This window comes from Mus caroli, unplaced genomic scaffold, assembly GCF_978045245.1.
Source record: "Mus caroli unplaced genomic scaffold, Mus_caroli_1 scaffold_3, whole genome shotgun sequence".
Lineage (NCBI taxonomy): Eukaryota > Metazoa > Chordata > Mammalia > Rodentia > Muridae > Mus > Mus caroli.
Genome location: NW_028227258.1, coordinates 69,351,344 through 69,495,522, shown reverse-complemented (window position 1 = coordinate 69,495,522; position 144,179 = coordinate 69,351,344). Strand labels below are relative to the sequence as shown.

Sequence of the window (144,179 nt, the reverse complement as noted above, 5' to 3'; positions counted from 1 at the left end):
TTTGTTGTCTTATTGTTCTAACTAGCACTTTGAGTACTATATTGAATAGATATGGGGAGAGTGTGCATCCTTGTCTTGTCCCTGTTTTTACTGGGATTTATGATTGCCAGAAGCTGGAAGCAACCCAGATGTCCCATGACAGAAGAGTGGATACAGAAAATGTGGTTTATTTACACAATGGAATACTACTCAGCTATTAAGAATAAGGACATCCTGACTTTTGCAGGCAAATGGATGGAACTAGAGAATATCATCTTGACTGAGGTAACCCAAAATGATATGCATGGTACGTACTCACTAATAACTGTATGTTAGGAAAAAAAATACAGAATACGTAAGATACAGTTCAAAGAACTCAAAAAGGTCAACAAGCTGAAGTGCCCAATTAAGGACACCTCGGTCCCACTTGGCCTCAGTCCCACTTGGGAGGGAGAAGCAAGTAATCACAAGTGGGGAGGGAGGGAGGGACCTGGGAGGGTAAGTGAAGTGGGTGAAGGAGTTGGGGGAAGAGGGGAACCTGATCTCCTATTGGGTGAGGGGAAAGGGACTGAAGCCCTTGGGGCCAGCAGAAGGAATGGAAACAGGCAACCTCAGGAGATAGGCGGTTTCGGGGACACTCGAGAATGCACCAGAGACCTGGGAAGTGAGAAACTTTCAGGATTCAAAAGGAGGGACCTTAGGGAGAGGGAACTTATAGAGCCCACCTCTAGCAGAAAGATGGAGCATCAAATGAGGGAACGGGGACATCCCACAGTCACAACTCTGACCCACAATTGTTTCTGTCTGAAAGAATTACAGGGATGGAAATGGGGAGGAGCCTAAGGATAATAAGGTCCAGGGACAGGCCCCAAAGTGGAATCCAGCTCAAGGGGAGAAGGTCCCAAGCCCTGAAACTATTACTTCGGCTATGGAGCGCTCACAAAAAGGGACCTAGCATGATTGCACTCCTGAAGACCCAACAAGCAGCTGAAAGAGTCAGATGCAGATATTTGTACACAACCAATGGACAGAAGCAGCTGGCCCTGTTGTTGAATTGGGAAAGGCTGAAAGAAGCTGAAGAGAAGGGTGGCCTTGTACAAGGACCAACAGTCTCAATTAATGTGGACCCCCAAGATCTCTCCAACACTGGACCACCAAACAGGCAGCAAACACCAGCTGATATGAGACCCCCAACACACATACAGTAGAGGACTGCCGGTTCTGTGTTCATTCAGAGATAATGCACCTAACTCTCAAGAAACTGGAGGTCCCAGGAGGTTTAGAGGTCATGTGGGTGGTTGTTGGGGACATCCAGGTGAAGAAGGGGGTAGGGGGAGGAGGTACAGGATGTGGAACAGTCTGAGGGTGGACGGACGGCAGGGGAAATAAAATATGGAGTGTAAAAAAATTATTTTTTTAAAGAAGTGGTTTTGCAGTATATACTACAATTAATTTTAGAGACTGACACCAGGCACAGAGCATACACGGGCTGGACAGAGGCCTCTGGCACATAGGTAGCAGATATACAGCTCAGTATCCATGTGGGTCCCCTCACAACTGAAGCAGAGGCTGTTCCTAAAACTCTTGCCTGTCTGTGGAATCTGTTCCTCACCTGGGGTGCCTTGCCTGCCTCAGTGGTAAAGGATGCACCTAACCTTGCAGAGACGTGATGAGCCAGGGTGAATAGATACACAGGGATATTCCACTCCTCTCAGAGAAGGGGAGGGTGGGAAGAAACCCTGTGGGGATTGGGGGAGCAGGAGGAAACACCGATCAGGATGTAAAATGAACAAATAGATAGATAGATAGATAGATAGATAGATAGATAGATAGATAGATAGATAGAGAGAGAGAGAGAGAGAGAGAGAGAGAGATAGAGATAGAGAGAGAGAGAGAGAGAGAGAGAGATAGATGGAAAACTTAAAAAGAACTCTTAGAAAAAGAGTCTAGAGAGATTTATCAGAACTCATAAATGGAGCCTCCAAACATACTAGGCATATTTCTAATTCTTCTCTCGTGAAGAGTTGAACTGAGATGAGAAACAGAGCTGTGCTTTGCTGTGGATTAAGATTGGAGACTGAATAGTGCACAATGGTATTGAATGAAGGTCAGTAAACCATCATTGTTAAAGCCTCTAGTCATGACTGTTGTGCACCAAGCTTGTTTTTGAGTCTGAGGCCAACCTGGTCTACAAAGTGAGTTCCAGGACAGCCAGTGCTATACAGAGAAACCCTGTCTCAAAAAACCAAAAAAAAAAAAAAAAAAAAAAAAAAAAAAAAAAAAGGCTGTTGAATATGATATGATAAGAAACAGAAAAGAAAAGTACAGGATCACAGGGTTTTTAGGATTTATTAGACATTGCGCCTATTCACAATTCTGCCACAACATTAGGAGTGACATCAGAGTTGCTAACTCCTGACAGGCCTCCCCTTTTCCCCCACCCCGTGCCTCAGGAAGAGGCTGTGATATTTAAGGTTGGGATTGAGCTTCTGTGGGTAGATAATGGACCATATAGCATCCTGTATCCAGCCTGTCATAGACAAGAGGATGGTCAGGGCCAGGTAGATTCATGGATGAGTAGGCCAGCTGAGGACCTTAAGGAAGTGTGGATGGCTCTCTTCCCTTATATGGGATGGTTGGAGAGTCTCTGGGACACTGGTGTGGTTGCTTTAGTTTTGGCTTCACTGCACTTCATGGTTCTGCTGCTGCTTCTCTGTAGTGAGCACGTCTCCTTTCACTGGTTGGACTGGCTTAGTCAGTGCTTGGTACTAATTGCTTTATCTCCTTCTCCTGCTGTGTCTAGTTCTCCAATTCGTGCTTCTTCCTTTCCAGTTGTTTACCCTTCTTTACTAGTTCTTGATCCAGTGGCTGGTCTGAGAGTTTCTTCTCCTGTTCTAGATGTGAGTAATCCGGCTGCTGTTCCCTTGAAGCTTTCTCTTGCTTAAGTGACTGACCCAGGCTTTTTGATCCTTGATAACCTTCATGCTCTATCTGTTGCTGCTGCTGCTGCTTTCCCAGGTGCAGTTCTGGCTCACCAAGTTTCTGCTTCTCTTCCAGATCCTCTGCCATATCTGGCTCATGTGACTCCTGCTGCTTTCCCAGGTGCAGTTCTGGCTCAGGTGGCTTCTGATGCTGCTTCTCTTCCAATTGCAGTTCTGGTTCCTGACACTCCTGGTGCTGCTGTTTTCCCAGGTGCAACTCTGGGTCAGGTGACTCCTGGTGCTGCTGCTTTCTCAGGTACAGTTCTGGCTTATGAAGTTTCTGCTTCTCTTTCTGATCCCCTGACATATCTGGCTCATGTGACTGCTGCTGCTTTCCCAGGTGCAGTTCTGGCTCAGGTGGCTCCTGCTGCTGCTGCTTTCCCAGTTGCAGTTCTGGCTCAGGTGACTCCTGCTGCTGCTGCTTTCCCAGTTGCAGTTCTGGCTCAGGTGGCTCCTGCTGCTGCTGCTTTCCCAGTTGCAGTTCTGGCTCAGGTGACTCCTGCTGCTGCTGCTTTCCCAGTTGCAGTTCTGGCTCAGGTGACTCCTGCTGCTGCTGCTTTCCCAGTTGCAGTTCTGGCTCAGGTGACTCCTGCTGCTGCTGCTTTCCCAGTTGCAGTTCTGGCTCAGGTGACACCTGCTGCTGCTGCTTTCCCAGTTGCAGTTCTGGCTCAGGTGACTCCTGCTGCTGCTGCTTTCCCAGTTGCAGTTCTGGCTCAGGTGACTCCTGCTGCTGCTGCTTTCCCAGAGGCAGTTCTGGCTCATGCAGCTTCTGCTTCTGCTTCTGTCCCAGGTGCAGCTCCTGCTCCTGTGGCTCCTGGTGTCTCTGTCCCAGGTGCAGCTCCTGCTCCTGTGGCTCCTGGTTCCTCTGTCCCAGGTGCAGCTCCTGCTGCTTTTCTCCTGGAATCAGTTCCTGCTCCTCTGGAGTTTTCTGCTGCTGACCCAGATGCAGTTCTGGATCCTGCAGCTTCTCCTGATGCTGTCTCAGATGTAGCTCCTGTGGTACTAGCATGTCTTCCTGCTGCTGCTGCTGCTGCTGCTTCTGCTGCCCCAGGCACAGTCCCTGCTCCTGTGTCTCTTGCTGCTGCTGCTGCTGCTGTCTGAGGTGCTGTTCTTGCACTTGTGGCTCTTGCTGTTGTTGCTGTCCCAGGCACAGGAGCCCCTGGGGCTCTTGTGGTAGCTGCTGCTTCTCCAGATGCAGTTCCTGTTCCTGCAGCTTCTGCTGTGACTTTTTCACCTGCAGCTGCTGCTTTTGTGGTCCTGGCTGCTGGTGGTGCTCACACTTTTGATCAGGCAGATCCTTCACAGGGTTTGGCCCCTTCTCCTCATGTTTGGGAAAGCCCTTCTCTTGAATCTCAGTGAAGACCTGGCACTGTGTTTGATGTGGAGTTGGTTGCTTTGCTTGTTCCTGCTGGATATGATCTGGAGAACACACAGTCTTGAGAGATCCCTGAACCACAGCTGGAACAGTCACTGGCAGTGTGTGTTGATGGGACATCTTGGAAGCTTCTGTAGACCAAACTGAAAAAGAGAAGGGTCAGAGGGTAGAGTGAAGACAAGGGAAATAAAGGAACTGCTGAACATACAGAATATACATTATGTTCTGGGTTCTTGATATCCTTACTACTGAATATGGCATTCTCCCACTTCCTTAGGCTATGAATCCCAGAAGTAGAAAAGAGTTAGGGTGGAAACAGTGAGGGCAAAGAAATGCTATCCACTGAGCCCTCTTGTTCACTGGAGGAGTCATTTTACAAAGAAGTTCTGCAAGAATAGACTGGCTGTTAATTAACCTTCTTTTGTCTGGTCTTTCCCTGGGTTCTGGAAAGACAGTTTCTGTGATATGTCACAATATGAAGGAAACCTTAGAAAATTAAAGGTCTCACAGAGGACTCCAGATCTCTGGAAAGCTTAGAGTCTGTGATGAAGGGGAGCTGGGATTGCAGGAATCTCAGACTGGAGTCATATAGCACATTGCAGGCCCAGCTCCCATCAAAACACTATGGATTTCTGGGCAGCTCACATAGTCCTTCTGGGTTTAAGGTTTTGTTTTGCTTTGCTTTGTTTTCTCCAAAAAATTACCAAGTTGCTCTACTCAGCCTGAGAGCTCCTTTCTTCTTTGCTCTTCTGAATGTGAACTGTAGTCCCAGGGCCAAAGTTGAAAAGTGAGGGGCAAGTAGAGAGTTACTGAGAATTGTAGCTTGTTATTCTCCATACTTAGAGTACTTATAATGCAATTTCTTCACTCCTGTTTTTCATGGCTTTCTCTATACAGAAAGTTTCCCTCTGCACACCTACCTCCTTCCTTGAACGATAAGCAATCCAGCTGAATCTAGCCCCAGAGCAGTATCTACTCCAACTCTAAGGAGACACCTATGGTCATGTTCTGGCCTGTTGGGAGCCTAGAGCCTTAACTAAGAACCCAGTAGCTAACACTCACCAAACTCACAGAAGGGAGAAGGCAGAGGCTTCCAGCAGAGTCCTGAGCTGAGCAGCAACTAGGGCCCTTTATATTGTTGTAGCCTACAGTCCTTCTCAGGTTGGGGGTGGTAGACTGGTTTCACCACTCCAGTTGGTCAACTTCCTTCCTTTCTGAGTCATCTGATAACTTAGACAGCAAACCCCCACACCCCCAGGGCTCCCTTTTCTAGCTGCTGTTGGAACTTGTGGGAGTGTGAAGGCTCAACCCCTCCTAACTGAGATCATCTGACCTGAGCACAGGAGAAGAGAAGGGAGTGAGAAAGGTATCCTACTTTGTAACTTCAACAAAACTTACCTTTCAATCTCAATGGGTTTGGGTTTGGCTGACTTATAAGATAGTGTATTCATTTCCAAGGGCATAGAGTGAGAAGCTTTGTGCTTTGGGGATAGCCAGGCCAAGATCCATGGTACAATAAGGAGCCATGTCTGAAGGGACATATGGTAGACATGCTATTTTGCTATGAGCCCATCTGTACTCAGAATTAACATAACTTGATTCTATAAGGACATATGTTGTGTCTTGGGAAAGATCAAGAAGATGGAAGCATTAGTCTTAGATTCCTCCAGCTGTATACCAGAAACTGCCCAGCCCCAACATCATATCCATAGTGTATTTATAGAAGTTCCTAAGGATACCATGCTTATAAAGGCTCCTGGTTCACTTCAGGCAAAGGAAACAAGAAAGAGTAGGAATAGGATATGATGAATGCATTGCATTTCATGATGATAACCAATACTTTCTATAATTATTTTTGGAAATGTACACTATACAAGCTCAGAAACAAAGTGTCCATTGTCACCTCAGAACATTGTTTTCCTTTCTTCCTTCCTTTCTCCCTTCCTTTCTTCTCTCTCTCTCTCTCTCTCTCTCTCTCTCTCTCTCTCTCTCTCTCTCTCTCTCTCTCTCTCTCTCTCTCTCTTTCTCTCTCTCTCTATCTCCCCCCTCTCTTTCTTTCTTTCTTTCTTTCTTTCTTTCTTTCTTTCTTTCTTTCTTTCTTTCTTTCTTTCTTTCTTTCTTTCTTTCGGGGGTATAGTTTCTATACATAGTCTCTTTGTGTACCCCTGGCTGTCCTGAAACTAGCTTTGTAAGCAGGATGACCTTGAATTTAAAGCTCCACCTACCTCTGCCCCCTGAATGCTGGTATTAAAGCCACCATTACAAAAACGCTTCTTAAAAATAGATTAGAAAACATCATAGAGTAGGAATTTAAGCATCTACCAACCTTCAAAATGCTCATCGTGGCCTAAGACACATATGATAAAATTCAGATTCACTGTTATACTCAAAAGGCCCTGGCTCATGTGACTTCTCTCTTTTGTCTTGGCACAAGTTACCCTTTCTTTGAAATGTATGCTACAATCTCCCTGCAGGTCCTTGGTCCCTAGGGCACATCCAAAGTGCTTTGCCTCAGGACTATGCACCTGCTGTCCTTTCTACTAATAGACTCCTTTCCAGTGCTCTGGCATGTATTCAAGCTTTGACAGGAATGTTGAGATCTGACGAACATACTCCTCTGAATGCCCTAACGATTAGATTGTCTTCATCTTTAATTAACTAATAAAATTTAGTTACATTATCTACATTTATTTCATATTTATTATCTGTCTTCCACTGAAAAACAAGTTATATTTTGAGAGAAATATTCTGAGTGTGCTTTCCATTGTCTCAAGGACCTATCAAAGTCACTTCTTACACTAAAACACTATCAGTATTAATTAAAGGAATAAATGACAGCAAATCTCATACCTACAGACAACAACTTCCTAATATTTTAATGTCAACCAGTCTTCATGTGTGTGAAAATGTGTCTGCTAGGAAAATAAAGCTAAATTGTGGCTTATCTTTGCCTTTAGTGCTCAGTTAACAGCTTATTTTACAGAGTTCATCATTAACACTTTTTTATGAGATCATACAAAAATAATATAGTAAAATAATGTAAAGATAAAACTCATTTCTAATTAGTCTTGAGAAGTTCTTCAGTTCCCCATAGTTGTCCTGAGGAGCATATAATCTTTGTCTTAAGCAGATTTGTTTACAAAAATTCCCTATGTTCCTGGGGTGTATTCTTTAAAGAGATAGAGGACTGACATGATCCCTCTGTCCTCTAAAACAAGTTTGCCAGGACTTCTCCATTCCCAGAGCCATGAGGCATCCTGAACACTACTCTAAACTATACTTCTTTCTTTCTTTCTTTCTTTCTTTCTTTCTTTCTTTCTTTCTTTCTTTCTTTCTTTCTTTCTTTCTTTGTCTTTCTCTCTTTCTTTCTCTCTCTTTCTTTCTTTCTCTCTTTCTCTCTCTCTCTTTCTTTCTTTCTCTCTTTCTCTCTCTCTTTCTTTCTCTCTTTCTCTCTCTCTTTCTTGCTCTCTCTCTTTCTCTCTTTCTTTCTTTCTTTCTTTCTCTCTCTCTCTTTTTCTTTCCTTTTTTTGCTTTTATTTATTTATTTTTTTCTTCTTTTTCTATTAGGTATTTTCTTCATTTGCATTTCAAATGTTATCCCCAAGCCCCCTATACCCTCCCCCAGTCCTGATCCCCAACCCACCCACCCCTGCTTCCTGGCCCTGGCACTACTTTCTATACCAAAGAAAGCATTCCCCACCCCACCAGAAGAAGTAACCAAGCATTCTCACATGATCACTTATGCTCCACTTCTGACTTCACATGGGAAGCATCTGACTCTCCTCAACCTGTGACAGTGCCAGGGCAGCAGACTGTTCAAAGTCACACTGGTCTTATGGGCTCCCAGAGGCTCAGTATCTGCCCAATCTGCCTCCCACCAGCTGATTCAGAGTATGATAAGAATTCAGAAAAGTTAGTGTGTGTGCATGAGTGTTTGATCACTGGGCAAAGCTAAGGTGTGGGAATGAGGGCATAGGATAGAGCCCAGAAACCTGGGTGTAGTTGAAGGAGGGGTTGAAGAAGCTCCAGACTTCTAATGCTCAAAGGTCACATATTCTGCCCTAGGATTATCCCACTTAGGGACTGGGAATGCATGTCAATTAGGCAAATTTTTCAGTGTGCTGTGTGACTGACTTTATAAGTCTCAGATCCTTGTGATGAATCCAAGAAACTATACAATGCAAATTATATAAATTGCCCTTGTGTAATGAAGGTTAAGCTTTCCCATAACCCATGAAGAGGCCTTGACCCAGCTCTGCCTCAGTGTTTAGGAGGATAAGAGAAGGTGAAGGGATGAATATGACCAGAATGTGTGAAATTGGCAGAGAATGAATTATTTCTGAAAACTTGCCTTTGAAGAGTTTAGAGTGCTGCAGCTTCTTCAGAGAACATCATCTCTGTTGTTAGAGTCCATCTCCTACACCGATAGAGACTTAGTCTGAAAAAAACGGAAGCTCCCACTGTCCAAGTTCTACAGTAAGCTAGCGCTAGACGGAAAACCAGACACCCTGGCTGCTGCTCTGGTGGCAATTCTTCCCTCTCAGGCTCCTTAATAGGATTTGATCAGTGTGACAAGTTTCACTACATGACCGCAGAGACATCCTCTAAGCCCAATAAGTTCCTGTGAGAATTTGGTGAGGCGATATGCATACTTAGCATATGACTGGTGCTCTGGATACTGGTTGCTTTCTTTTCGGGTGTCATTACACATATTGATTAATATTCATGTAGGATGCTACTTGCCTAATGAAAGCATTTTTTTTTTAGTCTTAAAGTACCAAACAATAAAAACATCCCCTCCAAATTTATTTTGACAAGTCACAGATGAATGGAGATAAGTTACTCTAGTCATAATGGCCACCCTCTAAGCTCCATGTACTGCTCTCTTTCAAGGTGATATAACAAAACTAGAAGGCTTTTGACAGTTCATTTTTTATTACATAGCAGATGTATGAACTAACCAGAGACTAGGATGATTACCTCTTTTAAACATGAATTCTACTTCTTTCTACAAAAGGTACTGAAATGGCCTGTCAGATTATATAGGAATTAGTTTGGGGCAAAGTGGAAATGATATGAAGTTATTTCTCAGAAGTTAGTCATGACTCCCTGTAACAAGGGCAATTGCTAGCACCGGTTGAGAACATTTATTATTACTAGAAGATACCAAAGGAAGAGAAGAGCAGACCCTAAGAATTTTCCATTCATGTTTTCAGATAGTAATGATAGAGTAGCTTCTCAAAGGCTTTTGTGGAGCTTAAGTTCTTGATAAGTAGAAATATTTTCTGTATGTCCAGGAAATGTACACTGTGCACTTTTGGGATGGGTGCTTGTTTTAACAGCTGGGACTGCTTTTAGCAGATAGAATACGAGATTTTACAAGTTTCTGAAAACACAGCCTTGACTGGCCAGTTGCCTCTACAATGTTTACAGAGGTCTCAGGAGAATCTACTAGTGTATTCCTTAGTCAACTTTGCTCACTCATAAACCAAGGGAGACTTTATTATCTTCCTGAAGGATTTGTGAGGCAGGAGGGGACAATCTCAACTTCAATTTTGAGGTAGGTAAAATACATGACTTTCCAGGATATAACATCCATTGACCTTTATGGCCATGCCATACCTCACATGTGCCACAACAAACTAAGAGACATACAATCCCTAACATAGAATTGGTTTTTTTAAAAAATAAACACTGTCAAGTTCAGTTTAATTCATGATCTCTGAGAAATTCTACCCGCAATGAATCATCACTCTTCATTTTTTTTTCTAGAATCCTGGGATTATGTCAATAACAAGTACTAGCACATTATACTTCATAGACATTAATTTCATCTTTCATGTACATTATGAATACAAACAACTCATCTATTTGCAATGGTCACATGCCATACCAATTGTGTAAATGTTTCCTAAAAAAATATTATTTACAAGTGTTAAATAATTTTCACAAATGGAGGCAAGGATTTGTTTGTCTTCGTAAACTTGGAAGAGTTAATTTATGGAACTCTGTGTCACCCTATGGTACAAGACTAATTTTAATAAGAAGATGAACAAATTTATTATAAATTTATAAATATTCTTACTAACCCCAGCAGGAAACACCTTGAATTAAAACATATATGGTAGTTTCCAGCCTAAGTAGAAAAGGTATCAATAGGACACCATATTGGAATTTTAACTTTAAAACTATTAAGACCAATTTGACATGTGTCCTTTTGACTATCTTGCAAGACTACCTGGAAACAAGACATATCCCGCCCTGTCAGTGGTCCAGATAAGGCTAATCAGGAAGCAAACAGCAACATTAAACAAATGTGGGGCCATGGATTGAAGATTCTAGGGCCAACAAGGCGCTAGGGAGAGCATGTGGACATTGTCAGACCTGAGTCTTGGTGCTCATCTCCCCTAAGCTTTGTGTTTACAGTCTGTGCAGATGCCAGCTGTCTGAAGTGCTCTACTGCTCCTCCACACTTCCCACACGACCCCGTGGCTTAGAAAACAGGAGTCTGTGTTTGTACACCAAAATGCTAATTGCCTTTCTTTATATGATTCTTTTTATCTTTGCAGCTTTTCTACACCCCTAAAGAGCCTGTATTTTAAAAGATCAGGATGGTAGCAGCTAGAAATACCTGTCTAGACTGCTCAGTATCTACATATTGTGCAAAACTTTATGTTACCATGCATATTTCAAATTAACTATGTCTTCCTCTAATTTTCACCTACATTGTCTAAAATGTCAAACTAAAGAGAACATGTTAGATGATTCTTTATTCTCTCCAGTTTGATATGAGATGCATGTTAACTTAGGGGAAAAGTTGACAACATTTCTGGAAATTTTGTTAGTGATGATGAACAGATGGCCACCCAGAAATCAAACTGATAGGTGACTACTTACTGTGCACAAATATGGTGACGAGGGAGTCCTACTTTTGGGAAACAGTGAAAATCCTTGACCTAATACAAAGCCTAAGGTGAAATTCAGAGTAGAATAATTATCATAACCTGATTTCAAATTCAAAATAAAACAGACCAGTTTTAACTAGCTGTAGGCATCCCAAAGATCTTTTTGAAAACAAGCAACCCCAAAGAAGCAACAAGTAAGCGTTCCTAGATGTTAGACTACACTGTCCTCCACAGCTTAGAGCACTACGTCAAAGCTGATGGTCTAGCTAGCTCTGGTGGCCATTTGGGCTACACAGTGAAGACTGCAAGTTCACTGTTTTGTTTTTATAGAAACTTCACTTCTAAGAAAAAAATTTTTTTCTTTTTCAAACTTTAAAAAGAGCAGTTAAACCCAGTAATTAATTAATAAATGCTATGTATAGTTTTCAGCTAGGATTTAATTCTTCTTTGTTTTGAAACAGTAACTGATTTTCAGCTGAACCTGAAGAAATGTTGGATACAAACTTGTAAGTATCCTTTGATATTTGTCTATTCACATTCTGTGTCAAAGCTGAAATGTACTTAGAGCATAATACCCAGACTAAAGCAGATATGAGAAATGTTTATAATCTACAAAGTTACAAAAGAGATTCGAGTTCAAGCTGACAGAACATATACTAGACTTAAAGTACTGCATTAAGAATAGCACAAATGCCACCTTTGGGTAACTACAATGGACGTTCTATTTGGAAGACAAAACTACAGAGAACGAAGACTGCACGGTGCTTCCTTGCTCACCGCTCCACTTGCTGCTTTTCATTCTAAGGTACTCTTCATCATAGGGTGGCAGCTGTATCTTTGTGACTAGAAGCCAACTCTTAGGCTAACTAAAGAAATTCAGAGTTTTGTTTAAAATACTTTAAACACCTGTAATAAACTATGGAATTTGCCAAGAATAGAGGTACTCTGGTTAGCAATCCAAAGGGTTTAAATATGAATGCAATCCATAAGAACAGTAACAACAACAAAAATAGAACAATTTTTTTTTCTCAATAAAAATAGGCCAGTCGCTAGAAGGTATCATTCTGTGAAGACATTATTTTGAAGCCCTAGTCAAAGGAGCCTGTGGAATTTGCCACTGGGTTTCTACTTTGTGCCTGGAGAACCTTACGTAAAGCAGTCCTGACACAACAGAATGACATTTGCAGAATGTAATACTGGAGTGAGAGAACTGAGGTTGATGGCTACAATCACATTCCTGTGTAATGAACGGTTACATCTTAATTATTCATTCAGATCATTGGTCCAATAGCATAAAAATAGAGAACAGCATCTTGAAGTTTATCTCATTCCATGTTCAGAGACAAATGGCTTAACCATTCTTCCCATTATTTTCTGAAGGCAAGTCCTTGTTTACAGTCTTATGGTAAACACATGCTGGTAGTTTCCAAAGCTACTGTATGAAGAGGATGCTGAAGGCCATCACTATACAGCATATGGCGACATAAGGACTCTTGCGTTCCCCAATTCGGGCACACTTCCAAAATATTCCCAATAGTCCAGTTTTATTTCTGTCCAGGATGCTGGGTGCCAGGGATCGGATATAAGCACATGTACATATAAGCAGCAAGATTACAGTCAGTAGACTCTGAAAATTGAAAATGGCAGACATAGTGAGGCCTGTGCTGGTCCAGCCACATCACCCTTCCAGGCCGGGGCGGAAGAGCATGAAAGCATTTTTAAGGAAACAAATTTGTAAAAGTTGATTTTCTTGTTCTTCTCTTGAAATTCACAAGGCTTTGGCCAGACATATTTTATCATGCCTTTTTCATAATCCTAGCAATTGATAGGTAGAAGCAAGAGAATCAGTAGTTCAAGGCTATGCTCAGGCTACATAATAAGTTTCAAGATAGTTTGGGTGACATGAGTCTCACAAAGAGAGAGAGAGAGAGAGAGAGAGAGAGAGAGAGAGAGAGAGAGAGAGAGAAGGGAGGGAGAGAGGGAGGAAGGAAGGAAGGAAGGAAGGAAGGAAGGGAGGGAGGGAGGGAGGGAGGGATAGAGGGAGGAACAGAGGGGTAGAAGGAGGGAAGAAAGAAGGAAGGAAGGAAGGGGGAGGGAGGGAGGGAGAGAGGAAGGAAGAAAAGAAGGAAGGAAGGAAGGAAGGAAGGAAGGAAGGAAGGAAGGAAGGAAGGAAGGAAAAGAAAAAAGAAAGCAAAATACTATGTCAGAGCACCAAAGTCATTTGCCTTTTAATTTTCTGATCTATCTATTGCTTGCTACTGGGTCTCAAGTGACAACTAGGACATCATAAAATACCATGTCATCTTTCTTTCTCTAACAATGTTGTTTGTCCCCCGTGGGGTAATAAATTAACATGGATTTGTATTCCTAGAGCATGATGGGACATGGAGGGTTCTGGGGGCCCGTGTGGGCAGAGGGGAAATAGTGACTTGGGATTAAGATTTGATATAGAAAATAATCCAAACAAGGAAGGATGGAAAGTGCTGTGTCAACCAAAGAGAATGATGGAATTTATATGATGGATGGCATAAGAGACACAGAGTATAAGGTTTTAGGCTCTGTGTATGTACAGACATGGTATGAGGAGTGGGAGAGGTCCAGGGTAGTAGAAAACAGATAAGGGGTGGCTATGCCCTAGAAAGAATGGTTGAGGGGCTCGGCAGTGGTAAGAGAAAGGCAGTCAGTAATACAGCCTCTGCCAGAAGAATTTCTAAAGTGTCATACAAATAAACAGAATTAGGCTAGGGCTTTAGCTTACCACTTCTTTCTTGCTAATTAGGGTGTGTGCAGGGGGCACCTGATCCTGCACCAACTGCCTCCTGACTGGTTAATTGCTTTCAAAATTACTTCTGAGAGTGGCTATAGAAACCACTCAGACCCAGATCAGATGCATGTGTGTATGTGCTAAGAAGAGAATCTGGAAATAATGCTTAGTTCTGGAGTACCTTGTACCAACAGAAGCTGCCACCCTTGACCTAGTGAGCCTCTGGTAGAATATTCCCCAGTGTGGCCCTTTCCTGACCCCATTGATTTGTTCTCTGTATTTTTAGGTGATTTGTCATGAAACCATATAAAACTCTTGGTCTCCAGATGAGTCCCTTTCATGCAAGGCAGCAAATCAATCCTGCTTATCAACCTTCCTCCCCCGCTCATTTACACACTCTTAAAATTGGGTCACTCAGCCAAGAGGTTACTGGTCCCTGAATCTCCTGTATGCAATGATGCTGAGGGCCCTGGTCTGTCTCCCAGTCTGACAGAGGGATACAATCCTTGGCCTCAAGAAGCCTGTTTTAGAACAGACTTATCTCAGGTAACTTCGTGACTAATAAATGGACAGGCTTATTAGCAGAGAGGGTTGCCATTCAATACCACACCAAGGGAGTACTCTGGACCATGTATGTCCTGCATCAAACAGACCCAAAGCTGTGAAAGTGTCCCTGGGGGCACATTTAAGGAAATAAATCCTTTTAAGCCTTTTTATCCAATCCACTCTCATTCAATATCTTTTAATCTCTGTCTTATTACAGAGGAGGAGCCCAGATTCCATGGCACCTGATCTTACTTGCTAGCAGTCTCACCACTAGCAAAGTGAGTCAAGCTTTGATCTCTGCTCCCAGGTCACTGTTTCCACTCCAGAAGCAGAGATGTCATTAAGTGTTATGGAGTCTATTTGGAGAGGCACCAAGGGCTACCATAGAAAAAGACAGAACTACTGGCCACATTGCAGGCAAGATGGAAAGTGCTGAAGCAGCTAAAGGGCTATTTTCTCACTATTCAGGTTTTTCTAGAAAATGCATGCAGAGTGAAGAAGGCAAGGGGAGGATAAAGGTCAGGGTGCTATAGGGTGCGGTGAGTCAAGCTTCCTCCATCAGACAAGTATTTGCTTGCTGTGTTCCAACTTCACTCTCCCCTCACCCCACCCTAGCATTTCTGCCAAGAGTCTCAGGCCCAGTCATCCTTAAAACAGACCTTACCACACTGAGAATGCTAAGGGGATGACACCTTGGATCACAAAAGGTAACACAGTGATTCAAGAGGGGTACTGGGAAGCAAGGAAACCCTGACTAAGCCTCCGCCTTTGCCTTTGTTTACTTCTGACCCTTTATACTCCTATTCTCTCTCCTAGAAATACATTTTTCAACTTCTGCCCAGTGACTGCATTTTATTAGCTGCTGTTGACGGACAGCATTCTTGTGCCAGTATTCTAGGCCATAGTGGTCCAGCAATAAACCAAACAGGGAAACGTCACTACTGTGTGAAGATTTCATTCCCATGTGGCATATCAGCAATAAATAAAAGAAGCCCAGGCACATATAGCATATGCTATTACATTGTATGTAGAAAAACATGGCAAGAAAAGCTTATGAAGTCTAGGCCATGGGAAAAGACTTTCAATGAAATAGTTACACTAAGAACCTGAAAAAAAAAGTCAGCCCCAGTTGAAATGGAGGAGGAGAATGAGATAGTGCAGCAAACACTGTTAGACAAAAGTCTTCTGGAACCAGCAAGAAGGCTGATGTGACTGGGCATGTGCAAATAAGAAAAGGCTGGTAGAGTGAGTGGAGGCAAATTGTGAAGGGAAAATCATGCAACAACTTTGGCTATGGGAGGGACTGAAATGAGAAACCACATGGCAGTGACACCCTCTGACTTAATTTTGAAAATATCCTTCTGAAAAGAATAGAATCAGTTGGAGCTATCAGAGGCAAGCATATGATTTTATCAATATCTCAGAAGGGTGGTATCAATAGAAATAAGTAGTCAGATTATGGGTGCTTTTTAACAACAGAAGAAACAGATGAGACATGAGTGGAAAGTCAACAATGATTCAAACATTTTAGTCCTATGTAATAGGAAAGAGCCATAGTTAACAGAACCAAAAAGACCACAGAAAGAATGGCTTCCTGAGAAATCTCAGCTATGAGCTCTGAAACAGTACATGTATGAGATTCCCATTAGAATCTCAGGCAGCCACCACTTGGCACTTGAGTTCAGAAAGAGGTTTGTGATGTAGACTGAGAATGATGCTTGAAGTCATTATCTAAAGGAGTGAATATTAACAAAAGAAGAAAGAGACTGGAAGACCATCCCCACTGCCAAGTGATCATGAAGATGTGAAGGAAGTCAATGAAACAGGGAAACTCAAATAACATGAGTTAGGAAACACTGTAGGAAGATGGATGAAGTGTCCTATAAATCAAACCATTGTTTGAAGTGGCAAGGGGAGGCAGACAGTGAAAAAGAATGCTGTAGATATAAGTGGAGCCTAAGAAAGTTAAATCTGCAGTCGGTAAGAGAAATGAGATGTTGATCAACTAGCATAAAATTCCAGTTATGAGTAAGTGCTGAATATCTCAGGCACAGGAAGGGTGGTGATGGAGGTGTTAATTTGAACTTGGCAATCATTTCACAATATACGCTAAGTACAAAATGATCACTTTGTGTACCATTGAATATACATACTATTAAATATTTGAAAAGATAAGACTATGAATTCTTTTGTGTTAGGGAACATGGAACTGGGTGATCTTGATAAAGACAACCTATGATAACTAATCTTGATTGTAATCTCAAAAGAATCAAATGACCTAGGATAAAGCTTCTGAACATGTCTAGATTGAGTTAATTGAGGGGGGGGGACTTTACCTTAAATGTTTGCTGGTAGTACCTTTTTACATGCTGAGTGAAAAGGAGAAAGTGAGCTGAGTCCTAGCTCTCATGTCCCACTCTGCTTCCTTTCTACAAAGATAGTATAGCAAGATGTTACATGGTCCTGCATCTGTGACATCTCCACCATGATGGACTGTAACCTATAATTGTAAGAGAAAATAAATACTTTCTTACTTTTTTTCATACTCCACTACAGAAATACCTGTGCTGAGATTCATAAGAGCTTTGTAATAGCCAAACATTGGAAAGTATCTGCACATCCATCAACCAGAGCATATATATGCTTTGATGGATTTTCTAATCAGGAATTAAAGGGAAATGAACAGTTTGATATGTGCTTAAAAATTGGAATACTTGTGGGAATTGACCCAAACTGAGCATGTAGAATGCACATTGATTTGTCTTGGAGGGAAGACTGCTGTGTTAAGTGGGAAATGGGCAAGAAGGTTTATTCTATGTGTCAGGAAAAGTGGCATTTGAAATCTGGAGTAAGGAATGGAGCATTCCTAGCTGTGGCCAAACCCCAGAAGGAGACAGATAGTGGAAGTCTTTCCTGTGATGTTCCTCCATAACAGTAGATCCTGCAGTCTTTTCTGCCAAGGTCTCCTCCCACTCTTATCATACTGGATATGTTGGCAAGTCCTGGAACCCACTATCTCCTTCCTTTCAAGAGGCCATCTTGCATCCTGAATTATGGATGAAGGCAACACTCACACCAGTATGGTAAATGACTAGGCTACTAAGTGGACATGTGGAATTTTAACTTTCTGAAACCCCGCAATGGGGGAAATTTGGAGGACTGAAAATTTTTAGTATATGATGTAGCAATCTTCACAGATTTGTAGCATTTTGTTCATATTCACCCTACCACTTTTTTGCCTCACCTCCCCTTCTATTATTCCTTTAATTCAAATAGTCACCTACAGCTTTCATGCTCTGTGCATACAAGAACTTGTGATGTTCATCTGATTTTGGCTTATTCCACATAGCATGATAATTTCCATCTCTCAATTTGTCTGCCATCCTTTTACTCTTTGCAACATGGAAAAGCATGGTTGTATATATTTATATTTTTTTAGACTGTCCCTAAGATTTCACCCACTCTGCCTATATTTTCAGAACCACTGTACCCGAATATTGTAAGCCACTTGGGAAATTATCCTGTCTCTTTTTTTATTGAAGGTTTACAGAGTTTATACAAACTAAACGCAAAGCATTTTGTCCATTGTGGGTGCATTATTACCAATAAACACACTTAATTTCCTTAAGTCTAAGGAACTTAACTTGTGTACATTATAGATATGGTGTACGTATTTTGGTTTGGGCTTCTGGACATGTGATGCTTAGAGGCATTGAGGGGATATGGTTTGAAGGAATAATTTTCTCAGCATTAAAGAATTTTATGAAAAAAGTAAAAATTCAAAGTTAAAGGAACAAAAATAGATCTTTCTAGGCAAGAAGCACAAAGGATCAAATGCAAAGTGAAGGCTTTAGGAAAGGTGTATGCACTACCCCACATGAAAGCAGCAAAGATAGATGTCTATGAATACATTGTAGATGACTTTCTATCCTACCTGCTCACTCAGATGCATGGAAATGTGTCTGAGGACAAATTGCTTTAACACAGTGGCAGTTTAGAGTGAAGTAGGAACCTGGCATCAGCAATTATGAGGAGAGCTGAGTCTGTCAGACCCTCTGTCTCCTACTTTCAATGAATCATCCCTTTATGCCACAAACTCTTTTGAAGTATGAAACAGATCCAGGTGTACAGCAGCTTATTCTGCTGCAGATCCAGCATGACACCAGAGGCCTCACCTGGCGCTGCCAGCCTGAATTTTGCTGAGTCCTCTACCTTTGATGCTGCCAAAGCATGATAGGTCCCTGCGGTCATCTCAGGGGATTTGTTTCTTTGAGAATCAAAAGTTGTCCAGAGAATTGGGATTTAGAAATTAGACACCATCCCTTTAAATAGGAATGAAGGGGTCCTTGAGATACAGGACTTTCACTTTAAAAGCAAGACAGGAGCCAGGAATGTAGCTGTGGCAGAATTTGTTTAGCTTGAATAAGACCCTGGGTTCAAAGCCATGGCCTTTGAACTCAGCAGAGTCCAGCAAGAGTATGTCTTGCTCTTTTCAGCAAAGGCCTGGGTTTTGGACATAAGTTTTCTGTCTCTAGAGCTCTTAAAATGTACCCAGCTTACTCCATTAGGCTAGACTGGTGAGATAGCTTCACATTCTTCCTGGGTTTCAAAAACCCAGGAAGAGTATGTCTTACTCTTTTCAGAAAAGGCCTGTGCCTTGGACATAAGTTTTCTGTCTCTAGAGCTCTTAAAATGTACCCAGCTTACTCCATTAGGGTAGACTGGTGAGATAGCTTCACATGTAAATGAAAGAGAGGGAGACAATATTCTTTTTATTTGCTCTTTTATTTCTTTGCTATCTAAATGTCAGGATCACTAGACAAGATGTTTCTATCCTTTTCTACCTTCCATTTCCAGTTGCAATAGTAGCCTACAGTTAGGCGAAATGGTAGCTTATGCTTGAGTGGACTTGGTTATTGTAAAAACAGCATCTTTACAACATAGTCTTAGCCTGACCTGTAGAAGTCCTATACCCTTTGAAAAAGGGCATGGTGTCAGGGACAGTCTACTTGTTTGACTTCTTCTGGTTCCAGCTGCCTGGAGCACCTGGAGGGGACTGTGGTGATTGAGAGCCCTTCTCCAGAGTTTGGCCAGATGTATCAGAATCTGACTCAGTCTTGTTCTCTGAAGAGCAGCAAGTTGGCTGAGCGCAGCAAGGAGGTGGCTGTGGGCAGCAGGTGCACTTCTTGGGGCAGCACGAACACTTTTGTGGGCAGCATGGTGGTTTCAGGGGACAAGGACAGGTGGCTGGACAGGGACAGGGACAGGGACAGGGGGGAGGACAGGGACAGGGCTTTGGTGGGCAACATGGGGACTTGGGTGGGCAGCATGGGGATTTGGGACAGCAAGGTGGTTTCTGTGGACAGCACGGTTTAGGTGGGCAACATGGTTTTGGTGGGCAGCATGGAGGGGGGCACTGGTTGGTTTTGGATGGATCACTCATCTTCTTTAGAGTTGGAGTTCCTAGGGATAAAAAAATATTCAAATGACTATCAAATGACATCACCTTCTTTTTTTCCTTTTTTTTTTTCCATTTTTATTAGATTTTTTCTTCATTTACATTTCAAATGCTATCCTCTTCTTTGGTCTCAAAACGCATCTAAATCTTCAGAGTAAAAACTAAGACCTTGGTTGAGTAGGGCTGGCCCTATCAAAGGCCACAGATAGTGCCCATCCATGCTGTCATGGGTATTTATGTGTCTGTTCCTTACTAGATAGCCATTTTCAGATAAAGCATATAAAGTTATGAATATGTGATATATTTGCTTAAAGATTCTTAGTCAAGGGTAAAGAGACCTTTAGGCTGATTTTGAGTCACATCATAAGTTTTATCTCATCTAATTATGATTAAACCAATGTAAAAGGTGAGCACTTTATTCACTACTTTAAATATGAAGTCGGGCCGGGCGTGGTGGCGCACGCCTTTAATCCCAGCACTCAGGAGGCAGAGGCAGGTGGATTTCTGAGTTCGAGGCCAGCCTGGTCTACAAAGTGAGTGCCAGGACAGCCAGGGCTACACAGAGAAACCCTGTCTCGAAAAAACCAAAAAAAAAAAAAAATAAATAAATAAAAATAAATAAATAAATAAATATGAAGTCAACTGAAATTCAGACATCTACTTCAGTGGTTTGTAAATATATTTAAAACAAGTTCCGTCTTACCCAGATCATGTGTATATTCATGTCTAAATGTGGCTTCTAGGAACCTAGGTAAAATAGGATTCTCAGAGCCACCAGTTGGCTTTATGAAAGAACCAGATCATTCCATTAGCCTTGTAACATGGGCCACTGGCTAGTGTCAGCAAGAAGACACTGATAAGTCAGTGCCCTAGGCATTAAAAGGGTTAAAGTGTAAAGTTTAGCTCAAAGACTGAGGCAGCTCCACTCACATCTCCTAGCTGTTTTCTCTTAGGAAGCAGCCTCAAGGGTTAGGAGGAAAGAACTTGACCTTGGAGAGACCTCAAAAGAAAGCATTTAAAAATGTTACAATGATTTTATTCTTTGGTAAATAGTGAAACATCAAATAACTTTGTTTCAGCTCAGGTCAAAAAGTGACAAAGAATTCAAAGGCAGAGGGTCTAGGGTTGTCATGTAACTGGAAAGGAGATATGTAAGGAATCAGGATGTTTTTGTACACCGTTAATGCATACTCAGTTCAGACAACCACACATCCATGTTGGGTAGGTACCAGGCCTGTCAGAACCCCGTCACCCAGGTGGAGGCAGATATTGTTGGAGCAGTGACTGCCTAAGTGTACACTCAGCCACCCTCCCAACCTGTGGCACCCACAGGGAGTTTTTTCAAAGAACACCCTCTGGCACAAACTTTTAAAATGTTGCCAAATATTGATATGTTTGTGTGTGTGTGTGTGTGTGTGTGTGTGTGTGTGTGTGTGTGTTCATGTTCTTTTATCATGGTTCATTTTATCATGATACAAGAAGGGAATTAGCTTGAGGTTTGTGAGAGTGCCTGTGAGCTGGATCAAGTTGAGATTAATTACACTTTCTCATTAGGGTCTTCAGTCGAGACCTGGGTGAAGAACTCCTCTAATGGTGTCTGCTCTGCTAAGGTTTTAGTCTCCTGGAGTGGACCCTTCCTCCTGTATTGCATCCTTTCCTTTCCCTAATACTTAGACTATCTTCTTGTTCTGTTGTCCAGAAGATTCAGGAACTCCTGGAGACAGAAACTACAAATTATTTTTACCAGATATTACTTGTTACCCTAGGAAGAAAGCCCTGCAAGTGTGCAGAGTTCTTCAATTTGGTGGTTACTAAAGACACCTTTAAGATGACCTAAATTGCCATAAGTCACTTTTTATGACATCATAGCAGACACAAGGCCTTGGCTCTCCTGAAGGATGGGTGTCAGGTTCTTAGACTCATTCCTTTTCCATCTGGGAGCTCGACCTAAATTCAGTTTACACTTGACAAACTGGGTCTCAATGAGCCTAGGTGTGTCTGATACCTCCACCCTGTGGGCACAGTGACTTTCTGACTGTCAAGCTAATTGCCAAGTCCCACTTGTTCTCTCTCCACTCAACTTTGTGATCCTTACTCTGAGCTTTCCATGTAGGAAGAACCCCTGGCATATGAGGAAGATCTGTATTCCTGAATGTAGACAATGAAGGCTTTCATAGGCTCAAGGATGTTCTGAATCCCCTTGACCATAGTAGCATCAGGGACAGAAAGGTGAAGGGAGAAAATCTACTGGATATCAGTCCTTCACACTCCTGGAAACTCAACTGTCAGGACAGTTTCGTTTGGAAAGGGTGTGACTTTGGGGGACAGATTTTTTAATTCTCTTGTAACTAAGCCTCTCAGTTATAAATGCTTTTTGTCCTTTGTTAAGAACCTTCTACTTCTGTATCAAAAAGATGATCCTGGAGCATCATTACTAAGGGGTAAGGGTGGGATAAGTCATCCAATCCCTCCCTGGACAAGCGATGTCACAAAGGGGCTGAGCTGGCATATCTGCCTAGCAATGCCCAGACTTGCCTGAGATTGAGGTCAGTAATGAGACAAACAGAAAATGACAGACATATTAGCATAGCAGAAGACACTAGGGCAGCCAGGAAAAAGAGGCATGTCTGAGTCTCTACCATTTTGGCTTAAAGATATTTCACAGAAAGTGTACATGTACGTGTGTACGTGTGTGTGTGTGTGTGTGTGTGTGTGAGAGAGAGAGAGAGAGAGAGAGAGAGAGACAGAGACAGAGAGAGAGAGAGAGAGAGACAGAGACAGAGACAGAGACAGAGACAGAGGAAGAGAGAGAGGAAGAGAAAGAGAGAAAGAGAGAGAAATTGAGTAATTTTGCACAAAGTTCATGTTCTGGAGCTTATGCAGCCTTATGCAGTGAGTTTGGAGGTATATATCTGTGGGAAGTCCCTTATCTGTTTCTTCACCTTGTTTGCATATACTCCTTTAAGGGCCTCAACCTGAGGCCAGTCTCAGAGGAGGATCCAACACCCTGTGTTTCTTCTCTATGGTTTCTCTGAGTTCATCCTGCCCCACTATTTATTCTCTCTGCCTCTGTCTCTACCTATCTCCTCTATTTCTCTATGTTTCTCTGCCTCTCTGTCTCTCCTGTCATCTCTCTCTCTCTCTCTCTCTCTCTCTCTCTCTCTCTCTCTCTCTCTCTCTCTCTCTCTCTCTCTCTCTCTCTAAATTGAAGTATACTGAAAGGACAATTCAGACCTTCCTTGTGCCTGAGAAGTCCAGATTGTTAGGATCCATCCATCTATCTAGGTCTAGACTGGCTGTTTCTACAATAGCATTTCTTATCCCAGTACAGACCTCTTGAGCTATACCCCACCACACACACACACACACACACACACACACACACACACACACACACACACACACACACCCTTTATCCCTGTGTTGGGTATGGAGGAACAAATTCTGGTGTTAGAAGTGGCAAATAGGCTCAGAGTCAATCTAGTCCACTATAGCATAGGGGCGACAATGACAAATCCCTGAGCAGTCTTACCACACTGGATACAAGTCCATCCCAAATCAGCTCTGCAGCCATCATCTTATCGACTGGAACAAGAAGTCTGTTATACTTTGTTTAGTTGGATTCTGAGTGCCCTCTTCCCCTCCAGAGGGGGTACTTCTCCTTTTTTGCAGGTATAGTTAACCCTCTTGAAGACTCCTACATGTAAAACCTTACTGCTACCTGCTGCTTCACCTCAGAACAAGCTTCTCCCTGACTCCATATCCCCCCTTCTTAAGGCAGCTACTCACAAGCTGCCTCAGAAGTGTGTCCACTGTCTTAACTCCAAGGTGCAGGTCCAGGGCTGCTTCTTCATGTCCTTCTCTATTATGCTCCAGTGAGGATTGGCCTCTATCCAAGTTCATTAAAACTCTAGTAGGGCTGCCCTCCCTGGGCATCCTCTCTCACTATGGCTACTGTTCTCTCAAGATTAACAGGCTGGCTCAGAAGAGATGGCTGCTGGATTCTGCTTGCATCCTTTTAGGATCATTGAATGGCTTCCCATTATTAAGAATCTCTCTCATGTTCACTCTAACCTCTCACTAAATACTATTCAAATCTGAGGATCTCTGTAAGTATCACTCAAATAAACTTCCTTGGCCCATCAGCTAAGTCTGTATGTTTTAAAGTTCCTCTCACCAAATGTTAACCTGTTAGTGTTTGATAACAGTACTCCCACAGTTGATTTTCTGCTTCTCTTTAATCAGCACAGATATTTTCATCTTGCTACTGTTTTAATATCTTACATGCTATGTAGTGTTAGGTGGACATCATTAAATGATGACTAAAGGAACAAGTCAGAAAAAGAAGACCCAACAAGACAAGGCTTGTATGTGTTACCTGATCTGGCAACACGGTTCTTCCTTGGGCTCTTCTTAGTTCAGCATTTCCATACTTGGTTCCCGGTGTTAAAGGTAGTTTCCTGGATGTTTCAGCAGATTGAATAGATGCTGGATCTTCCTCAGCAGTCTAGTGAGTCCATGACTATCAGAAGCCAAAGTCTTCTGACCCAAGTGCTCTGCTTCCCTCCCCTCTAAACTCTCAGCTCTTTTATGACATCATAGTACTCTCCCCAAGATTCTCTGACTAGCCAGCTGGTTCACCTTTGCCCACTGCTGGTTAAAGTTAAACTGTTTGCTTGTCCTTGGCTTCTCTTTCCAAAGTCCAAAAGTTCTTTAGCTAATTCACAGCATACCATCATCCCCCACCCAAACAGTTTAAAGCATAAACTATATTGTCTAGACTGGTACACTGTATCTTTAAGAGCAAGATAAGATACAGCCATTCTTTTTGGAAAAAGCAATGTTTACTGAGACTTAGTAAATAGCCATATAAAATAGGAGCAGGTGGAAAAAACATTTTCATTTCAGATCTGGAAAATGTAAAGATATTTGGTATAGGAAATGGAAGAGGACCTTTTGGTAGCAAAGCTCACTGTGGTAGGGTCAGAATGAGGAGTATGGAGAAGAGGTGAACTGAAATATAAAAAGGTAGAAGCTCTGCTGAGGATTTGGATGTGTGAGAAAGAACTCAGACTATATCCTGAGGACAATTGCAACCACTTGAAGAATTTATACAAGGGATATAGGTCTCTCATAGCTATGATACTCCCAGAGTTCAGATTAGTCCATCCAGTGCCAAATTTTGAAGTTAAGTTCAATTTCATTACCTAAGATAGCAGTTAGACAATTTGGGTTATATTTGTTCTGTCCCTTCCTTTGCCCCAGTCTCTTTAAAGATAGTGACAGCAGTTTCTAGAAGTAAGCCTTGTCCTTCACATATGCAAGGCACCAAGCCACAGCACTGACAGAAAGCACCAGAACCCCTGGTCAGTTCCTCATGGTCTTCTAACCTGCATCATATCCTAAGTCATGGTTGATGGCTCTCAGCATCTGTGTCATTCTTCCGATGGCAGTGTATCCAGTCCAAATACTATAGAGGCCTCTGTAAGTTGAATTTTGGAGATCCTTCCTTATTCTTGACTCATATATCTCTCTAGAGTAACAAACTTTTATATCTGATTGTTTACTTGTTATTCTTACATAGATATTCATTACCTCCTATATAATTTGCACAAATTTCTTGAAGCACTTCACAGATCAATGAATATTATTACATTCATTGTTCTCTACCAATATGATATCTTAAAATTGTCTTAATTAGTTTAAGTTTCCACTACTATTAAGCTCTGATTTGTTCTTTTCATGTTGATTTTAATTTTAATTTTTAAAGATTTACAAAACCCAGTATCACATGACCACCATACCACATATGATAAACAAGTATGTGGTAGAAAGATGGTAGAGAAAGAGTCAGGAATGGTGTGTGCACTATGAAGAGAGACAGAACTAGAGAAATAAAAGTTGGTGAGCATTAGCCTGATGTGAGTAGCCTGCCCTGCCACCTGAAGCCATGGTGAGGTCCAGGCCTATGCTGCCACTGAGAGCCTTGTCTGAGTCTATGGCTGGCCCTTCAGCAGCAGTGGTCTGTGTTGATGTCCCATTTCTCTGTACCATGTTACCATCAAAGGCCATGTGGACATCTTGGTCTGTGCTGCGTCCTGGACCCATCTTGATGTCTGAGGGCTACACAGAGTTGGCCCTGCCCTTTACCAACTGTAGCACTTGTGAGAGTAGGTCTTCATCTCACCTAGGCAATACAGTAGAGCTGTCCCTGGCATCATGGGCATGGTTGAACCTCCTGAGGAAATGAGCCCATTCTGCCTCCTGCAAGTCTCCACAAGCAGAAGAGCTTGTCCTGCCCCTCACCTGGGCCAAATGGGAGAGCTGACCCTGGAGGCACTTGTACAGGAAAGCTGGTAAGCTAAACAGCACCACCACCACTCAGGCTCAGATCCAGGCCTTTGAGTTGGCTCACCCCAACTTCTATCCCATTTGTAACTGCTGGAGTGCATGAAGAGGCTGCTCCTGCAGAACCAAAGCAGCAGAAACTCCATGACACAGGACAACAGGATATCTGAGAAGAACCCCAGGGAAGATTGTTAGTGTAGCAGAAGCCAGAGGCCTTGAACCAGACCAATGATTCATTGCAATGAACATTGGCAAGTAAAGTTGTTTGGACTAAAAGGTATACTATGTGATATACCATGATATACCATAGCTTCTGCAGCGAGATATTTTATTTTTCATTTCTTATGTTATTTTTTTCTCTTTCTTATTGTTTTTATCTTTTGTTTTCTTTTGGGGGGAAGACTGCAAAGGCAGAAAGTAGATATGGAGGAATGGGGAGATGAACAGGATTGGGGTACATGAGTGAAATTCACAAAAAAAATCAATAAAAATTTTAAAATGTTTATTTTTTAGTGGAAAATATATTTTTATGCACTATTTTCTGATCATAGTTCCCCTCTCCCAGTTTCTCCCAGCTCCTCTCCACATCCCCATACATGCAAATCCACACCATTCCTTTCTTTCTCTCATGAGAAAATAACAGACATTTAAAGTAAAATAAATAAAGTAGACAAAAAAGAGGACAAAACAACCAAATGAATAAACAAGGAGAAATAAAGGAGCCAAAGAAAAGGCCTAAGAATCACCTAGAGAGACACACACATTTGCACACACATATAAGCCTTTCTGGCTTGGACCTGTGCATACTGCCATACTCATATGTGTTTTACCACTGTTATATTTAAAAGTCTTGTTTTGTTGGTGACTTCCATTTTTATTGGCTCTAAAAAAAATCTTTTCTCTCATCTTCCACACAGTTTCCTGAGCCCAGAGGGGAAGGATTTGATAGAGACATCACATTTAGGACTGAGTGTTCCGAGGTCTCTCAAAAACTGCACATTATCTAGTCGTGGGTCTCTATATTTATTTCCATATACTTCAGGAGGAAGCTTCTATAATGATGGCTGAGCAAATCTGATGACACTGATCATTGAGTTTAGCAGAATGTTAGTAGTCATTTTATTGTTATGTTCCTTTAGCAGAAATGTATTGTTTGGTTTTCCCCTAGGCCTATCAAGTCTCAGTTTCTTGGCCACCAAAGCATTGCCAACCATGGGTTTCATCTCATAGAGTGGGCCTTAAATCCAATTAGACATTGGACTAAGTTGGTTAAATACACAACTTTTTGCCACTCTTGCATCAGCATATTGCAGGTTAAAAGGTTTGCAGCTGCATTGTTGCTTAGTTTTCTTCTCTGCTACTGAAGAATACCTACCAGTACAATAAACTCTAGTCAGTGGGGGTTAAGGCTCTGAGTGGGCAACCCCCACCAACTTCTCCTGGTTCAGCAAGTTTTGTGGGTGTTGTTTTCAGCAATAGGGCCTGATATCAGCTTGTGGAGAGCAACAAAAGTCTTTGTACTTGCTTGGGGTGTTTGGGGGGAGTCTATGACGTCCCTTTGGGCAGTAGTTCAATTAGATGTAATCCATTTCTGGCATTGAAGGTTTTACTTGGTGATGAGGGTTATCTGGTTGAGGATTTGTCATCTTGCATTATTTGATGATTCCATTTAGATGTTTCTCTCTCTCTCTCTCTCTCTCTCTCTCTCTCTCTCTCTCTCTCTCTCTCTCTCTCTCTCTCTCTCCTGAAGTAGGTTTGCATATAACATATAACTCTTCAAATAACCCTTAACTGTCCTTCTCCATACTCCATATTCTGTCTCTTACACACACTTCCACCCCTCTCTCTGTTTAATATTCCTGTTCCAGTTTCTCTTACCCTCATTCATCCATAACTATATACTTTATTTCCCATTCTTTGTGAAATCCATCCCTTCCTTGTGTCCTCATCTCTTAATTTATATCTAACTTCAGTGGTTATATGGATTGTAACATGCTTATATACACATATAAGTGATATATATATATCACATTTGTCTTTTGGGGTTGTTTCCTCACTAGAGATAATTCTTTTTCTTCAGTCATTTATCTGATTTTATTTTTAAATAGCTGAGTAATATTCCATTGTGTAAATAAGCCACATTTTCTTTATCCAGTGATCCACTGACAGATGTCTAGACTATTTCTAATTTCTGATTTTTGCCAATAAAGCAGCAGAGGACATAGCTGAGCAAGTGCCTTTGTAGTAGAATGTAGAATCCTTTGGGTACATGCCCAAAAGAGGTATAGCTGAACCTTGAGGTAGATCTGTTTCCAGCCTCCCAAAGAACCAGCATAGTAACTGTACATGTCTTCATTCCCATCAGAATGGATGAGTGTTTTCCTTACCCTATATTCTCATTAGCATGACCTGCCATTTGTTTTACTGATCATGGCCATTCTTATTGGTGTAAGATGAAATCTCAAAGTAGTTTTGATTTGCATTTCCCTAATGATGAAGGTATTGAACATTTCTTTGTTTCTCAACCATTTATTTTTCATCTTTTCATAACACTTTTTCTTTTAGAGCTCTATCCCAGTTATGATTATTTTTATTATAATTCTTTAATCATTTTTATAGTGCAGTCGGTATCCCCCTCCAGGTCCATCCTCCAACTGTTCCTCATTCCATTCTTCCTCCCCCCCACCCCACCCCACCCTGTCTCCAAGAGGATGTCCCCACCCTCCCACCCGCCCCCATCCCACCAAAACTCATCACTCCCTGGGTCCTCAAGTCTCTTGAAAGTTAGGGGTATCTTCTCTCACTGAGGACAGACCAGGCAGTCCTCTGCTGTATTTGTGTCAAGAGCCTCATATTAACTAGAGTATGACAACTGACTGGTTGATGACCAGTGTCTGAGAGATCTTGGGGAATCCAGGTTAGTTGAGACTGCTGGTCCTCCTATGGGGTTGCCCTCCTCCTCAGCTTCTTCCAGCTTTCCACTAATTCAACCACAGGGGTCCCTGGCTTCTATCCTTTGTCTGAGTGTAAGTATCTGCATCTTTCAGTGGCTTGTTAGGCCTCTTGGAGGGCAGCCTTCTGTCTGTAAGGACACTATAGCATCAGTAATAGTGTCAGTCCTTGGAGACTCCCCTTGAGCTAGCTGGATTCCAATTTGGGCCAGTCACTGAACCTCTCTTCCTTCAATTTCTTCTCCATTTTTTGTTCCTGCAATTCTTTTAGATAAGAACAATTATGGGTCAGAAATTGTGACTGTGGGATGGCAAACCCATCTCTCCACTTGATGCTCTGTCTTTCTACTATAGATGAACTCTACAAGTTCCCTCCCCACTGTTGGGAATTTCATTTAAGGTTCCTCCCTTTGAGACCTGAGCATCTCTCACCACATAGGTCTCTGGTGCATTCTAGAGTGTTCCCCCACTGTATACCTCCTCAGGGCTTCACTCCTGTTTCCAATACCTGACCATGTTCCTCTTTTTCCCTTGCTGCCCCAGATCCCACTGAGGTCCCTCCCTCCCTCTCCAGTTCTTGATTGCTTTCTTCTCCCTCCCAAGTGAGATCTAGGCATCTTCACTTGGGCTCTTTGGCTTGTTAACCTTCTTCAGTCCTGGGGATTCTGTACTTTTTTGGCTAATATCCGCTGATTAGTAAGTCTATAGCATGCATGTCCTTTTAAGTCTGAGTTACCTCACTTAGGATGAGTTTCTAGTTCCTTCCATTTTCCTGCAAAACTCACTACGCATTGGCAAAAACTCTTCCCTAACCCCACATCTGATAGAGGGTTAATATTCAAAACATATAAAGAAATCAAGACACTAACCTCTAAAAAACCAAATAACCCAATCAAAAAATGGGGTATGGAACTAAACAGAGAATTCACAACAGAGGAATCTCTAATGGCAGAGAAGCACTTAATTATTCAAAGTTTTACTAGTCTGAGAAATGCAAATTAAAATGACCCTGAAATTCTACCCTACATCAATTAGAATGGCTAAGATCAAAAACTCAGATGACAGCCCATGTTAGTTAGAACATCCAATTTGACCAGCACCATTTGTTTAAGGTGGTGTCTTTTTTTTCCAATGTGTATTTTTGGATTGTTTATAATATACAAAAAATCATAGTTGTATGGACTTATGTCTGGATCTTCAACTTGATTCCATTAATTGATGTGTCCTTTTTTAATGCCAAGACCATGATGTCATTGTTAATGCAGTGCAATATGAGATTGGAGGTGGACATACTTCCAGAAGTTTTCCACTTTTCACTATTCAGTATTGTTTTTAGCAATCCTGGTTTATTTTAATGTTTCCATATAAAGGTTAAATTTTCCTTATAATGTCTATGAAGAATTAGAGGGGATTGCTTTGAATCTGTATATTGCTTTTGGTAGGATGATCGTTTTCATCACATTAGTCCCATTGATTTATGAGCACGGGATATCTTTCTGTCCTATGATATCTTCCTTAATTTCATTCTTCAGTGTCATAAAGATTTTATTATTCAAGTCTTTCACTTGGTTAGTTGGAGTTATCCCAAGATAATTTTTGATGTTATAATGAAAGGTGTTGTTTCCCTGTTTTTTTCTCAGTCTATTTGTCATTTATGTATAAGAAGGCCATGTTTTGTATATTAAGTTTGTGTTCTATTACTTTGAGAAAAGTGTTTATCAGCTGTAGAAATTTCCTGGAAGATTTTTATGGTCTTTTATGTATAAAATCATATCATCAGCAGAGAAAGATATTTTGACTTCTTCCTTTATTATAGATATCTCCTTGATCTCCTTCAATTTTCTTATTACTCTGGCTCAGACTTAAAGTCTTATAGTGAATAGGTATGAAAAAAATAGACAACTTTTTTCATTCCTAGTTTTAGTGGAAAAGCTTTGAGTTTTTCTCTACTTAGGATAATATTGACTGTGGGGTAGTTGTAAATAACATTTATTATGTTGATGCATATTTCTTTCGCTCCTTGTCTCTTTATATTTTTTTCAATTTTCTGAGTCAGGGTTTCTCTGTGTAACCTTGGCTATCCTGGGCAAGGCTGGCCTCAAATTCAGAGCCTCTGCCTCTGCTTCCAGAGTGCTGGGATAAAAGCAAGCACCACCATTGCCCAACTGTCCATTCAAGATTTTAATATGAAGGAGTGTTAGATTTTGTTGAAATCTAATGAAATGATCATATGGTTTTATCTTTCAATCTATGTATTTGATAGACTATATTAACTTATCTGAGTATATTGAACAATCCACCTATCACTGGAATGAAGCCTGTGTGATCATGGTGGGTGTCCTTTGTAATGTGTTCTTGTATTTTATTGAGAATAGGTATTTTGTTGTTGTTGTTGTTGTTGGATCTTTATAGGATTTAGGTATAAGGGTTACTGTGACTTCATAAAAAGAATTAGTCCCTATTCTTTCTATTTCTATCTTGTGAAATAATTTGAAGACTATTAGTGTTAATTATTCTTTGAATGTCTGGTAGAATTCTCCACTAATGCCCTCTGGCCCTGAGCTTTTTTTTCATGATAAGAGACTTAATTATTTTTGTTGTGTTTAAAATAATCATGATCTTGATTTCATCTTGGTAGATGGTATATATCAAGAAAATTTCCCATTTCTTTTAGGTTTTCCAATTTGGTGAAATACAGATTTTTAAGTATGTACATATGATACTCTGGATTCTCTCAGTTTCTGTTGTTGTTATTTCTAATTTTATTTTGCTATTCTTCTGTTGACTAATTAATTAATTTAGTTAATTTGGCCAAGTATTTATTAGTCTTAATACTTTTCTCAAGAATCAATTTTTTCTTAATTCATTGATTCTTTGTATCATTTATTTTTGTTTCTATTTTATTGATTTTAGCCCTGAGTCTATTTCTTGCTGTACATTCCTCTTAGGTGTTATTTGTTCTTTTTGTTCTAGAACTTTCAGGTATGCCACTAAGTTACTAACATGAGATAATTTCATTTTTATAGGCATTTAGAATGCTATGTACTTGCATCTTAGAACTACCTTTATTATGTTCCATAAGTTTGGGTATGTTGATTTGAATTTCATTCAATTCTAATAACTTTTATTACTTCCTTATTTTCTCTCATGATCCCTATTGCTATTCAATAGTAAGTTACTCAGTTCCCCTAAGTTATAAATTTTCTGTTGTTTCTGTTGTTGTTACTATCTAGCTTTAATCCATGTTTTTTAGGTAGGATACAGGGCATTATTTCAATTTTCTCTTATCTGTTGAGTCTTACTTTATGTCCAAATACATGACCTACTCTAGAGAAAGTTCCATGAACTGCTGAGAAGATGGGGAGTGTGTGTGTGTGTGTGTGTGTGTGTGTGTGTGTGTGTGTGTTCCTGCATGCACGTGTGCATGCTTGAGTGAAATGCTCTGCTAGGTCCATATATTTTCTGATGTCACCTAGCTCCAGCATGTATGTGCTTGGTTTTTGCCTGTACAATATGTCTACTGGTATCAATGATGGTAAGATGTGTTTCTTGAACTCAGCCGAAGGATGAAGCCTATTTTCAAATCCAACTTGTTATTCTTTGTCATTTTAGCAGGGATCGAAGCTAGTGATCTTGATAGATATCAATGAGAAATGTTTGTTGACTCCTTTTATTTTGTTGTTATGGTATGGGCTTGGTCTGTTCTTTGGATTTGCTAGTGTGGGATTATTTATTCCTTGTGTTTCCTTAGGTGTGGGTAATCTCTTTAGGTTGAAGTTTTGTTTTGATTTGTTTTGTTTTGCTAGTAACTTCTATAGAGCTAGATTTGTGGTTAGATACTGCTTAAATTTGGTTGCATCATTATGTTTTTCTTTCTCCATCTACTGTGATTGAAAGTTTTTCCAGGTGTGGTTATCAGAGCTGGCATCAGTTTTCTCTTAGATTTATAGAACATCCATCTAGGCCCTTCTGGCTTTTAGATTTTCCACAGAGAAATCAGGTGTTATTTTAATGGGTTTATAATATAGGTTATTTGGTCTTTTCCCCTTGCAACTTTTAATATTCGTTCATTTAGTGTTCTCAGTATTATGTGTTGTGGAGAATTTCTTTTTCTATTAATGTATTTAGTTTTTTTGTACAGTTCGTGAACATTAGTAAGCAACTGCATATTTAGGTTAGAAAAATTTTCCTCCATAACGTTTTAAAAATTAATTTCTGTTCATTGGACCTGAACGTTTTCTCCTTCCTCTATTTCTACTATTTGTAGATTATCTCTTTTCACATTGTCACAGATTTCCTAGAACTTTTGTGTATATTTTTCAGATTTGAAATTTTCTTTGACTGAAGTATCCCTTCCTCTATTGTGTCATCAATAACTGAGATTCCCTCTTCCATCTCTTGTACTCTAGATGAGCCTTACTGCTGAGTTTTTGTTTGTCTTGACTTTCTAAATTTTTTATTTCCAGGTTTACCTTAGTTTGAGTTTCTCTTAGTGATTCTGTTTTTGCTTTTATCTTTGGAACCATTTCATCATTTAATTCCACTTTTTGCATTTTCACAGACTTCATTAATGGATTTTTTTCATGTCTTCTTTGAGGTCCTTCAGCATGTTCATAACTATTTTGAAGTCTTTTTCTTGTGCTTCAGCTATATTGTATTTCTTAGGGCTACAGTCATTGGTTTCTGTGTTGTAGCGCAGACATATTGTCATGGTGTTGATGATTATGTTTTTGTGCTTATTCCTGGAAATCTAAGATAAAGATGGTTGTGATTGTAGGGGCTGATATCTGTTCATGTCTTTGTTGGGTAGATATTACTTTCCTTGGTTTCTGTTGCCCTCACTTGATCTTTGGAGCATGTGATGGCTGTGGGTTGCCTATTAGGGAATGTTTCTGATCCTCTGCCAGGTGTTGCCATGGGGTGTGCCAGGTAGAATGTGTTTCTTGGGTTATTGACAGCCTACATGAAGGAACAGTGAATGGCTACACAGAGGCAAGGAACCAAAAGTATCTTCAAGGTTGAGGAAAGTTGTGTCTGCCATGAAATAAAATAGAGTTCCCAAGAAGCAGAAGCAAAGCAGAAGAACAAGGCCCTGCAAATGGTATGCTACGGGTCTGGGGATGAGACTGGCTAATTTGCAATAGAGAACAGGAAGGGGTGTGAATATCTCATGCCTGCCTGATTTCCAGGCCAGAGATACCAGTGTGTTCCCACGTAGAGAGTGCTTGTGGGTACTGGCAGGTGACACAAAAGTTGAAGTGTGAGGGGAAGGCTGGATTCACTACAAGGTTCTCACTGCTGTGCATTTTATCTATAGAAAAACTACAATATTTCCTTCAGAACAAATATTTAGTTGTACATTTTAATTAATTTTAAAACTTACTATGGGTTATGCTGCTCATGTTATATTCATATGTAAAGTTTCTTTCAATGTGTGTTATAAGTCTTTATCCTGCTAGCTTTCAGTAAGACATAAATGTTCATATTTAAAAGTATAGCTTTTTATTTTTGTGTTATTAACATAAAATGGATACCTATTTTAAAACTATAGAAAATTATTCTAAGAATTTCTTAAGAAATAATAGTTTTAATATTTTAATCCTATAAATACTCCTCTTATTTCAGAAAAATATGGTTATCTATTGTGACAGCATTACTTATGGAAAAACTAATTTTCTTCTCAGATTTGAGGATGTGCTTAAGATGTGCTTCGTGTGTACTTAGAGTGTGCTTAGTGTGCAAGAGCATGTGTGTGTGTGTGTGTGTGTGTGTGTGTGTGTGTTATATATAGATAGAGCTGAGTCCAGCTCTTAACCTTCCTAATGTGTTATAGTAATATATCTGTAAGCTCATGGTCCAAGATCCCATTTTTTAAGTATAATAACTTTATACTGCACTGAAATGTCCACTAGACACTTTATGGTTCCTACTCATGGTTCTTATATTAATGAATCTTCCTCAACATATTAAAAGTTCAGTGATGTGTTTATTATAGCTTTATTGAACTCTAATAAATGAACACTAAGAATACTAAGGGTACTTGCATGGCTGTCATGCAAGCCAAGATAGCATATTATTTCTAATGTCTTTTGAGAGCATCCAGGGTCAATTAGTAAGCAGGAGGAGGGGGTCAGTTGTCTCAGGTAGGTGAAAGTGCAGGACTCTCCTAGAGAATCTCTGAAGATGAAATATGACTGCTTGTCCAGAGGCTCCTTCCAATTGTTCAACTTGTTTTTCATTGTCCACAGAGATGAATTATCCATCTGGGTTATTTCAGATGTACTGTTGGCCTATGTCTGTCATGGACCCTCCCCACAAGCCTTTCTCCCTGGATGCTGATATGAGTTTATTCTCCACACTGTGAACTATCTTGTACACACTGCCTGAAAAAGCCTGAAATGGGGTAACAGATCTCCTGTGTCTCCCCAGGGGAACTATAACCAAATCTAGAGCTTCAGACTTTGACTCAAACTCTCAACTGTCCTCTACTGGCATTAGACTGTATCCTCTTGGTCATGATTTGATTCTAAGATTAAGAGATTTGTGCCTCACAGAGTTTCCCAATTCAAGTCTGACCTCTACTCTGGAGGGTCTAAGCTATAAAAACATTGATTCCTGAAGGTAACCAAAGATGCTCTATATTCCCTTGGATCCAGTGAGCCTCAGCAATATGAGGAAGTTAAGTGCCCCTTCAGGGTAATTATGCTGAGAAAGAATGTTCAGGTGATTATTAACTACTCACTTAGCTGTGCTGCCTCCTGGTGGAAAATGTGATCTTTGCACACCCTGAAGGGGAAGCAACTGTCCTCCCTAAATAGATGTATCTGACAAATGAATTTCAAAAAGTCTCTGAGGCTTTGTATACATGAGTATAAATGATAGTGTTTTGCCAATTATATTATCTTACTGCTAAATTAATTTGTACATATATACTCTATGGTAAATAACAGAATTCTGAGAAACATTGTCCTTTAAATACAACTGATGTAAAGCATTCTGGATAGAGGGTTATATAGCAACACTGTACAAAAAAAAGATTAGAAGCAGGTGTCTAAAAGTGAGAGGCCCTCTGATGGCAGATCTCTGTGCAATAGAGTAAATATGAGACTGGACTTGTTCCTTTCACCCACCTAATGAGGATGACCTTTTCATAGCTTTTCTACCTGCACAGGTCCTGAATCTATCCAGCTGGCCACTTATACAGAAAGAGTGTCCAACTGGAGCTGTGACACCTCTTCAAACCTCCTTGTTCCAAAAGTTTTATGTGTCCATTGTTACATGGACTTTATGCCCAGACATCAAAAATATAATGTCTTCTTGCTACCCTGCTCTCACGAAGCTTACTTACTGTTTGCCTATAACTCTATACCTGCCTGGGATCTAGCTAAACTATAGAGTGACTTTGCTTGGTGTTGGCTAAGCCACACGCCAATAGAGTATGAGCCCTTCCATGTCTGTCTTTTTGGCTATTTTTCTCTCAGCCATTTTTCTCATATCTTATAGTTGTTTTTGGTTTTCCTACTGTTAGTAATTCTTACATTAAAATTCCTTGGTTTAACTGCATCCATGGTTTCTATAACCTGATTGAACCCACTGCAGAGACACCTTAGACCCATAGTTCTGAAGACTCTACTGATAAAGCTCAGTGGGTCAATATTTAAATTATCTCATTAATTTACTACTTTTAATAAAATTTAAATTTATTGGAAATATCATACAACATTTTGCAAATTATAAAAATTTTCAACTGCATTATCTCAGAAAGGCTCACCCAAACCTTAGGTGGAACTCAGGGAAGCCTATGCTAGAGGGAGAGGAAAGATAACAGAACACGACCCAAAAAATCATAAAACACGACCCAAAGAAAGCATAGTTCCCAGGGGTTCACAGAGACTGAAATGACTATCATCAGCCTGCATGGGTTTGTACTAGGTTTTCAGAACATATGATGTGGTTGCTTAGTTTGGGATGTTTGTGGAACTCCTAAGAGAGGGGAAGGATGTGTCTCTGACTCTTTTGCCTGCCCTTCGGACCCTTCCTCCTTCTGGGTTGATCCACCCAACCTTGCTATGAGGCGTTGTTCCTGTGCTTATTGCATCTTCTTATGCTGTGCTTAGTTAATATCACTGGGAAGCCTGCTCTTTCCTGAAAAGAAATGGAGGAGCAGTGGATTTGGGGAAGAGGGGAGAAAAAGGAAGGGAACTGGGAGGACTGGAAGTAGAGAAGATTGTGGTTGTGATATATTATATGAGAGAAGAATAAATGAAAAGGGAAAGAAAAAGAAAAAAACTTTAAGCTAAACCAATGCAGTATTCATTGTCATCGTGGATTTTGTCTTTGTCCTCAAATTTCAAGACCAGGTGCTGGATGCCACCCTGTTTAGCTTGCAAGTGGGTTGGAGGCTTCATCTTATTTTCTCAACTGTTAATGAAAAATGGCATGCCAAATATGTAATTCATTTCTGCCCTCTTGTGGTCTGGTATCTAACAGAGCTATACTTAATACTTTCTTTTTTAACATTGTTGGCCCCCAGGGCCTACTGAAAGTTCAGCTCATTACAGCAAATTTCACCCCAAAAGAAATTCTATATAACACCGAAAAGTGGCCAAAATGACCCATAGAGAATATTTTTATTTGTCCCACTTTGCAGTTTTTTTCTTGCATTCCATTATAATATACTTAAAATTATTAAAGTAAGACATGTGTAGATTCATTAAAAATTAAAAGCACATGTCTTTTCTTGATGAAAATTAGATTTTATTACTTTATTCTTCTGTAAAAATATTTCTAAAACCATTTATACATGGCATACATGACATTTAAATTTTTAATTTTTAATACTTTTGGTTGTTAGAGAAATACAAACAACATAATTTGACTATAAGTTGATAAAGAGGGATTTTCTTTGTAACACATCAGACATAGATAAACTTGTTTAGGGACAATGGAATATTTAAAAATATTGAATATATCTCAAATTTATGATAATGTTGACAATAAAAAATAATATTAATGAAGTTTCCCTATCCATTAGACAATATGCATCAAACTGACTATATCCAGAAATTCTGCCTGTAAATTAGTGCCCAGGTTAAAGGTCATGTTATCTGGACACAAATAATCTGTTAGTGTCTTTCTAGTTTTCTCACATGAATTATCCCTATTTTCTCAACTGTATATTGTATGTTAATGAAAAAAATTATCTGTAATTTATTGATCACAGTGCCATATTCTCTGCAACATTTATGGTTAAATTATGACTTAATTTTATATAGATAATTGTTGACATGGTATAGAGTCTCTCATATATAGAGACTCTCTCTCACCAACCTTATGGACACCAGTTTGTTTCAACATTGAGACTAGGAAATGGTCCCAGAGGGTGGACTGGGAAGAGCACTGCTTTTGCCTGTGGACCACTGTTGGATTGGAAAGGACTGTACTTTGAGAATATTTTCTTAAACCCATGACATCTTTCCCCTTGAATAAAGTAGGAAACGAGACTACCATGTGTCAGATTGCGGCTTCTGCCTCACTGCTTTAGGGGAGACAAAACACAGGGATGACAGGTTGAAAGTCTGCCTTGCCATTAGGAACCAGAGCACTGCCAGAATGTCACTCAGGGAAGGCAGAATGCAGTCTAGTATAGGTGTCCCAGTCGGTGTTCTTCCGGGTGAGAAACTGTGAGATCTGGTACAGGTGCTGTGGATCTCAAACTCCTGTATGCCCAGACACCACTGGGGACTTTGAGGTGTTGGGACCGGGGTCCACTGCCTGAACTGAGCCCAGAACAAGGCAGTATGGTTTAGCTCCGGATGAGTGCTAAAGTATGGAGAGGCTGGAAGAAAGGCCTTCTAAAGGAGACCTAGGCTGGGCTCTCTATGACAAAGGCCTCCCTCAACCCAAGCATCTATCCTTGATGAAAGTGACAGTCCTTGATTATCCAAACTGTTTTATTCGTGGCAGATGAAAATGTACACATCTTACTCAGAGTGAACTAAAGAGTGAATATATTCTCCAGGAAGGGATGCCCAGTAAGGGAAGTTCATTCGCTTAACACTCCAGGACTATCTAGATACCTCATTAGGCTGGAGAACTCTAGGTTTTTATGGAATGTGACCAGTTGTCATGTTTCCCTTAGTGAGGTGTTGTGGTCACATGTTCCAGGACAGGTAGTCTGGGTGGGAGCTGTTTCTAATGCCACCATTATTAATTATGAGATTTACCAAGATTTTTTTTTTTTTTTTTTTTGGTTTTTTGAAACAGGGTTTCTCTGTGTAGCCCTGGCTGTCCTGGAACTCACTTTGTAGACCAGGCTGGCCTCGAACTCAGAAATCCGCCTGCCTCTGCCTCCCGAGTGCTGGGATTAAAGGCGTGCGCCACCACGCCCGGCTTACCAAGATTTTTTAAATCTGCTTTGATCTTGCCAGTTCTGTCTGGTGGTATGGTTCCACTTCACCATAACCATGTGTGGACAACCACACCAAGTCACACAGGTGTCTTTCTAACTGGACACTGTACAGATCCTCACTGACTCTGGTTCCTGTGAGGAGATATGCAGTGGTCACTCAGTTACATAGTTATGTTCAGAATTTCTTTTCATGATTTTTTTTTAACTAAGGTCTAAGAACTATAAATGTCCCTGTGCCATCTCCTTCTTGGACATCATACAGTCTCACTCAGGGTCTGAGCACCAGAACGTCCACTGTACAGAAGGACAGCTCAGTAGCAGCAACAGCAGCAGCAGCGGCAACAGCAGCATAAACATTAGTAATATTGGGCCGTTTGTGTTCTGCAAACATCCTCCCACATCTTTCCTGAGGATCTTTCCTACACACAGCCCTCCAAAGAGCTCAGGCTCTGGGTCTATCTGGAAGGAAATTTCTGGCTTGGCTGGGTCATTGTGGAGTCTGGCTAAGGAATCAAGGCAGATCAATTCAGGCTCCACTGGAAAAATCAATAAACACCAGCAAGCTAATGGTACCATAAGAGATAAGCTTTATTTCTGTTCTGTGTGCTTATAAGGCTTCAGAAAACAGTTGTCTTTGACCTCTAGTTCTTTGCCTTGTACAAGATCCAAAGCCAGGAGGCCTCAGGTTCTTAACAAGTAAAGGATCCCATTATCCATGCAACTATTTCAGGACAGGGAGGAAGACTGGGTGAAGAAGAGCATCATTTCAAAGCTGATCCTGGGCCATGTTCTTTGTTTCCTCGAGGAATGCGGTTTAGCTACAGTTTCCAGGGCTATGGCAACAGCTTGAACATTCTGCAGTCTCTTTCTCAGGACACTCAGAACGCTGAGGCTGGCGGAGGTAGAACCGAGGAAATCGGTGTGATATTAAAGAGCAGCTGCTTCCCAAGCCAGAAATATAGCAGGTAGAAACACAGCAAGCAGGAGCTGGTGGGGCACTGAGAGGGAGACATGAAGTAGGAGCCTGGGGACCTTGTTGGGGGCATTTGGGTGGACAGTTAGCAGAGAGCTTGCACTTCTGTTGGTGTTGCTGGGAGGACATCTTGGGCAAACTTCAGTTATCCTAAAGGGGAAAACATGCAGACATTTTGAGATCCTGGTGAATACAAATCATTTTGCATTGATATTTTCTATGAAGCCTGAAGCTCTGTAACAAAATCTGTGAGTCTAGAAACTATGTCATTATAACAAAGAAGCTCTGGTTTCCTGATATGAAAGAAGACCAGCAGTGGGTAAGTCTGAATTACGTAAGCCTTCTCACTGTCCTAAGACTCTTACTTCAAATGCTTGCAGTACATGGTGGTCTTCCAAAGCTTATTTTAGCTTTTCTCCTATGCTCTACTTTGGACATTTGCCATACTTTGAGCCCAAGTAGATCATTACATCACCTTCCTCCAAAGTAAAGTCTCCCTTTGCTTTGATTTGCTGTGTTGTGGATTCTGTCTAATTTCTATTCTTCAGTACAGTATGGCTACTGTTGTCCTCCAATAGCTTCCTTGTCTCCATGCTTTCCCATCACCCCAATCTCTAGAAAACATTTGCCCTTTCTGGGATGGTATTTTTGATTCGTCTTCATAATTTTGAGTGCCTAAAATTACCCATTGGCTGTTGCTCATTCTCCATTCTGGACTGGCTTGTATCATTTAGCTTAGCCATAGCCAACCCATTTATCCCTCAAATAGCCATTAGATCAGTAAGAGGACTCACCTTAGTCTCTTAATATCAGGCAAACAATGGAACTGAGGAAACCCTACGAGTAGAAGTCTTTTATACATCTACTGCTCCAAACTCAGAATGAGGCATGGATGATGTGAAAGCTGTCTGCTGATCAGGTGGCTATGATGACAACAACCCACATGGTAGTGGCTCTGTCATTTTGTCACTGTGTCACTCTGGGTCACTACCAGCTCCTTATGAGTGTCTTCCCAGGCCATCTCTTCTCTCCAAAAGCCTTGTTAATATTTCCATAAAGGGGATTAGATCATAGTTTACAAGGATGTTTATAAGAAAAAAGCTTGAGTACTAGATGGAAGTTATACTTTCTGCAAGAACCCAAAGCAGATGGGGCAGCAAATTGAAAGCCACAGATGCTAGGCCAGCTCAGGGTGCAGAAGGGAACTGATGGCTTCACTAAGTTTGGGACCAATAACAAGAGCACTTTTGACCACTAGTGGGGAATCTGTAGATTTGATTCAGATAACAAAAGCACTAAGAACATTGAGCAATACAGTGACAGACCTTTCTGGAAAAGATGGTGGTTACTGCTCCCACTACACACAAACCAAGGTACTGAGAGACAGGAAGGAGAAGTTCCAAGTTTGTGTAAGCATTTGCTCTGGAAATTCTGCATCCCAAATCTTGACTACAGACCCAGGCATCTGCTTTGTATTCAAAGAACTTCTTTCCAGTTTGCTTTCGTGCATTCACTGTGATCTCCTTTCTCCCTGCCCAGGAACCTCCTTATTTTCACATGCCACTCCCAAACCTGTTTTTTTTTTTTTTTTTCCTGAGCCTACTCTTTCAACCTTCCGTTTTTAACTAACTTTTGTTTCTCTAGCTTGTCAGTACACAGCAGGCAGCATTTCAACCTTCAGTGATTTCACCCTGCTATGTTTAATCGCTATCAAAATAAAAACAAAATCAACAAAGAATTTTGGCAGGTGGATATTATCATAAAATTAGCATGCCCCTTCTCCCCTGAGATGAACAAGGCTGCCTCTTCTGTGTAGTGTTGCTATAAAATGAAGTGCATCAGCTTCCAGCTCTGTCTCCAAGGTCACTCTCCTTGATGACTTTCTGTGCCACACTAGAAAGTTAGCCCCTTGTCTCTTGTGATGCCTTTCCCTAGGCTTTTCTGTGTATCTTGAACTTGGATTGTCTTATTTATCCTGTATAATACCCTTGTAGCATATTCAGTGTTCCATATCCCCATGCTTATTTTTCAGCAAATGAAATTCTTCTTAGAATGAAATATATCTCTTTAGGCCCAGTACCTTTAAAATACGTGTTGTTCAGTGAACTGATGAGAGTTTTGATGAGCTGAGGCCAAGGTGTTCCTTTCTTTCACTCTTTGAAAGAGAGAGACAGAGACAGAGACAGAGACAGAGACAGAGACAGAGAGACAAAGAGACAGGGACAGAGAGACAGAGAGAGAAACAGAAGACAGAGGCAAAGAGAGAGACAGGCAGAGAGAGAAACAAGACAGAGGCAGAGAGAGAGACAGGCAGAGAGAGAGAGAGAGAGAGAGAGAGAGAGAGAGAGAGAGAGAGAGAGAGAGAGAGAATCTTGGAGGCCAGGTCAGCATGAAGAATTTGGGGTAGGTGTGAGAAGCTGCTGGGAGGTTGTAGTCATTGGTGTAGTTTGGTTCCAGCTGTGTTACTTTTCTTGGGATTCAGAGATAATCAGACCAGGTAAGCTCATAGAAGTCTTCAAGTCTGTTTTCATTTATTAGTATCAGAGTTCCAGAAAGCTAACACACAGGCCTCATCTTATTTTTTTTTCTGATTTGGTTTTCCTTTTGAACATATAGCTGAAATATGAATGGTTATATGCTTCTTGTTAGGGGACAAACAAGCATGTATGGGTATAGAATAAGGGCAGTCACAGTATACAGAAGAAACTTCATATTGATATTCTGTTCATCTTTGTTATTAGAGAAGATTACTAACAGCTTGCTTTGTTGTGTCAAATGGTATTGTGTATCTACCTAATTCTTGCCGAATTGTTCCTATCCTGGATAGGAGGGTGGTGAGTTATGGGTGATACCCCATACCCATAGATATAAGGCAATTATGCTCCTTCTCTGCAATAACCCCCACTAAAATATTGCAAGTTATTTTAAACAGCTGGAAAGTAATATATTATACTGATCTAAGCTATCAATGAATTACTGATTCAATAATAGAAAACCACACAAAAGTTTTCTTCTATTTTTCTATTTATTATTTTTTTTTATTTCTTATAAAAGCTTTTGAAGCATCACTTTAATTATAGTGATTTGACTATATGGACAGAGCTTCATGAGCTCAAATATTAAGCTTTTGTTCTTATTAGTGATAGAAATGAGGTGATAGGAGAAAGATAAAGAGAAATGAAATGTATTCTTAATCTCCTATTCATCCTGTAGCCTGCACAATAACTGGAAGTTTCTTATTGTCAATCATCTCATACCAATAAAAATATCTAAATCTAACCCACTCTCTTCTTGTTCAAAAACACAAGTATAATTCAAATCCTGCTGCTCTAATTCCAATACTAGTTTCTATAGTATGTGAAGTTGTGATGCTGATTCAGCGCAGGCATAGACAGATATGCATTACAGAAATCCATCAGCATAGGGGAGGAGAGGGTGTGCCCAAAGACAGAAACTCCTGGTGGTTTTTCCACAAGAGATGATCTTATTAAATGGCTTGGGGTTCACTGTGGGTGAGGGAGAAGCTGGTATTCTGGATTGAGATGAGAAGAACACAGGCATAGCAAAAGATGGGTATGAGCTTAGTCTGTCCAGGAAACAGTGATCATAACAATATTGGGAGCAAAAGAAGAAAACATGAGACCATGGTTGTTCAGATAGAAGGCAGACCTTTATAAGCTGTGTTGTGTAGTTTTACCCTAGAGATTCCTGGCTTCTGCCGTGTATTTCTTGGAACTCTGTTGTGAAAGTTGTTTAACCATCAGATCCTCTGATGGTCACTCCTTCTCCCCCCCCCACACACTCCTGCAATTGTTTGTTACCTCAGCTTTATGTGGAAAAGAAGCAGAGAAATCATACACCTTAGTGTCATAACATTGGTATTCAAGCCCCTCATATGTCATTTCACATTTTTTGAGCATTAAAAGGGCTAGGGCTGGAGAGGTGGCTCAGTAGTTAAGAACAGTGGCTACTCATCCAGAGGCCCTGAGTTCAATTCCCAGAAAACATATGGTTGCTAATGACCCATCTATAACAGGATCTGAAGCCTTCTTCTGTCATGCAGGTATATATGCAGAGAGAGCACACATATATTTAAAAAAATAATCTGTAACATGAGGTTAAAAATTGAAATCTTAAGAGCTGTTGTACTGTGGTAATATGAGTAAATTTGATAAAGTCTCAGAAGTATAAGTTCTATTCTAAAACGCCATTAATTCTTAATCTTTATTTATATTGTCTAGCAGGAAAACCACAGGACAAAATATAGGCCTTGTACCCACTCTCTGCTTTATTCAGAGCAATTAATGATAACTTTACCTAATTTACACATGCTACTTAATAGGATCATGATGCTTAAAAACAAGACTAGAGTTAACGGGCCATCTCTCACTATCCAAGCAAGGTGAGAAGGACCATGACAAGATTTTCATTTTAGAATGATTACCAGAGTCTCCATTTGACTGCTTAAAGCTGGACTGTGTGGCAAATAGGCAGTTTGCAGGCTTAAACAGAGATAGGTTTGGGAAGAGCTCTTTACTAATGAGCTTTTATGGAAAGGGGATAGGCATAGAATTTAAGGAGAGTCTCTGCTTGGTCAAAATCTGCCTGGCCATGGCTGGTACATTCTCCAACTCCACTCTTCATCTGCCTGTGCATTTCCTTACTACCTTGCCTGCCTAAGGACTCAGGAATGTTATAGATTCCTATCTGGTTTGGGTGTTTCCTTTAATAGAAGGGTGAGGTACAAGCTAGGCTAGCATCTGCATGCATGAGATTCTTATCAAGCTAATCCCTAAGTGATGAAAGAGCAGAAACAATGATCATCCTTTAGCCTGAGTGGTGGGTCAGCCTTTGAAATTTCTAGCCTCCCACAAGCTAGAAGAACAGGAAGCACATTTGAAGTTCAGTGTGTGTCCCTTTGGCACAAGATAACCATAATCTGTAACCAATGTCCAGGACTCAGGGGTCTCACAGGGAGAAGAGGGACAAGATTTATTCAGCATAATAATTTCCCATCACTTTTATAAAAAGGACTTAAAATCCAGTCACATTACTCTACCTGTATAACATAGCTTAAAGATATAACAGACATTCAGTACAAACATCAGCACTGAAGAAGGCTGGGTTATATATATATATATATATATATATATATATATATATATACACATACATATACATATATATCACATATACCATGTATATAATGATAAATAAGTGTAGTCTATGTCTGTACAACAACTATTATATATATTATACAAATATACATACATATATATTTAGAGTTAATTTAGAAATAATATGAGAAAACAAGCATTCCATTTAATATATATGGAATAATGAATATATATATATATTATATATATATATATAACATGTAGTTAAAAGTCATGTGAGAAAAACATTCATATATAATTATAAATATATATACAGTAGTTAAAATAGTATGAGACAAACATTATGTATATGTGTAATTATAAACATATATATGTATAATATGCAGTTTAAAATCATGTGAAAAACATTATATAGTAGAGATATAATTATATATATATATATATATGTATACTAAAAAATAGTGTGAGAAAAACAAATAAAAATAAGTACCCACAACCATATAGTATACAAAATTCTGTGATCTGTAAGTCAAAGTTATAGTTATAAGCATCTGTGTTTTTCACAGGCTTGGATGATCCTTAGACTATGAACCTAGTACAGAGACTATCTGAATGGAAACATGCGCCTGGACTGGAGACTGGCTATCTGAATGACTCTTGTGTTTTTGGAGCCTCAGTGCCAAATGAGTATTGCTGTTTGTCTCTTGATTTCTAAGATAATTTTGAGAGTTTTATGCTTGGAGCTGCCCTAGGTCCAAGAAGGATCAACATGATGTCTGATCTGTCTTCTCTTTAAGAACAGCTGTGTTGTCTCTTTGTCTTTATGGTAAATGTAATGATCTCCTCTTTAGATCCTGACTTCTGTGCTTACCTTGAGTCAATCTTTGGAAGCAGGCAATAAATAGCTAAAATGAACTATTAGAAAAATGTGTGTGTGGATATAAGTACCAAATGGTGCTTGTTAGTCCCAAGACAAGAAGGGACGAGGATATTGCCTTCACTCTGCTTCTAATTTTCTTCCAGGCAAAGATCCTAAGAAGCCATTCCTAAATTTTTCAAGAAAGGAGACTACACCACCTAGAGCAGCAGGGCATATTCCCATGAAACTCCATTCTTGTGCTGATGTAAAAATGTGAGCTTCTCCCACTCAGGTGAGAAGTTGACTGTCTCCATCCCTGTCTTTTAATGAAGACTGCTAAACTGATAAATTCCCTTGGTTATCATTACCCCTCAATTATGGTCTCACAATTGACTTCTCTACTACACCAAGTGATATCCTACAATGAGTATGTTTTAAGAGGAATATAAGGAAGAGGATTCATCTGCTCATTGCCCCCTCTTTAAAATGTATTTCCACTTGGAAAAGCAGTGTTACCTTGAACTAACCAACTTTATAGCCAGACTCTATACTCCAAAGAACATAAGACAGACATTACAAAGCAACAGGCTTGTTGCTTGGGGTTTGAAAATTCTCTGTCCTGTCATTCTGAGCTTGTATTTATATTCTGAGATATGGTGGTTCACACAAGGAGAACCTTCCACATCCTCACTTTTCTGTATTAAATACCTATATTCCCCATATTTTATTTTCCTCTTTTAACAGTGCTGAGCTGTTTACTGCCTATGAAAACTAGAATATTACAAAGTTCAAAATCACACACACACACATACACACATACACACACACATATTATATATCAGTTTCTAGGTTCCAAGGCAGCAAGGCTGCCCAAGCAAGGAACTGTCTAGAATAGGGATGCTGAACTTTCAGCCTCCATCTTGGCTCTGTAACAGATTAGGAATTCCACATCTGGTTGCTCATGAGCCATAGGAGGAAGTCATTTCAAATGCAGATCCTCCGTCCCCAACTAAGACCTGTTAGAGTATAATCTCCAAGGAGTTAAAATTAAGTGTATGCATTTAAAAAATACTTTCTGGGTAATTCTGCCTGATTCAGAAAGTCTCAGTGTTCTATACAGCAGGGACATAACCAGACTTTAGAACATTCAGATGGCAATTTCTGCTGCTTCCTATTATCTTCCTCTGAGCTCCTTTGGAGAATTTCATGGATAGCTGAAATATGTATAAAACTCATGACTTTTTCAAACTACTCATCCTTAGAGAGTCCTGAGCCAACATCAAGTGTGATTATCTGATCAATTTCTATGCCTTGCAGTGAGCTTTGATACTTTAATGGAAATGCTTTCATTAGGAGAAGTTATTATGCCATTAAGGAAGCCTCCCCAACCCCTTTTTAAGTTTTTCTTTGTTACAATTTTTTCCCAACAGGCGTATATGAGCACATACTAAAATTATTAACAATATATTTAAAATGCAGTTTTTATGTAGTTCATTCTTACAAAAATTTTATTAAATGAGCAAGTCCCAAATAAAATATCTTATTTGGTTTGGTTATGTTCTTTTATGTTACAAATGAGAGATAAATGTTCAAAGAAGTCATCTTAAAGTGTAGAGTTCAAATGTGAGCAGAGTCAATACTAAACCCAAGGCCAACTATTTATCAACCCAGTATTTATGTTTGAAACTAGATAAAGAAGCAGAGGGAGCACAAATTAGCTGCTCACACGTCTGTAATTTGATCATTTTGTCTCAAACCCAGGCTCGATCTCCTATTAACTGTGGAGCATAAACTTCCACTTGACTTCTTGCATTAGTTACTGATCTGTAAAGCAAAGATGACAATTATTTTTCTCCATAAAGCGGCTGAGAGAATTAAGTCAGCATCATGTGTACAGTGCTTGGAAATATGCTTGATATCATCATCTTCATTTAGTAGTAGTAGTAGTAGTAGTAGTAGTAGTAGTAGCTCTTGAATTTGTAATCCTCTTGTGTCAAACCTCTCATTATTTAGATTACAGATATGCACCACTATATCTGACTTAGCAATAATGAAAACATATCTTTTTTCATTTCTCCAAATATTTACACATTGCCACATAATTTTGAATTAAGTACAAACCCAGGGCTCTCTAGAAAAATGGATGAATCAAGATATAAAGCAGAGAACCAAAAAGTTGCAATGTGCTAAAAAGTGAACTAGTTGTGTGATAGCCTTGTCAGCCATCATTTGGAAGAGAGGCCCCTTGGTCTTGCAAACTTTATATGCCCCAGTACAGGGGAATGCCAGGGCCAAGAAGTGGGAGTGGGTAGGTAGGGAGCAGGGCGGGGGGAGGGGGTACTTTTGGGATAGCATTTTGAATGTAAATGAAGAAAATATCTAATACAAAATTTTAAAAAAAGAAAAGAAAAGAAAAAGAAAAGAACACATAAAGAGCTTGCCATGCTAGAACAATATGTTTTTCTTATGAAGTGGTAAATTTAAATATTTATTTATTCTAAGCAACAAATACTCATTGTATGCATCCAAGTACAATCTGTTTTAAATATATATTGAGTAGTATATAGTCAAGTTAACTAACATGCATTGTCTCACATAGTGACATAGTTAACATTCTGTTATGGTGTGGGCATTTCAAGTCCTCTACCTGCCTGTCTGTCTTCTTTGAGTCTTTCTGTTTTTCTTCTATCTATCTATATCATCTATCTATCTATCTATCTATCTATCTATCTATCTATCTATCTATCATCTATCGCCCATCTATCTGTCATGTCTGTCTGTTTTATCTGTATCTGTATTAGAAATGTTGTGAAACATAAGACATTAGTGTTATCTACTCATTAGTATAAAACAGAGGTATACTGTACTTTCAACATTAAAATGAAACCATATTATTGACATACTGAAAATAACCTGTGATACAGGCATTTCTTATGAACATACACATTTTAGAAAATCATGAAGCTGGCATAAATATTTATGAACCAAAATGATCATCTAACCACTAGCTTTTTTTCCCATCAGTGTTTTGAAGTGAATTTGATGCTGTCAAAACAGTGTGTGTATGTGTACATGTATGTATATGTGTATGTGTATGTATATATGGGTATGTGCAAATATTTGAAGTAAGCAGTGTGACTAGAGCAAGTAGTCTCTGGACTCTCTAGGAAACATGAATAAGCTGAAAGATTAGGAACCATTCTTGTTAAAATTAGTTTCTGCCACACTTTGTTTCCTTGTTATTTGGAAAAGGTCTGTCTTCAGTGATGATTAGAAATAAATTTTAGGGGAAAAGGTTTTTATACCTTATATATGATAAACACAATCACCTAACCACTGATACTGTTCATTTCACAGATTCTTTCCAGAAACCTTTACAAATGTGTCAACTAAGCAGAGACATAGGAAACTACTGTTCACAAAATGAAGTATTTTTTCTTCGGTCAAAAGGAGAAAGTATTAACCTTTTTTAAAAAAATAGATATTAATGACAATCAAATTTCTTAGATACTTGTCAAGTCTTCCAGGAACTTCTTTTTATGAAGTTTTCCTACTTTGACAGTAATTGTCTTTTAACAAAAGACCTACCGTTATTGTTAAACAAAGGAAATCCCTCTTCCTAGACTGTGATTTTCCTAAATGTAATCATTTCACAGTCTCTCAAAAATTAGTTAGAATTCCATAGTTCTAGAATTCCAATTCTAAAGATGTATTCTAAAACTGAATAATCACCAACAAGATATTCACTATTCTTTGTCTTGATATCAAAGTGGTAAAAACATTATGAATGTAGAACATTAGAAAAGTAGTTATGGTGAGTTACTGACATGTGTCATGGTGTTGGCTGGAACTTGTCAGAGTGGAGGACACTGACAGCTACTGTTTTATAATTAAGTTTTAATGAGTTTTATTTATTTATTTTAAAGATTTGTTTATTTCATGTGTGTTTCTTAGACTATATATATTTACCACATGCATGCCTGACTTTAGCAGGGCCAGGATAGAGGGTAGGAGTCACTGCAATAACTGTAGTTACAGTTGGTTTTGAGCAGCTATGTGGGGGCTGGGAATCAAATTCAGATCTTCTGCAATAGTAGCCAGTGCTCTTAACTACTGAGCCATTTCTCTAGCACATATTTCCTTATTTTTAAGAACTCATTTTATTTATGTATGTATGTGCATGTTTGCCATTTATATGTAAATGCTGGAAAGAATCAGAAGAAGGCATTATATGCCCTAGAAATGGAGGTACTGGAAGCTGTGAGCCATCTCATGTGGCTACTAGGAACAGAACTTAGTCATTTTAAAGAGTTCTGTGCTACTGAGGCACCTTTTTAGTCCCTATTCGGTTTTACACAGTATACTATAGAATATTATAAAAGAATCCTATTGTATCAATTTTAAAAGTTAGAGCATATAAATAAGAAGTTACTAGTTGTGATTATTTTGAGAATGATACTATTTTTAACTTATCTTAATCATCTTATTTACGTTTATCAGCATTAAAAATTCCTTTTTTTTTCAGTATTGCAGATTTGATACATGGCCTCACACATTTCTGTCAAATGCCCTACCACTTCTCTCATTCTCCCACATTAACAACAAAAGATTTGCATCATCTCCTTTATAGGTACAATTACACATATATAATAATGCATAATTATGACACATATGTACATGTGAATATAGGTCATAACAAAGTCAGCTCACAGCGTCATGGGGATAGCTGTAAAAATGAGCATCCTATAGACTGGAAATGATACGCTAATTTTTTGAAAATAGTCAATAAAATCTATTGGATTAGATACTTGAGAAATGCACATCAATGAAAACTCTTCACATGTAGTTCAATTTCAAATGAGACTTAACTGAAACTGAAGCTGCCTCCGGACCTTATAATGTGTAAGGTTTCCCTAAAAGCCAGGCTACTAGGGGCTAGGCTTGCGCCCAGATTTCCCCCAGAAGAATGATACTTTAGCAGTTGGAATTTTATAACGTTAAAGTAGTGAACTTAGCGGGTGGGTTTAGCATAGGCATTGAGGTTATAAACTCCTGTATGTCATCCTTACTGGAGCTCAAGCTGCATTGACATTGATGCTTACACTGTTGACACATGTCCGCTTTGCCTTGTATTGGCTTTTTTTTTGGATTTCCCCATTGGAAGGCACTTCCTTCTGCACTCCAGATCCCTAGTTCTGCTAAAAGCTTTTTACCCCAGGAAGTTTGTTTTCCTCAATCCCCAAAGTTTCTTCCTTTTTCTCATCTCTCCCTTTAAGGGTAACAAACAACTGTTGATGTGTACTGTCCGAACTTCAGAATATTGTGCTCACTGGTGCTCGATGCTGCCCTTCAGTCTTTCTTCACTTTTTTCCTTTAAATGATACTTTCTGATGTTGCTGTTGTTTATTTTTGAGATGGCAATTTGATTACAATTTCTCCCTTCCCCTTTCTACCTCTAAAGTTGAGTCTGAACCCTCTTAAATGCCCTTTCCCACTCCCCTTCAAATTCATGCCTTCCTTTCTCATTAATTGGTATTGCATACATATAAGTGTGTGTGTGTGTGTGTATCTGTATGTGTTTCTAAATATAACCTGTTATATTTAAATTCTTTTAAACACATTTGAAACAAAAAATACATAATTTAATAAGCATTAATTTTATTAATCCATGTTATTTAAACTGAAATATACCCTAACACTTCTTAGCAAAAAGTCAAATATCCCACATGCATCTTTAAATACAAAGGTCAGCATACAATAGGTGTTCTACATGAATGTATTGCTATGAAGCTACAGAGAACTGAAATACAAATTCCCAGAAATCTGTCCCTGAGAGGAGAAGAACCCACTTGAGGGTCCTCTGCACTTCTGATCAGGGTCTCAAGGACTCACAGAAATCACAGTCATGCACCATGATCAATTTTATTGTTGTTGAACTGAAAGGGTAGGCTAAAGAAAGAAACAAGAAATGCTTTTTCTAGCCGAGAGAGGTGGAGGGCCTGGCCTTCCTGGAATTCATGAGTTTATCTGGAAAGGTTGTTGTAGCTATTTGCCCTCCTTTGTGCCCAGTTTCTTAGCACTCTTCTTCTTTGCAGTGGTAGGTGGTACTACCCCTAAGACAGCGAGGTTGTGGGTGATGAATTTTCTTACGGCTGACAGTGTTCTGGAGCCTCAGCCTTTTCGAGTGGGAAGAACAGCCTGCTGAACAAGAAGTCCCACAAGAAGTTGAACAGGTACTCAAACAGAGGTTTGGGCCTTTAGGAGGTGAATATATGGGAGCATTTGGCAGCTCTGAAAGTTGTGACTTCTGCTGTGACATTGCTCAGCTAAAACGTTAAATCTGAAAACAAAACAAACAAACAAACAAACAAACAAACAAAAACATACTGAAATACCAGAGACTGGGAAGTGTAAGTCATTCTTCTCAAGATATATGAGGCTGGCAGCAGTGGAGCCAGCATTAGCACTCAGAGAAGACTATCGCAGGAGGAAGAACAGTAGTCTCAAGGATTGAACATATCAGAAGTAAATTCTGGGAGAAGTTCTAAGAATTTGTCAATTATCAAGTTAGTAGCTTATCCCTCTCCTATAAAAGAAACAATAAACTTAGCTGAACTAATAGGACCCTTTCCCCAGGGCTGATGCCCACCATGGTCAGCTGTAAAGAACAAGCACATCTGCTTTTGCATTAATTGGTTTCTGGCCTCAGTTTTCCAACCCTATGTGGTATGTCTTTGCTGTTTCTTCTTCCATCTAGACGCTGTGGGTCTGTCTCATGTTAGATCATTTTAGGCTTCTTGGCATGGATTTCCAGCCCTACCCTTCTCCCTGCTACAAATCTTTCCTACCTGCTTTAGCAAATTGCTGGGAGAGACAACAGAGAAGGTCAAAACCTCCTTAGCAAAGCCTATACAAATGACACCCAAGTGCCTCTTCACCCCGAAATAGCCTTACCTTCCAGGAAGGTGAGTAGACAAGTCACCCTAAGAGGAGCCTGAGGTTTTATGGGACTAGGAATGACGATGCTGTTTTATACATCCTCCAGCTGAAAGCTCTAGGCTACTTGTTATTGAAGGGCTGTCATAGAGTGGATGATCTATCGAGGTATTTCATAATTCCAAAGGCAAGATTTCTCATCTGTATACAGCTGCGGTGCATTTCAAAGGGAATTCCGGGTAAGCAACCGATGAGAAACCTGAAGCCTTCAGGCTAGCTTACGTAGAAGTGAGTACACTGCCCAAGTCCTGTGAGATAAGACAGGATGGGAAATTGGATGAGGAATGCTTCTGAGTTTAATATAGAATGAAGAGGAAAGATAGTCTTCCGTCTGTGACTAGAGTCTGAGGAAGTTCCTGCTTTTTCTCCTGGCACACAGAACTGAACTTCCAGCCCATCACCTTGCACCCCAAAGGACTTACCTAATTTCATAGTCACATCAGAGTCCTCTGTCCTCTGAACTCTGTGGACTCTCTCGAAGACCTGTTGCTGTCCTAAGACCTGGTGACCTAGGTACATATCTTATCTCCTCTAGCAAACTGTTTCTGAATGACAGAACCCTTGTCTTTATCACTTCTGCATTCTTAGAGCCTGATGTTATCCCCAACACACACTAAAAGTCCTCATTAATGTTTGATGAAGGGCTCGATTTACCTGACTTTAGAACAAAGCTTCTATCTCACAGGAAGAAAAGTAGGAATATAAAACCCAGCTCCTTTTCTTTGTAGTTAGATGTTCACTTTATTCCCCTATTGTGAACACCCTTTCCAAATCTGTGGGTCTATCTTGCCATATACAATAGACTGAGAGCAGGGAGGAGAAAAACCATTCATTAATGGCTGTCTCTTAAATACAAATAAGAATCTGCATATTGATCAGGACACCCACAGGGGGAAAAAAAACTTTTACAAAGTAAAGTTTTTCTTGTTCTTTTATGAAAATTGATATTATTCCATGTTTCTTTTGTTAGAGTGGCATTCGTCTCAACTAAATACTGTTTCTCATTTCTAGATGTTTCCATCTCAGAATCACTGTTGGTGTGTACCTCTCATGATGATGACCTTCTCAGTAAGTCTTGATAGCCTCTAATTATCCCTACAAAGATATTGAAATATGGAAACAATTGGCTAAGTGATGAAAGGTGACATCTGGTTGAACAGTCTTCAAAGACTCCAAATAAGATTGCAAACAAAGCTGGGCATGATTGGGAGGGGGTGATAAGGAGTAACACAATCAGAGGAATTGCTTTTGAAAGGCTAAATCCAGCAGGATCAGGTTATTGAAACTTATCTGTTTCTTCTGACGAGGTTTTGGGGTGACGTTTGGATGAAGGTAATTTAAGAAAACACAGCAGGTAAGAGGATGGCCTGAAGTTTATCCCATCCCATAAAGAGAGGATCCTGAAAGGAGTACAACAGGTTTAAATTTCAATGATTAAACAACATCTCTCTTCACTTCTGTGCCTTTCTTTCCTCACAGCTCTGTCAGGCAGAAGAAACCTCTAGTTGTTCCTCTGCATGCTTCATGCTCACTGAGCCATAGTGGGAAGGCAGAATGACTGATCCCAGTGCATTTCTTTTCCTTTCCCTACCCAAGATCTACAACATACAATTTCCCCTCATGGAGATCTCATATACCACAAAAGCATTTATTTGAATTTAACCAATAATCACCCATTCATTATGGCCCCTCTATACCAGGAGCTTTGAGTTCCTTCTGAGATTTTTGCCATTAGTATTCTGCTCTTGATGACTTAGGTATACCTGCCTATTTTATATATTTTCCAGTCTATACATTATATTAAAAATACCTATAGAAAACTCTAAGTGCAGTTAGTTTCATCACAGTGAATCTCACCAACATGTACAAAACTATGGGGATTGATTTTAGAAGGATTTTCACTTACAATAGAGGGTATTGATCTAGGTTTGCCTAGTCACTTCAGAACCTCTTCCAGACTTCAACCTGTTCTATCTTCAAATTGACTTATACTTACACATCTAGCCACTAGTACATTGGGATACCAAAAATTTAGTATTCTTAAATTTCAACTCTACCTCTCATTCTGATTTAGATGTCTAAGAGTAGAATTCCATAGTTTGATAGTAAATAAAAAGCTACTATGAATGTGATGCAAGAAAGGACAGGGCCCCACCTCGTGCTTTAAGGAATTCTAGGGAGAGGAGGGATGAGTTAGTAAGTGATACCAGATGGTACTGAAATAGGGAAAAACACAACAGCAGGCACAGATTTGAGAGTGTGATTAGTTAACACAAATGTAACTAGTTAGAAAGGTTGATTCTGGAGAGAGGTGGTTCTCATTGCTGAGTTTGGTTTTGAGACAAGATCCTACCTCAAGAAGTATCTCTTCTCATTGCAACTCATCCTTGTGACCATCAAATTTTCCTGAGCAATAAACACCTACAGGTACATAGCTTCAAGTGAAGTTTCTCTAAATCTTACTTCTTTATATTTTTCTTTAGCCTTTGCTTTCTGGTTCCATGAATCTTGTAGATATACCAGAAGTAAGATTCCCACGTGTATCTTAAAAGTCTCTTTTATCTTGCTTTATTATTCTATCCACAGTGCCCATAATTGATAAATAACCTTCTATAACATGCTGATGTCTTTGAAGTAAGTCTAACCTCCATCATTTAAGGTTCTATAATTCTGATCTCCATCCTGTAACTTCAAGCCCTGTCCTGGTGCTTTATTTCATTAAATCCCCTTTGCTGAATAAGTTGATATGTAATACAGTGAATAAGAATCTTTTCTTTCTGATTTCTGGATGTCTATTTCTGTATCTTTCTTTTCCCTATTTTCCTATGCTTTCTCTCTCCCTGCCTCATCCATTTGTTTTCTCCTCCTTCATTTTCTTTCTTTCTTACTTCCATCTGCCGTGTTCTGGCTTTCCATTATCTAGTCAGTCATCTATTAATAGGCTGATTCTAGTTCCTTGTCATTGTGAATATAGCTGCAATAAAAGATGTAAAAATATCTCTGTGGCAGCATGCGGAGCCTTTTAGGTAAGTACCTAGGAATTATACAGCTAGATGATATAGTAGTCCTATTTTTAATTTTTTAGAAAACTTCATACTAGTTTCCATAATACCTGTATGTATTTATAACCCTACCACCAATGATTAGGGATATCTTTTTCTCTGAATCCTTGCTAATATTTGTTGTCTTTTTTCTTTGTGATTCTTACTGGAATAAGATGGTATCACAAAAAAATTTTAATTTACATTTTTGTTTTATTGTTTTTTTGCGGTTTCAAAGCCCACATCAGGCCCAGTTTCCCCCCCCCCTCTCTCTCTCTCTCTCTCTCCTGCCTAGTGTCATGATGTAAAGATCTCAACTAGTTTCCAGCATTCATGCTTGTCTTCTTTCTGTTGTGACGGTCATGGTCTTTAAAACGGCAAGTAAGCCCCTCTTTTATAAAAACTGCCTTAGTCATGGTGTCTTTTCACAGCAATAGATTAATAATTAAGAAAGAAATAGGTATCATGAGTGGGATTTTGCTGTGACAAGCCAGATCATGCTGTTGCTTTGAGGAATATGAAAGACTTTGGGACTTTGAACTAGGAATGAAGTTGAATGCTGTAAGTAGCACTTAATGAGCCTCTAATGGGTGCATGAAAGAAAGTAATTCTGAGTGAAATTTGGACTATAGAGGCCTGGTTCACATGTTTTCAGAGAGAAAGTTTATTAAGAAGTGGCTTAGAGACCATTCTTAGGATATTTTGGCAAAGAATATGGGTGGTGTCTGGTTTTCTCCTAATCATCTGCCTGAGACTAAATTGAAGAGTTTTAGATTAACAACATTGGCACAGGAGATTTAAAGATAGTCCAGCTTTGACTGTACCATGTAGTTCTTAGTGATCGATCACTCTTACGCAAATCTACAGTGAAAAGAGCAAGTAGGATGAAGAGAAAGACAGAATGTACAATTAGAGAAGAAAAGGAGCACCAGGAAATAAAATGTTGGATCCAAGTCCTGTATGCAAAGAAATAAAAATTTTGGAGAAAGGCCTGATTCAAAATGGAATAAAGGGAGTAGTGTTCTCAGGGTGAGACCTTGATCAGCTAAGCTCCCAATTTGTGAAAAGGAATTAAAGGAAGGCTTAAACCATCTATACCAGAGGGCTTACGCAAATGTAACTCAAAGGGGTCCCAATTCCAGCCCAAGCAGGTGGCATACTTTGGCAGCTTTGGCCATGTAGTCCTGGGTTTAAGGACACTGGAGTAAATTGGTTGTAGAATTGTCATTTGTGGTTAAGAAAAAACATTAAGGCCAAGAATGTGGTAAAGGAGTGCCCCAATGGAGTCCCAGAGCTTTAAGCTGTAAAACTGAAGCCAGGACTCTGTTGGATACTCCAAGATGTTGGAGATACTAGAGCTATTAGATATCTACCAAGGACATCTGCTAATAAGGTGTGGAGCCATCTCAAAAGAGAGAATTGTTTTATAGTCAACAAAACTCAGAGGAGTAGGAGATATGAAGAATGCTCTGACATCAGACATAGCGATACAAAATTGGAGTTTGACCTGCTAGGTTTCATTCCTGCCTTAGTATAATATTTCCTCCCTTTGGGAATGGTAATTTATATACTGTACCTTTTAATATTGAAAGCATATTATTTGCTTTTGTTTATGCTTTTACAGGGATTATAGATAAGAGATTGCCATGAGTCTCAGGGGACACTTTGGACTTTGAAACAGTCTTAAGAATTAAAGACTATGGGGGCCTTTGAATACATTTTGCATTATGATATGGCTACAAGCCTATTGGGACCAGAGAGTGGAATGTGATGGATTGAATGAGAATGCCCACATATGCTCATATATTTGAATGCCTGGTTCCCAGTTGGTGGAATTATTTGACAAAAATTAGAAGATGCATCCTTGTTGGAGTGGGTGTAACCATGAAAAAGAAGGATTTTTACTAAGGGTGGATTGTGAGATTTCAAAAGTTTAAGCCAGGACCAGTCATTCTGTCTCCTCCTAATGTTACAAAACAGACTGTAAAGCTCTCAATTTCTGCTCCAGTGTCCATGCCTGTCTACTTACTGGCATGATGATTAAGGAATAACCTCTAAAACTGTAATCAAGTTCCCAATTAAATTCTTTCTTTTATAAGAACTGGCTTGGTCATGATGTCATGTTATAGCAATGGAACAACAATTAAGACAACTAGGATGTTGGGCAGTTTTAAAAAACATTTAATGGCCTTTTGTGGTTTTTCTTTTAAGAATTAGAAAAAAATGGCATTTCTCAACAAAGATATTTGAAATGAAAAGTACACAGAAATAGTCTTCAAATGTTAAGAATAGTCATTAAGCTAGCCACCAAAACTATGCTTAAAACACCACTAACAATAGTGCTGAGGAAGCAAATGAAAATATAATGTCTTATCAAAAATATCAAAAAGGTAGAAATTATTTTTTAAATATTTTTAAAGACAGCTACCCTGTAGCTGTCTTCAGACACACTAGAAGAGAGCATCAGATCCCATTATAGATGGTTGGGAACCACCATGTGTTTGCTGGGGAATTGAACTCAGGAACTCTGCAAGAGCAGTCAGTGCTCTTAACTGCTGACCTATCTCCCAGCCCCTATTTTTCAAATATTAACCAGATATTCTAAAGTTCACAAATAAAATATCTGAAATGAAAATTCATTATAAGGGCTCAACATACATTTTAATATTAAGCAGAAAGCAATTGCAAACAAGGTAAATAAACAGAGACTCTGAAATGAAATGAAATGAAAAGGAAAGAAAAGAAAACAAAAGAAAAGAAAAGGTGAAGAATAGTGACTAAAGTCTTGGCAAAATCTTGGGATGTAAATTCACAAACACACACACACACACACACACACACATTGAGTAAAAGGAAAAAGGTAAGACACAGAGAAAAAGTAACAAAGATTTAAGACTCCCTCTAACCTTATTATAAAATGTAATTCATTCAAAACTGGACAAAATGCAGAAATCAGTGGATGGGAATGATACAGGAGCCACCAACTGGTTGCTAGGAATTGAACTCAGGATGTCTGGAAGAGCAGTCAATGATCTTAACTGCTGAGCCATTTCTCCAGCCCCCTTAATTTTTTTTTAATTAAGAAATTCAAATTAGGGGGATGGAGAGGTGGCTCAGTGGTTAAGAGCACTGACTGCTCTTCCAGAGATCCTGAGTTCAATCACCAGCAACCACATGGTGGCTCACAGCCATCTGTAATGGGGATCCAATGCCCTCTTCTGGCCTCTTCTGGTGTGTCTGAAGACAGTGACAGTGTACTCATGTACATGAAATACATAAATATTAAAAGTAAAAGAAATTCAAGTTAAAATAAACACAGAAACATTTATATTCACATGCATCTCAGTAAAGTATAGAAAATTGAGAAAAGGAGTGTTTGAAGGGATAGGTGACAGCAGTATCTTACAGGATGTTCTGATATTTATAGTTGCCTTTTCACCGAAAAGTATGTTGTCTCTAGGCATTGTGGTGGTTTGAATAAGAATGATCCAATAGGTTAGTATATTTAAATGTTTAGGGAGTGATACTGATTAAAAGGATTAGGAGGTGTGGCCTTGTGGGAGGAAGTATGTCAATAGGTGTGTACTTTGGGGTTTTAGAAGCCCAAACCAGGCCCAGTACCATTTCTTTCTGTTGCCTATGGTTTGGGATGTAGAAGTCTTAGCTCCTTCTCCAGCACCACGTCTGCCCACATGCTGTCATGTTCCCTGCCATTACAATAAGGAACAAAATCTCTGAAACTATAAGCATATCCCAATTAAATTCTTTCTTTGTAAGAGTTGCAATGCTCATGTTATCTCTTCACAGCAATAGAACACTAAGATAAGAATGTTACTTTTAAAAGGTTGAAAACCAAATAAATAATAACATCCAAAAAATGAAACACAAAAACGAAAATACAACAAACATTTAAACAAGCAAAACCAGAACTTTTCCCTCCAAATATTATTACTGAAAAAGATTGATAGAAAAATATTGAAATTCAATAAATGAAACTATAGATTTATGGTTAGTAAAACTGTTGAGAAAGGTGACAAAATTTTTTTCCAATGGGCTAGAAAATTTGCATATACTGCTCTTTCAGAAGAAAAAACTTTAGTTCCTAGAACAGACTTTGGTAGGTCACAATTACCTGTAAGTCTAGCTCTGGGAAGCTTGATGCCATTATCTCTCAAGGGCATCTGCACGCACTTGCACATTACCATATACATATAATTAAAAATAACGTTAGATCTAAAAGTAAATGTTAATTTACCAAGGAACAGTACTCTTTTAAAAAATACTACAGGGCAAATATAAAAGAATAAAATTGACATTCTTTTCATAACACTTCCAAAAATTAACTCAAAATGAATCAAGGATCTGAGAAACTCTATGAAGAAAATCTTCATGACCTTGTTGGAACATGCGATCTTGGTTCCTCTAGATCTTTATTCTTAAATAGACACATACCACTGATATTTATAGCATTCCCAGGCTAAAAAGATGAGAAAACTCTCTTCCTAAGAGGTCTTGTCTCAATTGGACCATTACTTCCCTTGTAGGAAACATAAATAATTTTTGTTTCCTTTTGTTTGTATGGCTTAAGAACTAGAACTGGCTGAACAATAAACATTATACCTGTTACTATCCTAGTTGGATTATTTTAGCAAGGAATTGGAAGATTCACCTTGTAAATGTGTGCTTGAGGTCCCCTTTATTACTGAAATAAAGTAAATATGCTTTATTAGCTATGCATTTAACAGAGGGATAGTATCTAGAATATACACATAATTCAAAGACCTAAACTTCAAGAGACCTAGTTTGTTTTCTATTGGTGTTATAAAACCCTGGTCAAAACCAACTTAGAGTGGAAAATGTTTATTTCATCTTGCATGTTATACTCCATCCTTGGGGTAATCCAAAGCAAGGACTGAAACAGAAACTTGAGTGTGTGTTTATGTGTGTGTGTGTGTGTGTGTGTGTGTGTGTGTGTTCCTAAGTATAACCTGTTGAGTCAGTATGATCCTACCTGTATATGTTTTCTGGCATGTCCATTTGGCACTGGGATAAAAATTGTGCTCTTCCCTGGGGAAGACTACTTCTCCTGCCCCCATCTTTACTCACTTGTCTATAGTTCTTTGTCTGTGGTTGAATCTCATGAATTTTCTCTGTCCAGTTTGGCATATTCATTGGTGTCATCCTTGTTCAGCTCGTGTTTGGGCAATAATGTTTGTGAAAATTTATGGGTGTAGCTTCTGATATTACCAGGAGACCCAATTTTACAGCAAGCTCTTTAATCCTTTAGCACTTACAGTTTTTCTGCTGCCCTCTTACACAATGTTCCCTGGGCCTTAGGTGTTTCTAGATCTATCTATTGGTACTAGGCTCCACAATTCTGCATTGCGATTGGTGGGTTTTCTATAGTAATCTCTGTTGCAAAGAGAAGTTTCCTTGTTGAGTGGTGAAGACTATATTTACCTATGGGTGGCTATAGGACAAATGTTTGTAGATTGTTATTAGGTATTATACTAGCTTAGTAAATTAGTAATTGTAGATTTTCCTTCAATAACTATGAGTTCACTAGCACTGAGTAGTTAGCTACGTTTCCAGGTTGAGACATACTCTACTTCTTACGTGGAGTTAGAAGGCTGTTGGTTGCCACTAAAGAATGTTCTCTTAGGGTTAGTGTGCAATGCTGGTTGTTGATGTTGTTCATGGGTGTCATAACTGGGTGGGATTTTTGGTTGTCTCTTCCCCTTGAGAGCTTGCAAGATGCTTCCTCAGACCTCCCTTATGTTTTTACCTTCCCCTCCCTTACCTAAAGGGTCCCCTTTTCCCATTTTTTTCCCCATCAGATCACTTGTATCATGCTATTGCCCTCTCTGTCCTCTCTATTTCTTCCAAACCCATCTATCTCAACAGTGGTTCTGTTTTACCTTCCTTGTTTCTTTAGCTACTACAGGTTATGTACTCGAACCTGAAGATTTAGAACTAAGTTCATCCAATAGGTGAAAACAAGTGTTTGCCAATAAACTTCTTATCAATCTTCCATAGACTTTACCCTGTGCTGATGTCAGCTCTCACCTCAAACTTCAGAACGATCCTTCCTGACTCTGAAGGAAGGATTTTAACCAATTTTTAACTATGCTGTAACATGCACATCTACCTATATAAGCATACATGCACACGCGCACAGGCACACACACACAAACACTAAGTGTGTGAAGGGTAGTATATGATCTATGGTCAATTAACAGTAGTGATGAAGATTAGAAAAAACTAACTGTAATTGCCATGACTAGGCATCAAACAAAATTAGCACTATTTGGTAAAATAAACCCAAAAAACTAATATAGGTTGTAAATGTATTGATTTTCAGCAAGTTCTCATATTGCAGAAAGACAGAAATATATTTGCCTGTAATTCTGAAATCATACCCTTATGACAAAGATTAATTCTCCTATCATTCATATTAACTCTTAAGGTCCATCTACCTCTCCACCTCTTTCTTGGAGCTTGACTCTATCTATATCTCCCCATCCTAGTCCTGAAGCTCTGGTTTATTAGTTCAAGACCTCTAGCCTGAAGGAAAAAATCAGAAGCCAACAAGGTTTGTTTTAACATATGTCTTGTGAACTTGACATTAGAAATAAGTATGTGCATATAGTTGATACGACAACCAGTTCAAATTTATCTATTAGGTTGGCTGAGATGTAGATGATAAATTCTCAGCATATTTGTATCTCAAAAATTTTAGTCTGCTTGCTTTGTTTGCATAATGCCAATGACTTCAATTCAGAATGTAATTTTACCACCTTAAATATTAGCTTTCTAGTTATGTGTTATCAAAAACTGGGCACTGACATGAATAAGATCTAGAATGGGAATCATGGGCCAATTAGAATTGATATATATGTCCCATGTTGTAAAGTTTTAGGAATGACTAATCATTTCTTTTGCAAGTTGTTTTGACTGTGTCCATCTATATAGCTTAAATCATTGAAATCACAATGTAAAAGAAAAATGGTTTATGACTCAATATGAATAAAAGATAATTTTGAATGAAACTTTGATATATTTGACACTATCTTACTTGGAATATACATTATACAACATTCATAAAATGTAATTTAAAATTGTTTGTAGCCCCACGTTGTGCAATGGCAGGTATATATTCTGAAAACTGCCATCAAATTATTTTGGTTACTATGTCATCATCATAGAGCAATATTACATACTTCACAATATCCTATGTGCTGTAATCTTTTGCTTCTAGACTACAAACCAGTGTAACACATTACTCTTCTGAATACTGTTCTGTAGGCAATTGTAACATGTTGAATATTTATTTGACTAAATATAAGTATAAATCAAAAATGAGTGGAACATGCAGGACTGGAAGGAACTCTGAGTGATGCAGTGAATACTGAGTGAGTGTGAAGACTGGGGGAGCCATGATAACACTGCAGACTTAATTAGCACCTCCCCTTAGGCCATTCTAAAACAAAGCCAAACGAAACCATTTTCCAATAATAAACTAACCTTAACTTATTACCTCTTTATTAAATTATAGGCATTTAAATCTTTTGTAACTTTTTTGTGTAATACTGAGATTTTGCTAGAAACAAAGAAAATATAGCTATATTATTTTCTTTCTTCATACACCTACTCTATAAACACTTTTCGTGTAATTTAAAAATTACTTTACTCTTATAATTCTTTTGTTAAAAATTAGGACACAAGAGAGGCATGGTAAAACATGTTATAACCCCAGTACCTAGTGGGAGAATTGTGAGTTTGGAACTAACCTACATTACATAGAAAATTTCGATCTAGTTTAGGCAATATAATTGTCTAAAAACATCAACCATGCAAACAAGTATGAAAAAAAAAGCTACAAAAACCTAAGACACAAAAACAAAGCAACAAAATTATCAATACCATTGTGTCCTGTCCCACTGAGAGTCTTCAGAGACACCAGCCTAGGTGGAGCTGACTCCTGTGGTGACAGCACCCTCTTCTGGATCCACCTGAGAATCTGATGATATTCATCTTGAGGACCCTTTTCAGAATGATTTATTTCTGTTTTCATCATAGATTTCTTTGTAAGCATAAAATATATCATGAACAGTTTCATCTTTTGATGAAAATCTTTCTGCCTTGGGGAAAAATTTGCAAATGTTTTAAGGAACTTACTTAGACCTTGAAAGCCTTAAATGTGGATTTTTCTTTGAAGTTAATTGTTTTCTACTCCCACAGTCTTTTCTATTTGTCTTCTTCACCTACACTCTCCCTGGTCTAGTTACAACAACTCCTCTTCAGTCCTGTTTTCAACACTCTGCCACCTTCATGCACACCTGAGCACAAGGTTGTTTTCTGTTTCAATCATAGCTTTGTTGATATTTTGCAACCTTCTTACACTTGACAAAGCCTTTGAAGTTATGTATGAACCTCTTCTTCCAGATGCCACTCATACATTCCTCAGTAACTTTACCTCAATCCTAACAGGTTGCATATATGCAGATATGATGGTGCAATCCCTCCATAGCTGCACCACTGTCTTCTCAGTCCATTGCAAAAACAGGATAGGCAAGCTCATTTGTTACTCCCTAGTATAGCTCCTTCTTCCAGTAGTCGAAGGAATTGTGTTTGAAGGGACAAATACCACTTTATGATGATGATGAAGATTACTCATGGAAGGAGCATGTGTGAGAGCATTACCAACAATACACAAAAAATTTTAAGTTGTTTTGTTCTGAGACACTTTGCATTACACTGGCATCAGTACCATCTCAGCAGGGGAACTGGGCCATTCCTGATGTCTTGCTTCTTAACTGTATGAAGTGTGTGCTTAGTGACATGTTGAATGGGCTGTGACTCTCACTGTGGTAGATCATGAATGATTTCTAGTAGACTATGGCACCACACTGAAGCTAGATTGTGATCCTTTCTTTACAAGCTGAGAAACTTGCTGTTGACACAGCCTGTTTATAGGTAAATATCTTTTCAGGCACTTATTTGCAGAGTTAGATAGGAGTCATCCATACCAAAGAGTTATGCTGACAATGAGCAAAGTTTCTCATCTGCCTTAATATCAACATCTACGGACTTCTTTCGCCATTTTGATAACAATTTCATTTTTATTTATTTTACCAAATTAGTGAGTTGATTACTTAAACAGATCCTAAAAATAGGTAGTAACTATTGGCTTTAGACATGCATGACAAGGAAACAATACCATAATTGATTGTTTCTTGTTAGTCATTTTGACTGAGGTTTATTACCAGGACTACTACCTAATATAGGCTAATACAGCTTTTCCCAAGGACCATGTTTCCCAGCACCTGGGTGGTGGCTCACAACCTTCTATAACTAAAGTTCCAGCAGATTCAGTGCCCTTTTCTGATTTTGACAGGTGTCAGTCATGCATGTGGTATACATGTACACATGCAGTCAAACATTCACACACATAAAATAAAGTTTCAAATATTTGTCAGTAAAAGAATTGCAAACTGAATTCACAAATGCATAAAAAATGATTATCTACTCTGATCAAGTAGGCTTTCTCATAGAGGTGCAAATATGGTTCAAACTACACAAACCAATAAAAGTAATCTAAGACCTCAAAGACAAAAACCATATAATCATCTCATTAGATATAGAAAATATTTTTAAATAAAATCTGGTATCTTTTCATGGTAAAAGTCCTGAGGAAACTAGGGATGTTATATAGGTATAAGAAAGGGCTTTCTGAATAGAACTGCATTTTCCCAAGAATAAGGTCAACAATTGACAAGTGGGACTTCCTAAAACTAAAAAGCTTCTACACAGCTAAAGAAACATTAGGTGAAGCAGAATCCCAAAGAATGAGAGAAAATTATTTCCACCTATATATCTGACAGAGGATTAATAAAGACAGGTCTCAAAAAAATCATCAAAAGGAAAAAAAGAAAAGAAAACAACAACAACAAACTAGTGATCTACTTTAAAAAATGGGCTTGAGATCTGAACAGAGAACACTGAAAGGACCAAATTTATCTAAATAATTATCTAAAAACCAAGAAATATATTTTAAAATGTTCACCATCCCTAGTAACTAGGGAAATGCAATCAAAACAACTTAATGATTTCTGTTTTACCTTTTACCGCAGGATGGCAAAGATTAACAACATAAATGACAAAAAAAATGCTGCAAGTGTCAGGGAAGGGAACATTTATTTACTGCTGGTGAGATTACAAACTGGTGTCACTACTATGGAAAATAGTATAGAGAACTCTCCAAAGGCTAAAATTAAATCTACCATGTTACCCAGCTACACTGCTCCTTGGCAAATGCTCAAAAGACTCCACACTTACAGATATTTGCTTATCCTGTTCATTGTCACTATTCAAAACAGCAAGGAAGTGGAAACAACCTAAGTGTCCTGCAACTGACAAATGTATAATAAATATGTGATACATATGCACTATGGAATGCTACTTAAGTATAAAGAAAAATGAAGTAATGAACGTCTCAGGTAAATTATGGAACCAGAAAACTTCATATTGAGTGAAGTAACCCAGACACAGAAAGAAAAACATTTTATGTTCTCTCTCATCTGACACTCTTAACTCCAAATCTTCAAATGTGAGTTCATATCCTGGAGTAACTGCAGAAACCAGGAAAGTGAAAATGTACTATTTCTAGGGTGTGGGCATGGGGAAGTACTAGAGAGCTGACTAGTAGGATTTATGTGATGACATTTAGATACGGGAAAATATAAGGGACTTAAATTAGGGAGTGGAAGAGAGAGATAAATACAGAAGAAGGGGGTGGAGAAGAAGAGCATAAAATAACAGCAAGAATATCTGAAATTGTCATAAAGAATCATACTATTAACTACCTAAAAATTTATAATACATGTAAATCTGTGTATACACACACATATAAACCATATATGTATATATATATATATATATATATATATATATATATATATATGTATATATATATATGTGTGTGTGTGTGTGTGTATGTGTGTATGCCATTTCTTATACCATATGCCACATATATATAAATAAAAATTTCTCACCTCAACTGACAATATTTTCTCCAAGAGCCAAAAAACACCATGAGAACTCTTTTGAGTTGTTGGCCAAGGTTTTCCAAGAGACTCCTAATATATTTAGCCAATGGCTATTGCTTTGTTGGCCGATCAGAGGTAGAGAGTAAGTCTCTATAGCTGAAGGCAACATTCACTACAGAAAACAGGGCCAAGAGGCTGAAACTGACCGGACTACCTGTTGTTTGAAGACTAGTTTTCATGGAGACCAATAGCTCTCCACAAGCCTCCAAGGTAGGAAAGCATCCACTAGTCCTACACAGGTATGATACTGATGAACCACAAAAACAATCAGCATGGTACAATAACCCTAATGGTGCAGTAGCAGCATGTATACCTTAAATGGTAACAAACAGCTCTCTAATTGCACTTAAGATCTGCCCAACAAGAGAAAAATCGTGTCTGATACTGGAAACCTACACAACTACCCAAGGATAGTGATGTCATGGATCTCAGAGGAGAACCTAAAACTACTAGTTTACTCAACCAGCATAATCCCTAACTACTCTCTAAATAATAATAATATGTACTTACACCCACAGCTAAGAATAGTCATCTTCACCCTGCGTCAAGGGAATTTTGCAATAGACACATCACTAAACAAAATCACAACCAATCAAAACGTAGAGTTGTAGAGCCAATTCCCAATGAATGCATATATAATACAGTTTCTGTATCCTAAAGTGCAAGGATCATTGTTGAAAATAGGGAGGAGTGATTGTAAGTACTAAAGGAACAGGGAGTTTGCTGTGAGACTGTGTTTTCTAGCAATGTCAGAAGCTACATCTATAAAGACTGAGCAATAGGACTGCCTAAGCATGAGCTGAATAAAGACAACAGCACAGCAGACAAGCTAATGGGGAGGAGGAGCCCATGAGGCCTTAATCCTATTCAGAGATTTGCAAGTAATTTAAGGAGTGCAAAGACAGTGGACTACTAATCTTCCCTAGAAAAAATCATAACAATGGTTAGTCATCATTCAAGGTAAACTGAGAGAAGGATAAATGGGGGAGGCAGAGAGGGAGGAAGGGAGAGAGGGAGGGGATGTAGAGAAAGGGAAAGAACAGTGCTTCAAACAAGTGAAGTCTGTAATCATTTAGCACTCACATAAATTGCCCATATGCCATATATTTAGCAATGAACCATTCTTATTGCAAATTAAGCTGACCCCACCCTATACCTTAGAGCATGAAACAGGCTCTGACACTGACGAGTAATTATAATACTTGTATAGTCATAATGATTTTAGGAAAATTTAGAAAGCTATGAAACTTTCAAAGACACAGCCCTCATCTCAAAGGGGATAAGATTTAATTTATTTTTGGAGTGGCCTGGGAACACAGATTCGGGTCCCAATGAGGAAATAGTTCAATGAAGTTTCTATAATAACAACAAGGAATATCATTAATGAATACATATGGGAGGATCAGGTAGGTTGGTTACAGAAAAGTAGTGGAAACTCCTATGGCCTCAGATATTGCCAGAAATCATTGATTGGTTAACGCTAGTGGTTTGTTGCTATGTAAGAGTTCATGATTCACCGAAAAATGAAACCCCCAGATTCAAATAGTATGTAAATGCATAGAGTATTTTATTCTGGAGAAGTCCAGCATGCTGGGGTCTCCCATTACCAGAGTAGAGAGACAACCAGTGAGCTTGCAGACCTGATTTAAAGCAATTCCATAGTAGGTTACCTTTATGTTAATTTGTTGGGTCCATCTCTATGGACATTCCATTACCAGGGTGCTGAGGCTTGAGACTTGTTGGGGAAGTCTGGAAACTGCTGCTGAGGAAGTAACTGAGGGAGTCTGGAAACTGCTGCTGATCCCTTGTCCTTGCTTCAGGCCAAAGGGGGTAGTTTCTGAGTCCCCCCTTCAGTTCTTGGAACTGAACAGATTTAGGCCTAGTCTCCTCAACTGCCAATTTGAAGCCTGTCATGGAATTAGCCTAGCCTTCTCAAATATATCCCAAGAGGTTTCACCGGTTAGTCAGAGGATATTTTGTCAGGCATAGAGGTGGTAATAGAATGGCTGTTAAGGGAATTAAAGATAGCCCAGTGTAAATTATACTCAAGCCCTGGACTGGCAAGATTCCAACTGCTCCACAGTCATTGGCTTGGTGAGTTAGTTGGCTTAGTGTAAGGTGTAATTCTTCCCAGGGGGTTTTACTTTTAATAATAGTATGCATAAGTATGCATACTATTATTATAAGTATGCATAAGTATGCATAAGTGTTAAATAAGCAATGCCTTTGAATTTTCCTGAAAAAAATTCTCTAGGGGGCATTTTCTCTATGAAGAAAGGATGGAGAAACAGACTGGGGAAAGGCATTTAGCATTACAGCTTGAATTGAACTACAGTAAGTCAGGGACAGTGTTGTACTAATAGTAAGAAATCTGTCAACACTGAAGGGGAAGGAAATGCTTTAGGAGACCAGCTTCTGTGAGGACAAAGGTCAGAAACTAGTATCTGAACAGGCAGGTCAAAGGACAGTTGGACTGTCAAGTGCAAGGATATATTAACTGTTTCCTTCATGTTTAGTTAAATCCTATGACTGGAATGAGATGTGGAAGAACAGAATATGCTACACTTTATAACTTACTATGCCACCTGAGAGACTAACTAGGTTCCCAGTATTTTGAAATCCTAGTATAAAGCCTGAGCCTTTGGAGAAAGGTATAATACAAATGTCCCTCCCATTTGTGACTGTGCATGCCACTGACAGTCTCTGCACTTTGACCAGTTGTGAGCTTCTGCATTAACCAAAGGAATACGTATTATAAATGAGATTTTAATCAAACACTCACAGCACAACTTGAGCTTTTTGTCCCCTATTTCTACCAGCACCTTCCACAGAAATAATTCCCTGGGTTTTATAGTGGAGTTATAAGAAATACTAGATAAAGCCTGGAGTATATGGTCATGTATATATTAATAAATTATTAAATATTTTGAGTAATATTATCATGACTTTACAGTTTATAAATAGTCCATCCATATTTATTAGGTCATCCTCACAGATGACACATTCTGAGCCACACATATAGACATATGTCAGCTTCAAGTCCTCAGATTGTAACCTTTGGTTGTTTTTTTTTTCCAATGGGACTTAATTATGGGGAAGTAGCCTGGATGTCATTGTCTTGGCTCAGGATGGAGACCAGTTCCTGATTCCTGGAATGATGTGGAGAAGAAGTCATCTAATTCAAGCTTCACTCTTCAGATAGGTGATGATCTGACAGGTTCCTGAACTTGATGAGTGGGTCTAAAGAATGGCTGACCCCATGCTCTGAACATTAGCTAATAATGGAGATGAAATCACTTCATAAGTATCTTATCTTGCCCTAGCTCATATATTCATTCTGTCTGTCCTCTACACTAGGATTGTTTCACCTTCTCACTCTGTAGGAATAAGGAAAGAAATAGAGATGAAGGGAGCAATCTGAGTTATTTTTCACACAAACTTCCCAATTACCTTTTTTTTTTTTTTTTTGGAACTACTAACCAATAAAATTATGAATTTAGATTCCCCAACTACAAATATTTCTTATAAGATTAATCTATAGTCATCAATCTAAAACTAAACATAATTAGTCTTAATAGATAACAAAATATCAAAAATATTTAAAATAAACACAGTAGGAAAAAATATCAACTGGTTTACAAAAGACACAGTCTGCTCTCTCTCACACATATTCCACAGCACACATACTCCCACACAAAAGCAGATGTTCAACTTTGTTTATAGTCAAATAAATACAAAGAGAACAATTAAGCCTCCTGTATTTGAAGGCATGCTGTCAGATTCCTTTACGTATTTCAAAATAATAACAATTTATGAGTTCCAACAGAGAGCTCAGCAAGCTAGGTAGTGCGGCCTTTTTCCACCCGGTATCCCCAGGGCCTTGGCCTGTGCCAGGTGAGCCAGCGGTGGGGGGCACAGGGGCAGGAGCAGCCTCGGTCCCTATGCTGGTGCACTGACGCTAGAAGCTCTCGCCCTTGAGGCAGCCACCGGCTGGGCCACGCGGTGGCTCTTTCCCTGCCAAAGATGCGATGTGCCTGGACTGCGGCGACCTCCACAACTCCACAGGCCCCTTGCTCTCCAGGGTCGGGCCCATGGAAAAGCCTCACCCAGGCCTTGGAAAACGTCTCGAAGGTGGCGGTGAGTGTGGCAAGGCAGAAAGAATGGCGGTCACCTGAAAGCCAATGCTGGGCCTTGAGGTTTCTGCGGCCTGAGGCAAAGGGTCTGAGTAAGAACACTCCGCCATTGCCCGGAGGGCAGCCTGTCCATGGACTCAGACCTGGATGAACAGAGGCCTCAATGGGCCTAGACGAAGGTGAGGGGGCCGAATCGTGGGGAGAGGAGTGATCAATAGCTGGGCCGCAGTCTTCCTTACACTGGAGAGAAGCCGAGGCCAATCTGAAACGTTGGCAAAGGCTTAAACCTGTCGCTTAGAAGGCTTAGAAGGCCTGTGTGTATAATATGAAAAAGCTGCTCTCAACCTTCCTCCTGACCCTTTTCAGACTTTTGGCTAAATCTGAACATCTAACTGTAGAGATTTCGGATTCAGGATAGAGGTAGGAGATCACGTGTATACCTAGTCGCCATAAAAAAAAAAAAAAAAATCCTAGACATGTCTTCTACAAGTGACCTTGAAATGGAATGGTTTAGGTGGCCTCTAGAAAGACCCAGGAACAACAGTCATCCCTATTTGTTCAATACCTTAGAGGACCCAGCAAGAGAAGGAAGAGGTCTGCAGCCACATTGGTCTTGTGAAGAAGACATCTCTCTTTTTTTTATTCTATTGTATTGTGTGTGCATTTTATTCCTCATTTTTAACACCCCTCCACCGTGTTTGCGTGTGTGTACATGTGTGTATTTGAGTGTGTTTGAAAATGCCAGGTTTGGGGGGAAATGTCTTTCTAGCTGCTGTAAAGTGCCTGACATATTTTATAAGTACAAAAACATTCTGTAAGTACCTTTTTGTTATGATCCATTTGAAATAGCCAAACCTCTCCTGAGTTGACCACATTGTGTTTGTGCCCTGGTTCCCAGAAGGAAATCCAGAACACTAAGCCATTGTGGTCCATAGGTGGAAAGGAACCACTATCTCATTTTGTTTGGCTTTTCTGTGTACATAGTATATGTAAAGGACAAAGGGGTTCTAATTTACAACATCTAGTCTCTGTAGATGTTAAAGAGGTTGCCAGTGTATGACAAAGTAGAGTTAGTAGAACAATACATTTTTTTTTATGTTTTGTGTTAAAGTTTTAATTACTCTTGTTACATGTATGCCATTTACTGACTGCTGTGTACATAGAGGACAACAGTCCTTACTTGAAACATCTGGTCTATCTAGACATTTAGAAGTGCCCAACGTATGTTAAATGTAGAGGTAGTGAAATATCACTTTGTAAATATCTTTTTGCAAAAACTCATGAACTGTTTTCTTTTGGGGAATGGAGTGATGAGCCCCTCTGAGCAGTACTGTCTTTACTTGTTTTGGAGGAGGTGCTGGGAGGTAGTGACAATGGTTGTGTAGTAGTGTGTGTGTATGTGTGTGTGTGTGTGTGTGTGTGTGTGTGACCCTTTCAGATGCCATTTCTATATACTTGCATTTTGTTTTGCTGTGTGTATACTGTATATAATGGACAAATATATCTAAATTTTCAACATCTATACTCTAGATGTTAAAGAGGTTGCCAATGTATAACAAAGTAGTAAATTTAGCACGTAGTGTACATGGCTAAAATTCATAGAAAGTTTTGTTCTGTAAATGACTTGGGGATAGGGATTTGTTCAGCTGTTTCTAAGCATTACACATGCCTATTTTGTCTACTGATTTGAAGGGAGAAGAAAGTGGGTCAAAGCCCAATTGATTATATTTAGAAGATGTCTCAGATAATAAACATTGCTTTGCATACAGTTTTATTTACCAGCTCCATGTCAATAGCAGATAAGTTCTTGCATGAAACATCTAATCTTTGAGACATATGAAGTGCTTGATACATTTAAAGATACAGGTAGTAGAATAGTATTTTGTATATATAGTTTTCTAAACCGGAGAAATGCTGTGTGTAGAAATAGAATTGTTAGCCCACCTCTGAGAACAGTGTACAGGCTGTATTTGTTCAGGTGGGAAGGAAGGAACTACAAAAAGATGCCGTTAGTGTACTAGATATTTCTAGCTTACCCGTTACCCTGTATGTTGTGTGTATCTCATGTAACTTTGCTATGCTGTATATATTGTACATACTGGACAAACGAGTCCTATGATATCTAGTCTCTAGGTATTAAAGAGGTTGCCAATGTATGACAAAAGTTGTTAGTAAACTCACACATTCTGTATACTCTGTTAGTTCATAGCAAGGTTGTCTTCTGAAGAGTTGTGGAAGTGTATGATTCAAGTGATGGGTGACTATGTCATAGGACACAAGATGGGATGAAGGGGAAGAAAGGATGGAGGTCAGAATGTTCTCAACAGAAGACACTTTGAGATCTAACTAGTTACATGTGTATGGTTTTAGCATTACTATGTATATAGGGACAAATTTATGTCCTCATCTGAAACATCTACTCCTTCTAGGCATTTAGACTTGCACAAAGTATATTAAAAGTAGACATAGTAAATAATACATGTTGTAGATTCTCCTGTTTAAATTCATGGTGTTTCAGCACCACTATGTATATAGGGGACAAATTTATGTCCTCATCTAAAACATCAACTCCTAGGTGGTTCGAAGTAATAATACTTGTAGATTCTCCTGTTTAAACTCATGGTGAAGTGCTGTCTTTTGGAACTAGAGAGAGAAACCGCTTCTGAGCAATGCAGCCTTGCTTGTGTGGGTCTGGGAGGGAGGAAGAAAGAAAATGAATGAAGGGCCTAATGCTAATGCAAGTTTGGTAATGCAAGATTATCCATTGTTCCTTATATCTGTGCATCTTACTTTGCAGTGTATTGGAGACATATGTCCAAATTTGCAGCACCCAGTCTTCCTAGACAATAAAGAGGTGCCAGTGTGTTACAATGTAGAGTTAGTGAAAAGACATGTTTGTAAATTATGTTAAAATTTGTAGGAAAAAAACTCTTCTTAAATCCACTTAGGAAGTGAAATTGTTAATATCCCACAAAAACATGACAGTTGCATACATGTGACCCCTGGATGGAGAGAACTGCAAGAGGGGTTAGATCAGAACCTTGCTGTTTAGAGGCAGCTTCTGATGACAGCCTTTGTTAGGTGTGCAGTGTATTCACTGCAGTGTACACATGCTGGGGAAACCGAAGTGCTTATTGGGAACATCTGGTCTCTAGACTTTTAAGTGCATAATAGACTTGATGTGGTAATGCTTGCCTTTAATTCTAGGCTGAGGCAGGTGGATCTCTGTGTTCTGTGTCAGCTAGGGCTATACAGATTTTGTTTCAAAACAGTAAGAAAGTTTGCATAATGGACTGGTAGGGTGGCTCAGGATGTAAAGGTGCCTGCAACCAAGCTGGTGACCTGAGTTTGATTTCCAGGATCCATTTGATAAGGGAAAAGTGATTCACAACTTGTCTTTTAGCCTCCATACAAGTGCAGTGGCACACATGTGCACACATGTGTACAGTATTGCATAAATGTAAATGCACACCATGGTAAAAATAGAGGGCTGACACCACTTTGTTAAGGATTATTTTGTTATTTCATAGGAATGGTCATACTGGGCAAATGGAGGTTAAACTTGGCCTTTGAGCAGATGGTGTTACTAGGTGATAGAGGTGGGCTAGGGCAAAAATTAGTGCTCAGAAAAAGACACTGTAGCTGTTAGTTGGTTCAAATTGTCTAGCCATTGGTTAATGTTGCCATGTAGTAGCTGTAAGTCCCAGTGCCTAAAGGATGTTAGAAGTAGCAAAAGAATTAATAAATGTCAGGCTAATCTTTGGGGAGGGCTGTCTTCTGGATGTGGCCTTTGTTAATCCTCTCACTAGCATCATCTGCACTTAGGAGTTATGCAAGGAAGCGGATGGATGAGGGAAAGGCTGCTAGTGCCTCTGTGTTCAGAGGACAGCTGTACCCAGGGGCCCTATGTGCATCTTGGTAAAATAGGTGTGTTCATTATGCACAGTTGTCATCTGAATTTTACATCCTAAAGGAGAACACATGGTTAAGAGTAGAACTAGTGGATATGGTAGAATTGACAGAAAGGGTTCCTCTTGAACATGGAACTGCTAAGCCATGTCTGGACAGTGTGGGGAGATTCATGTTACTAGACTGACTGGAGGGACAGAGAGGTTCATAGGGCAAGGTCTTCAGGTGTGTTGAGACTCACATCCTGAGAGCCGCTGCATCTCCCAGCTGCTTCATGGGAATACATTTGTTGAGTGGGAACACCCCTTCTACATATGCTAGTATCTGGTGATATGCTTAGGAATGCTATACTTAGTGTGGTATGTTGCTTTGTGTTTCTTTGTAAGCTGAGACTGAGCAAATGCAGAATTTAATTGTAACTTTGCCATTATGTCTATCTAGAGACCTGCTGCTGTTTTTGTCTTCTATGAAATTTCTGTTGCCAAAGAAGACAGGATTACAATTCTGTCTGCAAGATTGAGATGGCATAGTGTATTCTTGGTTATCAAAATCCTTGTGTAGTATGGGGTTTTTAGTTGGTGAATATTCACAATGTGGGGAAAGCATGGTACATAGTGTATAATCTCAATTACCCAAGTGTGTTAAGTATGCAGGATCTAGACCGACACATCAAGCTGAGCTGCTTGTGACTGGGTGAATTTGTTCTTGCCTTCTTGTGTTTTGTTTCCTGTAATGCACATACCAAAAAAATAAATGAAAGCTTCTTTAAAAGAAAAACAATTTATAACAACACACTGGCCACTTGGAATGTGTGAGAGTTTATAATAACATAATAATATTTTAGGATGATAGTATGAAATAGTGCAACTGTTCTAGAAGGCAATATGTGCTAAAGGATGTGTAGCAAACATATACGAAACATGCACATTTCCTTTTATGTAAATAGTTGAATTTCTAGGCATCTAAACAAGAAACAATTTTATATATGAAATATAAATGCACAAAGATATGTTTATAGATAAAATAAGAGGTCAGCAAAATCATGAAATGAATATAAATATACAGGGCCTCAAAGATTCCTTAGTGAGAAAAAGGACTTATCATGCAAGCCTGAAAACCCGAGTTGATCCCTAGAATCTGAGATAGACAAAAAGAACAACTCCTAAATGTTTTCAAACCTCCATATGTATGCAGTAATGCCACACACTCCGGTCGAGTCAGTTAGACAAGCCGAAAGGCTTAAAAGCTACTTTCGAGACAAAAGAGTTTCACAGAAACTCGCTCCTGGAGTCTGGCATTCTCTCTAACCCATACATTAATTTTCCATTCCCGCGTTAGTCTAGTGTATGGATCCACGTGCTCTCTTTTTAGTATTATCCTATTATAAGTGCCTTTTAAGATTGAATTCTGATATAGCTAAAGCCTTAGTGTTCCAACAGTCCTAGAATGTCCTTGAGCAAGACCATGGGCTTGAAATTCAGTAAGAATGTAAAATTTAGGTCACTGCCCTTCACAGGAATCTACCATCACCAAGGAAGAAAGAAGTTTCTGACCTTAGGAGAAACCAGAATAGATACTTAGAACTATAGCTGAGTTACACCCATATACAGGAATTTACAATGGTTTAGGAAGTAGATTGGGCTGTGGTTTTAGAGTATTGCATTATTTATGAGATGGTCAGCTAGGATGGAACTCCCTAGTTAGAACCATGACTTGGGTGTTAAAGCCCTTGCCCTAGGAGTGAAAAGATCTCACACCTGGCTTCTAAGACTATAGCTGACCTTAGATAGGGCTGACTTTCTCTCAGTTATTTTATTGCCCAGTTCCTGCCAGTCTTTGCATTTTCATTCCTCTGTTCTCTGTAAGAGTCATTAAGCATCCGGTTACCTCATTTGTATCTTGCGGGTATGTCACCCAATTTCCTTAATGTCTTCTGTATAAAAAATCTGATGCTCGATTTGACAAATTACATTCAGATTCCACACGACCTCTCCTGTGTGCATCTGTTTGTCATTCATCCGACACTTTGCCCACCTGAGACTAGAGACCCATTCCACGCAGACAAAGGGGCCCAGAGGGTCTGTGGCACAGTAATATGTAATATGTAATATGTTTATTTACATTCATATATATAATAAAGGAGTGTTTCAAAAGGCTTACAACAATATGCTCATTACTCTCAGTGACATCAACAATACTATAGAAAAACTTAAAAAGAACCATCAAAAAATGACAAGGAAAATTTTCCTTAATAATGATAAGAGCTAAGTATTTGAATAAATTAAGGGTATGACCATTTCATTAACTGTGTCTATTCAATAAAGAAACCTGAGAGTCATCACATAAACCAGATGACACAAGTTGCAACATCAGGAATGGAACAAGCAGACATTATATGAGACTTAATATCAGGACCTCTGAAGAATCTAACATCCTTGGAGGAATGTATAATCTGAATTTAGCCATGGAGAAACATAAGACAATTTACAGGGTATTACACAACACCTCTTACAAGAGATCCAAGTCATAAAAAATATTTGGAAATATCATAAAATTTTATATATAAGAGATCAAAGAATCAGGTTAACTAAGCATAAGAGAAGTTGCACTAAATTATGAACAGGGTTTCAGGTGACAGCATTTGCCTTAGATGCACATGAGTGTGAATGCCTTCTTAAGTGAGTTCAAGAGTGCAGGGACCTCTGGAGGCATCAGATCATTTGGAGCTATAGTTGTAAACAGTTGTGACTTGTTTAACATGAATGTGCTGGGGAGGGAATTCAGGGTCTTGAGAGTAATACGAGTTCTCAAGTACTAAGCCCTTTTCCATTTTGATGATGAGCATATCTGTCCCATTCTTGTTGCTGCTGTCCTTGTTTGCTTCCTCCATCAGAACACTGATTATTCAGTGTTCTAATACAGACTGAAGACCAGAGACTCTAAGAAATGTGTAACACCCCAAAGAGACCTGTCCCATGCCTGGCTGTCACTTTCCTCCTCCTTAGGTGGTTACAAAAGCAACTACACAGGATGACAATGTCCTGTCTTACAGAGGTGTGTCTACTTAGAAGCAGAGCTCATGAACTTGAGGTCACATGATCAAGGATTTTCCTGGATATGATGTCAAATAGAGGTCTATTCATCCACTTGACATACATCTGAATTTTAAAAAGTTAAAATAAATCTGATAAACATTGATCATCTTGTCTTGTTTCAATAATTTAAAAGACTTAAATTTAAGGCAATAACAACACAATGAACAAGATTATACCTTTCCAGATCTTTTTATATAAAAAAATGAAAATCATAGTCTATTGAGAAAGACTGAATTTTCATTAAGTAAGATGTTCCAACCATTGCCAATGCCATTCATGTCAGTTATTAGAAATTCTACCACAGTAATAAGTACCACAGTAGAACAAATACATAATGCTAGAGAACATATGTCTGTACCTAGATGTGGATAATAAAACCAATAGACATGTGTGGTGGACTACCCCTTACTGTGTGCAAGAAAGGGTGAGTGAGCAGTTAGATGACTGGCTATCTGAACCACATTCCTAACCCAGGCTTCAGACACTCAGAGTATTATGGAATAAAAATTACCACCACTGACACGTAGGGATCATGATGGTCAAAATAATTAAGATTCTAGAGAAGATCAGCAGGAAAGACTTGATTGTTCTATAATAAAGAAAATGAATAGGCACATTTCATGGGATTCAAAATTTTCCATATGATTTCAGCATCCCAGAGCCCAGAACAGGAGGAGAAGAGAATAATTAGGCTTCAACATGTGTCTTTTCTACTGCTTGTCTGAGGTTCTCATGGCAAAGGTAGGCAGCATCCCCAGACTGATGGCTACCAGCAGAGCTGATGCTACCTCTGCTTCCACAGCAGCCACTACTGCCACCACTGCTACAACATCCAGAGCTGTAATTATGACGATGGACATAACAGAGTAAAAAATATAAACCCAGAAAAAAATTGATGTGCATCCATAAAGGAACAGTAACACCAATGGGCAACATATGGGATATACTGACCTTCACTGTATGCAGGAAAGGTGAATAAAGAGCCACTGTCCACAATCCGTGAGTTAACCTGCTACTGTTCCACACAGCACCGGGCTTCTGAGTTATCTTTGGAACAACTGAGCCTTTATTGGCAAAACTGATCTATCTGTATGATGCTTGTGGTCAAATAATCAGGAGTCTAGAGAAGATCATTACGGCAGAACTTTATTATTTTGTCCCCAAGAAGACAAACCCGTCAATAGGGAACATTTAAAACATTTCACAAGATTACAACATCTTTGAGCCCAGGACAAAAAAGGCAGCAGGAAAGAAAACAGACCAGGGACGATCCACTGCACATGGCTTCCTCCTGAATGGCTTGTCTAAAGTGTTAGTTGCTCAGGTCAGCAGCAGCCCCCAGACTGCTGGCTACTGCCACAGCAGCCACTGCTGCCACCACTGCTGCCACAGCAGCCACTGCTGCCACCACTGCTGCCACAGCAGCCACTGCTGCCACCACTGCTGCCACAGCAGCCACTGCTGCCACCACTGCTGCCACAGCAGCCACTGCTGCCACCACTGCTACAGCATCCAGAGCTATGGCGATGGCGACGAAGAGATCGCCGGGGTCTGTGGTGGCTCAGGCAGCAGCCTCCACCCCCAGAGCTACAGCAACCCCCAGAACTGCAGCAGCCCCCAGAGCTGGAACCACAGCAACCCCCAGAACCCAGACTACAGCAGGAAGATGCAGGAGGGCACTTGGGAGGACACTTAGGGGGGCATTTTGGAGGGCATTTTGGGGTCTGGCACTTGGGAGGACACTTGGGAGGGGGCTGGCACTGCTGCTGGTTCTGCTGGCAGGACATCTCTGCTGGTGAGTGTTCTGGGGCTGTGGAAGAATCATAATGCAAGTTACAACCAGGATTCTGGGGCCATCCTATCCACCTCTAAATATCACTGATAGTCATAGAAAATCTATATTATGTAGTTTTATTTCTAAGAAACCCCAAAGCCTTCTGTGATAATGGCCTGTGGAGCCAAATTATCTTCTAAACTTTGACAGGAAAAAATAGGTTCTTATTCTTTAAAAAAAAAAAAATACAATCTCCTGTAACAACCCATAAGTTGAGAGATTTCATAGTCTGGAAGCATCTTCAGAATAATTTCCTCCTCCACTTAATTTCTCTGAATGACGTCTTTTATAATGCCACTGGGTTTGGTCTACATCTATTGTATATCATATCGTGATTCTTATGAGAGTTCTATGGATCCCTGAAGCTTTCCAAACTGATAAGGATAATGACATCAGAGAAGGAAGTAAAGATTATTGATAGGTGTTCCAACTGCATTTAATAAAAGACCTAACTTATCCATTCCTGAAGCCATGAACCAGGTCTTGTTCCTCATTTCAGGCAAGTCTGAACTCATGTCAGCACCCCATGTTGACTGGTGTTTGACATAATAATTCTTGTGCTCAGTGTCTTAAAAATTCTGAGCAGCCTGTGATCAAGTTCCAGATCTATGGCTCTGTCTGTTCCAGACCCAAAGATCCCTTGGTACCGTGTCCTCACTGTTAGTCTTGCTTTCAAGACTTTCCAAGAGAAATGTTACAAGAGGGAGCCCCCCTCCCTCCTGAAGCCTATCAAGGTCCACAGCTTTCTGCATTTCAGGTTTTAATCCTGAGCCCCACTCCACTGGAGAGCAGAATATCCACTCTGGATTCTTAAGTCAGAGGTGTTCAATTCCTTCTAGTACCTCCCATGAGTTTTAGAGTCCCCTTGACTCTACCACTCCTACCCAGCATTCATTTTCCCCCATTGCTCTCTGCTCTGCTAACATGTCTCTGAACTCTGTGGCTTTACCCAGTTCTTTTCCACTTGCCACCTCTCCTCCTAGCTTCCTTCTAGTATAGGCTAGTATAGGCCATGTTCCCAATCCCAATGGGCACTTACCAAGATTACAGGTACACAAGATCTGTGGACACCTCAGAAGGTGAGTGAATGGAGGTGCTCTGTCCCTCAGCCCTTTTAAACTGACTCTGGGCTCTGCCCAAACCCGTGAGACAGTGGTTGGGCATGAGAGGCCCTGCCTACACTCACATGATCTTCTGATTAGTGATGAACAGATAGGTGTTCTTCACCAGCCTTCCTCTGTGGAGCTCATGGATGCTACATCCAGCATGGATGATGATGTACACATAAGATGAGGAACTGGATTCCTGATAACCTTAATGTCACATACCTGAAGGATCCATAAGAGTCATTGCTCAGCTGATCACTTTACTGCTCTTTCTGAAATGATCCACACTCCAAGTTTCATGTTTAAGGTACAAAACTGTGATTTTTGTGTCTATCTTCCTCCAACTTGCCCATTATTTTATATTTATATTATATTTTATGTTGAGAGTGGCTTCTTCTCTTCTCTTTGTCTCGCCCTTAATACTATCATTAGTTCTGTTTGTTCCTATAGAAAGTTTCACTTTAAATTTCACGTCACATATACAACTTTATTTGTCTATATCAAAATGAGCAATGAAAATATGAGAGAATATACATACTTTTCTTTCTGCAACTACTTTAATTCACCTGATAGAATTATCTTAAATTATTTCCATTTCTCTTAAAATAACTTGCTTCTTTTGGAGGAAAAATCCCAATGTAAACCATATTTTCTTAATCCATCCCTCTACTGTTAGATATGTAGATTTGTCCTGTAATTCATCTATGGTGAAGACCCATGACAGTAATATGCAAGTATTTGTGCTATGTTGACTTGGTGTTCTTTGAGTAAATGTCCACAAGTATATAGCTAGATATAATAGGTCCCTTTTCCATAATTTTTTGTATTACCCCTGGGGTAAGAAAGAATCTCAGTGTAGTTTAGATTTGGATTTGTGTTTCTTCTATGGCTATCAAATATAATTTTTTAAAATGTTTGGAAGCCATTTGTATTTCCATTTCTGAGAAATATCTATTAATTCTATCAGACCATTTATTGAGTTAGCTTAGTTCTTTGTACATCATAGGTATTAATCTTCTTTCAGATACATAGTTAGCCAAGATTACTATCATTCTGATATTTCATTTTACTCTTTTCTTTTAAGTATAGAAGCTTTGCAATTCCGTAAGGTCTCACTTGTCCCTTATTAGCTTTATTTCTTGAGCAACTGAGTCCCATTCAAGAAGTCCTTGCCCATGCAAACATATTGAAGTATTTCCCCTAGCTTTACAGGTCTTATTTTAGGGACTTGGATATACCTGAAGTTAATTTTTGTACAGGGTAGGAGATTGGAGTCTGGTTAAATTCTTTGTATGTAATTATACAGTTTTCTCAGAAGAAATTGGCTTTTCTCCTGCATTATTTTTTTTTTCATCTTTGTAAAAGGTGAGGTGATTCTGGCTACATGGCTTTGTATCTGGTCCTCTATTTTATTCCACTGATCTATATGTCCTTTTGTCAGTACTATGATGTTTTGTTACTATGGTACTATAGTGTAATTTGAAATATCACCATACATGATAATTCCAGTGTTATATTGTGCTATAATAATCTTGGGCTATCTGCTTTTGTATTTGAAAACAAATTTTAAGATGCCTTTTCTATTTCTGTGAAGCATGGCATTGAAAGTTTAATAGCGATTTCCTTTAATAAATAATTTTTACAGTATTAATTCTCCTAATCCATGAGATGAGATACTTTTCCATCTCCCAGTGTATTTTTCAGTTTATTTATTTAAACTTTTAAAAGTTTTTATTGTGGAAGTCTTTTAGTTCCTTGATTACATTATTCCAGGATAAGTTTTAGGGAACTGTGAATGGAATTCTTTCCTTAATTTCTTTCTTAATGTGATTGTTATTGCTATATACAAAGGCTACTGATTTGTTAATGTTAATTTTGTAACTGGACACATTTCATAAAGTGTTTATCAAATCTAAAAAGTTTCTGGTAAAAATTTTAGGCTCTCATTTATAGAATCCTTTTGTCTACAAATAAAGATGCTTTGATATATATTTTATTTGTATCCCTCTTTCTTTTTCATGTCTTGCTGTTGTAGCTAAGAGTTCAAGTACTATATTGAATAAAAGAAGAAAAATTAGATGCTGTTTTTTTGTGATTGTTAGTATAAATCCTTTGGGAATTTTTTTCTATTTAGTATAATTTGGGGTATAGGTTTGTCATATACGTCATTTATTGTATTGAGATAACTTTTCTCTATTCCGAGACTCTTCAGGTCTTTTTATAGTGAATGAATACTGAATTTGTTCAGAAGCTCTTTCTGTGCCTATGAGATAATTGAGTGATTTCTGTCCTTGAGTCCCTTTATGTATATATATATATATATATATATATATATATATATATATATATATATATGGAGAGAGAGGGAGAGAGAGGGAGGGAGGGAAAGAATGAAAGGGAGAGTGGGAGGGGGGGAGAGGGAGAGGGAGAGGGAGGAAGGGGGAGCCTTACTAAGCATCATACCTAGTCTTGTCTGTTTAATGTTCTATATGCCCTTTGTACATGGAACATCACACTGAGTTTTCTCCATATCACAGACATGAAATTATAAGGTCCTTGAAAACCTGCCCTGGGTTTTGTATTTCCTTACCTGTACCAGCACTTTGGATACTATATGATCTTACATCTTCTTACTAATGAAATCAATGAATTTCAGTTTAGAAAAATCTATTCCTTATGATATTGATTAACCTCGAAGGAGCTGCCCACTGAAATATACATGTGTGGTCAGGCCACATGACTTGAAAGATCTGCCACTGTATCACCTAATAAGAACTTCTTGGTCTTCCTCAGGTTGCTCCAAAGGTCTTAGTAATAGGGAGAGGTCAGGAATTGATTCCTGAGTTTCCACACTGACAACTCTGCTCAGCTCAACGTCTAACTTCCAGGATGACAAGGTTTAGATGTCATCTGGTCCATAACTCTGCTGCTGTGCTGGAGAGCACCCATGTCATCAACTAACATATGCAATGTTTCATGGGGAAGACTGAAATTTATCTTCTGACTATGAGCTCTAAAAGCTTAAATGGCAGGTTAGTGTAGCCATCTTGACTAACCAACCATTGTTTGGTTTCCATTTGTCATGCTGCCTCTCTATTAGAATGACTAATTTTCTTCATTTCATGGGTTGCAAAAATACTGCTGACTTATAACTAGAAGTAATTCAAATGAATAGTGGAACTTTTTTCTGTGTTCCTGAGCCAGTATCAAGTAAATTAGTCATTTCTCCTTTGTTTTTCTCATTTTAACCTTGAACAGTCACAAACATTGATTCCATGATCTTAGAGACTAAAAGAAGGTTTACTATCTATTTATATAACATTGTTTAAAATTATATTATTTGGTTGCTCCAAATGCTACATTTTAAATTTATTGGTACAACACAAAAATGAATAGCTATTTTTCTTCATTTTATTGATACTGCATGGTTTCATCCTCAAATTATTTAAATATTCTCTAATGTTGTATGGTCCCTGTGTATATGTATGTGGCTTTATTTTCCAGTTCTCTAACATTGTTTAAAAGATATGTTTTTAAAATATTTTTATTACGTATTTTCCTCAATTACATTTCCAATGCTATCCCAAAAGCCCCCATATCCTTCCTCCCCCCAGTTCCCTACCCACCCATTCCCATTTTTCGGCCCTGGCATTCCCCTGTACTGGGGCATATAAAGTTTGCGTGTCCAATGGGCCTCTCTTTCCAGTGATGGCCGACTAGGCCATCTTTTGATACATATGCAGCTAGAGTCAAGAACTCCAGGGTACTGGATAGTTCATAATGTGGTTGCACCTACAGGGTTGCAGATCTCTTTAGCTCCTTGGATACTTTCTCTAGCTCCTCCATTGGGGGCCCTGTGATCCATCCAATAGCTGACTGTGAGCATCAGTTCACATTATAATTAATCACATACACACATACACACATGCACACACACACATTGATGTTTTATAATTAATAGACAAAATTACCTTGAATTTTCTTCTTTCTTTAAAATAGCATTGCTTTTGCTTTGTGGGTTCTATTCATAGTCTTGTGGATGTCTTTTCTATAGTGAGTAATATTAAACTTCTCTTAATTATTGTAGATTTATTAATTTATTTATTTAGGCTGATATTAGAACAAATTCATGTGAAACTGGTTAATTCACTTTAGTATATAATTTTGAAAACTAAATAATTATTTGAATGAATAAAGATTACCTTAACCTCATACCTCCACACTCATGCACACACATATATGCCCACCAGCTGAACATATACAAACACAACAAACATATACCACATATATATATATATATTTATTTATATGTAGATATAGATGACATATAGACATATAGACATATAGACATATAGATGTAGATGTAGATGTAGATATAGATATATAGAGAGACATTTCATGTAACATACCCGCACAAATAAAAAATTAAGTTATATTTAAGTAAGTAAGTAAGTATGTGTATTGGAGTCATACTGTGGTTCTGAGTCTGGGAATGAGTGCTGGAGGGAGAGAAGTCCTTCTCTGAGAATCTTAATGTTACAGCTCTTTCAGATGAATGCCTTGTCCAAGGGTCTTCAATGAAACAGCTTTCTTAGATGATTGTATCTTGTGCACATTACCTTTGATCAGGGTGGAAAAGGACTATGTATGAACTTTGGAACGTGGGAAAGATTTTTCAGAATAAAGGAAAATCATTGGCTAGCATTCAAAGTATTCCATTTGTATGAAGACACATTCCAGGAATATCAGGTACTTGCTGGGTGACTTCTTATCCTGGAAAGGAGGAAGTTGAATTTGTAGGTCTACCAAGGACTTCTGGACATTTTCCAATTAGAGGACATTGGGGGGGGTGTTGACTCCCCAGACAAGGTCAGAGAAGGGGAAAACCTGCTGATAAATGAAGTCGTCCATTTTGTGCCCACATCAGAAGAGCTATCTTGTCACAGTCCACTGCGGCCTTAATTAGCAGGGTTTTCCTCACATAATTTTACCTTATATGAGAATTTTTGTTTATATTTTAACATCTGTATGTATTTATAAATCAGTAAGAAAATTACTAGTTGGAGATTGATTAGGTAAAGGAACAGAATATAGTGTCTAAAGGCATGAGGAGAGTGTGGGGAAAGGGATGGCAACGACCACTTCCTGCCAGAGTCTAAGAATCAAGTGACAGACATGAAGGAAATCACAAGTTAAAAGACAAAAAAAAATTTCTCAGTGTTACTGAAGTGCCTTGGCAATTTTATTTATTATATTATTTTATTTTACTTGCTCTTTTGAAAAAGGATGTCTCTAGATGACAGTCTTAGATGACCTGGGACTCACTCTGTACACTAGGCTAGCTTGGAAATCATAGATGCAATGCTTTGATTTAAAGGCAAAGCACTGAATTTATGGGAAAGAGAGACATGGAAACCCTAATTTGGACTTTCAGTATTTGTCTTGATCTTCTACCTACTGAGATATTACTGGTCAGCAGCATGAGAGCTGGCAATTAGGCAATAGCAATTCAAACAGGAAAAATGAATTATCCAATAGGCACTTGGGCACATTGATGTAGGTCCCAAATTACCTCACTGCATGCTGTAATATAGGACAGAGTTGTTTGGGGGATTCAGAACTTCAGCAAGGTGAATGTGGCTTTTTAATGGTTTTGAAAGAAATATTTTTTGATGCTCCACCCAGACATTAAGTTCTCAGATATGATTCAGACACTTAAGCAGCCTCAGGTAGATGAAGAAGTAAATACATTCCACTTAAGCCTCCAGACTTCTAGCTGCTGAGTCATGGCAGCTGGAGGTCTCTATACCTGGCTGCACCACCCAGAGTCTGCTGTAGTAGCTCAGACAGCAGTTGGCACATGCAGATCTGTCACAGGTACTGACTTTCCATGTGAGAGGAGAATGGGGTAATTTAGACTAAGACCTAGTAAGGGTGGGCTAGTTGCATGAGGCGGTGAGGTGCCTGATGTAGGGTTCAGCAGCTCCCTGTTCTGTAGTAAACACATATTGGTGGATGATCAAGCTGGAGCTTAAACAAGGTAGAAATCCCACGGAGCCTGCTCAGTCCTCCTCCATTGTCTTTATACAATCATTTCTTTACATGTTGTAAGCTTCTTCAGGATGAGCCATAGAGAAAATTATCTCTGAAATGGTTTGACAAACATTTTACATTATCTCATTGGATCCTCAGTATGTCTTTATAAATAGTTGAGATCCCCCCCCCCCACAGAAGAAACCAATGAGAGCAGTGTACCCTGTACCAGTCAATGCATACTTTAAAAACAATCAATAAGGAAGAAATCACACTTCTTTGGGAAGTTACTTCCCAATATATTTAAGTAATGTACTTTGCAAATGTGCATATGAGACATAATGTAACACACATCTACATACATGAGAATAAGAAGTACAAAGTGTTATTACACAAATTGTTTATCCCCAGTTGTAATCATTGGACAGTGTGAGGCTTTGGACTGCTTGGCCACCAGTGAGACATACCCCAGCTTGTCACGTCTAGTGATCCAAGCCAGGCGATGTCCGTTTTGGAGACACTAGTTTTTTCCATCTCTCTCTGTGACTCCAGCAATTTTACCTTGTGTATCATGATTCATCCTTAGTGCTTCTGGTACAGATAGATATCCAAGCACCATTCCTGACCACCTAAGGGACACTGAAAAGGGTGAGGGTCACACATCTCTGTAACTGTTTGGCCCAAAATGTGCTTCTGGTCACTAAGTGATCACAATACAGGCTTCTGGTAAGAAAATGAAATGAACACAGTTTATTTTCAATATCAGAGGTCCAAGAGCATCAGGAAAAAAGTGAGTCAGGATTATATGGGTGGAGGAGACACAACCATCAGCTTTCTCCAAACACTGGCTCTAATATTCCTTAACCTTCAGCAAACTGGCTGACATCTCTTCATTTTGTATTCCACCTCTGTGCTGAGCCCATTTCCAGATCCTCATGTTGTAAGGTTTCCTCCTGGGAAGCTTATGAAGTTCTTTCAAGTAATCACTTACCAGGACCACGGGGGAAAACAAAGCGCACCAAAGGAAGTGAGTAGACATTCTCTAGCCCTAAGTCCTTTTGTCTTGTTCTTGTTATCTTCTTCAGCCTGTGACATTGAGCCTGGTTAGGTGAGCACACAACTGACTCAGAAATTGCTCCCATAAGTGTTGACTGGATACTCCTCACCTGCCTCCTTCTGTGAGGTAAAAGGAAGCTGGTTCAAAGCTGCAGGTGGGAAGACAGTGGAGAGCATGTTCTTCCCATCACCTGCCTCGCTGCTATCTCCTTTGTTGTGCACACCTTCCACTTTCTTAGAACTTGGTCTATAAAACTTTAGCTGCAGGTCTTCAGGTGAAAATGAAGGAAAAGAGATTTACTTGAGCTTTTTCATGCTTTTATTGTGCTCCTACTGCTTGTGAGTCCGGTAAACTATATTACTGATGTAGGCTGTAATTCTACTGACTTCTTAATAACACTGACTTGGAACTATGCTGTTGTCAAAAATAAACACAAGTTTAGTCATGTTTGCAAGGGGAGATTTTATTATTGCAATTTTGTCATTTTAGGGGAAAGTCACAACTTTGCAGAGGATGACCAAGAGTCCATAATACAAAGCACAACAGAAAGGAATGGCAGGCAGGAACACTTCTCCACAGCTTGTCTGAAGTACAAGGGCCCTGATCAGCAGCAGCCCCCAGACTGCTGGCTACTGCCACAGCAGCCACTGCTGCCACCACTGCTGCCACAGCAGCCACTGCTACCACCACTGCTGCCACAGCAGCCACTGCTGCCACCACTGCTGCCACAGCAGCCACTGCTGCCACCACTGCTACAGCATCCAGAGCTGTGGCGATGGCGACGGAGGGATCTGCGGGGTCTGTGGTGGCTCAGACAGCAGCCTCCACCCCCAGAACTGCAGCAGCCACCAGAGCTGCAGCAGCCCCCAGAGCTGGAGCCACAGCAACCCCCAGAACCCAGGCTACAGCAGGAAGACACAGGGGGGCACTTGGGAGGACATTTTGGGGGGCACTTTGGAGGGCATTTTGGGGTCTGGCATTTGGGAGGGCACTTGGGGGTGCACTTGGGAGGGGGCTGGCACTGCTGTTGGCTTTGCTGGCAGGACATCTCTGCTGGTGAGTGCTCTGGAGCTGTGGAAGAATAACACACATGTCAGACTTAGGGATCTGGGGCTATCCTGCCCCCCCCAAGCATCTATAATAATCATAGACACACTATCTCTAGTAGTTCTGTTGTAGAATGTTTATTCTCTTACATGCTCATTATTATTTTTTGGAAGCTTCAAAAACCTACACAAGTCAGGTAAAAACTGACATTTAGTGTCTAGCATCGAGAGACAAGCTAGGCATTATGAAATGTGTCTGAATTGCTAACTTGGAGATTAACTGTGTAAAGTATCATTTCAGGGAAAATGGATTTCACTGCAAAGAGAGCCTTTTCTGTCTCTGTCTCTTCCTTTGAATGCTAGGCCAGGGCTGTTTCTGAGATCATCAATTGAATATGCACAAGTTTCTGTGCTTCTGAGAGACCCATTCCACCAAAGAAGAAGCTTATTGTGTGCAGAGCCCTAAGTCAAATGGATCCTGACTGCTTATGCCTCCTATGGATGTCAGAATGCCCTTTTCTCTACCCATCATTCTGGCCCACCTTAAGTCCTCTGTAAGAGTGGCCTCCTGGCTCTGTAGTTCTACACAGCCTCCCCTCTAACTCTCCTCTCAGCTTTCCTCTAGTACAGACAATGCTCTTGCTCCCAATGCACACTTACCAAGATGACAGGCAGCACAAGATCTGTAGCCACTTCAGGAGGACTGGATGGAGGTGCTCTGCCACTCAGCCTTTTTATTCTGATCCTGGGCTCTGCCCAACCTGTGAGACAGTGGCTGGGCATGGATGACCCTGACTCCTGACACCCATGTGGTTCTGTGACTGGAGATGACATGAGTTTCTCACCAGCCTTCCTTCATGGGACTCAGGCATGGACTATGATTTAGGTATGAGATGAGGAGGAGTGGATTCCTGGCACCCTTAACTTCACATACCTGAAGGGCATGTGCTTTAGAGATTGCTCATTTCTTAGTCTATCTCACTTGCTTCCTATTTCTAGTGTAACCTTCAGTCCTGATAGACTTTTAATCAAGTTCACTCTAGAGAGACCTCTTAAAACTATGGTATTCAAGCATGGCTACTTGAATAGCTTTCTACACTCTCCCTATCTGTGGGGCTCTATAAAACAGATAGACATCTTCACAGGCAAAACCGTGACCAAGAAATTTGAGTCAGCAAAGGGACAATGTGGGGTTTTGAAACCTGTTTAACCTGTACAGTTTTCCTTTTTAAGTGTAACTTTTAAATATAAAAGACAATTACTTATGTGTGTAGTGAAAGTCAGTAGTGTATTTGAAAAGGTAGGAGAGAATAAATTATCCTTCTAAAAACTATAGATCATTGAAAACTCTTAACAAACAATATATATTTAGCCTGCTGAATAAAGGAGGAAAGGTTGGTTCTTTTTAAAAAGATAACTGAATGTGGGCTGATATAGTCAAAATATCATAAAATTTCACATGGAAACCCCATATTTTATAAAGTTAACCTAATGTAAGATAATTTTAAAATTCTAATGTTTTCTAGAGAAAATTGATTTCATTGTTTATTGGTCAATTGGTTATTTTTCCTAGGATCATATGGGATGGAGGTAATGATGTCTGATATCTACAAAGGAGAAATAGGTAGACAGGAGAAAATTCTGTGAAATAATGTACATATATTCTTCCATGTGAGCCAAAATGGGTAATAAGAGACACATTTCTCCCTGACAGGAGCAGGGGATTTCAAGGGCAAGAATCCCTATTAATTCATGGGATGTGTTTTAGCTGTGTTTTTAAGGCCATGTACTCTCTTTATTGGCCTGGCTCTCACAAATGTCTACTGTTTTACAGTTTGCATATGAATGGGGGTTAAAATGTCCCCATTTTAGAGATTTCACTGGAAATATATGAGGTTTAACTTAGAACAAGATGATTATAGAGACAGTCACATGGTGATAGTCTCTACAAACTGACCAAACCCAGGGAGATAACAAATTAAGTCAGGAGGATTCCGGGGAGAAGCAAGGCCTCTTCTAGCTGCCTTTGGTTCTAGGAATGGGTAAGACTTTGGGAATAATATTCAAGTCATGTGGGAAAAATTAACACCAAGGAAATGTGAGAGAGATGACATCTACCTATCTAAAGATTTAGGCAATATTTGACTGCAATTTATCATGACTCCATCTCTCTATATATCCATTATCTGTTGTCTATCATCTGTCTATTTATCCATAATGTACATATCTGCCATCTCTCTATCATGTACTATCTTTCATCTATCTATATATCTATAATCTAATTTTAATCTATAATGCATTTACCTATCTATAATGCATTATCCTTTATCTATTTTTCTATCTGTCTGTCTATCTGTCTATCTGTCTATCTGTCTATCTATCTATCTATCTATCTATCTATCTATCTATCTATCTATCTATCTATTTCTTTTCTGTCACCTATCATCGTTCTACTAAACATGTATCTCCCAGGCATGCATCTGCTATCTATCCTCTAGCTACCTATTTATTCACATATCATTACTACTCAATTTTTCTGAGAGTCTTCACCACTTATAAGTGCTAACATGTCTTGTCAGAATGTTGGCACTAGGCTATGTGATTTTCCTGAGTTATTTTCTAATATCAGATGCAAGAAAGGAGTCTCCTCTTCTCTTAAATAATTTACATCAACTAATTATTTTAGTCTTGTTCAGTACTCCCTACAGGTTGAAATAAAAATCCAAAGTACTATCAGATACAGCCTTTTACGTAGCCTGCACGTTAAACATTTTCCATTATATTTTATACTTGGTATAAAATGCTTCATCCTACAACACATGCTGAGTACTTTTTGCTCTGCCATTTCTATTGATCACAGTCCCTTTGATTTTTTTCTTTTCATGTACCATGTTATTCACATAAGCCTACAGTAAATAATTTAGCAATCTTTCCTGAATTTTGTTAATTCAACCCAGGATGACACATACATTGGCCATTTTAAGACTTTTAAATACTCCAACATTATCAGTGATATTTCTGCATATTAATAGTTACTCCTAATGACTCGGGTCACCCAATAGGAACCTGTATTTTAAGACTGTCAGGGTGAACCCTAGTGGCCACATCACCTGCATATCTGCCACTGTCTCACAGACTGTGACATTTGTTCTCCTGGTGAGGTTGCCCCAAAGGACTTAGTAACAGGGTGAGGCCAGAAACTGATTCCTAGTTTTTCCAATGGCAGCTCTGCTCACCTCAACTTCCAGCTTTGGGATGATGAGGTGGCAGCTAAGGTGCCAACTGGTCCACACCTCTACCTGTGTTCAGGACAACACCCTAGTCTTCAGTGGACTTGGATAAGTGATGTGTGAGTATGATGCTTACTTCAGAAAGACTGGAATTTAATCCTCAACTGTGAGCTGAACTGGATTAGGATTCAGGTCACTGTAGTTGTCATGCTCAGCAAACCTTTGATTTTCCAAGGCTCACTTTGACATGGTTCTTTCTCCTGGGGTAAAATTTTCTCATCATCAAATAAAAGAAAGATCTGTTGAACTATTTCCATAACCAAATCATAAGGAATAGTATTGTTTTGTTATCCCACAACAATACTTACTTAATGCATTTGTTCCTCCCTTCAGTTTTATAAATCTTTTACACAATCATTATATAAGGCTTTGCATCTTAAAACAAAAGAATAGGGACTTGGAGGAAGGCTCTACTCTCTAAAAATGTAACTAAAGGGGCAAAGGAATTTGGTCAGAGATATAAAAACCACTGTTCATGACAAATAGGTATGCCAGTTACTTTAGCCAAGTCATAGAACACCTTAGTGAGTTATCTAAGTTTATGAAAAATGAGACTTAACAATAATTAAAGTTGATTCTCTCCTCAACAGACAGAGATCACTGCAGAAAACCATAATTAAGCACAATGGACATAACAAACAACCATGTGATGCCTAGCTCCTGCACCCAAAGCTTAGGAGGAATAGTAGAATGTTTAGTTGTTAAAATCATGCTAAACATTATCCTTCAGTATTTATTTTTCTTCAGAACTATTGCCAAGAACATCATAAAATATTATTTTTTACTCACTGAATCCTGGTTTTTCTTAGACAACATTGTTTTTTTAAAATAATTTTTATTATGTATTTTCCTCAATTACATTTCCAATGCTATCCCAAAAGTCCCCCATACCCTCCCCCTCCACTTCCCTACCCACCCAACATTGTTAAATAGTACTCAGGACAGAAAACATATTTGAATCTTTCACTTCTCGAGTAGCTATCAAAGCAATGATATAATGTAAATTATGACTAATATTCTTTCCCAAATGACAACTTTTATGTAAGAAATACCTAAGATAAATGTCTGTTTCATGCTGATTCTGCTCATTAATTTCAAAAGGTGACTCATAACTCATTCTCTACCTTTCAAAATGAAAAATATTATGTCATTTACCCTTTCTTTTTCTCTCTTCAATTATTCCCTTATACCTCCCACCTTGATCCACTCAAATCCATGGCTACTATTTCTTTAAACATTGTTACATAGATATATGCACATATATAGTCCTAAGTATATAAATATAACAAAATCACTCCATATAATATTTCTTGTTTGCCTATGATTTCAGAGCTAACCCCTTAGTATTGGATAATCAATTTTAGGGCTCTTCCCAAGGCAGAATATTTCTCCTGCTCTCAGCATTCTTTAGTTGCCTGTATTTTCTGGCCTAGAACAGAGTCCCAGCGAGGTGTCCCCATTCCACGTTAACATATCTATCGGTGCTACCCTTTTTCAGTCTTGTTAAGGCCGCAGTCTTGATGAGATTTTATGGATATAACATTTTAAACAATTTTACGAAATTAAATCTCACAAACTTCCTGTTTTTCTGTCTCTTATAATCTTTCTTCCTCTTCTTCCACTATGATCTCTAGGCCTTGCGTGCAAAACCTGTGTGGTTTACATGTCAGTTGGAGCTAGGCACCACATGGCCTCTTACTCTCTGCATTTTGATTGGTTGTGGCTTTCTGTAATGGTCTCTGTCTGTCGCAAAGAGAAGATTCCTTGGTGAGGGATGACACTTATCTGAGGATATAAAAATAGATTTTTTTAAATGTGCTTGGGAATTATGCTGATTAGCAAAGTGTCAGTTTTAGGATCTCCTCCAAAATCCATGACTTCATTAGTCATGGGGTAATGGGCTATATTTCCAGTCCCAGCCATGATTTTACTCTTGTTGATCAAGTTTCAAGTCCAGTTAGAGAGTTGTTGTGTACGTAGAAGTCTTTGCCACTATTTTACCCTTAGGGATATCTTATCATGTTGATTGTTCTTGTGGTTCATAGATATCATATCCAGGTGAGTCTACTGACTGCTTTTGTCCCATGTAAGTTTGCATGGTGCCTTTTGGAACTGTGAGAGCTAATCATCAGAGAGGACACTTGCAGATCAGAACCAGCCAGAATCGTCTACACACTGCATATGAGGCCTCACTTATAAATTGTTGGCCTACACTTGTGGGTAAATGGGTGCTAGCCAGAAAGTCCTTTCCTATACCTATATTCTGCAGGGTACTGCATGTGTTCTGTTTTACTTTGTTCTAGAAATTTCAGTGTTTTAAGTTTCACATTCTGTTTTTTAATCCATTTGGAATTGGATTTTGGGAAAGCTGGCAGATATGGGCTTAAGTTCATTGTTCTCCATGCAAGCATGAGTTTTCTCAGCACCATTTGTTGCAGATGCTGCCTCCACTCCAGTGTGTGACTTCGGTGAGTTTGTTCAGTAATTTGATAGAATGGTAATTTTCACAATACTAACTTTCCCAATCCATAAGCATTTGACTTTTTTCCATTTTGTAGTTTCTTTGTCTGCTTTCTTCAGTGGCTTTGATCTTAATTGTAGAGGCTCTTTATGTTCTTGATCAGGCTTAATCCTAGACATTTTATTTTCTTGAGGTTATTGAGAATGAAAATATGGCCATGGTTTCTTTCTCTATATAATTGTTGGTGGTGAATAGAACAGCTATTGATTTTTACAAGTGGATTTTAGATATTACTACATTGGTAAAATTGTTGATAATTTCTAGAAACCTTGAGGTCAAGTTTTAGGTTCTCTAATGCATCATATCATGTTACCTGCTGATAGAGGTAACTTGGCTTCTTTTTTCCCCTATTTGTATTTCTTTAATTTCTTTTTCTTGCCTCATTGCTCCAGCTAGTGTTTCAAGTACAATATTGAAAAGCAGTGCAAATAGTAGATATCCCTGTTTCATTCCTGATTTTAGTGAGATTTCATGTATGTTTTTCTCCATTTAGGATGATAACTTTTATTATATTAAATTATTTTCCCTCAGGTTCTTTATTCTCTTAGCCTTTAACCATAAAGTCATATTGGATTTTGTCAAAGGCTTTTTCTGCATCAATTGATATGATCATGTGTCTTTTATCAGTTAGTCCATTCATACAGTTTATTACTTTTACTGATTTATGTTAAGTTGTCCCTGTATCTCTAAAAATAAAGTCAATATACTCATGTTGTACCATTTTCTAATGTCTATATGTATTCTTTCTGGAAGTATTTTACTGAGTATTTTCTGTCTATGTTCATCCAGAATATAGAGCTATAGTTTCTCTTTTCAATTGTAGCTTTACCTGTTTTGGGTATTAAAGTGATATTGGCTTCATAGAAGAAGTTTGGAAGTGCCTCTTTCTTTCTTTCTTTCTTTCTTTCTTTCTTTCTTTCTTTTTTTCTTTTTTTCTTCCTTCCTTCCTTCCTTCCTTCCTTTCTTTCCTTCTCTCTCTCTCTCTCTCTCTCTCTCTCTCTCTCTCTCTCTCTCTCTCTCTCTCTCTCTCTCTCCTTTCTCTCTTTCTTTTTATCTCTCTTGTGTTTGAATAGTTTAAGAAGGACTGACTGTAGACTTTCTTGGAATATCTTTTAGTATTCTGTGAGTCTACATAGCCCTGAGTTATGTGTGTGTGTGTGTGTAAAGGTTTTTAATTACTATTTGAATTTTCTTATTTGTTATGGGTTTGTTTAGGTTTGTTATTTTCTTGGTTTAATTTTGGTATGCTAGCTACATGTAAAACATAGTAATTTTTTTTAGACTTTCCCAACTTAATGTAGTCCAGGTTTTTAAAGCATTTCTTTATAATATTCAAAATTTCTTTGGTGTTTATTGCAATGTTTCCATATTCATTTATGATTCTGTTATTTTGGGTCATTTCTTTCTTTCTTTTGGTTAATCGGTCCAAGAGTCTCTCAATCTTCTTTATCACAAGGAACATCTTATATTAACTGGTATGTGTATTATTTTTATGTGTATTTCTTTCAATTTCATTAATTTAGACTCTGATTTCTTTTTTTTTTTTTACAGTCAACTGAGTTTGGATTTGGTTGGTCCTACTTTTACATAATTTTGAGTTGTGCAAGTAAGTCATTTATTTGTACTCTTTCTGATTTTTTTAAAGATGCACTTAGATTTTTAAATTTCCCTTATAAGTCTGATTTTAATATGTCCAAAAGTTTATTTTTGTTCAGTTCAAAGAAAGTTTTTTTTATGTATTTTATGATTTAACCTTTGACTTTCTTTATTTTCTTCTTTCATTATGCAGTAACAAATTGTTCATTTTCTAAAAGTTAGTATACCAACTGGAATTTTGGAGCTCTCTCTCTCTCTCTCTCTCTCTCTCTCTTTCTCTCTCTCTCTCTCTCTCTCTCTCTCTCTCTCTCTCTCTCTTTCCTGTCTATTTTAAGACTTACTTAGCACAGAACTTGCAGGGGCCTGCAACAGGTACTCTGTATATATTGTGACTGTTCACTTGGTGGTTTGGGGGACTTCAACTGTGGTAGTGGATGTGTTATTGACTCTTTTGTCCATTCTTGGGACATAATAAAGGCAATTTACAACAAGCCAATAGCATCAACTTAAATGGAGAGAAATTCAAATAAATTCTGTTAAAATCAGGATTAAGACGTTGTCCACTCTCTCCATAGTTACTCAATACAGTACTTGAAGTCTTACCTAGAACAATAAGAAAACTGAAGAAGATCAAGGAAATGCAAATTGGAAAAGAAGCCAAAGTATTTTTATTTGCAGATGATATGATAGTATATAGATAAGGGACCCAAAATTCCATCAGGAAACTCCTACAGCCGATAAACACTTTAAGCAAAGTAGCAGAATATAAAATTGACTCAAAAATATCAGTATATTGATATAGGAGGCAGCCATGGTGCCCAGCTGGAATGGCATGATCCTGAAACCCCACTCCACAAGGACTGGCAGCAGCAAGTGGACACTTGGTTCAACCGCCGACACACAAGATCCACAGCTTCAAGGCCTGGCAGGAGAAAGTGTGCAGCATTGCCCCTAATCCTGTGCCCGGTCTCATCAGGCCCATCGTAAGGTACCCTACAGTTAGATACCACACCAAAGTCAGGACTGGCAGGAGCTTTAGCCTGGAGAAACTCAGAGTGGCAGGTAACCACAAGAAAATGACTCCCACCATCGCATATCTGTGGACCCAAGAAGGCAAAACAAATCCACTAAATCACTACAGACCAATGGGCAGCGCCTGAAGAAGTACTGCTCCGAGTTCATACATTCCCCAGGAAGCCATCTGCTCCAAAGTAGGGAGACAGTTCTGCTGAAAGACTTAAATTGAACATTCAGCTGACAGGACCTGTGATTCCATCTGGAATGTGTACAGAAAGGAAAAGGCCAGAGTCATCACTGAAGAAGAGATGAACTTCAAGGCTTTTGCCAGTGTTTGCATGTCCCATGCCAATGCCCGGCTCTTTGGCATCTGAGCAAGAAGAACGAAGGAAGCTGCAGATCAAGGTGTTGAAAAGAAAAAGGAATGCCCTGTTAGAGTGTTGCAATAAATTTTCTCTAAAACAAAACAAAACAAAACAAACAAACAAACAAATCAGTATTGCTTCTACAGATAAATGATAAATAATCTGAAAGAGAAATCTTGGAAACAGAACCTTTAACAGTAGTCTCAAATAATATAAATATCCTAGGGTATATTTTACCATGCAAGGGAAAGACCTGTATGATATAAACTTCAAGTCACTGAAGAAAGAAATTAAAGTGGAATTCAGAAGATGGAAATATCTCCAATGCACATGGATTGGTAGGATTAATATGATAAAAAGTGGCCATTCTACCAAAAGCAATCTATAGATTAAATTCAATCCCCATCAAAATTGCAACATAATTCTTCACAGACTTTGAAAGGGCAATCTAAGCTATATATATAAAAACAAACAACCCAAGATGATTAAAACAACCCTGAGTAGTAAAAGAACTGCTGAAGGTATCAGAATCCCTTATTTCAAATTGTACTCCAAAGCTATAGTAATGAAAATATCATGGTACTGGCACAAAATTAAACATGTTGGTCAATGGGATTGAATTGAGAACATAGACATAAATCCACACACATGTGGGCACCTTGTTTTTGATTCAAAATTCAGAAATACTCATTGGAATAAAAACATTCTTTTCAACAAATGGTCCTAGTCAAACTTGATAGCTACATGGAAAATAATCTAAAGAGATCCAATGTTATTACCCTGCTCAAAACTCAACTCCAAATGCATTGAAAACCTCAACAGAAAACTAGCTACACTGGACCTGATAGAAATGAAAGTAGGGAATAGCCTTGAAATTATTGACACAGGAAAGGGTTTTCTGAGCAGAACAGCATTGGCGCAGGCACCAAGATCTACAATTAACAAATGGGGTCATATGAAACTGAGCAGCTTCTGTGTGGCAAATACTACATCATTCAGACAACGTGGCAGCCTACAGAATGGGAAGAGATTTCTATCTGCTATACATTCATTAGAATGTTACCAATAAACAAACTAGATAAAGAACTCAAGAAACAGTATATCAGGAAAACATGTAAACAAATAAAAGATGGGGTGCAAATCTAAGCAGAGAATTCTCAATAGCAAAAACTCAAATGGCTGAGAAATACATAAAGAAATGTTCAACATCCTCACACATCAAGGAAATACAAATTCAAGCTACTTCTTTTTTTTTTTTTTTTTTTTTGGTTTGTTACTGGGTTTTATTAGTAGATTCATCCCAATATTTAGCAACCACAGCGTCTTTTAAGGAGGAAAATGACCAGCTTGTCTAAAAAGCCAATCTTTCCTAAGGGACAGCTGGCAGAAATTTAAGGTGAAGCAGTTCATCTGGTAATACAGAAAAGTAGCAGAAAATCAGCCCTCAGCTAGAACTAATCCATGTAGAACAGGTTATGACCTCAATTGGTTGCTCCATTTCTGTACCAATGGGAGACAGTAAATAGCATTTACATTCTTCATGAGTGAGTGGAGACTAGAGATGGTGATAACAAATTTAATAACCAATATCTGGGCTGTCTACTCATGCTATCCCAGGGAAAATATTACAGAGCTGGAAAAGGTCCAGGGAAAAACAGCCAAAATGATCAAGGGGAAAGCTTATCTTCCATTCAAGGACAGACTAAAAGACTAAAAAGGATTAGTAATTCTCAAAGCAGGAAGATGGAAAGAGAAAACATTAGTCAGGGAATATGAGATTAAAATCCGTAGTGAGTAAATATAAATGTCTTCATGGACTTTGAAACTATTTAGCTAGGGCCAGTTGTTGAGGTCAAGGGATATAGACTGAAAAGAAAGTAAAACATCATTGATTTATAGAGAATTCAGCATACCCACAGGAGTCACAAGACTGAAGCAACATGTGGCAAAAGTTTTACATAGCTTTGGATAAACTTCACTGGCAGTCATTTTCCAATTCATTATTAGCAACTGGACATGATGCACCTTAATTTTTTGAGATTAATATTACTAAGTTAACTATAAACTAGACAAACAAAGAGGAAATACCACTCATGCCTCTATATGGGATAGAGCCCTGGGCTAGTGGCTCTGTTAGTCTGATTCAGGGCAATATTTCTTTTTTTTTTTTTCCTTTTTTTTTTAAAAATATTTTTATTACATATTTTCCTCAATTACATTTCCAATGCTATCCCAAAAGTCCCCCATAGCGCCCCCCACTTCCCTACACACCCATCCCCATTCTTTTGGCCCTGGCATTCCCCTATATTGGGGCATATAAAGTTTGCAAGTCCAATGGGCCTCTCTTTCCATTGATGGCCCACTAGGCCATCTTTCGATACATATGCAGCTAGAGACAAGAGCTCCGGGGTTCTGGTTAGTACATCATGTTGTTCCAACAATAGGGTTGCAGATCCCTTTAGCTCCTTGGGTACTTTCTCTAGCTTCTCCATTGGGAGCCCTGTGATACATCCAATAGCTGACTGTGAACATCCACTCCTGTGTTTGCTAGGCCCCGGCATCGTCTCACAAGAGACAGCTATATTTGGGTCCTTTCAGCAAAATCTTGCTAGTGTATGCAATGGTGTCAGCATTTAGAAGCTGCTTATGGGATGGATCCCTGGATACGGCAGTCTCTAAATGGTCCATCCTTTCATTACAGCTACGGACTTTGTCTCTGTAACTCCTTCCCTGGGTGTTTTGTTCCCAATTCTAAGAAGGGGCACAGTGTCCACACTTTGGTCTTCATTCTTCTTGAGTTTCATGCATTTAGCAAATTGTATCTTGTATCTTGGGTATCCTAAGTTTTGGGCTAATATCCACTTATCAGTGAATACATATTGTGTGAGTTCTTTTGTGATTGTGTTACTTCACTCAAGATGATGCCCTCCAGGTCCATCCATTTGGCTAGGAATTTCATAAATTCATTCTTTTTAATAGCTGAGTAGTACTCCATTGTGTAAATGTACCATAATTTCTGTATCCATTCCTTTGTTGAGGGACATCTGGGTTCTCTCCAGCTTCTGGCTATTATAAATAGGGCTGCTATGAACATAGTGGAGCATGTGTCTTTTTTACCGGTTGGGACATCTTCTGGATATATGCCCAGGAGAGGTATTGCTGGATCCTCCGGTAGTACTATGTCCAATTTTCTGAGGAACCGCCAGACTGATTTCCAGAGTGGTTGTACAAGCTTGCAATCCCACCAACAATGGAGGAGTGTTCCTCTTTCTCCACATCCTCGCCAGCATCTGCTGTCACCTGAATTTTTGATCTTAGCCATTCTGACTGGTGTGAGGTGGAATCTCAGGGTTGTTTTGATTTGCATTTCCCTGATGATTAAGGATGTTGAACATTTTTTCAGGTGCTTCTCTGCGATTCGGTATTCCTCAGGTGAGAATTCTTTGTTCAGTTCTGAGCCCCATTTTTTAATGGGGTTATTTGACTTTCTGGAGTCCACCTTCTTGAGTTCTTTATATATATTGGATATTAGTCCCTTATCTGATTTAGGATAGGTGAAGATCCTTTCCCAATCTGTTGGTGGTTTCTTTGTCTTATTGATGGTGTCTTTAGCCTTGCAGAACCTTTGCAGTTTCATGAGGTCCCACTTGTCAATTCTCGATCTTACAGCACAAGCCATTACTGTTCTATTCAGGAATTTTTTCCCCTGTGCCCATATCTTCAAGGCTTTTCCCCACTTTCTCCTCTATAAGTTTCAGTGTCTCTGGTTTTATGTGTAGTTCCTTGATCCACTTAGACTTGACCTTAGTACAAGGAGATAGGAATGGATCGATTCACATTCTTCTACATGTTAACAACCAGTTGTGCCAGCACCATTTGTTGAAAATGCTGTCTTTCTTCCACTGGATGTTTTTAGCTCCCTTGTCGAAGATCAAGTGACCGTAGGTGTGTGGGTTCATTTCTGGGTCTTCAATTCTATTCCATTGGTCTATTTGTCTGTCACTATACCAGTACCATGCAGTTTTTATCACAATTGCTCTGTAGTAAAGCTTTAGGTCCGGCATGGTGATTCCACCAGAGGTTCTTTTATCCTTGAGAAGAGTTTTTGCTATCCTAGGTTTTTTGTTATTCCAGATGAATTTGCAGATTGCACTTTCTAATTCGTTGAAGAATTGATTTGGAATTTTGATGGGGATTGCATTGAATCTGTAGATTGCTTTTGGCAAGATAGACCCAACAAAGATAGAAAACTTCAGACCAATATCCCTTATGAATATTGATGCAAAAATCCTCACTACAGTTCTTGCTAACCGAATCCAAGAACACATCAAAACAATCATCCATCCTGACCAAGTAGGTTTCATCCCAGGGATGCAGGGATGGTTCAATATACGGAAATCCATCAACGTAATCCAGTATATAAACAAACTCAAAGACAAAAACCACATGGTCATCTCGTTAGATGCGGAAAAAGCATTTGACAAGATCCAACACCCATTCATGATAAAAGTCTTGGAAAGATCAGGAATTCAAGGCCCATACCTAAACATGATAAAAGCAATCTACAGCAAACCAGTAGCCAACATCAAAGTAAATGGTGAGAAGCTTGAAGCAATCCCTCTAAAATCAGGGACTAGACAAGGCTGTCCACTTTCTCCATACCTATTCAACATTGTACTTGATGTCCTAGCCAGAGCAATTCAACAACAAAAGGAGATCAAAGGGATACAAATTGGAAAAGATGAAGTCAAAATATCACTCTTTGCAGATGATATGATAGTATATATAAGTGACCCTAAAAATTCCACCAGAGAACTCCTAAGCCTGATAAACAGCTTCGGTGAAGTAGCTGGATATAAAATTAACTCAAACAAATCAATGGCCTTTCTCTACACAAAGAATAAACAGGCTGAGAAAGAAATTAGGGAAACAACACCCTTCTCAATAGTCACAAATAATATTAAATATCTTGGCGTGACTCTAACTAAGGAAGTGAAAGATCTGTATAATAAAAACTTCAAGTCTCTGAAGAAAGAAATTATAGAAGATCTCAGAAGATGGAAAGATCTCCCATGCTCATGGATTGGCAGGATCAACATTGTAAAAATGGCTATCTTGCCAAAAGCAATCTACAGATTCAAGCTACTTCTATCTATAAAGCTAATATATGCTTTTGTTGATAGATGGATTTTTTTTCTTTTTTTTTTTGTTGTTGTTGTTTTGTTTTGTTTTCTGAGACAGGGTTTCTCTGTGTAGCCCTGGCTGTCCTGGAACTCACTCTGTAGACCACGCTGGCCTCAAACTCAGAAATTTGCTTGCTTCTGCCTCCCAAGTGCTGGGATTAAAGGCATTCGCCAACATGCCCAACCTGGATTTTTTTTTTTCTTGATCCATTCAACCAGCCTCTGTCTTGTGATTGAAGAGCTGATGCTATGAATATTTAAAATTATTATTGAAATGTATATGTTAAGATCTCTAAATAGGATGTTTCCATCAAATCCTTCCCCACAGAACTTAAGGAACCCTGTAGAAGAGAAGACTGAAGGAATTGGGGAGACCAGACCGAGGACAACAGAACTTGCCCATCTAAAACAACTAAGCAAAGTACATATGAGCTCATAGACACTGAGGCAGCAGTCTCAGGGCCTCCAGGGATCTGTACCAGGTCCTCTGCACATATACTTTAGCTCTTAGTTTAGTTCTTTTATGGGTCTCCCGAATGTGTGAACAAGTAGGTCTCTGATTCTTGTGTCTTCTCTTGGGGCTCTTATGTCTTTCTGTTAGCTTATCTTCAATATAATTGTTTTCATTTTATTTTATTATGTTTTGTTGTTATCTCATAGAAGTCTGTTCTTTTTATGAAAAACATCAAGGGAGTGGATCCAGATGAGAGAAAAGGTGGGGGGAGGAACTGGTAGGAGTAGAGGAAGGGAAAACCGTGTTTCAACTATATTGTATGAGAAAGAAAAATAGGTTTAATACAAAGGAAAAACTGTTTATGTTAAATATTATGGTGGTGGTGTCTTTTGTGTTGCTCTTTGTTCTGTTATCAATAGCACTCTGCATTATAGTAATTATGACTCCAAATTTTATTCCAGTCTATTGATTATGCTCATTCTCTTTCAGACTGAAATACTGCTACCTATATTTTCTTTAAAATTTAATAAAACCTATTTTTATTATTTTGAGTGTGTGTGTGTGTTTGTGTGTGTGTGTGTGTATGTGTGTGTGCGTGCATGTGTGTGTGCAAACATGAGTACAATCAAGCACAGAGACCAGAGGATTCTGATTTTTCTGGAGGTAAAGTTAAAGGCAATTGTAAGCCAACTGACATTGGTGCTGAGAATCAAATTTGAACCCTCTGGGGAAACAATGTATACTCTTAACCATGGAGCCATATCTCCTCACCAAATATAAAAAATTTAGATTCTTTACATAATAGAAATTTTTTCTTTCTCCATCAATGTGGCAGATAGTGTCACTGGATACATGAGCTTTTAGTGCTTGGAATACATGTTCCAAGTTTTCTGGCCTTCAAACTTCCATTAAGAAATCAGACATCATTCTGATAGGGTTTCCTACATATGTGACTTGTATTTTTTGTCTTCCAGACTTCAATACATTTTATGCTCTATATACTTAGTGTATTAACTATGATTTACCACAGGGATTTTCTTTTCTAGTCTTGTCTATTTGGTTTTCTGTATCTGTCTTGTTTCTCTAAGGGGGTGTGTTTCCCAAGTTTGGGTAAGCATTCTTCCATGTTCTTATTCAAAATCTGGTCTACACCAGTGGCATGGAATTCTTCTCCCTCCTCCTTTCTAAAATTAGAAGGTCTTTTCATGGTGTCTTACATTTCCTACAAGATTTTCCCCCGGTGTTTAAAAAAACATTTAATTTCTTTGCTTATTTAATCTCGACTATTTAATATTCTTTGTTTAGGTCAGCTAGATTGTCTACTTTACCTTTGAATTCTGACATTCTGTCTTCTGCTTGATTAACCCTACTTATCAGGCTTCTAGAGTTTTCTTCTGGAGTTATTGTGTTTTTCAATTCCATTTTCATTTAAGCCTGAGTCCTCCTTAATGTTTCTATCTCTGTTCTGAATGATTGTGTTTGTCATTTCCATGGGCTTTATGCTTCTGTTTTTTGAGAATCACTCAGGCGTTTATTGGCTTTAAGTTTATTGAATTTCATCTTATGACTGCTTTTAATTCCTTAAATTCTTGGGTGAAGTTTAAGTTTCTTCTTTCAAATTCTGTGTTCTGTAACTCCTCTAGTTAATTCCGATTGTGAGGAGAGGTTGGAATCAAATCATAGGTTGTTGATTAAATAAGCAATCAAATACCTTCCATTTAAAGGATACATTGTTTGTTAGCAATTTTCACTATAGCAAAGAGGTATTAAATGTTGTTGACCTCTCACATCATACAGGCTCTTATAAATGCTACTATCATACTTACTAACATAATGGAGTAGAATATATAAACATATAAAAATAGATGTGAATCCTTAAAGAAACAGTAACACCAATGGGCAACATATGGGATAGACTGACCATCACTGTAGGCAGTAAAGGTGAGGGAGGAGTCACTGTCCACAACCCATGAGTTAGCCTGCTACTGTTCCACACAGCCCCAGGTTTCTGAATCATCTTTGGAACAACTGAGCCTTGATTGGCAAAACTGATCTGTAAGATGCTTGTAATCAAATGATCAAGAGTCTAGAAAAGATTGTGAGAGAAGCACTTTATTACTTTGTCCCTGAGAATACAGGTCCTTCAAAAGGGGATATCCCACAAGACTACAGCATCTTTGAGCCCAGGACACAGAGAACAGCAGGAGAGAAGAACAGGTCAGGGAAGGTCCACTGAACATGGCTTCCTCCTGAATGGCTTGTCTAAAGTGTTAGGTGCTCAGGTCAGCAGCAGCCCCCAGACTGCTGGCTACTGCCACAGCAGCCACTGCTGCCACCACTGCTGCCACAGCAGCCACTGCTGCCACCACTGCTGCCACAGCAGCCACTGCTGCCACCACTGCTGCCACAGCAGCCACTGCTGCCACCACTGCCACAGCATCCAGAGCTATGGCGATGGCGACGGAGGGATCTGCGGGGTCTGTGGTGGCTCAGACAGCAGCCTCCACCCCCAGAACTGCAGCAGCCACCAGAGCTGCAGCAGCCCCCAGAGCTGGAGCCACAGCAACCCCCTGAACCCAGGCTACAGCAGGAAGACATAGGGGGGCACTTGGGAGGACACTTAGGGGGGCATTTTGGAGGGCATTTGGGGGTCTGACACTTGGGAGGACACTTGGGAGGGGGCTGGCACTGCTGCTGGTTCTGCTGGCAGGACATCTCTGCTGGTGAATGCTCTGGGGCTGTGGAAGAATCATAATGCAAGTTACAACCAGGATCCTGGGTCCATCCTATCCACCTCTAAATATCACTGATAGTCATAGAAAACCCATAGTCATTAGTTTTATTTCTATCAAACCCCAAGATCTTCTGCAGTACTGGCCTGCAGAATCAAATCATCTTATAAGCTTTGACAGGAAAACAAAGACAAAAACAGGTTCTTATTCTTTTAAAAAAATACAATCTCCTGTAACAGCTTCCAAGTTGAGAGATTTCATAGTCTGGAGGCATATTCAGACTAATTTCCTCCTCCAAGTAATAATTCTGAATGACATGTTTTAAAATGCCATTGGACTTGATCTATGGCAATATGCCATATGGTGATTCAGATGAGATTTTCACAGATTCCTCAAGCTTCTGAAACTGATTATGATAGTGATGTCAGAGAAGAAAATGATGACTATTGATCAGTGTTCTAATGCCATTTCATAAAATACATATCTCATTCCTGAAAGCATGAACCAGGTCTGTTCCCTCCTTTCCTGCAAGTCTGAACTCAACATCCCATGTTGACTGGGCGTTGACATAAAAAGTCTTGTGCTGGTATGTCTTAAAAGTTCTGAGTAGCCTGTGATGAAATTCCAATTCATGGCTGCTCTGTCCTCCTTGTTAGTCTTTTTTTTTAAGTTATCCCAGGGCTGTGTTACCAGAAGCCCTTCCTCTTCCTCCTGAAGTCTACCAAGGTTACAGCTTTCTGTGTTTCAGGATCTTTTCCTGAGGGGCTACTCCATGAAAGGGCATATTATTGTCTTCTGATTCAAAATCGGAAGTACCCAGTTCCTTCTACTGCTTTCCATAGAATCAAAGTATCTTTCCCCACCACTTTCCCCCAACACTTCCATCCCCCATCCCATGTTCTGTGTTCTGTCAGTTCTGTAGGCTATTGAGTCCTCCAGATCTCCTCTTAGCTTCCTTCTGGTACAGGCCATGCTCTTGTCCCCAGTGAACACTTACCAAGATGACAGGTAGCACAAGATCCTTGGGCACCTCAGGAGGTGTATGAATGGAGATCTCGGCCTCTCAGCCTTTTATTCTGATCCTAGGCTCTGCCCCAGCCTGTGAGACAGTGGCTGGGTATGACTGACTGGCCCCGCCTTCTGACACTCACATGGTCTTGTGACTAGCAATGACCAAAATGTTCCTTACTAGCCTTCCTCCATGAGGTTCATGGATCCGTCATTCATCTTGGGCTATGACGTAAGCATAAAGCTAGCAAGTGGATTCCTGTCATCCTTAATCTCATGTTTCAAGGATTTCTGTCATAGGAGTACTTCTGTCAGAATGGACAAAATCCTGGTCACAAGAGACCCAGCTGAACCCAGATAAGCTGAGATCACATTTTAAAATCAGTTTATTTGTCTCATTTTCTCTCTTTACCTATATTACTTCAATATCGATGAGGATTATTCATAAAGGGCTTGTAAAAGTCAAAGAGTATCACCAAAAATGGAGAAAATGAAAAATACAAATAAAAAAACAGTAGTTTGTGGAAAGTCTTGTACGTAGTAGCTCTGTGACAAATTACCTGTGTAGGGGCAAGCTATAGACTTTTTTTCAAAATGATTTAAGAGTGATAGATATGATTAACCTATGTCATTCTCATCTGAAAAGTTCATAGTGAACCTCACTATTTAGTATAAATAATACCAACAGAAAATATAAAAATGTAAAATATAGTTCTTTCTAAAGTCAGTGAATCTACTCATTGTTGTTGTTTTAATGTTTTTAAATAGCCTTCCCTTTTATCCTGATGAGAACTTAACTGGGGAAATCCTAAGATTGAAGCAGTATGAGACTCTTAGAAGAAGCAGAGTCATAACTTTGCTCTTCATATTCATGTGAAGTTTTGGATTTCTGAAGGCTATGATGACCAAGGATGAGAAACGAAGAGAGAAGACTTGGGACTGTTAACATCTGTTTCTCCATTTTGACAACTAGGTACTAGGCACTTTTCCATGTGTAGTCAGGTGAGCTTTAAGATCACATGTCCTAAATACTTACCAGGAATGGGCTTGTACCTTTATTTTTAAAGCTCCTCCTTTTTCAACATTTTCTCTGTCCTTCACAGCCATAGTCTTTATACAAAATGGTATTTTTAAATTGTACAAATGTACTCTTTTAATGAAAAGGGTTGAAATTTATTGTAAGCCAAAGTTTTTGAAAAGTCAAACCTGACTATGAGGATTAATTTAAAGAAATATACTAACACAATGAAATATCAACAACCAAAATCAGATTGAATCATATGAGGGGAAATTCATTTTCTCCTTAACAATTGATGGACCCTTCACTGAGAAGCCTTGGGACAAATCTGTTTCGATGAGATTGATGGGCTAAGTGAAATGTGGGGAAGACATACACATATGTATACATAAGGGCAGTGACTACAAATTTGAGAGGTTCATGTCTTTTTTAATCAAAAATCATTTTTCTGGTGATCATCTTTTATCTAACATATCTATCTGTCTGTCTGTCTGCCTGCCTGTCTGTCTATCTATAATCTAACTCACTTTTGCTCTGAGCCTACAACATTGATATGTACCCAGATGCCCAGAGTTCTCTGAAAATTGTCTCCACTGCCAGGCAGATCCAAGGATAGTAATGAATGAGGACCAATGCAAACCATAAACAAAAAAATAAAACACTAAGATGCTTTTGTTGATTATTTTCTTGACTTCATGGTTCTTGATTATGAACTTTGAAGAAGGCAGGGTGGTGTTGTAATGTGAAAAGCTTAGGTAGAAGTGCAACAATGTGGTCATTCCTTAATTCATTTTTCACATCACACCTAAATAGTTAACACTTAGTTACTGCTGAAGTATGTGCCTTGCTGTGCAAGTTAGATTTTGTCAACTTGGTACAAAACCCCAACTGAGAAAATGTCTCAATGAGATTGGCCTGGGAGCAAGCCTGTGGGGTTTTTCTTAAATAATGACTAATGGGGAAAGGCCCAGCTCACTATAGGCAGTATGGTCCCTAGGCAAGTGATTCTGGGATATATAAAAAGGCAAACTGAGAAAGCCAGAGGGACAAAGCTAGTAAGCAGCATTTCTCCATTGTTTCTGCTTCAGTTACTGTCCTTCATTCTTCCTTGGCTTCCCCCAATGGACTATCTACCTATCTAGGATAGGTAAACCAAATAAACCCCTCTAACCTTCAAGTTGATTCTGGTCAGTGTCTTATCGCAGCAATAGAAAGCAGACTAAGAAAAAGTGAGAGATTCAAACTCCAGTGTGAACTATGGCTTCTCCTCAATCTCTATTCAACTATTTATTATTTTCCATCTTACAGTTGTTCAGGGCTGAGCCACATTATTGTCTGTAGTTTGAATATGCTTCTCATTGTAACACAGTGCTATGGCCTTTGGTCATCTGGAAAGTACAAGTCCATCACTCCTGTATTTTGGTGTCACTCATGTGCTAGGCCATGTACATGAGATTATAATGAACACTGAAAACTTGACTAAAGGTTTTTTTTTTGTTTGTTTGTTTGTTTGTTTGTTTGTTTGTTTGGCAGTTGTGCAACTTTATTTGACATGAGCAGGTTAGTTCTCATTCACATTGACCGTCTGTAGATTTTTTAATGTGGTAACAGGCACATAAGTTACCAGCGTGTAGACCTTGTTTGGGGAATCCTCATCCTCTTTATGTTTTCTGAACAAGCATACTCGGATGCGATATGGAACGTTCCTTATTCCCTTGGCCCAGACGGCCTTATTGAGCCTGGTGTCAATGCGCACATCTGGTGTTCCCATTTCCTTCATGGCAAACTTCCGAATTTCTTTGAGTGCCCGAGGAGCACGCTTTTTGAAGCCCGCTCCATGGATGCACTTGTGAATGTTGATGGTGTATTCTCGGGTCACCACCTCGTTGATGGCAGAACGGCCCTTCTTCTTCTCGACACCCTTCTTTGCGGGAGCCATTCTACCGGGCCCAAGTAGGAAAAGCTTGACTAAAGTTTTATACTTTGATTTTCATTAACTAAAATAGGGTACTTGAGACTGGAGAGATGGCACAGTGGTTAAGCATACTTGCTACTCTTGCAAAGGACCTGGGTTTGATTTTCAGCACCCACATTAGATGGCTCATAAAAGCCTATAATTTAAGGGGATCCAACACTCTCTTCTGACACCCATGGTATCAAGCATGAATACATACACACATACAAGTGTTCATACACATAAATAAACCTAAAATACCAGAATGATGTCCACATTGGCTATTTTAAACCTTTTAAACCACACTGTGGACATGATCAGTGATGTTTCAGAATATAAATAACTACTCCTTATGTCTCAGGTTACTACATAACAATGTACATCCTGAGAGAGTGGAGTATGAGGCCATATCTCCTGCTCAGGGTGCTCCAAGAGCTTAGTAATGTAGACAAGTCAGGAATCTCTTCCTGGTTTCTGCAATGGCATGTCTGCAACTCCAAACTCCACCTTCTAGGATGACAAGATTGAGATGCCAGCTGATCCATACCTCTGCCTCTCTGCATATACATACTCAAGTCCTCATTTCACATGTGTGACTATGATGATGTGTGAGTACTATGCCTTCTTCAGGAAGACTGGAATTTAAGGCTCATCTACATACCCTGTAGTATAGGTTTCAGGTTCACATTACCATATGGATAAGAAACAATTGGTTTACCAGTGCTCTATTTGTCAAAGTGTCTCTATTTCTCCATCTCATGCAATATAAGGAATGCTGGTGATCTCTATCCAGAAATGATTTAATCTCAAAAATAGTTTTTCTATGAATTTTACAGAAACCAATGATGAATGAGTTTTCTTTTGTTTTTTCCATTTTACCTATAAACAAGCAAAGCAATGAAGCAGTCATCTTAGAGTCCAAGAGAAAATACAATTAATATTAACATAACAGCATTTAACATTATGTTACAATAGACAAACCTTTAGCCAAACTAATTAAAAGGCAGAGAGATAGTATCCAAATAAACAAAATCAGAAATGAAAATGGAATCATAACAATAGACACTGAAGAAATCCAAAGAATCATTAGGTCTTAAAAGTCTGTACCATACAAAATATTAAAATAAAAAAAGGATGATTTTCTTGTTTTCTTGTACATACCACTTCCCAAACTTAAATCAAGATCAGGTAAAAAATTGAAATAGTCTTATAACCTCCAAGGAAATGAAGGCAGTTACTAAAAGTCTCCCAACCAAAAAGGCTCAGGACTAGATGGTTTTAGAGCAGAATTCTACCAGACTTTCATAGAAGCACTAATACTAATATTCCTCAAACTATTCCACAAAATAGAAACAGAAGGAACATTGCCAAGCTCATTCTATGAGGCCATAGTTATCCTGATAACTAAACTACACAAAGACTCAACAAAGAAAGAGAATTCCAGACCAATCAATCAAAGATCACACTCTCTCTGTGTAGGGTTATCTTTGGCTTCTGATGTCTACGTTACTGATATACCCAATATTTCCTGGCAGTATTCTGCAGTTTATGCTATTTAATATAATAATTTTATCCTGAAATAGAAAATTTGAAAGTAGGTACTTTGATACTTCTGGACTTGAGTTTTCCATGTTTGATTACTTTGTTGGTGTGAGCTCCATTAAATACCATGCAAGTTTTACAGTTGCTTTTCTATTTCACTTAAAGTTTCTATCGTGCAGTATTTGATGATGATTGAATTGAAGTTTGCTTTCTATAATTAATTATTTTCACAGAATATTTCTGTTATTACATTAAAATGGGAAGCCTTCCCATCTTTACTGTTTCTTTCAATGCCTTTCTTTAGTGTCATAAAGCATCAATGTAGAACTCTCTTACCTCCTTGATTTTGTTTATTTCTGGCAATTTTTTTTCAAATGCTCCAATGCAAAGGGGATGTTTCCTGAGTTCTTCCATAATGTGTTCAGTTTTTAATTATACAAATAATACTAAACATGGAATATTGATTTTGTAAAACATTGAATCTGAATTTTTTCTAGTGTCAATTTAGGGCATTTTGCATATAGGTTAATATTTTCTGCAAACAGAGGTAATTTTCTCCTTTTTTGTTTGAATCTTTTTTATGACTTTCTATCTCAGGCCTCTACCTAAAATTTCGTAAATGAAGAAAGTGAACATCCTTGTCTTCTTCTCAATTTACAATGAAATAATTTTACTTTTACTTTATTAGGATTCCTAATTTCTTCACTGCTTGGTTCACAAAGGATGTTTCATTTTCTGTAGGCTTTTTTGGCATCAATGTAGAAGAGTATCATGACCTTGAACCTGTTTATTCATACACTCTATTGCATTTACTGATAAGCCATTGTTCCACAATTCTAGAATCCAAGTACTCAAACCAACTATCATGTTTTTATTATTTAATGTGCTCCATTCTCAATATTTTAATATATTTATATATTTATCAATTTTGTCACATGTATATCATATAGTTTGTTGATGGTTACCATTTATTTCTCCTACTAAGCCCTTCAAGAGCCCCTTCTAAATCCAAGGGAAGAAGTGGGAGGAGAAGGCAGAGAGGGGGTGGGTAGGAAAATCTCACACAATAGATGTTAGTAATGCCACAAGAAAGTATGTATGTGTGTGTGTTTTACTATCACCAGTAGGCAGTGATTCACTGAAGTACAGCATAGAGTAGTATAGATCCATAACCATGCTATGATAATTCTCCTTATGTCATTGGCGAATGTTTGACCAAAAAGATGACCAAAAGAATATGAACTATTGTGGCTATTTAGGGTTATGAACCAGAAGCTGATGGTTAAGATCTTTTTGAAAGCACCAATCACTTTTGTCACAGTGCATAGGCAAACACTTTGGTACTAATGAGGGCATTTACAACATGCTGATTACTTTTAAGAGTCTAAAAAAATGCTATATTTGTTTCTGGTGGATGGGAGAAAAAGTCTTCAAAAGTATTATCCTACCAGGACCTTATGAGCTATAGTCATGGCAGGAATGGCATAATAGGCCCATTGGGACAATAGTGGCATAGATATTATGAACCAACCTTTTCCTGGTAGGATTAAGATCCATGCAGAAATATATAATTTATGTGCTATTTTTTTAGAAATAAGATGCTGTTGTCTGTGCTTATAATGAAATTTGGTTTTCAGTTATATTTTACTCTGCTGTATGTAGTTTTCTGCTCATTTTTAAAATTAGCATGTCAAGTAGAAAGTTATTTTCTTTTGATTTTGAGATTTCAATACAACTATGTCATCATCCTATTTCCTTTTATCGCTCCAAAACACTACCACACACCCCTCTTTGACCGTTTTCAAATTCATTGCCTCTTTTTTTTAATAATGTTTATTATAGACAGAAAATTGAAACAAATTCCCAATTTTTTTTTTTTTGCATCAAGACCCCAAATGTATTGAGAAAGGCCCAAGGCTTAAATGCACAAGCAAAAAGGGAAGTACAGATACTTATCAGCGGGAGGGGTGGGGCAATATCTCTGTCAACACAATGTTATCTGTGGATGTATTTTATAGCTAAACATTTTATATTAGGCAACTCATTGATGTGCTCTTTCCCAGGAAAGACTTTGCCTGCTCTCAGCATTTCTTAGTCCTTTCAGTAGGGTTGAAGCCTCAAGGACTTTCCTCTGTTCACTTTGAATGCTTATTGTTGCTATTGTTCAGCTCATGTTTAGGCAGCCATGCTGGTGAGACTTTATGGGTATGACCTACGATATTATTAGAAGACACATTCTCATAGGAAACTCCCTGATCTTCTGGCCCTTACAATTTTTTCACTTGCTATTCCATAATGACAGTTGAACCTCTGTTGCTGAAGTTGTTATGCAGATCTTTTGGAACTGATCCTTACAATCTTCATTTGTTGAATGGTTGTGGTATTCTTTAATTATCTCTGTTTAGAAAAGAATTTTTACTTAATGAGGAGTTGAGGACTACACTTTTGTGGGGTATAGAGACAGATATCTAGAGTGTAGTTGAGGGTTATCTGATAAAGTAAATTGATTTTGATAAGTTTTCCTCCAATACTCATACATCACTAGCCCTGGATAATTGTCTAGGTTTCAATACCCGGCATGATTTTCCTCTCATTGAGGAGATCTCAAGTGTAATTGGAGAGCTATTTGATAACCCCAAGCATATGCCACAACTGCAACTTTGGGATTGTCGATTCCTCCTGCTTTTTGTTGGGCCTCATAGGAAACACCTGATAACTGAAAACCTCAGACTGTCAACTGCTTACTAGTCATGGTATTCGTATTAACTTGAGGCTTAAGTCTCCAGAGCTCACACTCAAGACTTGGTTCTAGTTTTCTTCCAGCTAACATGCTACTCATACATACCTATGCTCATGCAGGTCACCTGAGAACCTGGGTGTTGTTCTGCACAGAGGCATGAGTGTGGACTAGTTGGTATCTCAGCCAAACCATTCCAGAAGTTCCAAGGTGAGGCAGACATAACTGCTATTGTGGAAACCAGGGATCATTTCCTGACTTCTCCCAATAACTAAGGCTATTGTAGCAAATGGGCAGGAGAATAAAGTCAACAAAGTTGAAGCAGTGAATGATTTTTCAAGGTCATGTGGCCACACATACCTCACTCTGTCTCAGAGGTTAGATCTTTGGGATGATCCAAGTCTTTAGAAATATCTGTCTCTAAGCTTAGATATCAATAAAGATGCTAGTGAGAAACATAAACAACACCAAATATCTACAGGATGAATGTGTTCAACTACTGAGGATAAGAAAAAAATCATGAATTCTAAAAAAGGTTAAGGAATTTATCTTGACTATATTAAACATCATAGATTAAAAGGAAAGAAGGTGAAATCAAGCTGCATTATCAAGACACCTAAAAGATGTAACATACATTTTAGGGAAAATCATAAACAAAGACCAGAAAATAGCATCAATCACCTCTGAACACATTTGAGAGAAGGTAGAAAATTCTGCAGCATAAGTAGCATAAAAGGCTGTTGTCATAAAGCTATTTATTTCTCTTAAAAGTCCTCTGTAATGACTTTGGATAGCTATTGTTGGGAATGTATATGGCCCATTAGCTGCTTTGTCTCACATGCAGGAGTAGACTAACAATATGTCCCAGCATATGGTCCATTCCTGTGTTATTTTATAGGTGAACAACATCATTCTTTTCACATCATGTGAACTGTTTTCTGACTTTCTTCTTACTAATGTGCCATCTGGCATTACCAGGATATCATGTAGTTTATATGAGAGAGACAGGCCGGCTTCTGTAGAGATGTACAGCAATATTGAAACATTAAAGACAAGAGTATTATATTCCTAAAGAAAGATCAGATTTAAATTCATGAAATATTCAATATGAATATATTTAACAAGACAAATGTAAAGAAATAGGCAAAAATAAGAAAATTTACTCTCCTTGGTAATGTTCACTGTTTTATTATTTAAATAAGTATTTTATTTGCAAAAATCTGGGTTTCCCAGGACATTTTCATAGATATTATGAGTATCTCCATCTTCTTTTAATTGTTTCCAAGCTACTGTTTTATTTTTTATTTGTATGTTTGTGTGTGTGTGTGTGTGTATGCATGCTTGTTTGTGTATACAATTTTTACCTTTAGAGTTAAGAACAGGGTGTTAGATGCCCCAAAGCAAGAATTATAGTTTGTTTTGAGTTGCCCCTCTTGGGTTCTGGGAATCAACCTCAGATCCTTTCCACAAAAACAATATGCATTCTTCACTGATAAGCGCCTCTCTTAATTGCTGTGTTTAAAAAGCAGATTACTCACCCATATTTAGAGGTTTACATACATGTCTGTTGTATACCATATAAAATGATGCTCTTTTTCTATGAGACATTTTTAACTGTGACTTGAAATTTCATTAATTTTCATATATTCCAAATATATTCTATTTAATATTCCATTGTGATAGTTTAAGTGCAAAATGACACAGGCTAAATAAACTTTCAGAACCACACCTCAACATTTCTTGGTGCTGAGCTAGATCTATCATGTAGGGTTTTACTGCTGTGGATGTCTAAAGTTCATACACATAGGGACAGCTATAGAAGTGTGTGGATGAAACTAGTCATGCAAGAAACTTCAAGGTTTTATTAGCTCAATGTGAGCTATAGGTTGCAGAAGTCACAGAAAGAATCAAAAGGAGGGTGATGGAAAAATGGCCAGTTCCTAACACAGATACCCTGTAGGAATGCCAGGTTTAAGTATCTAGGAATTCACCTCTTCCCTTCATGCCTAAGTCATCTTCTATGATAATTGCAGCATGCCTTGGTCTCAAGAAGGCTAGTGACCTATCACAAAACTATGTGGGTGTCATAAGGCAGGGCATCCCATCTCTAGCCACTGTATCACAGGCTGAGACAGAGCCCAGGATCAGAATAAAAGGACCTATGGACAGGGTGCTTCCATCCACTCACTGGCTGAGAAACCCACAGATCTTTGTGCTACCCTTCATCTTGGTAAGTGTCCACTACAGGTAAGGGCAGAGTCTGCAGAGTGAAGCCAGACTAGAGATAGACAGGAGTCTAGGAAGGATTCCTGGGCCTTGTGGCCACATTGATATGTTATGTTCAAATGTGAGGTTAAGGCAATGGCAGCATAGTCAGACACTAGCCACAGCCGTGGTTCTGAGAGACATGGGAAAGCATTGATTGGATACTCTGGTTCTGGTGAGCACAAAGTAAGCTCAGTGTATGGGACCCCATAGGATGAGATGATTAAGCACAGAGGACTATACATCTGAACAGTTTCCAGGGGGTTGGCTTTTGAAGAAAAGGCTTCCCCTCCTTACCAATGAAAAGCTAAGGACAGGAAAGTCAGCAGTGTCTCATTTTGGCTTGGAACAGAAAAAGAGCCCAGCTTCTGGGATCAGTTCATATATTTCTCTGATCAATAGGACACCACCAGGATGACACTGACCTTGCCACCATTAGTCTGAGAAGGTGGTGATTTGTATACAACTGAATCCTTCCCTCAGAACAGGGGCTTGTGTTCCCAAGGAATGTCTGAAAGGGTTTACACATTTGTCAAAGGCTGATCTAGAAGATCCTTTGAAATGCTGACCTTAAACTAAAATCATCTTCAAGTAATGTTTGTACTTTTCTTTATAATTCGTTATCTCTGAAGGAGCACATATACATAGACTAAGAGTAGCAGACCTTTTTAAATGTCATTAGATAATTATTTACTGCTCCTGGATTAAAAAATAACCCCAGTGTATCATGTGCATGGGTTACTGATGTTTAAAGACATGAACAGGATAGGACAACCTGTGAAAATATTATAAGTGAAATGACTATAGATGTTGTTTCTACAAAGATCAGGAATCCTTCTGGAGGGAGGGGGCAGAATTGGTCAGGTAACCAGTGTCTGGTGTCTAACATGGATGTGATTCTCTCACAGCTCCTGAACACCCACAACTGAGATGTCCTGCCAGCAGAGCCAGCAGCAGTGCCAACCTCCTCCCAAGTGCACCCCCAAGTGCCCTCCCAAGTGCCAGACCCCGAAGTGTCCCCCAAAATGCCCCCCAAAATGTCCTCCCAAGTGTCCCCCTGTATCATCCTGCTGTAGCCTGGGTTCAGGGGGTTGCTGTGGCTCCAGCTCTGGGGGGTGTTGCAGCTCTGGTGGCTGCTGCAGCTCTGGTAGCTGCTGCAGCTCTGGGGGTGGTGGCTGCTGCCTGAGCCACCACAGGCCTCGCAGATCTCTCCGTCGTCATCGCCACAGCTCTGGATGCTGTAGCAGTGGTGGCAGCAGTGGCTGTTGTGGCAGCAGTGGTGGCAGCAGTGGCTGCTGTGGCAGCAGTGGCTGCTGTGGCAGCAGTGGTGGCAGCAGTGGCTGCTGTGGCAGTAGCCAGCAGTCTGGGGACTGCTGCTGATAAGTGCCATGAAGATCTCAAACATTCTATGCAGAGGAAGCCACGTTTGGAAGACCAGCCCATGTTTTCTGCTCTCCTTTTCTTCAGTCCTTCATGTCTTCATCTGTGAAATGCTGAAATTCTATATCAAGTTCTAAAACTGTCCCAATGACCTAATGCCTTTCTTCTTCAGTATTTTATGATAATAAAGTCTTCTTTATTGAGTCTACCAAAACTCTTGTTTATCTTGGTCAGGGCTGCTATCACATATTAGTTTTAACATCTGGGGATCAGTGGTGCCTTGAATTGAATAGAATCTAACATTAGTTGACTGAGTCATATAACCAGAAATATGGATCACTCTACAGAGTATAGGTAGTAAACTGTCTGTCATCTTTTACTATGCACAGATGAGGCCAATCCAACTGGCATATTCAGTTTAGGCTACTTTCCTTTTTTGGCTATCTATGTGCTTTCTCTGGTATCCTGAACTATCTACTATATTTTAAAAGTAAGGGTCATGGTATTTTAACATCTCACATGAATTACGAAATGATCAATACCTGGTGCTCTTCACTGTCTTAAAATTTAGACAAGCCAAGTGCCCATTACACAACAAAGGACCTAAATATAAGAATGAAGACAAAAATACTAGAAGAAGACATAATGGGAAAACGTTGAAATACTGGAATTTTCAACTTCTGTAAAATAGTAGCACAGTAACAAAAATGAAAGTAGATTTCATGAACTACATTAATGATAAAATTTTCCATGAATGACTGAACAAAGCCCACACATCAAAATGACAATCTTTGGTAGTATATCTGACAACAAGAGATTATTCAAATTGTGTAATAAACACCTTCAGTTTATTATCATATAAGCGAACAATCTCATTTAAATCTTAGAAAAGACTCCAATGGATATTTATTGAAAATAATAGAATGATTCATAAACACAGGTCAAGTTGCTCAATATGAATATTAGGCAAATAAAATCCCCAATAAGATATATCTTCAGAGCCAAGAGGATGGCCACAAAGAACACAACACAGATTGACAGCTCGTGAGGAGTATCCAGAGGAATTGGTATATCTGTGCATTGTTTGGAATGCAAGTGAATATGAAAAATACTTTTTCCTCAAAATTAACAGGATTAACTGCAGGTCATACCTCCACTGTATTATCCATCTCTTTATCTGTCTCTTATTTTTCTATGTGCCTTACTACATATATATCTACATATTTCTCTTTGTGTATGTATGTAATACATTCATTAAAAGCAGACTTGAAGAACTATTACTATATCCTGTTCACAGAAGCACTATTTACAACAGCCAAAAGATGAAGGCAATTCAATTGTACATTGATTGGTGATAGTATTTAAAACTCTAAAGAATATGATATAAGCTTTAGAGTGGAAGGTATGATAGCTCATTCATATAATCACAGTCAGTGGGGAATCACAAGTTTAAGAGAAGCCTGGTTGCATAGCTCTTTCCTGACTAGCATGTTTTCATGAGTGAGACCTTTTCTCAAAAGAAAAGAATTGTGGAAATATATATGTATGCTACAATATAGATGAAATGTAAAGGTGTATACTAATTAAATATGTATTTGAAAAAGGCAAACACTATACAATTTTTCTGTAGGAAACTGCAATTATTCAGATTCATAAGGGCAAGAAAGGGAGTATTGATTTACAGAGGCCAGGAAGAGGGCCTGTGGGGATATATTGATGAGCAAGTATAGTGCTTCAGTTTTGTAAGATGATAAAATACCTACAAATCACAATGTATCGTATACATGTATGAAACTGAAGAAAACTTTAATAAAGAAGACTAAAGTATCTAAAAGTTGTATTTTATTCAGTTTCAGAGTTAAAACTGTGTAAATTATTGAACATTATGTTTTATTAATTATTCAAGAAGCATGATAACTGCAACAACTAATAAGACTTTATCATGCTCTTGTCACAAATGCCAACAAAATATTAAACCTGTGGCATTGGCAGCAATGACATATATAACTTTATTTATTATTTTCATTAAATTTGTTTATTTATTCACTTTACAACCCAATCACAGCCCACCTCCCTTCCTATTCCCACTGGTCCAAATTCCTTCCCCCATTACTCACTTCCTTTCTCAGAGAAGGGGAAGCCACCCATGGGTATCAACCACCCTGGCACAGCAGCAACATGTCACAGCAGGACTAAGCACATCCTCTTCCTCTGAAGCCCTACCAGGTAGCCCAGATAGCAGAAGGAGATCTGACGGCAGGCTACAGAGTCAGAGACAGCTTCCACTCCAATTGTTAGGGGACCCACATGCTGCAAACCTGCTACAGATATGTAGGGGGTCTAGGTCCAGCTCTTCTCCTGCAGATCATAAGCCCAGTCTTTTACTTTACGTATCAATTCAGTCATTTACTTCAGGTTTCTATTGATTATCTTTTAAATCAGCATCCTTGTCCTTAGCCCTTTAATTCTTAGGAGATAGCAAGAACACATTTTCTTTTAACACTACAAAAGAATTCAGAGACCTGCCTATCTTGGACCCTGTCCTGAAATTTGCATTTCTTCCACACAGGGGCCACACCTTGCTGTGTCTCAGACTGAGCTTGAACTCAAGGAATCTGCCTGTCTTTGTATCTGCCTGGTTTTTAAAATCTCTCTCACAAGCTTGCTCATTAATGCAGCCACCTTTTTTTGCTTTAGATTTATGAAGCCCCTCAAATAAATTATATTGCATCTTTATTTTTTACATAGTGTCCCTAGTTTCCTGGATTTTTTGTTGTTGTTGTTAGACACATTTCAGATTTGGCATTTTCTTTCACTGACATACCAATTTCTTCTATGGCATCTTCTATGCCTGAAATTCTATCTTCCACTTCTTGTGTTTTGCTGGTGATGTTTGCTGCTATAGTTCCTCTTCTCTTTCCTAGGTTTTCTATCTCCTGGGTTGTCTCTGTTTATGTTATTTCTATTACTTTTATTTCCATTTTTAAGTCTCAAACAGTCTTATTCATTTCCTTTGCTCATTTGATTGTATTTTATTGTATTTCTTTATATTTACTCATTTGCTCTTGAAAGGCCTCTATCTGTTTGATTGTAGTTTCCTGTTTTTGAATGGATTTTTTTTTTCTTTAAAGGTCTGTATCATCTTTGTAGCATGAGATTTAAGGTCATTGTTTTGCTCTTCAAGCATGTTAGGATATCCAGAGCTTGCTGTGGTAGAACAGCTGGGTTCTGATGGGGCCATATTGTCCTGGCTTTTGTAAATATGCTTTTTTCCTGGCTTTTAGCCATCTGGTTATCTCTGGTATTGGCTGGTCTGGTAGTAGGTGATCATAGCAGGACTGTAATACTGCCAGTAAAGCTGATATTCCCTAATGGCTACAGGCCTCTGGTTTTCTTGGGTGTCAGAAGGCCTCCAGGGAAGCAGGCCACATTGATTGACCTGGTTGTCCCAGTTGACTGCAGGCTTTCCTGGGAGGGGCAGGCTCATCTGTGGCCTGGGTAGTGGTATGATACAGGATTGCAGTTAGAGGTGTGGACCGAAAAATGGAGAGCAGAAGGGGACAAGGCAGACCTCTCTACTGGGATTGCAGGCAGGGGTTTGGGGAATGTATTATAGACCTGATTGTCCCCAGTGGCAGCAGAGCCCCCAGGAGGGAAGCTAAGCTGTGGCCTTTATTTATATATTAAAGTGAAGCTATGCTGTTTTATGAATTGTTCAAATTGCAAGTGGTAAGTTTCAACAGTATTCACAGTTGGAAAATTGCTGTTTGTGGCATACAACTCTAAATATTATGTAAGAATAATTTAACTTTACATTTAAATTAGTGAATTTTTGCTTACATTACATATAGCAATGTGAATAAGTATTATAGGGACATTTTCACACACACTTACACTTGTGTATATAAACTTGACACTCCAGATTGACAGGGTGAGTACACTTTAGGGACACTTCTGTGGAAGTGACAGGGGGAAAATGATGACAAGGTCTCTTTCCTACAAACAACAGTGGACAGAGTAAGAGACCTGAAGGAAACCATAAGATCAAAGACAAATTTATCTTAGTACAATTGTAGTGACATGTATTAAATTAAAACACAGAAGTAGGGAGCAGGCATGTGAAAAGGTTTCCAAACATTTCATTCTCTACTAATGAACTCAATGTGTATCAAAATTTCTTCAGCCACTAAATGAGGGGAAGGAATGAGAGCTTTGCCAATGGTCAGCTGGGCAGGAGTTCCCACACTATAACAGATCAGTTACAGCAGCAACATGATGTGTTGAAAATGATATGTAAGTTTCTACATTTCGAGGTTACAACTTTGTTTACAAGAAAGCAACAAAAACAAAGGAGAAAGAAAAATGTCTGACTGGCGTGCTCACTGTCCTCATTTAATCCCACTGTTGAATCATTGTCCTAATAAGTGTCTGATAGTGGACATTTATCTTCAACTCCCTTGAGTTGGGTTTGCCTTCAGGTTTTATAATTGTGAAGAGTGATTGCCTTTTCTAAGTGCTCATATCACCTTTATGTTTAAAAAAATCAAGTTCTTAGAGATACTGTAGAGCTGTGGGTATAAGTCATAGGAAGCAGATACATGTATAAAAGAGAACAATAGTTTGGAGTGTCACTCGGTAAGAAAGGACAACTATGGGATAAGAATCAGGATGAAACTGAGAAAAAATAAAAGGAAACAAAATAAAAAACAAAAAGCAAACACAAGAGTCTTGTCTGGAATGCTTTTCAAGACTTTTTTAATTTGTAACAAAGATGCAAAGAGGCATTGTCATCTCTGAAGTAGAATGCAGAAACTTTCCCTGAAGATTTCAGCATCTCAGAGGGCAGGACAAGGAGGGAAGTAGGAGAACAAAGAGCAGCGTTGCTGAGTCTTCTGAGAATGTGTTCTTTCTGCACCACTTTTCTAGATTCTTTCTTACTGAGATCAGCAGCAGTCCCCAGACTGTTGGCTACTGCCACAGCAGCCACTGCTGCCACCACTGCTGCCACAGCAGCCACTGCTGCCTCCACTGCTGCCACAGCAGCCACTGCTGCCTCCACTGCTACAGCATCCAGAGCTGTGGCGATGGCGACGGAGGGATCTGTGGGGTCTGTGGTGGCTCAGACAGCAGCCTCCACCCCCAGAGCTACAGCAGCCACCAGAACTGCAGCAGCCACCAGAGCTGCAGCAGCCACCAGAGCTGGAGCCACAACAGCCCCCAGAACCCAGGCTACAGCAGGAAGACACAGGGGGACACTTGGGAGGACACTTAGGGGGGCATTTTGGAGGGCACTTCGGGGTCTGGCACTTGGGAGGGCATTTTGGGGTGCATTTGGGAGGAGGTTGGCACTGCTGTTGGCTTTGCTGGCAGGACATCTCTGCTGGTGAGTGCTCTGGAGCTGTAGGAGAGTAAAGGAGAAGTTAGAACCATGACCCTCCAGTCACCACACCCTGCATACTTAGCATCCATGATAACCATACAAACACCATCTCTAGTAGTTTCAGTTCCAATACACTCATCCTCTCAGGTCCTCATCGTCATGTATTGGGAACATCAGAAACTCATGTAAGTCAGGTAAGAACTGCCATATGCTGTCCAGCAGAGAATGATATATTAATGTTATCTTGAAAGGCTCTGAGTCACAAACTTAAATGTGGCAGAGGAAACCTTTCCGCACTTGTCTTCAGACTGAAATCTCTGGATTAACGCATCACTTCCAGGGGGAAAAAAAGCTTTTTGAAACAAAAGCCAATCATTCTTTTCCATAACTTTCAAGCTATTTTTATCACACAAGTCACTACTGCAAAGAATCTGTGTTCCTATTGGATAAGTAAAGTGATTCCCTCAATGAAATGTCTGAAAGTTTTTATAGGAATATGGGTATTTCTTATAGACTAGTACCATGAGTCCCTGCTCTCTGACAAGCTTTCACATATGCTAAATTCCCTACCTGTTCAACAGGATAGCACCACCAGAGTGGGGCTGGCAGTATTCCTGTCATTCCTGGAAGTGTGTGAACAATCCCAAACTTTTAACTCTGGGTTTTACAAGTTCAAAGGAGCACCTACTAGCCTATCCATCCTCCCTCTGTTGCTTCCTTTCAATGTTGGGCCAAGGATGAATTTCAAAGTAACCCTTTCAGGTTTGTTTAAGGTGCATAAACTGCTGTGCTTCAGGGTCCTGTTATGACAGATTTCACTCTAAAGAGAAGGTAGTTCTCTGCAGAGCCATTTGTTATATGAACACTGTCTACTCATTCTTCTCATTAGGGTTAAAGTGCCCTTTTTTTGTACCCATCATTCCGGTCACCCCTAAGTCTTCTGTAAGCATAGCTCGAGGGCTCTGTGGCCCTGCTAGTCTCCCCTCCATCTCTCATCTCAGCTTCCCTCTGGTACAAGCCATACTATTGCCCCCAGTGGATACTTACCAAGATGACAGGTAATTCAAGATCTGTGGACACCTCAGGAGAAGTGGATGGAGGTATGCTGTCCCTCAGTCCTTTTATACTGATCCTGGGCTCTGCCCTGACCTGTGAGACAGTGACTGGGCATGGATGGCCCTGTCTTCTGACAACTTCCTTGTCCTGTGACTGGTGATGACCAAATATTCCTCACCAGGTTTGCTCCATGAGTTCAGGGATCCTTGAGCCTGGACTATGGTTTAAGCATGAGGTGAGGAGGAAATAGATAGATGTCATCCTTAATTTTGCATACTTAAAGAGTATCAAACTTAGGAACTACTCATTTCTCAGTTTACCTCACTTACTGCCTATAGCATGAGACTGCAGTATTCAAGCCAGTCAGTTATATAGTGATCTGTAGTATGCCAAACCATATGGTTACATCATATAGTTAGACATCTACAGGGGCAAAATCTAGGATGAGAGATCTGAGCCTTGTAGGGGAACAGCTAAGCTATGTTTTGAAATATTTTTGGCCCTAATATTTCCCTTTTTAACTGTACTATTAAAGTATAAATGAAAATTAGTGCTATTAATTTTAATAAAGTATTAGAAAATAATAACAGGGTTTACTAGAGAAAATGAATTATGGCAGATTCTTAAAAGATGTCTCCTATGACTTTCTGAATAAAGAGACCTGAAAACTCTTCTTTAAGAAAAATAATTGAAAAACTGGAGAGACAGTTCAGTGGGTAAACTACTTGATGTATAACCGTATGATCCCGAATTGGGATCTCCAGAAATGACAAAAACATCACATGTATAGAACATCCCTATAATCCAATTGGAGTGGTATAGATACTGGGTGATTTTGGAAGATCTAAGACTAGTTAAGTTGCCTAAAATAGGGAGCATACAGTTCCATAAGAAACCATGTCTCAAATAAAAAAGGTGCAGAAGAGACCAAGACAAGACATCCTGATGCAACCCCTGGCCTTCTCATATTCCTGCATAGAACATTCACCCATCAAGCACATGTATACTCATTATACATCAGACAGGTGCACACAAAAATTGAAATAATAATATTGTAGATATGTCCTCTATAGTCATACTTTTTATACAGGAACATATTATGAGAATACTCATTCTGTAAAATTAATATACACTACTAATTAAAAAATAGCATTTTCCTCTAGAAAAAAATGGGTTTTATTATTTGTCAGATGGTTTTACATGTTTTCAGTGGAGTGCTTCATGAATTTTGTATCATCTTGCCCATGGACTATGGTAATGTTACTTTTATTCCTTCTGAGTTAGCAAGTATGCTGCAGAAGGGAACACATCTTATTGTTTTTACAAATGTGAGTTGTACTTTTAAGTTTTGTGTGTATCTGTGTAAGTGGATATATATGCAGGTGTCACCGGGTGCTGGAAAAGGTTCTTAGATCCACTAGGGTTGGAGTTACAGACTGTTACACGGTGTTGGGATTCAAATTCTAGTTCTAGCACTCTTAACCACCAGACTATCTCTCCATCTCCCATAGGCTTGTTTTCAAATGACAATTTCTGTAGAAGGGTGACAAGGTAAGATAAGAAATAAGAAAATATTCAGTAAAATAAATAGAACACACATCTTTCTTCTTTGTATTAGTGTGAGGTTTGGGGTTTAGGGGTTCGTATAGATGGAGGAGATGATGTACACAGATAATAAGAGAAGGGAGAAAATTCCTTGGGAGAGTGCATGCATATTTATCTATGCAAATGGATAAGAATAGACACATCCCTCCATGACAGGGTCAAGAGCAAGAGTTCTTACTAAGGGGATGTTTTTGAACTGCTGTTTTTAGGCCTCTGTGATCTCTTTATCCCCCTGGCTCCCATATTTTTCTACTGCTGTACAAGTTGCATATGGAAGGGGGATTGAATTTACTCAGTTTGCATATTTCAATGAAAATAGTTAAGATATAATCTAGTACAAAAGAGTCTTATAGTCACACTGTGATGTTCCCTAAAACTGAACAAACTCAGGGAGACTGTAAACACAAGCTAGAATGAGTCAGGTGAAGCAAAAGGTCTTTGGGAATAAAGGATTGACTCAGACTTTGGAATAATGTTCAAGTCACGTGAGCATGACAAGAATCAAGTAAATGTGAGAGAGATGAATCCATATATCTTTCTTTTTGTCTTTCTGTCAACTGTCTATTGTCTTATCATCTATTTATTAATCTAGTTATCTATGCATCTCTTCATATCTGCTTTTTCCCAGAGACTCTGCTATCTACAGGTGACAAGATTCTTATCAGAAAATACTGACACCAGATTATTTGAATTTTTATTCTATTCTAATATCATGTCCAAATAAACCACTCTTTATAGTAATATATGTGAGGTATATTAGGGACTCCATACAGTTTAAGGAAGCTTTGGCCTTTTGCTTTATCTGTACATTGTATATTTTTCGCTTTCCCTAAGAAATGATTGTAACTAGACCACTTTATTTTCTATACTTGGTAATAAATGTATTTCCCTGCAACACATGCTGTGCACTTTTCCCTGACATGTAGGTTCACCACAGTCCTTCTGATTATTTTTTTGATAATGCGTATGACTAGAATAAGTTCATAAAGACCATCCTGGGCTTTATATTTTATTTTCATTAATTCACAGAATGCTGCATTCTTTGGTTATTTTATGACTCTTGAATCCTCTAAGTAATATTACCAGTAACATTTCATAATGTTAATAACTATTCCTAATGACTCATCTTACCCAATAATGACCTGTACTCTGAGACTACCAGTGTGAGTCATTGTGGCAACATCACTAAAAATCTGCCCACTATCTCACCAGCTATGACATCTGTTCTTCTGGTCAGGTTATTCCAAAGAGCTTAGTAACAGGGAGAGGCCTGGAATTGATTTTTGGATTCAATGGTCAGTCTTCTCAGCTCAACTTCCAACTTCAAGGATGACAATGGGCTAAAATACCAGCTGGTACACACCTCTACCAGTGTGCAGGACAACACCCAAGTCTTCAGATGACCTGCATAAGTGATATGTGAGCACCCTTGCTGCTTACTTCAGGAAACTGGAATTTAATCCTTGTCTGTGAGTTCATCTGGCTTATGTGTCAGGTCACTATGGCCATTGTGGTCAGTCAACCATTGGCTTTTCAGGGGCTTGCTTTGCTTCAGTTATGTTATTTGCAAGCAGATTTTCTTCTTATTGTTAATTATAAAAGAAATTTGTTAAATCAGAACCAGAAGCAATTTAATCTGAACACTGTAGTTTCCTATGTGATCCAGTGATGTCCCAAGCATTTTATCTATAAACTCTTGAAATATCCATGAACAATAAAACAATTATTTTGTAGTGTAAAAGAAAATTCAATTAGAAATTATATAGCATCATTCAAATCTATAACGTCTAAAAATCTTTGTTTTCATGTATACAGGTCACTGAGTATATGCAGACATATCACTTGAGGGCAGGGTCTGTAAAGGCTAGAAGAATGAGTTGGAGCCCCTGGTACTGTGGTCACTAGAATTTGTGAATAATCATATGAGTCCTGGTAGTTGAATCTGGGTCCTCTGCAAGAGCAGTAAATGATCTCTTAAACATTGAACTCTCTTACTTGCTCCCTAAAATTATGTTATTTGGGGCAATCAAGAAGGTTCAGTGGATAAAGTTTCTTTATTCTAAGCCTGACAACCTGACCCTTATACCTGGATCAATATGGTAGAAAATAGAACAAACTCCTAAAAGTTGTCCTCTGGTTTCCACATATGTGCCATACCATGTACGCACTCATACTCAGAAGCACACATACCCTAGACAGACAGACAGAAATATGCAATGAAAATTTAATTTTATTATCTGGTTACTCTTAGTGCAATGGTTTTAACTATGGCATATGTAGATAAACCAAACTAAATTTTCAACATTTCTAAGTAGTTATAATTAGCATTATGTCCCCCAAAATATCAAGCACAACTCACAAAATTTAAAATCGAAGCCAAGTTTAGTAGTTTATCTCTTTGTGTTGAATACAAATACATTGTTTTATATCTGATCTGTAGAATATTTATCCCATTGCAAAGCTAAAGTTGCATGATCATTTGTCAATAACTTTCTATTACTCTCGCTACCTAACTACTAAAACTGAAAATTTTCCTGCTTGGGTATAGAGAGTAATAGGGTGATGTATATGAGCCTTAGTAACCTCAACATCTCAGGAGATTAGAAAAACACAACCAGTCTTTTGGTCACTGGTTTACTATAATTAACACATTGTGTTTATATTTGTTCCATGTTTTAACATACATATCTTTCTCTTTTAAGAGTATTTAGGTCAGTTGTGGTTGGGACCACCGGTAGGATTTGCTGAAGGAGGCAGAGGCAGGAGTGTCATGAGTTCGAGGCCAGCCTGTGCTACACATGTTGGGGCTGGGGATTTAGCTCAGTGGTAGAGTGCTTGCCTAGCAAGCAGACAACTCTGGGTTTAATCCTCAGCTATGGAAAAAAAAAAACCAAAACAAAACAAGTATTTAGTATTACATTGTGTATATCTACCAGAACTTTTAATAGCACTATAAATCAGTGTACAACTGAATTATACCAGCCTTTGGCTATTATAAACAATGCTTCTGTAAATGGGTAAACAAATTCCTCCTCAAGGTGGTAGACTTTCTGCTCCTCACGAGATTGCTGGAATATTGTTAGTGACATCATGCTGTTTTCCACAATTATTATTGCATTTTGTGTTCCCTACTTTGAGTAAGGATACTAATTCCTCTGCATACTCACCAACAACTCTCAATCTCTGCTGTTGATAATACACAGAATCAAGTTTGAAGTGTCATCTGGGTGTATTTGCATTTACCTAACAGCAATTATAAGCTTTTCATATAATTAGTCATTATTTTTTATCTTCTATGGGAAAACATGTATTCAAGCCCTTTCTGTGTTTTAGATCAAGTTGTTCAGTCTTTTGTTGGAGAGTTGAAAGAGTTTGTTTTATACTGTGGGTAGTACCACACTCTTAGAAGTCTGATATATACATATTTAACTCCTATCTCAAAGCTTTCCTTTAATTGTGTTTATTGAGTTATTGAGTAACAGGTATTTCTATTAGAGTTTTGATACCCAGTCTAGGCAGTCATTGCCAAATCCAATGTTGCAAGGTTTCCTCTTGTGCCTTGTTCTTAGTCTGAAGTCTTTGATAGTCATCTTCTGTGATGTTCCAGCTTCAAGGTTCAGCAAGTAGATACCTAATTTTTTATAATTCTGCTGAGAAGTCTGTGTCTCTCATTGAATGGAGTTAACATTGTAGTTGAGAGTCACTTATTTAACCATGTATGTGAGGGTCTCTCTAGGTCTCATCCCAATCCTTATCCCAGTTACCATGAACATCACTAATTTCTTCCAGTTAACATGCATGTCTATATATTAGTACCATTATTTTAGATTTGCAGTAAATTTTAAAATCAGAAAGATATTTTCAAATTTTTACCTTTTAATATTTTTTGAATTATTCAGAAAATAATTTGTAATAGGTCATATTGTATACAGTCTAGAAATTATTATATTTATCATTTTTGGTGGGAGGAAGGGATGTTTGTGTGCTGTGCTGAACAGTAGGAGATCAGAAGAGAAGTGTAGGAATTGGTTCTCTTTATCATGTGGGTCCCTGGGGTTGAACTCATATTGTCATGCATAGTGACAAGTGTCTTGTGTTGATTTGAATGAGAATAAATACTTAGTTCACAGGGGGTGGAACTGTTGGAAAATGTTAGGAGGTCTAGCTTGCTTGAAGACAGGATGTCATTGGAGGAGGGCTCTGAGGTTTCAAAAGCCCCTGCCAGTCCCAGTTTGATTTCTTTATGCTTCCTGCTTATAGATCAAACATAAGCTCTCAGCTACTACTTCAGCACCTTGCCTACTTGCCTGGTGGTCATGCTCCATGCCATGATGATTATGAACTCACCCTTTGAACGTGTAAGCCTCAATAAACTCTTTCTTCTACAAGTTTCCTTTGTCTCTTCACAGAAATAGAAAAGTTACTAAGACAAAAGTTCATACCAGGAGTGGGATATTGTTGTGACAGACCTGAACATGCTGTTTGTTGGAAGAATGTGGAAGACTATGGGAATTTGGAATAGGAAATCTGTTAAATTATATAATCAAGGTTTAACAGACCATGTCAGTAGAATCATGGAAGGCAACACTTCTAAGAACAATATGGAACATGAAAGCCCAGCACAAGAGATTTCAGAAAGGAATAATACTAACAAATAGGCTAGAGACAGACCATTCTTGTGACATTTTGGTAAAAAAAGTTAAAAAGTGGCTGTTTTCTTCCCTTTTCCTAAAAATCTTCCTGAGGCTAAATCAACAAGGGAATTTCAATGCAGTCCAGTATGGACTCTGTTGTATGGCTATTAGTGATCACTTGTATGCAAGACTACAATACAAAAGAGCAAGTGGAGCAAAAAGAAATTCATAATATTTGAGGAGAAAAAGAGCAGCAGGAAATTTCTTCTTGGAGTTATAACTAGTTCTTAAGAAGTTAATTACCATGATGCTCCGTGGAATAAAGGGAGTTGTGACTTTGGGATAAAACTCTACCCAGATAAGCCTCCATTTGTAAAAACTGAAATTTCCAAGGTAATTTCTGAACCTAAAACCAAATACAAAAAGAATGCTCATACAAATAGGAACACCAGGGCCAAGAAGTGGGAGTGGGTGGGTAAGGGAGCAGGGCGGGGGGCGGGGGGGGGGGAGTATAGGGGACTTTTGGGATAGCATTTGAAATGTAAATGAAGAAAATATCTAATAAGAAATTGAAAAAGAAAACAAACAAACAAAAAAAAAAACAAATGAAATTCTAGGAGGGGGGAATCAAACTTCATCCCAAGCAGGAAAATAAGTTTGAACCTGGTAGCATTGGCCATGTAGCTCTGACTGTAGAGTCATGAAGAATACAGAAATAAAGGGTTTGTGGAATATTGTTCTCTGGTTAAGGATAGCTCTGAGAACAGGCATGTGGTAGGGGAGTTCCTGAATGGCAGGCCTGATAGCCCATTGCATATATCTATGAAGGTGAGCCTGGATTGTGTAGGAGACCCCAGCATGTTCGAAATTACACAGCTAGGAGGTATCTTTTAATAAGAACTACATACAAGGAGTGCACCCAGCCCAATAGAGAAGAGCATCCTGCAGTCAGGAGAGCTAGAAAGGAATAGCCAAAGGAGTCCTTTGACATCAGACATGGATTTTTAAGATTTGTAGTTTTCCTAGCTGGCTTTTGTCTTGTTTTGGTCCAATAGTTTCTCACTATGCCCCTATTCCTCCCTTTTGGAATGGCAATATGGATTTTGTGTCATTGTATGCTGGAAGTATGTAATTTTCTTTCTGATATGATTTTATAGGAGGCTATATTTAAGAGATTGTTTTGTTGAGATGATGAAAAAAGCATAGGGAGCTTGGCAGTGTTGGCACATGCCTTTAATCCCAGCACTTGGGAGACAGAGGCAGGCAAATTTCTGAGTTCAAGGCCAGTATGGTCTACAAAGTGAGTTTCAGGACAGCCAGGGCTACACAGAGAAACCCTGACAAAAAAGAACCAAAACCAACCAACCAACCAAACAAACAAAAACATAGGGACTATTGGTGTATGAATTAATGCATTTTGCATTATACTGTGGCTACAGGCCTATGGGAACTAGGAGGTTGAAAGTGCTGGTTTGAATGAGAATGGCCCACATAGACTGATGTATTTGAATACTTGGTCCCAGTTTGGGGAAGTGTTCTGGAAGGAAATAGGAAGTATGGTCTTGTAGGAGGAAGTATATCACTGAAGAGGGCTCTTGAGATTTCAAAAGCCCTCACTATTCCCAGAGAGCTTTTTCTATCTCCATGTGGATCAGATATAAACTCTCAGCTACTTCTCAAGCATCATGCCAATGTCCTTTCAGCTATATGCTTCTGACCATGGTGAGCATAGATTCAAATATACTGAAACTGTAAGCCCAATAAACTCTTTCTTCTGTAAGTTGCCTTGGTTTAATGTCTCTTCACAACAATAGAAAAGTAAAATTATGTCCACCCGCTAAGCAATCTCACCAGCTCCCCATATATACTTTTAATATGCTGTTGAATGCTTTGTTCCCATTGTGTTAAGAACTTTTTACTGCCAATATTATTGGAATTATGGATATGTGGTTTTCTTTCCCAAAATGTCTTTGATTCTGGTGGCAGAATAGCACTAGCATATTAGAATGGATTTATAAGTATTCATTTCTTTTTTGTCTTTTGAGAATAATTTGAGTATGTTTGGTGTTGATTTTATTTTAAATGTCCAGAATCATTTGCCAGTGAGACTCTATGGGCCTATACTTTATTTATTGGAAGATTATTCATAGATTCAATCTTCTTTCTGTTTGTAGGTTGTCCTGAATCCACCAATGTATTTCTTGGAATATCCAATTTTTTGGCACACCGATATGCACAGAATTCTTTTATAATACAAGTTATCTTTTATAAATTACAATATCCATTGCTTTCATCTAGTTTTCTTTTCTGCTTTGACCCTTTTCTCATAAATTTTTAACAGTACAAAGAAGCAACTCTTTGTTGCAGTAAATCTCCAACTCAAGTAAGCCCGGGCAGTGAAAACACAACTCAATTAATATGAATACAAGCTGTGCGCTTAGACTGGGCAGATCTACCACTAGATATAACTGTATTGTGGTTTCTCCAGGCCAGGTGCTTCTGCTCCACTTTACTCCTTCCTTCTTCTCCCTTGTCTTCTTTCCCAAAACCTTCAGCTCCACCTTCCTCTCTTTCTCTGCACAATCACTGGCTCTAGCCATTATTTATAAATTATGGTGGGAAGAAGGTTTACAGAAAATCACCTGAGTGCTGACTCATTCTGTGTTCACTGCCCCTCACAGGAGAGCAGATTTAACATCAAATACAATCAGCCCCAGAGCTATCCACAACAACTCTTCATTTCATTTTCTTCTGATTTACTTATTTTCTTAAACATTTACTTATTTGTATAAGTTTAGGATGTTTTGCTTGCATATATGTCTGTGCACTACTTATGGACTTTGTGCCTGTAGAGGCCAGTCGAGAGCCAGATTCCCTAGAATTATACTTACAGGCACTTGTGAGCTGCCATGTGGGTTCCACAAGTTGGACCCTGATCCTCCGGAAGGGCAAATAGTGTTCTTACATACTGAGACATCTCTGCTACCTCTACCTCTTGTTGGGGGGGGGGGTGCTGTTTATTTGGTTTTGCTTAGTCTGCATCTCACTGATCTGTGGTCTTTTTAAATTTACTTCTTACTAGGAACCTCAGTTAGAGTCATCCTCATAGACTCCCTGGAGCCTCTCTCTTCCAAGGCTCTGGCAAACATTAGAGATGCCCCTACCCTACTCCAGCAGCTGATTTCGTTTCACTCTCCTAATCTTCTCTCCTCTTAGCTAATTTCCCCCACCTGCCATTCTGTTCCCTATACCCTCTTCCATCCATTTCCCTCCCTCTATCCACTGCCAATATCTATTTTATTTCTCCTTCAAAGAAAGATTCAAGCATCCTCCCTTGGGCCCTCCTTGTTATTTAACTGTTATTTAACTTCTTTGGGTCACAGGATTTGTAATGTGGGTATCCTGCATTTTATGACCAATATCTACCGATGAGTGAGTTATATACCATGAGCAGTTTACTGGGTCTGAGTTACCCCACTCAAGATGATATTTTCTCAATCTAGCCATTTGCCTGGAAGTTTCATAATGACCTTGCTTTTAATAGCTGAATAGTATTCTATTATATAGATGAACCACATTGTCTTTATCCATTGTTTTCCATTGAGGTACATCTGCATTGTTTGCAGTTTCTGACTATTATTAATAAAGCTGCTACGAACATAGTGGAGCATGTGTTCTTGTGGTATGGTAGAGCATCTTTTGTGTATATGCTCAGGAGTAGTATAGCAGGGTCTTGAGGTAGAACTATTTCCAATATTCTGAGAAACTGACATTGGTTTCTAGAATGTTTGTACAAGTTTGCACTCCCACCAGCAATGGACGAGTGTTATCATTGCTCCACATCCTTGCCAGCATGTGCTATCACTTGAGTTTTTGATCTTAGACATTCTGATGGGTGTAAGGTAGAGTTTCATAGACATTTGAATTTTCATTTCTCTGGTGACTAAGGATGTTGAACATTTCTTTAAATGTTTCTCAACAACAAGAGATTCCTCTGTGGAGAATTTAACTATCCAAAATACATAAAGAACTAAAGAACTTAGACACCAATAAACCTAATAACCCAATTTAAAAATGAGGTACCGAGTTTAAACTGTATGCTGCTGTTTTGTTCTATTAATGGTGTCCTTTGCCTTACAGAAATTTTTCAGTTTAATGAGGACTCACATTTTGTTCAAGAATTTCTCTCCTGTATCAATATATTAAAGGCTATTTCTCATATTCTCTTTTATTAGGTTTACTGTATCTGGTTTTATGTTGAGGTCTTTGATTCACTTGGAATTTTGTTTTGTGCAGGTTGATAACTATGGATCTATTTGCATTTTTCTACATGCAAACATCCAGTTAGATCAGAACCATTTGTTGAAGACTCCCTCCCTTTTCCATTATATGGTTTTGGCTTCTTTGTCAAAAAAACAAGTGTTCCTAGTTGTTCCAGTTTATTTCTGGGTCATTAATTCAATTCTGTTTATCTACCTGGCTATTCAGTACCAATGCTATGCACTTTTTATTACTATTGTTCTGTAGTATAGCTTGAGATTCCTTAAGAAGTTATGTGATTGTATAGGATTGTGTTAGCTATTGTGGGTTTCTTCTTTTTCCATATGAAATTGAGAATCATTCTTTCAGGCTCTTTAAAGAATTGTGTTGGAATTTTGATGGGAATTTCATTAAATCTGTAGATTGCTTTTGTTAAGATGACCATTTTTACTATGTTCATCTTACTGATCCATGAGCATGGGAGATTTTTTTCTATCTTCTAATATCTTTTTCAATTTCTTTCTTCTGAGACTTGAAGTTCTTGTAGTAAAGGTCTTTCACTTGCTTGGTTAGAGTTATACCAATGTGTTTTATATTATTTGTGGCTATTGAATGGTGTTGTTTCCCTGATTTCTTTCTCAGTCAGTTTATCATTTGTATAAAGGAGGGCTACTGATTTTTTTTAAGTTAATTTTGTGTTTAACCACTTTACTGAAGGTGTTTATCAGCTATAGGAATTCTTTAGTAGACTTTTTGGGGTTAATTATGTATACTATCATTTCCCTATGATTAGAGATACTTTGACTTCTTCCTTTTCAATTTGTATCCTGTTGATTTTCTTAGTTATCTTATTGCTCTAGCTACAAATCCAAGTGCTATATTGAAGATATAAGCTGAGAGTGGACTGCCTTGTCTTGTCCCTGACTTTAGTAGAATTCCTTTAAGTTTCTCTCTATTTAATTTGATATTGACTATTGCCTTTGCTGTGTTTAGGTGTGTGCCTTATTTCTCTGATCTCTCCAAGACTTTTAACATGAAGGGCTGTTGTATTTTGTCAAAGGCTTTTGCACCATCTAGGGAGATGATAATGTGGGCTTTTTTTTTTCCTTTCAATTTCTTTATTTGATTACATTACATTAGGATAACATTAATGAGTTTTTATATACTGAATCACTCCTGCATCCCTGGGATGAACCCTACTTGATTGCGATGGATGATGTTTTTGATGTGTTCTTAGATTCAGTTTGTGTGTATTTTATCGAGTATTTTTGCATCAATGTTCATAAGGGAGATTGGTCTGAAATTCTTTTTCTTTGTTGTGTAGTTTGGGTATCACAGTGGTTCCATGTAATGAGTTTGGCAATGTACCTTCTATTTTGATTTTGTGGACTAGTTTAAGGAGAATTGGCATTACCTCTTCTTTGGATAGAATTCTGTGCTAACACCATCTGGCCCTGGGCCTTTTTTGGTTGGGAGATTTTAATGACTGCTTTTATTTCCTTAGGACTTATAGGTTATTCAAATAGTTTACCTTATCTTGATTTAACTTTGGTAAGTGCTGTCTATTTATAAAATCACTCATTTCATTTAGATTTTCCAATTTTTAGAAGTACAGACTTTGGAAGTAAGAACTAATAATTTTTGAAATTCCTCAGTGTGTCCCTTTTCATTTCTGGAGTTGTTAATTTGGATACTGTCTTTCTGCCTTTTAGCTAAATGTTTGCCTATCTTGCTTGTCTTCTCAAAGAAGCAGTTCTTGGTTTTGTTGATTCTTTCTATTGTTCTCTTTGTTTATAATTGATTAATTTTAGCCCTGAGTTTGATTTTTTTTGGCCTTCTACTCCTCTTTTTGATTCTTTTTTCTAGAGCTTTCAGGTATTTTTTAAATTGTTAGTATGAGAGCTCTCCAATTTCTTTATGGACTTTATGGACATTCCTGTGGAATTTATAGTGGGAAAATGATGATAAAGTCTCTTTTCTGATAGAAGACAGAGTTAGAGACATTAAGGGAACCTCAAGATCAAAGAGAACATTGAAGTAGGGAGCAGGCATCTGAAAAGATTTCCAAATATTTCACTCTCCACTAAAATACTCATCATCTGTCAAGACTCCAGCAGGCACTAACAAAGGGAAAAGAATGAGAGCACTGCCTAAGATCAGGTGAGGGGAAGTTCACATTATAACACATTAGTTATAGAAGAAAAATTACATGATGAAAAACGTATGTTTATGCACTTCTAGGTCACAAATTTGTTTACAAGAGAGCAACAAAAAAAAGTGAAAAAAGAAATGACTTACTGGTGTCCTGATCGTCTTCATTTACTCTGAGTGTGAAATCATCATCCTTCTAATAAATGTCTAATAGTGGACATAAACCTTCAATTCCCTAGACACTGGGTGTGTTTCCCTGTTTTATGATGGTGAGGAGTGATTACCATTTCTAAGTTTTTACACAGACATTACTATTAAAAAAAAAACAGGGATTTTCTTACAGATACAATATACAGTATAAAGTCATCGGAAGTTCATGCATGTGTAAAAGAAGATAATAGCTCTAGGTGCCACGCACTGCTTGAAGGAAAAGATGACGAAGGGATGTTAATCAGGATGGTGCTAACAGAGAAAAAAATGACCGTCTTGTCAAGAATGGTTCTCAAGACTTTTTTAATTTGCAACAAAGGGGAAAAGTGAAATTTTCATATCCTGAGGAGAACACAGAACATTTCCCAGGAGATTTCAGCAACTCAGAGGGCAGGGCAAGGAGGGAAGCAGGAGGAGAGGACATCAAACAATGGAGAATCTTCTGAGCATGTGCTCCTCCTGTACCATTTGTCTGAAGTCTTCCTCACCCAGGTCAGCAGCAGTCCCCAGACTGCTGGCTACTGCCACAGCAGCCACTGCTGCCACAGCAACCACTGCTGCCACCACTGCTGCCACAGCAGCCACTGCTGCCACCACTGCTACAGCATCCAGAGCTGTGACGATGGCGACGAAGAGATCTGCGGGGTCTGTGGTGGCTCAGGCAGCAGCCTCCACCCCCTGAGCTGCAGCAGCCACCAGAGCTACAGCAGCCACCAGAGCTGGAGCCACAGCAGCCCCCAGAACCCAGGCTACAGCAGGGAGACACAGGGGGGCACTTGGGAGGACATTTGGGTGGGCATTTTGGAGGGCACTTTGGGGTCTGGCATTTGGGAGGGCACTTGGGGGTGCACTTTGGAGGAGGCTGGCACTGCTGCTGGCTCTGCTGACAGGACATCTCAGCTGTGGGTGTTCAGGAGCTGTGAGAAAGTCACACATATTTCAGTCACCAGACACTGTGGCCACCTGTCCCATCCTGCCCCACCCTGTCAAGTATCACTGATAATCATAGAAATACCATCTATAGTCATTCCATTAGTTCTCACATCCTGTTCCTCATGTCTTTAAACATCAGAAACAACATAAGATGCTGTTACCTGAAATCCAGCAGCACTAGTGACATTTTAAAAGGTCTTCTATTCTTATTCCTCAGGCATATACCAGTACATAGACTATGGCAAAAATGACTAATTATAAAGAATAATCATTAATTGAAGATGATTTTAGTTTAAGGTCAGTATTTCAAGTGACCTTCTAGCACCCTTAGCAAATAAGCTCATCTTCTGACAGAAAATAAGTAAACCCTGTTCACACCTGACATGGGAACACTAGTTCCTGTTATGAGGCTAGAGTTCAGATGCATCCAAATTACCACCTGGTCAATCTAAGAGAGGCAAGGTCAGTGTCATCTTGGTTGTGTCCTTTTGATCAGAGAAGTATGTGAGCAGATCCCAGAAAAAGGGATCAACTTCCCAAGACAAAGTAAGACCCTGTTGACTTTCATTGCTCTAGCTCTTCATCGTCAGAGAAGGGAAGCATTTTCTTCAGAAGTAGCACCTCCCTTAGAAAGTAGTCCAGATTCACAGTAATCTGTGTTGAGCTTTGCATCCTAAGTTGTCCTATAACACTGAAGTTATTATGGGCTCTACAGAGCCAGTATAATCAAGGCTTTCTAGTGCCTCTCAAACCAAAGCTGTGGCTAGTATCTGGCAAAGCCAGCATTGCCTCACACCTCAGACTTTACTATATTTTATGACCCATCAATTCCAACCACAAGGCCTAGGGATCTTTTTCACTCTCTTGTCCAGCTCTAGTCTAGCTTTACTCTGAAAGTCTTTGCTTTTAATTCCAGTGGAGACTTACCAAAATAAGGAGTAACGCAAGATCTGTTGGTATCTCACCCAGTGAGTGGATGGTAGGGCCCTCTCCATCAGTCCTTTTATTTTGACCCTGGGCTCTGTCCCAGCCTGTGAGACAGTGGCTGGGGATGGGATGCCCTTCCTACTGACATCCACATGGTTTTGTGACTGATCATGACAAGATATTCCTCATCAGCCTTCTTCTTTGTGGGCAAGGCAAGCTGCATCAATATTAGAGCATGACTTAGGCATGAGATAAGGAAGTGGACTGATAGATCCTTAATTCCTGCAGAGTATCTGAATTAGGAAGCGCTGATTTCATCATCTTCCTCCTTTTCTGATGGTTCTCACTGTGATATGTGCAACTGGTAGCCCATGCTAAGCTAAAAACAAACGTTGAAATTTCTTGTATGCTGTCCATGTACTTTCGCAGCTGTGCCTATGTGGGTCTACTTTAGACATCTACAGCAGTAAAAGCCTGCATCATGGCTCTGGCTCAGCACCAAGACATGTTGATGTGTCATGCTGAAAGATTATTGAGCTAGCATCATTTCCCACTTAAATATTCCCATGGAACATTCAGGAGAATGTGTATGGGGATATGTGAAAATCAGTGATATCCAGTCAAGACATGGATAAAAAGTCTCACAGAAAAAGAACATTGTCTTATATGACTTCTAAGAGATAAATGTGCAAACTGCTAAATATGTGGTGGGTAATATGCTCTTTGAACACATCAATTGAGAGGTAGCTTATCAGTGGAGAATACACACTGTTCTTGAAGAAGATCTGAGATTGATTCCTAACACCTAAGTGGGGTAGCCCAGGACCAATTGTAACTCTAGATTCAGGACATTTAATGCCCTCTTCCTAACTGCAGTGGTAAAATCACACACATAAACATGCAGACATAAACACACAGGGGTATACACACTGACCAAATAAAACACACACACATAAACATACAATTAAAATATAAAATATTTGCCTCAGAAACAATAATTGAATGGAGCTGACTCAGATACAGACAACCACAGCCAAACAGTGAATGGAGACTGGGGACTCATGAAAGAATAGGAAGGATAGCAGGCCACCACGGGAATACAAAATATACAGGAAGAGCAACATAATCAAATAACCTGGACCCTTGGAGCTCTCAGAGACTGAACCATCAACAAAAGAAAATACATGGACTGGACCAAGGCCTTCCTGCAGATATGTAGCAGATGTCCAGCTTGGTCTCCATGTGGGTCCTGAACAACTGGAACAGGGGTTATCCCAAAAGCTCTTGCCTGAATGTGGGATATGTTCTTCTAGCTGTGTTGTTTTTTAAGGCCTCAGTGAGAAAGGAGGAACCTAGCACTCAAGAAACTTGAAGTGCCAGGGTGTGTGGGGGTATACTCTGTGGCCCCCATCTGCTCAGAAGAGAAGGGTATGAAGAATGGATAAAGGATTGTGTGGGCACTGAAAGGATTGGTCAGTGAGCAGGATGTAAAGTAAATGAGTGAAAAAATATAGACATAATTTTAAAAAAGAAGATGGAGATGTTGAATAAATAATGTGTATGAAAAGTTCCCAAAGAAACCCAAAATTTTGCAAACTAAGATGCCTTAATAATTATACAGCATTGGTTATTGCCACAGAGAATACGTTTCCTTATTTTTGTGTGTTTCTTCTCATTTGTCTTAGAAAATATTTTTATATTAGACTTTTCATGAATTTACATCTTATCCTCTTTTAGGAATATTTTACACTGGTCTTTAATTTTTCAATGTTGCTGAATCTATAGAAGCCACAACATATCGTTCATGGAATCTGAATGTGATTATTGGTAATGTCAGATGGCACATTACTAAGAAGAAAGTTAGAAAAGGGGTTCATATGGTATGGAGAAAATGATGTTGATCACCAGTAAAAAACACAGGAATAGTCATATGCTGAGATGTATTGTCAGTCTACTCCTGCATATGAGACAAAAGAGCTAATGGGTGATATGCACTCCCAAGAAGAACTACAACAAACTCATTAACAAAGACTTGTTCAGGACTGTAAGAGAAATAAAGATCTTTTTTACATCAGCCTTTTATGCTACTTCATCTGAAATTTTTTTTTTACCTGCTGTCAAATTTGTTCTTAGGTGAATTAAGATATGATTTTTGGTTCTTTGTTCATGATTTTCCATTAAATGTATATTAGATCATTAGGTGCCTTAAAATGTAGCTTTTTTTTCTTTTAATCTGTGATGTTTAACATAATCAAAATGAATTCCTTAAACTTGTTTGGGATTTCTATTTTTTTTTCCTTATAATCCCTAGTTGAACACATTCACCCTGTGGACATTGGTGATGTATAAGCCTCTGATGAGCATCTTCATTGATGTCTATGGTTAGGAACAGATATTCCTAAAGACTTGCATCACCCTAAAGGAACCTAAACCTCTGAAACAGAGTGAGGTATGTGTGGTCACATGACCTTGAAGAGTTATTCACTGTATCAACTGGGTTGACTTTATTCTCTTGCTCAGGTTATTACAACAGCTTTAGTTACTGGGAGAGGTCAGGAACTGATCCCTGATTTACCCAGGGGCAGTTAAGCCAGGCTCACCTTGGGATTTCTAGGATGATGTGGCTGACATGGCAGCTAGTCCACATATCTGCCACTGGGCAAGGCAACACCCAGGTCCAAAAGTGACTTGCCTGAGCATAGTCATGAGTGAGTAGCATGCTTGCTGAAAGAAGAATAGAATCTAGCCTAGAGTATGATATCTGGAGACTTAAACCTGAAGTCACTGTGAATATCATGGCTAGTAAACTGTGGGTAGTCTGAGGGTTTTAGTTATCAGGTGTGTCGTAAGAGACACAAGGAGCATCAAGACTAAGAAACCCAAGGTTGCAGTTGTGGCATAGCTTGTGGTTATCCAACTGCTGTCTAATTACAGTTAGTATATACTCAATGAGAGGGAAAGCATGCCTGGTACTGAATCCTAGACAACTATCCAGAGCCAATGAGGTCATAAATCTTTGAGGAAAATCTACCACAATCACATTACTTCAGTAGCATAATCCCCAACTGCACTCTAAATATCTGCCCCTGTACCCCAGATAAAACTGCAGTTCTCAGCACTCATTAAGAAAAACTCACCTCTAAACAGAGGCCCTTAAAGAAAATGACAGCAATTCAAAATACTAATTGAGAGGTGCACTCCCAAAAGTGATATCTGTATAACATCTTAAGAAACTGAGGTACAACTGTCATGGAACAACAAGTGAAAAATTTGTAAGGGCCAGATCAGGGAGTCTGCTGTGAGAATGGGTCTTTCAGTAATATTATAGTCTATACCCATAAAGTCTCACCAGCATGGCTATCTAAACATGAGTTGAACAATAACAACAATAATAAACATTACATAGTGAACGGTGGAAAGCCCTTGAGGCTTGAATCCTACTGAAAGCACTACAGGCAACTAATAAATCCTGAGACCAGAAAAAAATAGTCTTCCCTGGTAAAGAGCATATCAATAAGTTATCCAGTACCAAATAGTTATCTATAAAATGTACATACAAATAACTTTATACTGGCTGAGAGGAACAACAATTACAGGAAAGAAAAGATATCAAGAATTTGAAAAGGGCCAAGGGGTATGTGGCAGAGTCTGCAGTGATAAAGGGAAACAGGAAGACCATGTAGATGCCTTGTAATCTCACAATTAAAAAATCAAAAACCCTGCTATGTCACATGTAATTTTAAAAATTACCATAAAACTACATAAGGACATAGTAAAATAGAACTGTACAACAATTTCCATGATGAGCTCAGAGACCAATATCCTGTTTCTAAAAATAATACATAAAGCACATATTTCTTCATGGGTATAATTCCTCCAAGATTGGTTGCCATCATATGTCTATCTCACTATTATACCAATGAACTGATAATGCCA

The 144,179-nt window shown here is 38.9% G+C and overlaps 5 protein-coding genes, 1 long non-coding RNA gene and 2 pseudogenes across 6 annotated transcripts; 2 read left to right on the top strand and 6 right to left on the bottom strand.

The window, feature by feature from the left end:
* Positions 1–2,418: 2,418 nt before the first annotated feature.
* Ivl (involucrin) lies at positions 2,419–16,967 on the bottom strand. Its single transcript, XM_085835317.1, has 2 exons — positions 16,887–16,967; positions 2,419–4,478 (listed from the first exon to the last, which is right to left on the bottom strand). The coding sequence occupies exon 2, from the start codon at positions 4,453–4,455 to the stop codon at positions 2,779–2,781; it is 1,677 nt and encodes a 558-aa protein (XP_085691443.1). The 5' UTR covers positions 4,456–4,478; positions 16,887–16,967; the 3' UTR covers positions 2,419–2,778.
* On the bottom strand, positions 12,554–12,922 carry LOC147005586 (protein kish-A). The gene has a single exon (XM_085835316.1). The coding sequence runs from the start codon at positions 12,889–12,891 to the stop codon at positions 12,673–12,675; it is 219 nt and encodes a 72-aa protein (XP_085691442.1). The 5' UTR covers positions 12,892–12,922; the 3' UTR covers positions 12,554–12,672.
* Positions 16,968–19,316: 2,349 nt separating the features above from the next.
* LOC110291479 (sperm mitochondrial-associated cysteine-rich protein) lies at positions 19,317–24,598 on the bottom strand. The gene is made up of 2 exons (XM_029474915.2): positions 24,387–24,598; positions 19,317–20,013 (listed from the first exon to the last, which is right to left on the bottom strand). The coding sequence occupies exon 2, from the start codon at positions 19,991–19,993 to the stop codon at positions 19,556–19,558; it is 438 nt and encodes a 145-aa protein (XP_029330775.1). The 5' UTR covers positions 19,994–20,013; positions 24,387–24,598; the 3' UTR covers positions 19,317–19,555.
* A 15,927-nt stretch (positions 24,599–40,525) lies between these two features.
* On the bottom strand, positions 40,526–40,843 carry Lce7a (late cornified envelope 7A). The gene has a single exon (XM_085835315.1). The coding sequence runs from the start codon at positions 40,818–40,820 to the stop codon at positions 40,533–40,535; it is 288 nt and encodes a 95-aa protein (XP_085691441.1). The 5' UTR covers positions 40,821–40,843; the 3' UTR covers positions 40,526–40,532.
* An 11,897-nt stretch (positions 40,844–52,740) lies between these two features.
* Lce6a (late cornified envelope 6A) lies at positions 52,741–52,986 on the bottom strand. The gene has a single exon (XM_021157181.2). It carries the CDS (start codon positions 52,984–52,986, stop codon positions 52,741–52,743), a length of 246 nt encoding a protein of 81 aa, XP_021012840.1.
* A 1,686-nt stretch (positions 52,987–54,672) lies between these two features.
* Positions 54,673–104,458, top strand: LOC147005584 (uncharacterized). The gene is made up of 3 exons (XR_015046613.1): positions 54,673–54,731; positions 97,388–97,442; positions 104,326–104,458. It is a non-coding gene; the product is annotated as an uncharacterized LOC147005584 (long non-coding RNA).
* LOC110291867 (large ribosomal subunit protein eL13 pseudogene) lies at positions 98,244–98,823 on the top strand (annotated as a pseudogene).
* Positions 104,459–110,770: 6,312 nt separating the features above from the next.
* Positions 110,771–111,148, bottom strand: LOC110291632 (large ribosomal subunit protein eL31 pseudogene; annotated as a pseudogene).
* Positions 111,149–144,179: the final 33,031 nt, after the last annotated feature.

Excerpts from the sequence above, each read along its gene's own strand:
- LOC110291479 (XM_029474915.2), bottom strand. The coding sequence starts at position 19,993 with ATGAGTGATCCATCCAAAACCAACCAGTGCCCCCCTCCATGCTGCCCA.
- LOC147005586 (XM_085835316.1), bottom strand. The coding sequence starts at position 12,891 with ATGTCTGCCATTTTCAATTTTCAGAGTCTACTGACTGTAATCTTGCTG.
- Lce7a (XM_085835315.1), bottom strand. The coding sequence starts at position 40,820 with ATGTCCTCCCAGCAACACCAACAGAAGTGCAAGCTCTCTGCTAACTGT.
- Ivl (XM_085835317.1), bottom strand. The coding sequence starts at position 4,455 with ATGTCCCATCAACACACACTGCCAGTGACTGTTCCAGCTGTGGTTCAG.
- Lce6a (XM_021157181.2), bottom strand. The coding sequence starts at position 52,986 with ATGTCACAGCAGAAGTCACAACTTTCAGAGCTGCCAAATGCTCCCATA.